Consider the following 144,179-nt stretch of genomic DNA (forward strand, 5'->3'; position numbering starts at 1 on the left):
ATGTAGTACATGGAGCACAGTGATTATGCTCTGATATTTGAAAGAAGGCAAACTGGCATGAAACTCAAGCTTAATAATTGTTAAACACCTCCTGTTAAGTTGTTAAGACTGGGGCTCTAATTTGCTACTACTGAGTAACAAATGACAGTGGGCATAATAAAAGATTTGTTTCTGCCTACTGTCCACACTGGTAACCTGTTCTTACTTCCTGTTATAAACTCACAGGAGTTACTAGAATAACTGGAATATATGTCTCCTTGCATTTCCTGAAGGATACAAAGTCTGAAACTTAAATGTAGGTCATCATTTTATAATTTTAGTCCACAATAATTATTTTGAAAACTATGGGCCTTATGCGGGACAGACCAGGCATGTGAGGCAAAAATCTGGCCATTCTTTGAAAATTTGGACAGTAAAGAAGCATAGAAGTGGTCTCTAAGTTTTTTTTTTTTTTTTTTTTTTTTTTGGGGGGGGGGGGGGGCTTTGAAAGCAACACTTAGCATTTTGTTTTGTTTTTATGTAACTTGTAGTACATGGACCATATAAAGCTTCATGCACTACAAAGAATTATGATTGGGTCTCTAATCCTAATCTACCATTATATGTTCTCAACATGGATGACAAGAATCAACTCTTGAGTTTTGATCCTTGGTGGATTTTCTTAGCATCCATGTCTCAAACACATAATAAGTCAGTTAGGATCAGCGACCTGATTATAATTCTCTCTATAGATGCTAATGTTCTGACATGATCCTCCATGCAGCTATCTGGGCATTCCTCTACAACATGGAAAGGGATGCTACAGGTGGAGGCTCATCTATATCTTCCCATGTCAAACCAAATTTATTTCTGGCAGCATATCACATCACTTACTAGGATGGACATATTCCAGATTGAGGGACAGAGGCTGTTGAGCCAAAATGTGATGGCAGGCTTAGTGTTACAGTACATAACAGAATAGTACATGATACTTGTATGACATTATAATCCTACATGTGTTCTCTCTTCATATGCATTCACAGTGCCATCTCAATGTAAAGCAAGGGAGGACATATCAGATGAGTACAGACTTGGTTAGTGTGTCTCTGTATGGGGTATATGACTCTGAAGTTAGGTTTCATTGCCAACATACTTCCTGATGATCTCTTCCCTTATGCAGGTCCATCATATCAGACCACACATCAAAGGCCATCAGATACGTGTTTGTCTGCTTAGATGTGGTTGAAAGTAGTGCTGTACCTGACAAAGGATAATGTCAGTCTGAGTGCTTCACACTTGCTGCATCTGCTCGCATATATTTCACAGTGTAATTAACATATCTGTACATGTACTGGTACAGAAGACAATGTCACTATGCTAATAGCATTAACAGCAACCGTGCCTAACGATGACTTTCTCTGTCATGTAAAGGCATGGCACCACCCACATCCATGCTGACCAGGTAAATGGATGTTTGCATTACATATGCATACACTTTGGAAATTGTACTAATACATGAATGCATCTGTTCTTTGGTGTTACTATGTTCAATGTATTTTATGTATCACATTTCTAACATTTCCAATTCCCACCTCTTCCACAAGCCCATCCACTGATCCTAAGCAGGATGTGAGGTGCCATGATCACACAGTACAGCCAATAACACATAGGTCACTGCATTATGGTCAACTTTGTCAAATCCTTGTAGGGTCAGTCCTGTAATTCAGGGTATACCCTCTGATAAGGGAGATAGTTCAGCCAACAGTCTGAGGATAGTGGGGCATTAGATATTCAAAAAGAAGAAGGCCTTGACCAGCAGTCTCCAGGTAGTTCTGGGAGTGGTGGTGACTGTTCCATACTAGTAATGTCAGTTGGACAGCACATAGCAACTGGCTAATATGTATGGATGTGCATCTGAAGTTATACGCCTGCTCTTACAGGCAATTGACCATTCCAAGTATCATCATGGAAATTTCCTGCACTTGTTCCTGTTACCAGTCTTGTAGCAGACCAGCCCTCTATGTTACACGAGGGTCAGGAACAGGAATGAAGAGGTCATGGAAACACAGGCTACACAGCATGATAGTGTTCTATCTGTTGAATGCTCTCTTGAAAGCCTTCTCACAGCATTGCTTTAGCTGTGCCAAAGTACAATTCGGCTGCTACATGCTCTAACATACATGAGCAGAATTCCATCAGATGAGAGAGAGAGAAACCATCTTGTGCACATCCCTCAAATGACCTCATCCATCACTGTTCATAAACTTACATGATGGACTGCAACATACACGCACAGCTGCTGTGATATACTGCAATCAGATCCTAGCAGGGATATAGTAACTGCTGCACCTTTCAGACCTACAGTGTGTCCCTACGTACACATGCCAACACCCCCAGATCAGTGATGCAGCACAGTGGCTTAGCATTACCTCATGTGGCAGGAGCAGCCAAGACCACATTACGATTTGTCAGAGCAGGCACCCTCATTTCTGCTAGTGTTAACAGTGACACTTACTCCAGTGTTTGTTTTATCCCATGGTGACACTGTAGTAATGATGACTGCTGAGCTGATCACTATATACTGTGCAGACTCGTGGTATTTGCATGCCCGATGCCACAGGATGTCTATTGCTGTATGACTTACATGATGGACTCACAAACTGCTGTTGTGTAATGTACAACTGTCCATAGGTTCACTGTCCTGCTCTATGTTGACATTGATATTTATGTGCATGTTTTTAAAGATGCTGCTATGTCATATACCTATTCATGTTTGAATTGTTATCCACAACATACATACTAATGGATAAGTCCCACACTTTCCTCTTAGAGAAGCTCATTATTGTATGACTTTATTGTATGCACAGGTTTGCTTCAGATGGCACACCTGTACTACATCTGGCACATTACTGTTGTTAATTCCATTGCATCTACATCAACATACCCCCTGCACATGCATGTTCCATTTGCACCTTCAGTATATGTGTAATTTACAGTACTATTCAGTTATGAAACTACATATGCACTTATATGCATCCATCCACAACCTCTTTTCCATTTTTGCACATGGGGTCAGGGTGTCACTACAACAGTGACAATCATCTAGAACCAAGGTTTACACCACTGGGTGGCTAACCTTGCAAAGGTAGTTCTTCCGCACCTCACACTGGCACACACATACACACACACACACACACACACACACACACACACACACACACACACACACACACACACACACACTCACACCTATGGCCAATTCAGAGTGTCCAGTTCACCTACTGCATGTCTTTGGAATGTGGGAGGAAATGCGACCATCTAGAGGAAAAGCATATGAACACAAGTAGGACATGCAGACTCTGCACAGAAGACACCCCTATCCAAGAATCAAACTTGAGAACCTCTTCCTGTGAAGTGACAACACTATCTCCTGTGACACTGTGCCACCCATACATATCATAACCTTAATGATATACCATTAATTGTCCTGTAGATAATGCTACATACATGTCATCTGTGTATTATTATAATGCCCTACACGTGTGTGAGTAATTCATGTTGTTACAAACGTATGTGTGGTATACTGTTGTGGACTACAGTATTATAAGCCAGGGCAGTCGTGGTTAAGTGCAAACATGTGACTTTAGTGGAACACAATAACTCCTCTTTACATCAAAACTGCTGTATGCAGGTTGGGTCTATGTTCATGCATCGAAACAAATTGTACAGCGAATGGCTAATAAATGAACATTAAACAGCGAAAGTTTAACATATGAAAAAAGCTTAACAGCAAAAAATAATTAATCGAATGGCCATGGCTGGCAATATTGCTGCACTCCCCCCCCACACACACACACCCTCAACTATATATACCAACTCCAAGATCACACTACAGTGGTGAATAGTACAAATTTTTAAAAGGTTTCCTTCACTTACCTCATGCATCTTCCTGTTTGTTGGCCAGTTGTGGCCATTCCATGATGATTTTTTCTGTTATGCATTTTTGGTACATTAAACTTTCACTGTTTAAAGTTCTATTATTAGCTGATTATTAATGTGTGTAAATTTGAAGTAACTTTGCAACTTTTGTTTTCTGGACTGTAAAACAAGTGGGAAATTTTGGAAAGTTTTTAAAAAAAGCTTATAAAAGGAAGTGATTTCAAGATATAGCCATGAAAATGATAATATTTGGAAAATGAATAAGAAGGCAGTAAGACAGAAATTGATAAATTTTATAATATTTTTTATGACACTATGTCATTTGTGGAAAAGAAAATGTGAAGTATTATTGTATAAAAAAGGAGAATGAAGAAATAATACTGGAAGTAAAAAGACAGCTTGTCTAAATGGATGGGTAGGATAATTGGTGAGGATTACTACTGTTTATACAATGATAAAGTATGTGATGCAACATAGACAATGTTTAAATATTGTACAGAATATGTATTAATAAGGTAACCCCTACTCATTTCCCTATACATACCATGGGATCTTTTATATCCCCCTAATCCACTACCAAGTCAGGCAGATGGGATCTTGATGTAATGTCTCATTCAAAGGACAGCACACTCAGGAGTGCAGCACTACCCTTATGTTGCAATGCAGTGTTAATAATGAAAATTAACCCAATTAACTGGTGAGAGACTAAAACCCACAAAGTCAAATTCCAAAAGAGTTACTCTCAGTGTCAGTGTGCTCTAATTCTAAAAAACTTGCTCTCATTGCAAGTTACTTACTTTAGTGTAAGGCCTATCTATAAACAGGTTACACCAGGGGCCAGATTCCAAAAGACTTGTTCTCATCCTGCTCTCATTCTAAGTGGTCACCTACATTGAGAGCAAGTCTTTGGGCATCTTTGGGTCCACAGCCTTTTGACTGACCAGCACCAAAGGCAAGTGTGCTACCTGTTGAGTGATGTTGCATATGTGATGTGCAATGTTACATTCCTTCCCTTGATCTACATAATCAAAAACCACATATCTATGCCATTTGTAGTTACCTCTAATCAGGACAGTATTAGATAAAAACTATTGGTAAAATGTGTGCACTGGTCCAGCTATAAAGTTCTTCTCTCTTTTAAACACATGCTTTATACAAATAGGGATGGATGTTTTAAATTTTAATAATACTCCTGTATTTCTGTATAATGTTTATCATCCTATGCTAACATAAACTATATTTGAAGACACATATACTGGTTCCTCAGCCTTTGTCTTCCTTATTTCTACTATGAACAATTCCAGGTATTATGGCAGAACCTATATTTTCTTGACAACACACTTTGTTGATTGCTGAACATGATGATTTTATATATGTATGTATGTATGTATATATATATATATATATATATATATATATATATATATATATACATATAGATAGATAGATATATATGCATCTAGGACATTTGATCGAGTGTGCAAACGACCGAAACCCAAACGGTCGGGCATACTTACGTGAAAGTGCTTTTCACCGAAGAACTTTCGAGTAAGTATGATGTTGCCGAGGCTGTACTACAGTGCAGGTAAGGGTAATTGTCCTTTTCCCCACTGTAGTCCGGTCTCAGAGGAAGAATATTAAAGTAGGGAGGGTGTGGGAGGCACTGCCCCCCACATGGGGGGTGCAGGGGGGGGTGAAGCCCCCCCTGCTAAAATGTAAATGTAGTGTTTTATTATTTTTTTTTGTAACACGCTTTAACAAAAGCACTTTTTCGATAAAAGCCCTTTCATTAACGTGTATTTGGTTATTATGGATTCAAACGTTTGCTCACTTGAGCAAACGTCCTAGATCCATATATATATATATATATATATATATACATATATATATATATATATATATATATGAATATGATTGCAGTGTAAGAATGAACACTCAAAATGACCAGACATACTTTTGGGCTTGTTTTTTAGCCTGCCAGCTGCTTTGAGTGTGAGATTGTGATGCAGCATGATTTACACAATTGTGTGAATTGGTAGATATAATTAACAGGGGGTGTGTGGGTGTAAGGGAGCTTTCCCCCTGTAAAAATGCTGTTATATTTGATTTTATTGAATATGAATTATTGCATGAGCTGAGGCTGTTTTTTTGCATGTGTACTAGTGTGTCAATGACAGCATTTTTGATGTTTTAACATCGGGGGAATTTAATAAAGCCTAGACAAACTTTTTTCCATGTAGACATCATGGCACACTGCTTACATTAAAGTAAGCAAGTTTGAGATCCAGTAAACAGAGCATGCATCCCTGCTCAGACATGCCTGATAACTGCAAGTGGAAATCAGTATGTTTTGATGCAAACACCTGTTTTAAATAAGATCTGCATGGCACGGTGGGTTACCGTAAGTGACTCTAGAAATCTTGAAAGAGAATCTAAAAAGAGGAGACATCCACAATAAAATGGAAATAATTTAAGTTAAATGGATAGCTGTGTTGAGGGTAGATCAGAAACCTGGCTTAAATGTAGTACTCCTGCTGAAACCAATATTGAAAGGGCGGCGATCCTATTAAGCAGAGGTGATTGGTTGAAAAAAGAGGGAGTTGGTTCATCTCCAATGCTTTGATTGTTTCCATTTCTGTTTTAAAATATCAAAAGGAATTGAGTAAATCCACAATCTGAAGAAAGCTATATGCCAAAAGCACTTATCCGTACATGTATTTTGTGTTTTTAAAGATTTTATTAAAATGAGTTTTAGTAGGCCCTTGGTGGTTCCCCTGAACATATGTTTTGTACTTATTTGCTTGTTACTCACAATGACCTTTAGTGGTATGCAGAGACTTTTTGTTTCTTTGCCAAAGTAAATAATGATAAATATTTTTTAAAAAAAAGAGAACTGCGGTGGTGGTGCTGCAGTAGCATTGTCACCTCACAGTAAGACGTTGTCATGTTCGATTCTCAGCTAGAGCGTCTTCTGTGTGGAGACATGCGTGAATGGGCGTATCTTCATTCAAGGTTGTGCATCAGGGCCGACAACTCGGCACGTAAAAATCTACTGCCAATCATTAGCGGACTGGAGTTCTGCTGTGGCGACCCCTAACCAGGAAAAGCCGAAAGACACAACATTTTTTAAAAAAGGAGTAGTGCCTTATTTAAAACCTGACAATAGTTTTAAAATCCCTGTGTGCCAGCCACAGTCATCTTGGCTTAGACATCAAACTGGCTGTTGTATATTTCAGGAATTGTATAAATGTTGAAGTTTTGGGATAACTGAGTACCTGTTTTCTTATCTAACTTAGATGTAAAATGTATTACTTTACACCTTTATTCAAAAGTTCAATTGAATGTAAAGTAACTTGCAAGAAGTTAGGAATTCACTAACTTAGGCTAGCTTTGGGCAGTAAGTCTTGTAGGCTCTTTCCAGACATGGTAGTAGTGAGGCTCACTGGTAGTTAGGTCCTTAGTCCTATGCTCAGTGGAATCAATAGACTGCAGATTCAGTGGAATAAAAACCCGTACTCAGTCATTTTTTGGTTCATAGGTTCATAGGTTCATACTAGGCTATCTGCCCTAGGGCATTTATAAGCCTAGCCAGAGTGTGTATGGCTTTCGCCACCCATTTTTAATTAATTTTGCTATGCCCTTTTTCAAGGTTAGTATACTGTGCCTCTGTCTAACAGTGACACAGAAGTGATACCCAGGGTAAACCTACGATCTCCCATCCACTCATCAAGATTCCTCTTGAAGAGAGTCAATGAGGGACTCTGCCTAACCTGGACTGGGATTATATTCCAGAGTGAAGGGAGCCTCTGGGTTATGAATCTGTCCCTCCAGCATGTCCTATTTATTTCAGTGCTGAGGTTCAAGTCCTTCGAGCACGTAGCTCGATGGGATTTGGATTTTCTGAGGTGCAGCATGTCCATTAATTCCGGGTTGGACATGGCTTTATACGTCAGGCACAGATCGCCTCTGAGCAGGTGGTATGCCACTGAGTAGAGCTGGAGTTTCTTTAACCGGGCAGCATATGGCATCTGTTTGAGCCCCTTGATCCTCTTGGTGAGGTACTTTTGGGGTCTTTCCAGTTGCTGCAGGTGTCTGGTAAGGTACATCCCAAAAGGGGCATTGTACTCAATTATGGGCCTGATGAGGGATGAGTAAAAAGGCACGATGACCTCCCCTGATCTAGATGTGAATCCCCTCATGATTAGGTGGGCTATATAAAATGTTTTTCTAACCACTTTGGCCACGTGGTTGTCAAATGAGAGATTGCTATCAACTTGGGTCCCCAGGTCCCTAATTACTTCTTCTGTACTTAATGGATTACCACCTATGTGGTAATTTGTGGGCACTTTGTTTTGCCAAAGGGATGACTATACACTTTTTGGCATTTAGCTTGAGGCCATGGCTCTGGCACCAGTTGTCTGTTTCTATGAGGCCCTTTTGGAGGATGCTTGTGTCGGCTGGAGAGTCTATTATGGCGCCCAGTTTGCAGTCATCTGTGAACTTGGTCAGCCACAGTCCTTCCATGTTGGCCTGTACCTCCGAGAAATATATACCGAACAAGAGAGGCCCCAGGACTGAGCCTTGTGGGATGCCACTTGTAACTGGTTTGGAGTCTGACATGGCTCCAGCTATTCTAACCATGTGGGTTCTGTCCTTGAGCCAGTTTGCAACCCATCTAGTGACATAGGGGTTTATATTTAAGCTGGTGAGCTTATCTATAATGCCCGAGTGGGATATTGTATCCAAGGCTTTTGCGAGGTCCAGGTAGGCTGTGTGGACCACCTTCCCCTTGTCAATGGCCTTGGTGACTGTTTCAAAGAAATTGACCAGGTTCAAGAGGCAGGATCTGCCCTTAACAAAGCCGAACTGGGTAGGATCCAGTGTCTGCAGGTCCCCAATATCTTTATTTATAAGGTCCATGATGATCCTTTCCATAGCTTTGCAGATCAAGCTAGTTTGACTTATGGGGCAATAGTTTCCAGGATCCGTTGAGGCACCACCTTTGTGGAGAGGGACCACTGTTGCTGTACGCCACTCTTTGGGTACATATCCTGTAGTAAGGCTGAGATTGAACAGTAGTTTTAGGTTTGGGTTTAGCTCTTCTTGGAGTTCATGTAGGACGCAGCCCGGGACAACGTCTGGTCCCATTGATGCTGTGTTTCTTGCTTTGGAGAGGGCAGCTCTTACCTGAGCATCTGAGATGTCAGGGGGGGCAGCACTCTGCTGGGATAGATATTAGCCCTTTTGGTGGAGGGGGGGGAGAAGTTCGCGCTGAACCTGTCAGCTAGGATATTGGCAATGTCTGTGGGTTTGGTGTATTTTTTGTCATTTTGGATTAATTCTGAGCATATCTGAGAATTCCCACCCAGGTTCCTAATATAACTAAAGAAAGCCTTGTGATTATCCTTAGTGTCCTGTGCAATTTTTCTCTCGAAGCTGGCCTTAGACAATTTTATGAGTGCCCGTAGTTTTTTGCTAATACTGATCAGAGATGCCTTCCCTTTTTGGGATTTTGCTCTATCATGTAGTAGCTTCCTCCTTCTATTGTATAGTTTGTTTATGGCTGGGGTCCACCAGACAGTACATCTGCCTTTGGAGGATTGGGTCTTGGTTTTATTTGGGATTGCATGATCAATGCATTCCTGAAGGTGTTCATAGAATGCGTTTATGAAGGATTTTGCGGTCTGGGCCGTATTATCCACAGGCCCGGGGGCTTTGAAGGATTCCACCTTGGTTTTGAGGAGTGTGAAATTTGCTTTAGAGAAGTTTTTCACTGTGGTTTTCTGGGCATGGGGTGGGGTCGGGATGTGAATATCCAGTGAGATTAGTTTATGGTCTGATCTTACCAGTGAGGGATACACTTCTGGTCTGGAGCATAGAGTCCCCATGTTGGTGATTATCAGGTCCAGTATGTTTTCCCCTCTTGTGGGACTGGTAACAAGTTGTTCCATAGCATTTGAGTTTATAAATTCTAGGAACCTTTGGGCTAGGGTGTTGGAACTAGAGTAATGCTCCCAGTCTATGGTTGGGTAGTTGAAGTCACCCAACATAATGGTGTTTGGAGAGACCTTCATATTTTCCAGTGTTCTCAGGAAGGCCGAGTGGGGTTCCTGGGTTTGGGAGGGTGGTGTGTAGCAGGCTATAAACTGGAAGGCAGTTTTACCCACTGTTAGTTGCACATGGATAGTCTCTGATGCTTCGTGCTGTGCCACCAACCTGGAAGTGTGGGTATCTTTGAAGAATATTGATACTCCCCCTCCTTTTGTGGTTCGGTCCAAGTTTTGAGGCCGAAAAGCATGGTATGAGGTATAACCTGGTAGTGTTGGGGTGCTCTCAACAGCCTTGAACCAGGTTTCTGTTACTGCACAGATATCGATGTTCTCCATGCTAAGGAGAGTTTCAAGTGTGTGCATCTTGAGGTTTAGACTTCTGGCATTGAGTAGCATTACTCTTAGTTTCTTATCCCTTGTGATACCTATGGAGTTGGGTTTGTCTTTTGAGCCTTGCCTAAAAAAGGCACTATGGGAGTAGCAAGAGCCTTTGCCAATATCCAAAAGCCCAGGGGTGACAGGTGCAAGCCGTCCCTAGCGAAGCATCGTGGCTTGTCGAGCATGTCATCCCAGGCTGACAGGCATTGGATCCCCTTTGAATGACACCAATACTTAAGCCAATTGTTGAAATTGATAATCTTGTCTTCATACTGTAGCATCATTCTTGGCGAGGGTAAGATGCTACTCAAGGTCAGGGTCATACCGGCCTGGGCTACATGCTCAGAGAGCTCCTCTATGTCTCTTTTCATGTAGTCCAGGGAGGTACATCTCAGGTCATTCACACCAGCATGGACAATGACTGAGTCATATTTGTACTTGCCTTGGAGTGACCTGAGTGCTTGTGTTATGTGGCGGATCCTAGCGCCCGACAGGCAGCTCACCGTGACCTTCTCCTTGTTCAGCCTGGTGAGTGGGATGTCAGTGTGCCTGATGATAGAGTCACCTATTACAAGTGTATCAGGTGTGTTGTTTAGCCTTAAGGGCTGTAACTGTTCGGCACACTGGCTTTGTGAGCTATGTGTTGCACGTGTTTTGTTTTGGGGTAGCGATTGCTTTGGTGTCTGCATTGGAGGTCTCTGCTGCTTAGGCAGATTTTTATTTAGAGCCTTCAAGTATGTTTTTGTGTGTTTATGTGTTTGGTTTGCTGTCGTGGTAGGTCTATGTGAGACTGGAATTGTAGTGAGTGTGGTTTCCTTCTCCTCCTGACTGGTTACGCCAGTACTGAGTTGAGAGAGCTTAGCCTCCAGTTTGGCTATATGGTTGCATCTCTCACATGTGTTGGAATTTGTTGGGAGGAGGTCATTAAGCAGATGAGCATTGTTTAGATGACTTTATTCAAAAGTTCAACATATTCTTTTTGATACCGTTCTGTTAGTTTAGATGGAAGTATCTTGTACTGATTTTAATTTTAATTATATAAAATATGCATGAACACAATATCATAAACTCTTTTATCCATCAAATCCATATCAGACCTTTTATCAAGATGTTTAAGTTTGCAGGTTAAGTACTAACTAGCTTTGCAGGTCTTTTTATATCTAGCCAATTTCCTTTCAATGATAAAAATTAAACCCTGGACCTTCTGTCTATGAGGTAAGCACCTTAACTATTATGCCGAACTCCAACTACTATGACTTCTTGTTGAAACTCTTTTTAAAGGATACTGTTCGTATCTGCTCAATCAAAAACACTTTTCTTATTTCATACACCTGTAGAATTCAAGAGATTTTGCACAGAAGACCATCCTGTAGAATATGCTAATATCATAATGTTGAAAATGGGACAGAAAGTCATTTTTTTGTATCTGTGGTATACATAAAGGAATTTGTGAATAACACTATGCAAATCAGAATATCCAGTATTTGTTATTTTTATTGTTATATGTATAGATTGATAAGTCTAACAATCTATCATCTGCTACACTCAGATTCAAGGAAAATGTATCACATTTGTGTTGTCAGTCTTACTAAAAAAAACAGAAGATCATAGAAATGGACCAGATGGGTTAACTCCAAGAATTTTCAATAATATGGTTAATGCCCTGGCAGACCTCTGGATACAGAATTTAATTAACATGTGTAGAAGCACATGAGAATTGGAAGACAAATGTATGATATCCTTGTATAAGGTGGGAGAAGGAAAAACTGTGGCACTACTGACCAGTCAGCTTAACAGAAGTGATAGGAAGGGCCATGGAAAGAAGTTCAAGGGAAAAGCTGGTAGCATTTGTAAAGAAAGCAATCTCAGTGACAGTTACAGATCCAGATTAATGGACAGAGGAGTCAGATCTAATCAGTTTAATGAATAGGCTCTAGTGAACTTAATAAGGAAGTAGAGACAGATGTGATCTTTCTAGCCTTCTTAAAATAACTAGACTGCTGCATGGTTTCGTTGTAGAACAGTGGGGATGATATGCACCAGATAATATCATGCATTAACGAATAATTATTGAATTACCACAGGATCTGTCCAAAGCTCATTATTATTTAGTGTGTTCACTTCAGACATACGTGAGACAAGGGACAACAGGATTGCTGATGGCACACAAATTTAAGTGGAGAATAGGGGGAAAACTTTTAGGAAGGATTTAGAAAGTCTGACCAAAAAGGAAGAACATTTGCAGTTGAGATTCAGTGAAAACAAATACAAAGTACTACATCTGGGTCCAGTAAATCTCTTGTAAAGTGTTAGCCTAATAGAGTAGAACTGATGACAAAAGAGCAGGAAAAGACTGTGGAGGTGCTAATCAAACTTGGCCTAGAACACTGGGAGCTGTGTGAGAAATGGCAGTGGCAGAAGCAAAGAGAATTCGTGGGTGTTTCATTGTGGTTTAGGGCGTTGTTATAAGATTAGGAGATGGGTATAGTTGTTAATATGGTTGCCTCTCAGACACAAAATACAGGATTTGATTCCCACCTTTGAAAAGGAAATTCTCTGGGTTTAAAATGGCCCACAAAAGCAGCTAATCTCTTACTTACCTGTGACCTATGGAGATAGATTCCAAAACAAAGAGGTAATAATTCCAGTCTACAAGATGATGGCCACATCATGCCTTCATTACTCTGTTCAGTTTTGGAGACTATGTAAGAAAAGGAACATTAAAGACTCCAGAAAAAAGTCACAAGTAAGAGCTTCGCAATGGGGGAAAAGGATATAACTACACGCAAGATGATCTCTTAACCTTCCCACTTTTGAGGCTACACAGTGTATGTAAGACCTATAATTATGAGTCTTCAACTGAGTAAAACAAAGAGTAAATAAATAAAACCAGCAAATCTCCAGGTTCTGCATTATGGACTCTATTAGGCCCTACAGATGGTAGTTTGCAAACATGATGTAAAATGCGAAAATTTAGTAAAGTTAGAAGGAAGCAACCACCATAGTAAATGCACCTTTGTACTTTTAAGAATTAGTAGTATCTAGGGAAATAATCATACAGAATTCTCACCTATACATCTATGACATGGATGCTGATGTCATGCTGTGCATTTTCATTACTGAAGGTGATTTCACAGGATGTAGAATTAATTTTCTACTTCAGGCACCTTTGGGAACATGTGAATATGCAAGAAAATTGCAGTTCCTAGGATCATAGTAAATACTAGTCAACTGAGTCCCAAGATGACTTACAACTCACCAGTATCCACCTTTGTTTATTTATTTATTTATTGCCATTTGATTACCAGGAACGTCTAACTGGGTATGAGCTCATTTTCAGTGGAGGCCCAGGCATAAAACCTCCAAAAGTATTACAAAAACATCTTAAGAAGAATAATTTGGCAGTCTTCAAAAATAATTTTAAATGTGTATAATTAAAAAAAAACTATACCCAATTAGACATACTGTGAAAACATTGGCAATGATAGATACAACTTATATGACAAGGATTTACTATTTAGAAAAATTTTAGGCAATTTGTAGAGAAATTAAATGTAAATTAGTGCAAGACAAACAAGAACTGTAATATGAAATGATAGAAAAAAACAGGGTTATGGCATATTTAGAAAGAGTCAGGGGAGAGAACTTGATTGAATTACAGAAGAGAGTGAATGGAGGGCAAGGAAATGTAAGGTATGAATACGCACTTGACCACATTTAGGGATATAGTTTATCCTGGGGTTGAACAGAGACAGATTTTGTCTAGGAAGTTTTTCAGAATGGATTTAAATGACAGGAGAGGGAGTATTTACATGATGGATACAGGTAAAGAGTTCTAGACTTTACCAATATGGTATGAGTACAGACCATGCTCTGCAGATCTGATAAGTTTGTGGACAGAGAGGAGTTTTTGGTCATTGGATCATAATGACTATTGGAAACATAGTCCTATAGAATAATATTTAGTGCTGGATAAGCAGATGAATGCTGGATAATTTTATAGGTGGTATGAAGCTGTGTATATGTTAGTTGAAGAAGGCTGGTAAGGATGGAAGCACAATAAAGTAGTTAGGGGAGGACAGTGGCAAGTGTAGTTTTAATGGCATTAGTGAGACCATTTTTGGCTCTGTAAAGCAACCTTAATGTTTGATCAGCATTTTTTCTGCAATTTTTATTTGCAGGTGAAATTTAACATTATTATCCACTATCATTACTAATAATTTGTTATGAGAAGTCACTTCAACGGTTGTATTCTTAAGAGAGAGGATATACATTTTTGTTTTTATATGAGAGAAGCATTTGAAGAAAAGAAGTATTTTGTTTTTTAGGTTAAGCATGAGTTGTGAATTACAAAGCCATGTTTCACTTGCTGTTAAAGCTTCCTGAGTATTTTTTTGGAGAAGAGCCAGGTTGTTAGATGTGCATATGAGTATGGAGTCATTTACGTATTGTATTAGGGAGGCCTGTTTTGTGGATGCGTGAAGGGTATTGGTGATAATGTTAAAGAGGAGAGAACCTAGGCAATTGCTTTGCTGTACACTGGTGGTGACTGAGAGGTATGGAAAGAGGGCAGATTGCCATTTGAGTGATTGCTACCTACTGGATAAATAGTTTTTGAGCCATAGAAAGGTAGGCTGACATAGATCTAGTGAGGACATTTGAAGTAGAAGTTTACTGTAACAAACTGTGTCAAAGGCATTAGACAAGTCTAGAAATACGAAGCAGAGTAGTTTTCTGTTATCTCTAGCTTTGAGTGTCTACAAAGGTTAGAAGTTCACTTTTAGTTCTAGTGGAGGGGAGGAAGCTGTGTTGTGTGGGTTATAGGAGTTCTTCCTGCACGAGATAATTTAGCAATTGTTTCTAAATACATTTCTCAAGTATTTTGGAGAGGAGTTAAGATTGCTATAGGTCTAAAGTTAGTAATGTCTGTTAAATTTATTCCTTTGTGTAGAAGGATAGTGTGTGATTTTTTTTTCTCCAGAGAGAGGGAACATGGGATTCCTGGACTGAATTATTTGCAAGGATTGAGACAGGAGAGATAACACTATTGGCTGATATTTTAAGGCACTCGCTTGGAAGGTCATCAGCTGAAGTAGAGCAGTATATGAGGCTGTTTAGAGTAGTTTTATATAGAATATGGGCACAGGTTTGAAGGTGAAAGTGGATGAGGTGATACATGGCTGTTGGGCAGGCTTACAATTAGAAGATGGGGAATACTTGGTTAGAGATGCTATACTATCTATGAAATAAGAACTGAACTGTATTACAGTTTCAAGTGGCAAGTTATTGGGGGACAGGTTAGGGGTGAATTTTTCACCAGGTTGTAAGATTTTTAATGGCTGAATAGACTTTTTGGGTTCTGTTTACTTTTGTTCTGAATGTTGTTATACTATAATTTTTTTTTTTTTTTTTTTTTTTGCTTTTGTACAGTTGAGGAGCATTCAGAAGATTTTGAGATATTGTAGTGTTTTATATTTTTGGGTGGCCGCGGTGGTGCAGTGGTTAGCATTGCCACCTCACAGCAAGAGGTTCTATGGTTCAGTCCTCAGCTGGGGTGCCTTCTGTGTGGAGTCTGTATGTCCTCCCTGTGGTCACGTGGGTTTCCTCCAGGTGCTCCAGTTTCCTCCCACATCCCAAAGACATGCTGTAGGTGGATTGGATACTCTAAATTGGCCCTGGGTGTGAGTGCATGCATGTGCCTTCCATGGAAGGTTGGGTGCCAGGCTAGCAACTTGACACCATAAAACTCCACTGCCAATCATGAGCGGGCAGGTGATCCACTGTGGTGACCCGTAACCAGGAAAAGCCGAAAGAAGAAGTAGTGTTTCATATTTTTGCAATGCTTTCTATGTTTTTTCTCTATCCTGCATTAGCATTCTACTATTTTTGGATAACCAAATTGCATTTTTTGTTTTAGTTTCTTTCTTCCAGGAGGTGCAAGGCTCTTTAGCATATTTAGGGAAGTTGTACTGAATTAATTTACAGTATCAGCTAAGGGGAAGATTTTCAGAATGTTTCAGATAATAGAGTAATAATGAATATTTCTAAGTTAAACTTGTACAGGTTACATGTTGTTTTATAAACATGCTGTTTAAGTGGATGTGTGAGATATCTTGTTGAGATGGTCACCGAGAGGGTCTGACATTGTACTGTGGTGGTGAATTTGCTATGGTCTGATATTAAGATCCAATCTAATAAGGAATGTGATATATTTCTATAATGGGTGGGGCTATTAATTAGTTGTGTGACCTGTGAAACCACATATGTTCATGCTGGATGTAGAGGAGTTAGAGGTTATATCCAACCAATCGATACTGACATCACCTAGTAACATTTTATTCTTGTGGAATTGTTATGGATATCCAATGTTTGATATCTTCTAATGCAGATGTATTGTTGCCAGAGGGATGTAAAGGACAGTAATACATATTTGTTTATAATTGTTTATTTTTAGGAAAATAGTAAGAAGCTCTGCTAAACTGAATTTTGACATTGGGTTTTTGTAGGAGAAAAAGTGGCAGTTGTGAAATATTAAAGCAATACTACCACCTTTCTTCTTTATATGTTCATTACGGATAATATTATAATGGGGGGCATAATTTCAAAGTCACTTAAGCTGGATTTAAGTAAACTTTCAGTTATAGTGAGACTATGAGGCTTGTTGGGTAATCCAGGCATATAGTTCAGTAGCTTTATTTATTAGGCTTCTAATATTTATGGTGGCAAAAGTTAGACCACCTTGTTTGGGGGTTGACCATTGTGGAGTTAGAGTAGTATGTAGAAGAAAATTGTCTTGATCTTGGTTGTGATACGCTGGACCAGCATTAGGGTGACTGTATCCTCCTAGGAGGATTTTAGTATACTGTGATTCTTGTTTAATGGAGAATATTTTCCAATTCATTTTATTTTAATTTGAGTTGAAATGGAGCTACTCAGTCTATATCTGGGGTAAAAGTGAGTTGCATAATTAAATAGGTGTGTGTTTAGGGAGGAAGTGTGTTTAGGGAGGAAGTTTGGATTGGTGGTTGGGAGAGAGAGTTGGAGAGATATTGAGATATATTGTTGAATCTTGGTAGGATTAGAGATGACTCAGTAGCAGGAGAAAACTGGAAGATAAGCTGAGAAGTAGCATGATTAAGTAAAAAAAAAATCTGTATTTTATTGATGGCTGGTAGTGGAGGACTAGGAAACAAAAAGTTGCATAGCTGCAGGATATTTAGTGGTGGTGGAGTCTAAAAGCTGGTACTAGGCAGGTAGAAAAGAAGAATTTTCTATGAAGGAAGAGCATTAGATTGTTTTGGTATTATCTTTTATGTTTCCAAAACATAAGAAATAGAGGGTTTTGAAAACACAGATGAGGATATAATTAAGATAGAAAGTAATGAGGGTTTACTGGGGAAAGTTGAAGATGAAATGGCGAACCATAGATAGATACTGTTGGGGAGAGGTCTGAGTATGAATGGATATGGTGCAAAGCAGTAGAGGAGGCAGAAAGGTTTTTTGTAGTGATTCTAAAAGTTAGTTGGGAGAGTAGAACTGCACCTTCTCAAGAAGGCAAAGCAGGGCACTCATGGAGTAAACTTCTTGATACCAATTCAGTCATCAAGATTTAAAGGATGCTATAGTGTCCCTTCTCTTAAACTGTACAGGTTTGCTCTTAAACTTGCCATTATATTTAGCTTTAGAAGAAATGTCCAGGCCTAGATAATTATCTATGGGGAACTAGAACTCCACAGTGTAAACAGCAGCTGTGTCAGTGTCAGGTCTGATGATGTCACAAGTGAATTTGAATAATTTGACATGCAGTTTGTGGAAGCTTGTTCTTCTGATATAATTAAATTCAAAATTATTCACTGCAGGGGTTTTAGAGATTTTGAATGAGACGATTACAAGTTTATTGTCAGACTTAAGCAATTATGGAGAAACTAGTGAAATGATCATTGCAGTGGCTAAATTAGGTAGGACCAGGTCAAGAATATTATTCCCCCTGAATGGTTAGTTTACAGTCTGCTCCAGGCAATTTTTATTATTATGTCTAAGAATCTCTTGGCATACCCAAGTTGGAGGTATAGGCGCTCTATTTTATTGAGGGGAGTTGAAATTTCCTAATAGAAAGCTGTTTGCAATAAGCAATTTTTCAAGTAAATGTAGGAATTTCATGTGGTCATCATGTAAAATGTAGGATGTTCTGAAGCAGGCTATATGTTGATAGTTTGTCTTGTCTGGGGTAAGATGGAGCTGAATGAATTCTGTTTGTAGGTCTCTGGGAATTTGTCTAGAGGTGCTGTGATCCACTACATATTTGGAAATACCTCCATGCCCATCAAATCTGAATACATGATAGGTACAAAACCCATGTACGCTTTCTACAGAGTGAAACCAGGTCCCAGTAAATATAGAAACATGCATTGTTAAGTTGCAAGAGAGTGTCAAGATCAGGGAATTTGTTGCAATAAGAAAAGCTACACTAATATGGTTAAATTTAAGGTTGGAAATGCCTAGACTGATATCTGCTACACTGGGATGTGCATTAGCCAGACTGCCTAAAAGACAGTATTGGTGCAGCAAGGGCTTTCTCATGTATGCAGAAGTCTTGGAACAGGAGGTGTACGTCATGCAGGTCATCCTTGGTGAAGTAAGTCAGACTGCCAATATCATATCCTTTATTGACACATAACTGTCTGAGCAAGAACTTGAGCAAAGGATAGGGGAATGGAATGAAAAACTGAAGGCATATGGGATAAAACTAAGCACAGATAGGTTAGTGGTAATGGCAGCAAATTGGGGAAATCAGAAGAAGGTGAGAATTGAGATAGAAGGGAAATAGTGGAACATGTAAATACCTTGAAGTTTCTGGGAGGGTTGGCTGAGGAGAAAGGAAGTCTGAATGAAGAGATCAAAGCTAGAATCAGTGGGCTGCAGCCAACTGGCATAGAGTCTCAGGAGTAGTCTATGATAGAAGAAGGCCAAAGAATCTGAAAAGGAAAGTGTACAAGACAGTGGTATGACCAGTACTACTGTATGGTTCAGAAACCTGTGCAGTTAAAGCAGAGCAGATGAAGAAGCTAGAGGTGATGGAAATTAAGTGCCTGAGAAGGGTGGAAGGATTCACACTGTGGGACAGATGAAGAAATGAGAATATATGAGCAGAAGCCAAAGTAGCTCCAATTGCAGAAAGGATCAAATAGAACAGATTATGGTGATTTGTGCACATGCAGAGAAGCAGAAGACAATCTGGGGAAGATTTGGCACAGACAGGAAGAAGGTATGTCCAGCAAAGAGGTGGATGGATTGTGTGAAAGAAGATCTACAACAGTCAGGCATGAGTGTTGAAGAAGGCAGGAGGGTGGCACTGAATCAAGAGAGTTGGTGACAGTTAACACGATACCCTGATACCATGTAGAAACTGGGAGAAAGTGGGCTAATGATGATGATGATAGTGAGGAAGATGAGAAGGCATATAATCAGGTTTGCATTCTATTTTGTCCAGGTGGTCTTGGATGTAGTTTGGTATAAGTGCTTAACATATACGTTCCATAACCTGGATAGGTACAGGGCATAGAATGAGAGCTGAAATACAATAATGCACAACTGATCAAGAGTAGCTAAGAGTGGTATAACATAACCACAGACATACAATATGAAAACACACAAATGATTAGCAACTGTTACAGCAATAAGGAGTGTCTGCTCAAGTGATAGTTGTGTAGTAAGACTGAGGGGCAGATTGTGCATCAAACGTCTGGCAGAAAATAGCAGAAAAATGAAACAGCCAATCAGAATACAACCTGCTACTAGGCAAGCAGTAATTTAAACTCCCAGAAATGCAACACATTACCTTCTTTCAGAAGAAAATCACTAACAATGTTGCAAGATGGCCCCCAAACACAAAAAAAAACACTAAGTTGTTCTCAGCAACATACTCTGAAAAAAAACACTGTGTCAGATGTTAAGTAACATTTATGTAATTAAAAACAAGGCATCAAATACAATAAAAGCAGGTCAAATCCCATTCCCGTAACAGATCAGATGCCATGTTCACAGTATTCCAGCTCTTGAGCTCTCCACTCAAAAGTTGTTCATATGTAGTAGACCCATGGATCTCATTTTGCAAATTCTATGCAAAAAGATGTGTTTTCATAATGTTTTGGCTTAATGTTTCCCAGACAAAACACAGACTCATAAATCTGGCACTTAGTAATATTCTGAGACAAGTTTCAGAATATGCAGATTTTTGGCTATGTATTATGAAGTCATTGTATAATTCCTTATCAAATCACAATTTTGTATTTGGTGCTTGAAGTGGTAGTATACAATGACAGTGATGTAGGACATGTTATTGGAATTTTTAGATGCTATATAGAGGACATGGGCTCAAAGCACTAAGAAGTAATGAATTTCATTATTTGTTCAAATTACTATAGAGACTAATCGAAAGAAGATCTGTTATATTTGTTACAAACTATTTAACAGCAGAGGAACAAGAACAATCTCTGGTTCAGGAAGCAAAATCATGCTACAGATATGAATAATTGGGGTTTTGGGGATATTGGGTAGTGGAAATATGGTTGGATTATTGAGAAGAGGCATGAGGCAGAGATGACCATTTTTGCCAGTTATGGAGAAAATGATGTTGGTAGACCTAACAGGATGTACAGATGTAAGCTGTTGATGTGGATGGTAATCACAGAGGATAAACAAAGAGGGTTTATGTACTAGAAACCTTAACAATGTATATATATGCGTATACATACTTTAAATCAGAACCACAGCTGTGGTCTCATCAGTAGCACTGGGCTGGCCATTTGGTTATCCTGAATACTGTGCATTGGTATGGGGATCTTGGCACCACCAGTACCAATTTTAGTATGAATAGTGAAGATTACAAGGCATTGGTGTTAAGAAACATGGGTTAGGGAGGGCTCACTATATGCTATGCATTTCTTTGGTGCACTTGATTTACAAATGCAATTACAGTCAGATCTAAAGCATCTTCTCATTCAGCTATTCTAACTGTAAGTGATACTAGGTGTCGGTAACCCACCGACCCATCTGACCTCACCCCGCCCTTCAATATGAAGAACGAAGGACAGTTGGTGTGGATGAACACTGCTGTGTGTCATTGGAGAGGATGCTATCTGCAGTTTAAAACAACAGCTGTTGTCTCCTTAGCAGCATATATGCCCTACTGAGCTGTTCTGAATATTTATCAACATACACACTTAAAGGTGATAAGGTCACATAAACAAATCATTTGGTAAAAACTCCATGAGATATCCAGCTAAACCAGAGTCTTCACCATACAAGTGGAGGTCCATGGAATGTATGCAAACAACCCCTTAAGAACATGCCAGTGTTTTAGTTACATGGCTTATGAATACCCATTATTTTTCATAATATTTATCATCAGCAACACTGTGGAGCACATTGTGTTCAGTTTTGCAGGATATAATTAATTTACTAAGAGCAGAGGACTGTCACGATTTTTACAGCAGTTTTTCCAGGGGTTAGTAAGACTGTTAATAAAACTGCCATGCTGACTGATGTAGTCTGATATGAAAAAGGCAAGCACGTATTGTAGTAATATGCTGGCCTGTCTGACTAATTGCAGATCCACAATTTCACCACAGTCACATTGCAGTCATCTGTCAAATAGATCTACTGCATGTCAGTCAACACAGATGAATCTCAAACTAAACCTACATTTGGAAAATTACTACTTTTAGGCAGAACTTGACAGAGCTATAATGGTGAGTGATAACTCTATAAAAGTGCAGCTCCTTAGCAAAACTGTGTTAGTTGAATGCTTGAACAGGACAACACTAACAGAGACAATGGCACAACAAAATTTGCTGGTATAAGATAGATAAAGATAAAGAAATATAATTACACAGAAAGACTGCTTAATGATTGAAACAGCTTACCTGAAGAAATCTTATACCCAAAATATGCCAGAGACATACATGAATATTTGGTAAAAATATAAAGAAATTCTTTTGATGACTTTGTTAAAAGTAAATTGCTGGATACTCATCTTATTTAATAGTTAAGAAAACTAGAAAACTAGGTGAGACACACAGTCCTTAAGAGCCTTTAAAATGTATTCTGACATATTTTGTGACATGCATACTTTCACAGATAACCCTTTTAAGTGATTTCATGAGAGTGATGCAACATTCATGTGACAGAGGCTCGTAAATTTGATCATAACTTGATAAAATTGAAAAAAAAATAAAATTAGTTAAAAACATTTTTACTGGAGACTATAACAATGACTGCCCTGATATATATTAACTCCAAGATTGCAGTATCTTCTGTTTTATACAGACCAGGAGCATGGGAGAGCTAGACATTAGTGCAAAAGTCAATGAGCATAAGGCTGACAACTACCATTGGATGGAATGTCAATCTTTCACAAGATCCACACACATGGACGTACAAACACACACACACACACACACACACACACACACACACACACACACACACACACACACACACACACACACATAAACATACAGGTAATTCTGAAGATTACTGTGTGACCTACAACATGCCTTTCAGATGTGAAAATAAACTGAACACCTTGTGAAAACCCACCTGATTACACCATGCTTAGGAATCAAGCCATAAAAAACAAGTGTTATGTTACCCTAATCTGATTTTGTCATTTAGTTGTCAAATCTAAAACTCAGTGCTTCACCCACTGTCTGAGATGTATTGATATGACACAGTGGGTAATGCAGTCATCCTCATAAATGGTATCCTTTTAGGGGTCATTAGCAAAGTCCCCTTTTTCCTCCTCATACAGGTTAAATTGCTACAACTTAGTACAGGCATCATTTTCAAATCTAGGTGCTTAGGATTTCCCTCTCTCTTCCCCCCTTGGCTGACCTGGTGTGACTCAGTGTAAGTTTCTTCATTGTATGGATTTTTACTGTTTTTTTGTGTGTAACTGAATGACCTGATGCTAAATTCTGATTCTGCACAGACTACTCTATTTTTGTTGCAGAAGCTCTAGAAGTAGCTAATGACTTTACTGAATTTCTGTAGTAATATTTGTGTTTAAATTGAACCTGTACCTAGAGAAAGTGAATAATCAGCTACTACTTGCTGCATATGTTTTTAATGTTTAAATTGCACACACACATTGAAGAAGTGCTTTTATGACCTGAATAACTTGTGCTAGCTATACCTGAATTGCTTTTACTGACAATGTGCCAGTTGTACAATTGTGAACGATTGATTTAGTTTTACTGGTATATCTTTAAAATCTGGCAAGTGTTTGTTTTTTACTGCATCGCTCTCTTGCTAAGGTTTTTTAGCTATAAATCCTAATCCATTCTGAAGTGTGCTACTCCCCCCAAAAAACCTTTCTGAATGTACTATTATAAAATAACTACCTGTTGCTGCCTTAATGCTTACCCTATAATCTCTGCTTTTCTGTTTTCCTAGTTGGACTCTATATTTACCAACACTAACATATTGCAGCTCCTGCATAACGGTGTCTACAGGATTGCAATTGGCCACCACAACAAAAAATGTTTCTCCCAGCAATTAATCAGAGTAGGTTACACATATAAAAAACATTTGTTAAGCTTTCTCTTACAGTGCTGTGTAATTAACCAAGTCACCATTTTGGTCAGTCATAGAGCTCTTTTCTACATTAGTGTTTTCCTTCTTGCCCTGTAACTAAAGTACACTGACTCTTACTTTTGTTTCTCTGACCCTAATTTTTACAGGTATATCTTGTACCCTCTAGCTTTCTAACACTCAGATATAGATTCCTGTTGAAAGGTTTACTTACTTGTCTGACATTTGAACAAGTAACCCTTGTAAAAATCTTCAAAACTGTGTACTGTTGGTCTGTCTTTCCTACTAAACATAAGTAAAATTAAAGTGCTGAGTGCAAGTAACATTAAAGTGCTGAGTGCAGATTTTAGGCCCTTACATTCAACTTAGCTCAGGTGTGGTGTCTTGAGTCAATCAAGTTATCCCTCCAACCACTCCTACTGCCTTCACTTTTCCTCCACCCCCCCTCTTTCCGCCTCATACAGGTTAAGCTGCTACAACTTAGTACAGGCATTGATTCATCGCTGCTCCACTTGCACTTGCTTCGCTCGGACTTGCTTCGCACTCCACCCTGCCCCCAAATTCCTCCCTCCCCAGGTGCTGCTACATTTATTGGTACGAGACTACACCCCACCTTTTTAAACCAACAGCCCCACCCTCAACCTGATACCACCAGTCCTCCAACTCTACTATTCCTTTTGCCTAACCTTCAAGTTTCATTCAGTAGGTATGCTATCACCCAAAATAGTCTTATTAACTCTACTTATACCCCTTTTACTCATCCCATACCTCCTAACTGCCTACGAATGTCAGGGTCACCCAGGATTCTACTACCCTAAATTACAAATATCCATCCCATCTATAACAGATAATGCACCCTTACTCACTTCCCTCATCCTTACCTCCTTAACCCCTAAATACTACCATCTTACTAGACCTAGTTACATGAGTCCTAAAACTAGACACTATTACAAAACTTTATTCAAAATCTTAAAACTCATTCTCAGGATACACTACAACCTCATAAAGGACGGCAACATCCACCCAAACCCTTGTCCATCCCCACCTGCTGATGCTGATCCCCCTACTATATCCCCTACCACCATAGCTCCAAGAAATAGACCTCCTAACTCACTACTGGCCTGTCATCTTAACATTAGGAGTATAAATAACAAAACTCAATACCTGCATGTCCTCTTAGCTGTTCATTCCCCAGATATATTATGCCTAAAAGAAATGCGGCTAAAGTCTGCCACCAAGGACCATGAGATTCTGCCACCAAGGTACAGTATGTTTTGACTAGACCATACCACCAAAAAGGGTGGTGGGGTAGCCATACTTTACAAGTCTACCCTATCTGTCAACATAGACACCCAACAACCACTCCAGTTCAATAATACTGAAAGTCTTATCTCAAAACTACAAATTAATAAAAACAAAAATGTAAACATTGTCTGTGTCTACATTCCTCCAGGGAGAAACACAGAAACCTTAGAAGAATTCTTATATTGGTTATCCAGTAACTACCCCCAAGAAACAGTTGTTCTTGGGGATTTCAACATTGACTGGAACAACTGCTCTTGTGAAACCCCCACAACCCACATAAACCTCTATGGATTTGCTCAAATTATAACCTCCCCCACCAGGACAGGAAAACCCAGTAACAAGGAAAGTACCCTAGACTGGATACTCGTCAATATCTGTCTTCAGTCCTATAAATCGGGCACTTTGCCTGATGACCTAAGTGACCATTGTCTCACCTATGTAATCAAGCTCAAAGTAGACTGCTCCTACCAACCCACCTATAAAACATTAAGAATCAACAAGAATTTTATTCTTACTAAGTTTCAAAATGAACTTAAGGCATGCAGCTGGTCAGTACTAAATAGTCTCCCCCTAGATGAAGCAGTAGCATACTTTAACACCAAATTCCTTGCTATTCTTACCTCCCATGCTCCCAGCCACTCTATTAGAACCAAAGTTAATATTGCACCATGGCTTTCTAAAGATACCAAAACCAAAATCTCATTCAGAAACAAAGCATGGGCCACCTACCAAAAAACAAAAGTCCCACTCGATCAACTAAGATTCAGACAGCTAAGGAATGACATAAAAAATCCATAGCCTTAGACAAAAAGAACCACTACTACCATCTACTGCAAAAACACCAAAACAAACCTCAAAAGTTCTGGGCAGGAATAAACAAACTACTCCACCAAGGCCAAACTGCCACTCCACACCCCTCAGCTTCCCAACAAAAATCCCCAGCAGACATTGCTATTAACTTCAACAGCTTCTTCACAGAGACTAACTAGTCCCTAGCTAGCCAATGACACTAATTCTAATGCAGCCACACCCAGTACCCAAACATACTTTACCTTCCAACCTGTTCCTACTCAACTTCTTCATGCCCTACTTAAGAAACGAAGACCCGCCACTCTGGCTGCCGACCTCCTCCCAGCAGACTATCTGGAAAAGGCTGCTGACAACATAGCATACCCCATCTCAATCTTGATCAACAGAGCTATATCTGAAGCTACTGTACCCACTATATGGAAAATCTCCCATGTCATACCTCTCCATAAAGGAGGCAGTACCACTGAACTGCCAAACTTTAGACCCATAGCTATTCTGTTACCTCTAACTAAAATTATGGAGAAGTGTGTACACATACAGCTCATGCACTACCTCATACAGAACAAGCTGTTGTCCAACTTTCAGCATGGCTTTAAGCCACACCACAGTACTACTTCTGCCCTCCTCTCTTTTTCTAACATCATTAATTACAACCACAATAATAACAAACTATCCTCAGCACTCTTTGTAGATCTATCCAAGGCTTTTGAAATGGTTGACCACAAAATGCTTATAAATACCTTGAAGGCCTTCTCCTTAAACAACCATAAACTCCAATGGTTTCAATCTGACCTGCAGAGCAGGCAACAGGCAATCCTATAGCAGGACAAGCTATCATCTCATCTACCCATCACATTAGGTGTCCCCCAGGGCTCAATACTAGGACTCCTTCTTTTCTCCATCTTTATCAACAACCTTCATTCAGTCATCCCAGATGCTACCTGCATTCAATATGTGGATGACTCCACCTTAATTGGTTCTTACACCTCACCAGCTACTTTATTCACATTAACCCAAATTACCTTCAATACAGTGGAAAAATGGCTCTTCAATCAACATCTAATCCTAAACCCCAACAAATCTAAGCTGCTCCTCTTCTCCCCCACATGCAGGACCCCCCAACATCATTCAACATAACCGCTAACAATGGTGCTATCATCTCTCCAGAAGCCCAAACTAAACTACTGGGTGTCATAGTTGATAACCTGAAGTTTGATGCACATATCAATTAAACTATCAAAACCATTAATAAAAAACTTGGCTCTCTTTACAGAATCAAACCTTTCCTTACCCCACTTGCTAGAACTGCAATTGCCCGTTCCCATTTACTATCAACTCTTCTCTACACCTCACCTCTATTCGCCAACTTAAACAAAACAGATCTTAATAAACTATCATCCTGCTATAACCACATTGTCAGATTTGCTACTGGCACAGCCTACCAGACACACCATTGTCACAGCCTAAATCACCTAGGATGGCTTGAACTGCCAAGCCTACTGCAGTTCAACCAGCTAATAGCGGCACATAAAGTCCTTTACCAACCAGAAAATACACCTGCACTAAAAAATATTATCAGCCCCTACACCAGCATCTGGCCACTGCCATCATCCACTAGACTCCTAGTTCAAACATACAAATCCAGCTACTCAGCTGAGGACCCCTGTTTGCCAACTCGGTTGGATAAACATGGAACAGACTCCCAGCTGACTTGACCCTAGAACCCTCACTAACTCAATTCAAAAACAAACTCAAGAAATACTTTAAAACTCATTGGTTATGTCTTTCCACTAACCCCGACTAGTGACCTCTCTATTTCTTAGGTGCCTTACCTTCAACTACTTCTAACTTTTTTCTACCACTCTATTTCAGGAGGGGTCAATTATATAACTGCTGCTCAATGTGTCTTAAACCTGAATGTAATGTTATGTATATATAACTTTGAAAATAATGTTATGTTTTGTAAAGTGTTTTATAATAAGTTAGTACTATATGTGCTAAATGCTGGTATTGCTTATGACTGTAATCTGTTTGAAACTAGTATTTACTAAATGTTCAATGTGTATTATTATCTTGAAGCTTTTCTCCCCGGGGCTCCGCTGAAAATAGACATATATCCAGTCGGACTATCCCAGTCAACAAATGTAAAATAAAATAAATAAATAAAAATTCTGAATGATTATTCACAAGTAGACGGAAGTTGCTAAAAAGGGTGGAGTTCTTTACAGAGAGTGAAACAGTAACTTAAATCAACTCACATGGAAACAAGAAACACTTGGAAAAACACAGAACACTGTCTTTGCATCTGCCTTATAAATTACCCAGATTAGTAGCTGAAATTCTGAATTTGTTTATAAAGTTCTTTAAACAAAACATTCTCAAGTAATATTATTGAAGGCACAAACCACAAACTCTAGCCAGACTTGAATCCAATAAAACTTATTTGTATACCACACAGACGACACAAAAGGATCCAAGGACAGCAGAAAAATCCCTTGTGTCTTCTGAATTCTCAGGTAATAAATACATCATTCCAATAGTAACTGAACCTGTGTTATTCTCTTCTGTAGCTGATTTTATGGCATAGTTGGTTTAGGAAAGTCAATATGTGAAGCAAACAAAAGAGAGATAAGGGGTATCTTCTAGCAGTTCTTAGTTGAAGCACCGATAGCACAGAAATGTAATCTTTATGTTAGAAATAAATGTTTAAAAAAAGCATGCAGTCAGAGGTCAGCTATACTGCATTGTTAACAGACTTAACTCCTTTGCCTGCAGAAACAGTTGCAGTCTATTCATTTTATTTCCAAGTGATCTTTTATGCTGAAACACACCCCTCCCTACATGAAATCTAAGGCTCCTATCCCTTCCTTTGTCAGTGTTCACCTCTTCTCTTTATGCATTCATATCTTCTACTATCATACTCAGCTGCTAAATATTTTAGCTTGAAGCACTTTATAAAATAGCATGAATATTAGAATCATGCTTGAAAAAGTCTGAAGTATTTTGCCTTCCTTAGTTTATGTTTCATATGTTAGTTTATCTTTGACACTATCCAGTATGATCTTGTACAATGTTTGTCTGACCAGAATTTTCTTAAATGGCATGTAACACAGGCACTCACACCATGCTGATTGAAACAAAAACTTATTTTTAACTCTTAGGAAACTAGAGGACCTGAAAGATATTAATTTATGAAAGCTTGAGTCCTGAAGTACTTTTTTTGTCTCAGAAGTTTAAATTACTGTGTATGAATTAAACATAACAAGGTATACCGCAAGGATGCCATTTATTTATTTTTTCTGGAAAAAATAGAACAGTGCATGCTGAGAGCAGATGCTACGGAGTACAAGCGGAAAGTTTCCTCAGCTGCTTCGCACCGTCTCTTAAAACATGATAAACAACTTCTTTATGACCTAGATTACATTAACACCAGGAAGCATTTTAGAAATATTGCTATTAAAATATCGACTGCTCTCTAAATTAACAGGAAAGCAACTGTAAGCATGCTAGGGACAATAAAATCAGGTGCACTTTCATTATATGAATCTCTTATTGATATAACCCTAAAATATCACTTGAAAGCTCAACAGTAAGAAATTGCTTCTTTCACACTGTCAGATGAGCTGAATGGAGAAAGATGCAAAAATATTTATAAACACTTTTTTTTTACGATTAAAAAGATGTGGGATGCTTGATGATAATTTAATGTATACCACATCAGCAAAAACATTTAAGGTGAAAATTTTAAGGAAGGCAATAGAGGAGCTGTACTGCAGTATTGTATTGATTGATGTTGTTAATTAGGCATCATTCCTTAAAGAGGTGGTATTTGTGATGATGCCAAACCTTAAACCATCTGTGTCTTATCTGTGGTAAATGTAAGCAAACAGTTTCTCTGTATTTGTGTGCACGTCTGAAGCTTGAATTTTATATAAGCAAGAAAATTAGAAATGGTGATAGAATGCTGCACTTTTCATGTCTTTACCAGTGCATGTGTAAAACATTTCCTTTAGTAGTCAGGCATGTCAGAGAGTGGGAGGGGGGGGGGGTTACAGAGCGGAATAAATGGCTACACCAAAGGAAAAGTTTGTTTTTTTTTTTTTCAGATTTAAAGATCCACTGTTTATGATGCTGATGGAGAAGGACTAAGTAGTAATGTAAGATTTACAGAGTCAGCCAGGGTGGAGGAAAGCTGAAGCACAGATCTCTTTTCCATTTGTTTGCTCAGGGAAAGTCTGCATGTCTCAGACACTGCTCACTTACCTCCTAACAAGAGACCAGGCAGCACATTTTAAAGAAACTGAACATAAGCAAATCCTGCAGTGAAATAAATATAAATGACAAGCAATTATCCTTATGATATTTATACAATTTATAAGACTGTCATTTCATGCAGAGTTCCAAAGTTCATATTCTTAGTGTCAGGGTATTTCATAAATGGTCAAAAGTCAGAAGTAGGAATTGCTGCCCCTCCTTCAGTTCCTGACTTTTGTTTCACATAATGTAGTGGAAAAATAGGTTTCTTGGATGAAGACATTAGCAGACCCTGAGTTCAACAAGTTAGCCCCCCCCACAAAAAAAATAAGTAAATAAATTGTAATGGAGAAATTGTAAATCAAATTAGCAAAAGCCTGATTCTGTAGAAAAAAACATGTGTTTCATAAGTAAGTTGAGGGATGTGTGTGTGTGTGTGTGTGTGTGTGTGTGTGTGCGTGTGCGCGCATGTGCGTGTGCATACGTGCGCGTGAGTACGTGCGTGTGTGTGTGTGTGTGTGTGTGTGTGTGTGTGTGTGTGTGTGTGTGTGTGTGTGTGTGTGTGTGTTTAACTGGAAAACTATAACAGCTTTAAAAAAAGGTTTTGTAATATAAGATAAAGTTGATGATGATAAGCAGGAGAATGCTTTTTATGAGTAACTGTATTCCACCGTGAATTAATGTCAACAACTAAACAAATAAGCAAGATATATGACGGTATAGATTATGCGCTATCATTTATCACAACTGTCTCTCACTGTAAGAACAAAATGCAAAACTACATAACTAAAATTCACTTGAAAGACAGCATCAGGCTGTATGTCACTGAAATATTGAAAACCATGAGTTGGGTGAAAATGTAATTTAATCACAAAGGGAGAGTTGTCAGTGAGTACTAAGAAATGAGTTCCATGTCAGTAGTGCAGTACGGGTAGGCCTCAGCACTGAAAAAAAAACATAGTAAGAGTTTAAACATTACAAGAAATACAAGTCTAAATATGGTATGTGTAAGCTGTAAAGAAGTTACTTAAAAAGCATCTTTCAGTACATAGAAGTTTAAAATCACATTTAAATAAGCAAGCAGAACTTTTTTATCTAAAAATTCTGCTGTCATAACAGGACAGTGCCATATTTGAAGTCTGAGCCTCTATGCTGTGAGGCAACCTAAAAAAAATAACTGCGACTTGCACAAAAATGAGAAAGTTGCTGTTTCAAATTAGAAGTGCTTTTTGTAAGCCCGCCAAATGCCAGAAATTAGGGGGCTGCACCCCCATACTTCTGCTACTTATTTATGCTAACTCCAAGATCACTGTATCTTATAAAAGCAAGAGTTCTGAGAGTTCTGAGATACAGTAGTTTCACAGTTTATGCTTATTTCCTTATAGTTTCATGTTTTCAATATTTAAAGAAGCATAATTGTCCTCCTTGAACTTACAATGTGAACCTATAACAGACAGTAGAATAACTAAGTGCATTTGTTCTCAAATTATTCCACAATAAACCTTCCTCAAGACATAAAAGTCCTTGACATCTCATAGATATCAAAAAAGTCCTTTGTACTTTTCTATACTAAAAGCAGTTGAGCTCCCACCTTATACCATCACTTGAAATAACCACAATTTTGTTTAGTATGTTATTGTTTTATTACAGATTTGGAATTACATGTGCATATTCATTTACTGTTATACTTAGAAATTCAGTCTGATTACAGTTTGGCCTCCTCTGAGTAGACTCTATGACACCCTAGGAAGGCTGCCTTTTAGAAATGCACAAGTTCAAGACTGTCAGAAATCTAACAACTGGAATTATATTCAAGAGAAAAAAAAACACAGCCAAAGAAAAAATGTGGAGGGATCAGTAATTATTCTTTCCGATTAAAGAAAGTCTTTAAATATTAAAATAACACAATTATTGTTATGAAAACAATTAGTACAAGCAGAACAGGCTGTAGTATAATCTAGGTAACACATTAACAGGTAAATAGTTGCACAAAGAGCTTGATATCAGCAGTATATGTTACTTGCGGGAATATTTATGAAATACATGGGAGGCAAAGTGTTTTAGCAATAAGATTTGCTGTCTCATACCACTTTGTTTTTTAACATGGCATCTTGCAAGGCAATCTTTTAGCCAGAGTTTGCATGTCCTCCTTGTGTTCATCCACATTTTCACTAGAGTTTATAGTACCCTCAGCCCACTCCCAAATAAATGCAGGCAGGTGAAATAGTGATAATGTGAAAATTGTTCCAGTGTATCTATGTGTGTGTGTGTGTGTGTGTGTGTGTGTGTCTTTCTATATATGCATTTCTTGTGATGGATTGGCATCCTATTCCATATCATTCCTTGCTTCATGAGCAATGCCTGTCAGCATAAACTCCACTTCTCTAGTACCTTTGAAATGGATCGAACAGCTACTGGAATGGGATGGCTGAATGAAATAAAACATGTAAATGATGAATGTACAGAAAACTGTACCAAAATCTTATGAAGGTATAGAACTGCATGAAAAGGCTCTCTCAGAAAGAAAAATGAATATAATGAAAAAAGTGCAATTTGTATATATTGCAAAGAGAAGACCTGTAATTACTATTATTTTTAAGAGCCATGTTTCGTGGAAACAAGAAGTGGCATAATCATGCCAGCTGAAATTCTGCATTTCAGAAAAACTGAAATGTTATATTTTAAATACAAGACCCTAACCTGTACTGTTGATTCCATTGCTTTGTTTCTTTTTTCTAATTTAGCACAACTGAAATGCAGATATTAAATAAAATAAATGAAGTAAAGACATACCACTTATTTATTTAAGCAATGCATTTCTAGTCAGAATTAAAAAAAAACTGTTGTGCTGCTTTCCAATGATAAGATGATAACAAATAAATAATTTAATGATTTAGATGCAGTTAGATGGCTATGCATTAAACAAGCTTATAAAGTACTACAGCATATGAGTATCCACTTATGTAGTTTACCATCCCTTTCCTCTGTTTTATACTGCAATAGGTAGTGTTTCTTGTAACACATAAACTCAACAACTCATTAATAAATTATTTTCAATTTGCAATGGCTCTGATTTCTTGCTTATTGAGAAATCTGTTGGCTGAGATTGACCAGTCTGCCATTGCAAAGTCACTTTGGATCGCTACGCTTCTCATTTCCAGCATGGGAAAGTGTAAATTCATCCCTGGTTTGGCACCTATGTCTCTGATGCAAATGGGTAACCTGTAAATGGTCCGTCTCCCAGGCCCATGCTTACAATTATCAAGGGTATCAGCACTCGTCTGAGATTTGGGATGCATGGCTAGGCTTAAAAAGGCCCTTGTGGTTGTTAGCCTAGTAAACACCTATGAACCTAAAACCTATAGGTACTTGTACACATTCTCAAATATTTAAAGGCAGAGCCAGAAAGACTACTGTATAACATAAGTTCAAGACATCTTCAAACTTATTACAATCAAAAATTTGCATGGTACTTCTTGTGATCAGATGTCAACAAAAGAACTAAGTTGTTCAACCATTTTGATTCAATTAGAGAACTTATTAATGCTCTACAGTGCCTAATTAAATTTTAAAATAGTAGCTTCTTTGTATGTAAGGATGTGTGTGTTTGTGCGTGTGTGCGTGCATGTGTGTGTGTGCGTGTGTGCGTGTGTGTGTGTGTGTGTGTGTGTGTGTGTGTGTGTGTGTGTGCCTGTGTGCATGTATGTCTGCACGTGTGTGCGTGTGTGCGTGTGCGTGTGCGTGTGTGTGTGTGTGTGTGTGTGTGTGTGTGTGTGTGTGTGTGTGTGTGTGTGTGTGTGTGTACATCTTTCTATATGTATGCATCTTGTGATGGATTGGCGTGTGTGTATGTATAATATTCTGCTAGTGAGGTTCAGTCACCACTACAAATAGTTCTACTCAGTTAAGCAGAATTGCATCATTCCTCTTACCTCTTACATGTAAACTGCTTGTTTGCTCATAAATGGAGCAGGATGGTGAAAATTTGATATGATGTTTATTCACTCTTGTATGCAACTTGGAATTGAATGTAAGGTGTAGTATTACTCTACTCTTTTTTTGTTGTTGTTGAAAAAGCTAACTATTTAACTCACTTCTCAAAACTGTCTTTGCCTAGCATTTAAGTATTAGTTTCTTGAGGCCTAGGCATAAGATTTTGTTTGTGTAACTGTTAATTGTAATTTGACATTGTTTATAAGGGAAACTGTTATAGAATATGTATGTGGTCTTGAGGAAGTGCATGGTTAGATGGTGCTACAGACTGTCCCTTTGCAATGTATAGGGGTGTGGCCATCATTGCACATACCTAGCCTTCTTTTTTGTCCTAACATATAGCACTGCAGATACGAGTGAGTTATTTTTTGTATAAAACATTCCTCCAACATTATATTGAACATAATGTGTTGTTGAATGCTTTAAAGATAAAAAGTAGATCCAATATGAAAGAAAAAGTGTATTTAATAAAACTTCATATTTAAGCACTTATATGTATTTACACTTTAATCAGCCTTCATGAGAAATAAATGTGGCAAATGCATTAAAGATTTTCTCTGGAACAGCTTGGTCATACACCAAAAAAAAAAAAAAAAAAAAAATACCACAAAGTGAATGTTCAGTTGTGCAATACAAAGAACAGTACATAAAAAGTATGTAAAGTTTATGCTAATGCTTTAGAAACAAATTACAGAAGAAAAGGGTAAATGAGCAATCAAAATGCATATATGAACATACTTGAAAAATACTTGCACAGGTTCAGAGATGAGAATATTGCGTCTTTCGGCTTTTCCCGGTTAGGGGTCGCCACAGCTGAACTCTGGTCCGCTAATGATTGGCAGTAGATTTTTCCATGCCAAGTTGCCAGCTCTGATGCACAGCCTTCAATGAAGGCACGCCCATTCACACATGTCTCCACACAGAAGACGCTCTACCTGAGAATCGAACAGGAAAATGTCTTACTGTGAGGTGACAACACTACCGCAGCACCACCACCGCAGTCAGGTTCAGAGATGAGAATGAATTTATTTATTCAATTTTTCCAGATTTTAGGAACTTTTGATACTAATATAGCCTTTAACCCTGGAGGAAAACCAGCATCAGGTTTAAGCTGACACATTTCTTTCTTTCTTTCTTTCTTTCTTTCTTTCTTTTTTCTAGCTGGACACCAAGGTATCCTCACAGCCTGATTCAGGAATAAATAAAACCCTCATATCCACGCCACACTCCCTTTTGGCCTCAATTCCAGTACTCTTTGGAATATAGCCATAAACACACTTAGAAAAAATGTAGAGGTTGCTGCCTCTGTTATAACCTGTATGTGTAATAGGCTTTAATACAAGGTACTACTGCCAGCCCTCACCTTGAATAAGAGTGCTCAGACCATATCTGACATATGGGCTAAATGATACAGAAATAGAACAGCTTTACAGGTTGGACAGTGATACCTTAGAGGATATAGTCATCCTCTTATAACCTGTCTTAAGACCCTGGGGAAATCATGGAGAACTCATCCCAGTGGAAACCATGATATGTGTACTATTAAGTATACTGGCTAAAGACACTTTTCAGACCCACAGTGGATGCATTAGGGGTATCACAGGCTTCAGCATCAAGAGTATTATACCAATTTCTGAATGCAATGCTGCAACATGTAAGGGATCATATCTGATTTCAATGTACCCCAGAGGAGATAGCTATTATCATACAACATTTCTTTGCCATAGCACAGTTTCTTGAGGTTCTGGGACCAACGACTGCACACTTATGTATTGAAATAAAAGCCGCACTTGGTGAACAGGTAAGGAGGTACATCAACAAAAAAGGATATCACTCACTCAGCTGTCTGGTGACCTATAATTCTCAAGGTATCATTTACAGTGCATGTGCAAGTATCCCTGGTAATTTTCTTGCCTTATACATATAGCACACCTGTGAACCATATGTAAGGATTTCTAGAGGTGACTTTCCACAAGGGCATCTAGTGGGGAATGTAGGTTATGCACTGGAACCTTGGCTCATGACACCCATGAGAAACCCACACAACCACACTGAGAAAGGTTACAGTGATGCACACATTTAAACTAGGAATGTTATAGAATAAGTATTTTGCTTGCTCAAAGCAAGTCACTTACCCATGTAATGGTCATGTTCTGTGAACATCAGACAGAGTCAACCCCAGAAGAGACAACCTTGTAGCAGCACATTAACCAAGGTAAGTGGTGAACCTGTACATACGAGGTAGAAGTGATTACCCTATTGGCTCAGCTGTACAGGGATGTCAGCAGTAAATCATGAGTCGGTGTGCATCATGCATTAATGTTACCAGACACAGACACCCCAATAGTAACCAAGGCAGTTTTACCACCATTTGCACAAGTTGCTGAACAAGCACTAATAACTAACTACTAGTACTGCATTACTAAGAATACTACTACAAATGCAATGAGGATCACAAAATATATAATGATCATTTGAACTTGAGCAGGAAAAACATAAAATAAATCAGCATAATACTTTTGATTAAAGCAGACATCTGAGTAAGTAAGCATTAGCTATCCAGTCTATGACTTAGATATAGGCAACCCTAAGCCACAAAGGAATGCGCAAAGGACAGGGCACATTCATCCTCACTTGCACATGCTGGATGGAGTTACAGAAGGGCAAGTCTGACATTAAAGAAGTGTGTGTGTGTGTGTGTGTGTGTGTGTGTGTGTGTGTGTGTGTGTGTGTGTGTGTGTGTGTGTGTGTGTGTGTGTGTGTGTGTGTGTGACAGAAATTAGGTTAACATCAGGTAGCCATTGTCAGGGTCAGTAGCAACAAATGTAAGGTATTCAGTAGCAACATTTCTATATATATATATGTTGCATGTGTAAGGTGTTATGGTGAAGATGAGTTTTACCATATGTGGGTTTGCAGTAACACAATCAAAGTACTTGTGCTAGCACTATGCCCTGGAATCTGGGACAGATGTGAACAGTGCATGGTAGAGAATTCAGTTCATTGTCACTGTCCCTGACAACAATAACTACGCATACTAATTGTGTCCAAACTCTGGGCAGGGGATGTGAAAGCCACAACCTCACTGTCAGGCTGACCCTCTGCAAACCTAGACTGAGGCCCTTTGTCAGTGCCATCATCATCAGAGGTGACTTATATTCCAACATCAGGCAGTTGGAGATCCAAAGTCCTGGTGGCAGGCTGATCTGTGATTAGAGCAATAAAACACAACAAAAAGAGAAATAACAGAACTGATCAGAATTATGCTAAATAACCCTGAATTTAGAAATAATAGATGCAAGTGCAATTAGACAGGTAACTAAGGTAGACTTCAAGGTAAATTTATATGAATAGCTGCTATTAAAAAAAAGTATAGCCATACCATTTGCAAGTGGTCCTTGAGCCTCATTACCAGATGTGCCAAGACAGACAAAATGTAGATAGAAATATGGATAATATGTATTAAAATGAAGATGATGCATGAAAGACAAACCTCACCTTGTTAAAAATCTAAATACAGATCTTATAAACTTATATCTCTATCTTCTCTCTCTCTCTCTCTCTCACACATTCTCTCTCTCTCCCCTCTTTATCACTGCCTCTCTCTATATATGTATGTGTGTGTATATATATATATATATATATATATATATATATATATATATAGATATATATATATATATATATATATATATATATATATATATAGATATATATATATATAGGATAATTAATGACATACCTGGCGCATCACCAGTAGACATGTTTTGGTCAGCCTCCATCTTTGCACCTATGTGTAGCACTACACTAGAAATGCCTGATGACATGCATGGATCCCTTTCAGTACACAGCAGCACTCCTGTCATAATGAGTGGTGGTTTGATTCAGGACCACCAGCACTAACCCTCTCTTTCTGTACTATAGTACTGGCTGTTTTCTTAACCTTGATGACTATGTCCCTGGCCCGATGTCTGATAAGTTTCCATTCATGGCCATGGCCAACCAAAACATTGACATCTTCAACCACCTGCCACCATATACAGTCATGGAATGGCTTTTCAGCTAGGACTTTCTGTAAGATGCATGATCCATGTTGAGGGCCTGCACTATAACCTCCTTCTCAGCATCTGAGAATTCAAATGTAAATGGGACAGAATTTTTGGGGCCCATATCCCTGTATGGGAGTAATAAAAACACAAACAAATATATTTATCAAAAAAACAAGCAGCAACTGGCAAAATACAAATATTCATTTATGAAGGCATAAGTATGAAAAATACCTAACTGATCTATACAAATAAATACATGTAATATATGACTATAACCTCACCCCCCAAAAAAAAAAAAATAATGACAAACTGAAAGATGGAGAAATGGGTAACTCCAGAACAGATAGCAGCGTTTGCAATAAACCAAGTGTATGAAATGAAAATGTTAACATTTGGGATAACCTTTAATTATGTCAGGCATATACAACAGGCTTAACACATTCTTTAGTCAGAAATGTAATTTTTATATTGCTACTAATAATATAAAAATGATCTCCCATGTGTTCACATCCTCAGAGAAGTGTTGCTACAGAGGCATGTAACATTATATGATGATCCTGCATTATGCAGTCAGTGTCATGAGTTAGCTGTTGTCATTCATCAATCTTCATCAGAACTTGATAGAATTAGCCTCAGGAAGGTTGGCTTTGCCATCATTCATGTAGTGGAGTTATTGATCAATGTGAGGAGGATAACAATATTTATCACAGGCGAGTACACTGTTGATGTATGCAATGTAAATCTTCAACAGATCACTTACTAATACATGTAAATCTTATAGCTGGGTATGACTTATGTTACTGTACTGTCGTACAGGTATTACTCATGTTTAACAAGACTCACTTCAGGACAAACATGATGCCATACTGCACTCACATATGTACTTTAAATGATATACTTTTATTTCAACATATATGGTGTGGCAGTTGCAGCAGGAAGAATAGACACACATTAACAGTTAATTATACCCTTGCATTGCAGCAGGAAGGACAGACACACATTAACAGTTAGTTATATCCTTGCATTGCAGCAGGAAGGACAGACACACATTAACGGTTAATTATACCCTTGCATTGCAGCAGGAAGGACAGACACACATTAACGGTTAATTATACCCTTGCATTGCAGCAGGAAGGACAGACACACATTAACAGTTAATTATACCCTTGCATTGCAGCAGGGAGGACAGACACACACATTAATGGTTAATTATACCCTTGCATTGCAGCAGGAAGGACAGACACACATTAACGGTTAATTATACCCTTGCATTGCAGCAGGAAGGACAGACACACATTAACCGTTAATTATACACTTGCATTGCAGCAGGAAGGACAGACACACATTAACGGTTAATTATACCCTTGCATTGCAGCAGGAAGGACAGACACACATTAACAGTTAATTATACCCCTGCATTGCAGCAGGAAGGACAGACACACATTAACGGTTAATTATACCCTTGCATTGCAGCAGGAAGGACAGACACACATTAACGGTTAATTATACCCTTGCATTGCATTAGGAAGGACAGACACACATTAACAGTTAATTATACCCTTGCATTGCAGCAGGGAGGACAGACACACACATTAATGGTTAATTATACCCTTGCATTGCAGCAGGAAGGACAGACACACATTAACAGTTAATTATACCCTTGCATTGCAGCAGGAAGGACAGACACACATTAACCGTTAATTATACACTTGCATTGCAGCAGGAAGGACAGACACACATTAACGGTTAATTATACCCTTGCATTGCAGCAGGAAGGACAGACACACATTAACAGTTAATTATACCCTTGCATTGCAGCAGGAAGGACAGACACACGTTAACGGTTAATTATACCCTTGCATTGCAGCAGGAAGGACAGACACACATTAACAGTTAGTTATACCCTTGCATTCGATACATTTTCTCTATAGCTGCTACCATTTATACAATAATGCTGACATTTAATTGTGTTTGGCCTAAGTCTTGTCTAGGCTACCTATCCATTTGTGTTGCACACACATATGCATCCTACGCATATTGATATATATATATATATATATATATATATATATATATATATATATATATTGACATTCCTACACACACAATCCAGTTGTTAAGGTACTGTGTACACTTGAATAAAACCTTCATTTATGTGCGTTTATTTGCTGGCCAAAGTGACATTTCAGTACAAATATCATGTCCTTCTGGATTGTAGTGCATCCATGCATAGCATGTGTGTGTGTGAACAGACATGCTTTCTACCATTCACAACATGCGGATTGCTGCCACAAATGCTTTTTTCCTAAATTAATGGTGTTATTGGAAGGATTTCACAGATGTCCTTGATTCTTTTCAGTATTTCCACATTGTCACATGTGTGTACGTGCCATAACAACTTCAATATTTTTTCCTTCATACACCTAAGGCAATGAAAAGTCTGCTATTCTTTTTCTTGTATATATGTTTTAACATCAATCATGTGAATGACAATTATTGTTTTTGATTACCCACACAGTATGCATCACAATAGCAAAGTAGACCCATATATCTCTAACAGGAGGCATTCGCAATATACTCATGTGAGTAAATTTTTCTGAGTATGTCTTGGAAAATGTATTGTTGAAACCATGCAGTATATTTTATAACTGTCTAAACTATTGTATAGGTTCATAGATTCAAAGGTAGGTTCTAGGCTATTGGCCCAAGGGCCTAACTAAGCCTAGCCAACAAGGTTCCCTGGCTTTCGCCACCAAAGAAAGTTAATTTCCTGTGCCCCTGTTGAGCAGAGCCACAGATGTGATTCCCAGGGTGAATTTCCTATTTCCCATTCACTCATCAAGATTTTTCTTGAAGAGTGATAATGAGGAACTCTGTACATTCACATACAACACATGCTTTGCTAAAAAAAAATAACTTTAAAATAGCCTTCCTGTGTTTACAAGTGCCAAGAAATGACAATAATACATCCCTTTCTGAAGTGCACAGGGCAACAGCTTGAGAACTGAATACAATTGTTATACATGATAGGTGAGTGGTTGGGCAACAGAAAAATGTTTGTTACACAATATAACTTTCCAGATACACAACTGATGTGCACTATATGTAGTAAATGCAAGATCCCCTAATGTACCTACTTTCCTTACCCACTGTTATCTCACCTCAGGAATGTAAACTTTTAGTTATGTACTCACCATAACTTCAGATGTTTGGGATCCATCTCGCCTACATTCTGACTGATGGGTTCGGAGCCGATCCCTCGGCTCCGACTCGGCACGCTTATGCCAAAGAGCGAAGTCTCTTATTGGCTGAGCTTACTATATCCCAGGATGCACCACTACCAGTCCCCCAGATCTAGTTTGTCCGCATACATGCACACATGCACGCCCTGCTTATATAACATCGTCAGATGAAACAAGATAAAACAGTAGAACTCAAAACCGTTCAATCTCTTCTGATCTCCAAGGCAGGGGGAAGGAGGGTGGGTATTAGGAATGTAGGCGAGATGGATCCCAAACATCTGAAGTTATGGTGAGTACATAACTAAAAGATGTTATGTGATCCTATCTCGCCTACATTCTGACTGATGGGACAGCGTCCCTAGCACCTGAATCCTGGGTGGCTCACTGGAAAACACTCCTGAGTACCGTGGAACCAAATGATGCTCGCCCTTTAGATGTCACATCCAATTTATAGTGGGAAATAAAAGTGTGCGGATTTGACCAAGTAGCCGCAGCACAAATCTCCAATATAGCGAGCTTGGAATGAAAAGCTATAGAAGTCGCCATAGCTCTGGTAGAGTGAGCTTTGATAGATGTTGTAAGTTGCTTATTCGAAGAAGAATAAGCCTGAGTTATACAATCTCTAATCCATTTGGAGATAGTAGCTTTTGTAATGGTTTTACCCAATTTATTGTCTGAGAAGGACACAAACAATTGGTCTGACTTACGAAATTGCTGAGTCCTGTCTAAATAGAAGCGCAATTGCCTGTGAACATCCAATTTATGGAGAGTGTATTCTGCTTCATTGGAGAATTTTGGGAAGAAAACTGGTAGCTCTAGAGATTGTTGAAGACAGAGATTAGAACAGACCTTTGGGACAAAGGATGGATTAGGCCTAAGTGATACTCTATCCTTGTGGAAAATCAAGTACGGTGGTTTAATAGATAGGGCTTGAAGCTCTGAAACTCTTCTTGCAGAAGTAATTGCAACTAAGAAGGCAGTTTTCCAAGACAGATATTTTAACTCACATGTAGCAGCCGGTTCGAAAGGGGGAGATGTTAGTGCACGAAGCACCAAATCAAGATCCCACGGAGGCGCAGGATGAAAAACTGGGGGTCTTAACAGGCCCGCACCTTTAATAAAAGTCTTGCATAATCTGCTGCTCATCAATGGAGGATCCATGGATTCGTGGAATTTAGAGATAGCCGCCAGTTGGACTTTAATAGTAGAGACAGAAGATCCTTGATTAAACAGGGATGTTAAGAATTTCAAAACTTCCGGGATCAGAGCAGTGATAGGGTCTAAGCCCCTGAGTTGAGCCCAGATAGCAAACCTCTTCCACTTACTGAGGTACAATTTGTTAGTGGTGGGTTTGTGGGCTGAAGATAAAATGTGAATAACTTCCGGGTCTAATGTGTGACTTCTGACTAAAGTCGGAAGTGGAGGAGCCAGGCTGTCAACTTCAAGGAGTGTAGGGACTGATGCTGTCGTCCCGACTGATGGATTAGCAGATCCGGAGTTAGATCTAACGTCCAAGGATCGTCCACCGCATGTTTCTTCAGGTAGGGAAACCATACCTGACGAGGCCAGTATGGAGCAATCAGTATCATTGTGGACCCCAATTGAAAAGCTTTTTGAATGACTTTGGAGAGAAGTGGTATCGGAGGAAAGGCATAAAGTAGCCCTGTTGGCCAAGGTTGTGCTAGAGCATCCATAGCTGCTTCCCCTTGATGTGGAGTCAAGGAGAAGAACCTTTAGCACTTCGTGTTTAGTGGTGTTGCAAATAGATCGCAGCACGGCGTTCCCCATCTCCTGAAAACCTGAGCTGCTACTGTTTCGTTTAGGGACCACTCGTGAGGAGAGAGAATTGTCCTGCTCAATTTGTCTGCCAATATATTTGATTTCCCGAATGTGGGTCGCTACCAAGAAACGGTTGGTAGCTACAGCCCATTCCCACACCCTCATGGCCTCTCTGCAAAGGGGGTAAGATCTGGTCCCTCCTTGTTTGTTTAGATACCAGACCACCGACATGTTGTCTGTGTGGATGGCGATGGTGCCCTGAGGAAGAAACTTGTGTAAGGCCTGTAGGGACAGAAGTACAGCCCTCATCTCCAACACATTGATGTGGAGAAGAGCTTCGTCTGGAAGCCAGGGGCCCTGAACTAACCTGCCCAGACAATGCCCCCCCCACCCTATCTGGGAGGCATCTGTCATCAGGGTAACCACTGGAGAGGGAATAACAAAGGGGCTTCCTTGATTTAGATTGGATGTCTGAAGCCACCAGCGAAGGTCCCGTTTGCATGTTTCTGTAATCATGATGGGATGATTGAGGGGAAGGTCCTGAAAGGACCATTGAGTTGACAATAGCCACTGAAGAATCCTCATGTGCAATCTTGCCAGAGGAACTAGAAGAACCGTGGCAGACATTGAACCTAAAGCTTGTAGGACCATCCTGGCTGGGGCTTTGGATCTTGAAATCAGAGCTTGAACTTGGCCCTGTAAAGTTTGGATCCGTTCGGTAGGAAGAAAAACGCGCATCAATTTTGAGTCTATCTCTGCTCCTATGAACCTTATGCGCTGAGAGGGCAGCAAGACAGACTTTGACCAATTGAATGTAATCCCCAGGGTAGCACCCAGGGAGATGGTGGCTTTGAGGTTGTCCATTAGTAGATGCCTGGTGGTGGCAGTCAGGAGCCAGTCGTCCAGATAGGGAAACACTTGGAATCCAAGACTCCTCAGGTGAGCAGTCACTACTGCCAAACACTTGGTGAACACCCTGGGGGCTGTGGTGAGACCAAAGGGCAGTGCACAAAATTGGAAGTGACTGACTCCCAGGCTGAAGCGCAGATACCTCCTGGACGCCTGATGTATCGGTATGTGATAATAGGCGTCCTTGAGGTCTATGGAGCACATCCAAACATCCTTCTCCAACAATGGGAGAATGGATTGTAACGTGACCATTCGGAATTTGGATTTCGTGACGGATTGGTTCAGTCTGCTGAGATCCAATATTGGTCTCAGGTCCCCTGTCTGTTTTGGCACTAAAAGAACCTGGAGTAATTTCGGATCCGATCTGGTCTGTGGGGAACGGTTGGATGACTCCTTTTTCTAGCAGCTTTAAAGCTTCTGCGGCTGCAATTTCCCTTTGACTGGGTGGTGGGTCCGGGATTTTTTGGACGGTGGGGGTGAGCATGTGAATGGGATAGTGTAACCTCCGGCAATGATCCGGCACCCATCTGTCCTGAGTGATTGACTCCCAGGCTTTTAGGTGCTTGGCAACGGCACCCGACTGGCTCGAGCAGCACAGCCGGGCAATCCCTCATGATGTGTGGGAGGCTGAAGAGCCACGAAAGGACTCGCGGTCTCCAGAATTGCGGGGCCCTCTGCCGCCTCTGGGACGGCGTCTCCCAGAAAAATTTCCCCATCCTCTGCCTCTGGAAGGGGAATCTTCCTGCTGTTGAGGAAAAAACTTACGTGATTTACGGAACCACATCTTCCCCCCTCCTTTAGCCTTGGGATAAGGCCGAAAGGGAGTGGAATAACGGGCACCTATGGCAGATAAAGTTTTTCCCTCTTGCTCACAGCGGGTAAGGGTGTCTTTAACCTTAGGTCCAAACAAAGAGGACCCATCAAAGGGAGCGTCGTGAAGGAAGACTTGAAGGCCTCCATGAACTGACACAAGCGGAGCCAGGCTTGTCTCCGTAGAGCCACGCCTGTGCCTGCCGCTCTACCCGCCCCTTCGGCCGCATAGGAAATGAGCCTCATGGACGAGTTAGAAATTGACATAAGGATAGCCAACTGAGAGCTAACCGACTGGGCTAGCTGCTCAGGTAGGTTACCGAGAGGGAATCTGACAGCTCCTTGACCAGATCCCTCTGAAGCCTGGTAAAATGTGCCAAATAATTCAGAGACCTTAAAGTAAAGGCCGCTGAAGTCAGGGTGCGCTTTCTGTACCTGTCCATGCTCCTAGACTCCTTATTAGGAGGATGGACGGACGTTGAAGCCTCTGCCACGTCCTGTTGTGTAGCAGATGCCACCACCATGGCATCTACAGCCACGCCTTTAGTAAGGAACTCCTTCTCGGGTGGGGCAGACAAAAATTTATTAGGACGAGAAGGGACTGGTTCCACGGTATCTGGATGTTCCCACGCCCTTCGACAAACTAAATCCAGGAGCTCGCCGAAGGGCGGAGACACCCAGGAGGCGGAGGGCTGAGCCCCAAAGGCCTTGAGGAGCACTGACTCATCAGCAGAGGGGGGTTTGGATATCCAGCCGCCTCGTTGTTTGAGGATCTCTAAGATGTCTGCAAATGAGACATCATCCGAGGACGACTTCGGGGACCCCTCCGCATCATCAAGATCAGTGTCCGATGTAATAGACTCGGGGAGTCCACGTGCTTCCTCTTGCACGATCTCTTCCTTGGGGGTTCCTCTGAAGACAACTCCGAAGAACCCTCAGGAGGAGGGGAACCCCCAATGGGGGTAACCTCAGGCCCAGGGGCTCCGCTGCCTATGGACAGGGGAACTGCCAAAGACCCAGTCTCCACGCCCAGGGAAGGTGCCGGTAAAGCCGGAGAGATGGCCGAAGACTTGGCCAAGGCACTCCTCATAGCTCTGAAAGCCGGACCCCCAGAATCCTGGGAGTGTCCGGTCCCCGGAGCCATGATAGCAGACGGCAGTCCCGCAGCCGAAGCACCGAGAGGGAGGCTTGGAACCGAAAGCATAGGTCCCGAAACATCACCCCCGGGTCCAGCCGAAGAAGTCCATGTACCAAACTCGGACCCGAAGGCCCGGGTTGGAGTAAGGGTCGGAGCCGACCCTAAGATCTCCACCGGCTCCAACAGCACCTGCTCCGGAGCCGAAGCGGTCGGAGGAGGAATAGCAATGGGATGGGCATGGGCTATCGGCTCCGAAGCCAACTGGGTCGGAACCAAAACAAATTTTTGAAAGACTGGGGACTGGAACAGTCTTTGGAGCACCCTGTCTATATCCGAATCCGACATCCTCGATGACTTAGAGGATACTGAACGGGTTCGAGATGGCCTCTCCAACGGCCCCAAAGGGCTAGGGGACCGGCTCCGAGGCGACTCGATGACTATCGGCGAAGGAATACCACACTAGTTTCCATCGGTGCCGAGGAGGACTTTGGCGCCGAGGAGGAAGTGTCTGAGCGGGCAACCCTTGTCGGCTCCGAGACCAGTGGAGCCGACGAAGGTGACCCGCCTCTCGATGCCCCAGCCATCGGCTCCGAAGCCAGAGGAGTCGAGACTGGTGGCATCGAGGCAGACCGTTCGCCCTCGGCTCCGAAGTCCTGGGAGCGGAAGGAGAAGCCTGCCTATGTCTTTGGGCGGCGGGATCCGACGGACTGGTCGGAGCCGACGCCTTTTTCTTTTTAGCTGGAGAAGGAGAGGATGCTAAAGCTTCTTCAAAGGAGGGCTTTATTAAGCCTTTAAGAATGAGTTTATTTTTCCTCTCCTGGAGGACCCTCGAGGAAAAAGCGTGACACACGCTGCATGACTCTTGTAAATGTTTTGCACCCAAACAATAAACACAGAGAGAGTGGTCATCTGTGATTGACATTTTAAAATTACATTTGGTGCATTTTTTGAAGCCCGAAGGCCTAGGATTTTGAGACATTATGACCAATAATGCAGTAATTCTCTGACAGCAAGAACAACACAATCCTAATTTGACTTGACTTAACTGACTCTACAAAAATCAGTTTACAACTGTCGCTTTAAACAATCCGAACAACAAAAAACTTAAGGGGATCTGAAACCCCAAAGGTTTGAGAGGGGTTGACTGACCAGGAAAGGCCCTACAGATGAAGGAGGCCTGAAATCAGAAACCAACGCCCAATCACACTACAAGTTTTCACAAAAAAAACTCCAATCACTACACAAAGCACAGAGTAGCCGTTAAAACAGCTTTTTATGACAGGAACAGCAATTTTCTGACAGAAAAAAGTAAGTAAAATACTACTCAGCTCAGCCAGCTCGAGACCACGTCTTCGCTAGTTAGCGGCAAACGAGATCTGGAGGACTGGTAGTGGTGCATCCTGGGATATAGTAAGCTCAGCCAATAAGAGACTTCGCTCTTTGGCATAAGCGTGCCGAGTCGGAGCCGAGGGATCGGCTCCGAACCCATCAGTCAGAATGTAGGCGAGATAGGATCACATAACATCTAATTTTACATGTATCACATTTTCTACCTTTGTTACACTATGGCTGTGTCTCTCTTACACCCTTTTGTCAACTTTGACTTTTTATTACAAAGATGTGACCCTAGGTGGACATGATTACTTATATAGTTATCACTAATGTTTAATTACTGGTGTTTGTACATTAATCTGTTTACATGTACATACATACATACATGTTACTTGTTAGGCTTCCCCTGCCTCTGAAACTCATTACATCTGAGTGACGCCTCCAGGTGCATCTGCAGTTAACTCCTAGTGACGCCTCTAGGCTCCAAATATTGTTTGTTCATATTTTCATCAATAATTTCAAAACCATGCTATGTTCAAGGTTTTAAAAGATTTCATCATAAAGCTTACACAATGGTAAACTTAGCTGCATTAATATTTGACCTCTGTCTAGTGCAGGTAAATAGAAATTAACTGTTGTTTTTGTGATATTAATTTATACAGATATAATTTTCAGATTTTTTCTAAATATCTCAAAAATAAAGTAACACAGACAGAACTCCTTAGTCTCATATGAATGTTCTCAGTTAGATGAATAAAATGCCAATGATAGGATGTCTGTAACTTGGGTGGTTGCTGAGATATCGTAAGTTGTTTACAATATATTACAAATGTAATAGCTACTGTGTTTACTGTAACTTATAAAATGCATTTTAAGACTAAGAATCTAAAGAATACTGCCACTACAAAAATAGTTTGTGCTGAGGAGTTTGCCATTTATAGTTATTTCATAACCAGTATGGTCCCAATGATATGAACTTTTGTTTGAAATGTGAGGACATAATTTGATTCTGTCAAAAGGCTTAGACTATGCCCATTGGAATTTACAGTGCAAACGTCCTGAGCTCCATTGGAATGAATGAGTTAAGTGTATACTCCAAAGTGTCCCTGCCTTGTATTGTTCTGTCTGTATGTACTGGCTTACTGGGTTTGAATGTATTTACAATCTGTTGATTACATTGGGTGTTTGAGCCTCTCTGTACTTCAAGGTGGCTGCTTAACATGCAGGCTTGCATAGTGGCTTTCATTCTCGATGAGTACTACTGCTCATTGCGCTAACAAAAATGAAATGTGTAGGTCTAGCATGATGTGTACACACATGTTAATGAAGTCCCAGGATGCTTTAAATAATGCAGTTGATAAGGTACGATGTGGCTATGTGGATGCCATTTTGCCAATGCAACATATCAACAAGGTGGTGAAGGAGCTACTTCTTACTCTGCAGATGAAAGTTGCAATGTCTGTTTCAAGGTAATTGATCAAGAGGACAGGATGTGGAGGAAGAATTTGAATGGGATCTGAGTTTTGGAAAAAGAACAGTTGATAAACTTATATAATTTTTATGTGGCAAGTTGGTGTCCTGGACTAGTTGGCAGCTAAATTTTGCAGAAGGTGTAGAAACATATTTTGTTTATTTGTTAGACCCAGTGGTTTCAGCTAGATAGCCCTATCATATCTTAGAGGAGATTTAAACCATGGTAGTTAACTTAGTAAATTTCAACCTTGTTTTGGAAGCCAAGAAAAGTATGTAAAATAATAATAATGATAATAATAATATTAGTAATAATAATAATAATAATAATAATAATACAATTATTTTTAGTGCGACTTTTCTGAGCATATGTGCAGACAATGTGCCTAATTTCTGGAGGTCATTTATGAATATTAGGTTAAGAACTTAAAGTTTAAGATGTTCAGCCAGACTGATGAATACAGTTTGCAGTTACATAAAGCAACTGTGTACTGTGTTTAAAATATGGTCATATCATTAACATAGGCTCATAAACATGGATCGTGCTAATGACATGACACTATTAAACATTTATGAAGCAATCACTCATGCACCTAGTACATACCTGTATACCAAGCACAATGGTGGTCAAGGTGGTGTTCATGTGCATATAAAGTTTGCACATCAGTGGCAGCCTGCAGACACAACATGCATAACACAGTGTGTTTGCTTCTGGACGAGCAGCTTTCAGACTTTGAGCAACCTGTGGATATGGGGGACATGCCTTTATGATGAGAAGTCTTGCACACTGTAGAGCACTATTTCATGCAGTCCTATGTAGCTATGGTCAAGAATAATTCTTAGCAATGTTTATCTCTTTGTACATTACTACGGAATATACCACATTAGAGTATATGTTAATAAGGGATCAAGCTGAGTGACTGTTCCTATTGTCAAAGGCTTGGCCATGTGACTTTATGATGAGCTGGCCAGGTGCAGCTAAGGCATTGCATGTTTCTGTGCAGCATAATGTACAGCAGGAAATGCCCTTACAACACTTTACAAAACAATCTCTACATTTGTTGTTTGTGCAGCTAATAATAATGTAGTAGCTCACCTATTTTGTTGATAATTTAGTTACCAATATGTCATCACTGGGTGCAGAATTGTGGATTTTTGAATCACATGTTCACAGCTGAACACTCATAAAATGCCTGATACTACTCTCCAGCATATCCCACCTATCCAACTTTGGGATGTGGGACATCATTTGCATACTAACTCCATACCTGGTGGAATCCAGGTATGCAGTTATGTATGTTGCTACACCTTTGTGTATGGATACCTTTACGATTCATGCAGTGCTCAGGTAAATGCTGCAGATTGTGTACTACCCTTGCTCGAATGTATACAAGGTTTATCAATCCCATCAATTATATTCAGCCTTTTTCAATGTATTTATTTCCATGGGGAGGGAAACCTTTTGTTAGTTCATGGAAAGCCTTAAACTGTATGTGTAAGTTTAGAACCAAAGATGAAAATTATGGCTTCATGCACAGGCATTTATAAAACTAATTTAATGCTGCAGGATAATTGGAGTCTGTCTTACTTTCATAAAGTTAAATAAATGCCTATAATGTTAAAATGTTGAAGTTCTAAAAGTGTCCTTGTTTTATAGCCATCCTGTTATGTACGTTTTTATGAATGCTATAGGAATGTTTAAAAATTTAATGCAACACTTTGACAATATGATATTTTCTGAGGGAACCGCATGCAATTAAAGGACGTAAAATTGCTTTTCCTTAAGTATTCCTATGCTTCAGTGACATTTTTAAGAATGGAAATCAAACTTCTATGACTGTGGCACTGCCATAATGTTATATTAGCCTATCAAGTGGTTATTTTTTTACAACGACCATATATTATTTGTTGACTTACATATAGCTAATACAAGAATGCTGAATGTTTCAGTGATATTTTTAAGATGTGTACTGAAACTTCTGTGACTGTTTCATGAGATAAATTTATACCAGTTTCTCAAATTATTATTTTATGATGGTCATATATTATGTCCTGAACGATATGTAGCTGACACAAGAATATTTAACTGATGTTGTTTCTTTTTGTAGGTTTTGTTACATATGACGTTGAGTGAATGCTTCTTTCTTTCTTTTATAGACACTGCAGTTATTTAAAAAAATCTACTCTTTAGAGGTGGGATTCTGTATACATTTGTGGGTATGTGCTGGATGAAAGAAAATATTAGTAAGCTATATAAAGCATGCCAAAATGATGGCTGTAACATAGTTATGGTAAATTGGTTATTGGTGAAAGGGTGTGTGTTTAAGAGTTAGTGCCAGAACATGAGCAACAAGAAGGTTTTTGACAGTTTCACATAATGTGTAACAATGTGCATGTCCCCTCCCTTCTTTGATTATGATTGGACAACCTATGTTGGAATATGTAAAGAATGTTGAATTTGTGATGCTTCGTTTAGCTCACACAAATAACTTAAGATTATGAATTCCATGTGTAGCTAATGGAGATACAGTACTTCTAAGAACAATGTTTGTGCGTCTTTGAGTATATGTGTCAGTATGTGTCGGTTGCTTCATAGCATAGGCTGCTAGGTCATTCAATGAAGCAGTGCAGAACTGCTCAATGGAGCCATTCATAGTCATGCAAATTCCAAAGTAATGAGGTGTCACCTTTGTGGGAACATACATAACTATGAGTCACACAAAGGTGCCACAGCATCACCATACCACTCAACTGTTCAGAATTATGCTGAAAGCCCAGACTGTTGCCTCATGTTTTTGATTTGTTCCTCATACAATTTGTAGTTTTCTGACAAATCTTTGAGGATTTGAGGACTGAAGTCACCAAATACTGACAGACATTTGAGTTTTAGACTTCTTATCCTTTAAAAATGAATGCTAATGCAAAACTTGCTCATCTAGCAACTTTTTAAGTTTAGAAGAGCAATATTTAAAATCTGTCCCGTTTTGTGTCTTTGTCTCCCAATTATTTTTTGGCTTTGTCCATAAGTTTGGCATGGCATAATGGTGCAGCAGTTAACATTGCCACCTCTGTTTTGATTCTTGGCTGTGGTGTCTTCTGTGCAGAATCTGCATGTCCTTCCTGCTTTCGTGTGGGTTTCCTCCCACATTCTAATGACATGCATTTGGAGCACTTCTAACTGGGCCTCTGCTGAAAATATGCTGAAAATATGCCCTGTCCTAGTTGGACTTTCCTGATCAACAAATGTTAAATAAAGTTTTATGCTAAAAGGCTGAGAGGTATGAGCGATATATCTTTCCAAACTGATGCAGTGCAAAAGGTGTCACTAGTCAAAATGTTATATCAACAGTGTTTAGATTAGAAAAGCTCAGTAAAATGAATGTTCATTCATGAAGGGTATGCAAAAAAGGGATAATGAAATCAAAAAAAAAGGAAGAAAGTTTCACCTCCATAATTCTATCTTGATATGCCAGTGGATTACTAAGTGAATCATATTTAATGACACATTAGATGGGCAGTTTTAAATGGAAAAAAGATAGGGAATGAATACTGAAACCAAAGTTTGAAAAAACATGCATCTGTAAGTTGTACTGCCAATTCCTGATGAGGTGAGTTTGAGGAAGGAACCTGTGAGTGAAGGCAAACATTACATAAAGACCGAAAACAGCAATTGCACAAACATAATGAATATTTCAAACAAGGGCAATAATGCCCTTCTAGCCTGCCAATATATCAAATTATACAATGACCCTCCATTAATATTCTAAAATGTGCACGCTGATTGGTCAGCATGCACGTTGTAAATCAAAGACTTATACTAATGGAAAAAGGTCCGGTCGCCCGGACGTTTTCCATTAGTATGTCTTTTTTTTTGTTTTTTTTTTTTTACAACAATGGAGAACGCAAGATCTCTATTGCTTTTTAGAAACTGTCTCGCTATGTTAAAGGAGTTTAACATAGCGAGACAGCTTTAAAGAAGTAACGGAGATCTTCCTTTTTCCATTGCTTTTTTAAAGCTGTCTCGCTATGTTAAATGGGTTTAACATAGCAAGACAGCTTTAAAAAAAGTAACAGAGATTCTACGTTGCTTTTTCTAAAGCTGTCTCGCTATGTTAAACTCCTTTAACATAGCGAGACACTTTGTAAAAAGCAACGGAGATCTTGCTTTCTCCGTTGCTCCCACACACAGCTCTGATGTACTGTGTAATCATATGCATGTGCAGTACATCAGAACTGCCGCAGAATACCAGACAGTGCGGAAGGGCAGCAATGAGGCATTATACAATGCCATTATTTAAGAAAAATAAGTATTTTTTTTCTTAAATAATGTCATTGTATAATAGCAATAACCCACTTCTGGGAGTGGGTAATGCTGGATTTACCCACAGTTGTCTTTGTTTGGCCACTCAGGCTTCACCCTCGTGACCAAACCACACCAACCATGGGTAAATCCAGCATTACCCACACCCATGCGTGAGTTATTGCTTAATTATGGCAAAGCAGTGTAAAGGATGAATGCAATTGTGCACTTGTCATTTTTTACTGATGCAAAATTTACTAGTTTATTGCATTACTGCACTGTGTAGGTAATTTTGCACGGACACAAAAATGTAATAAACATTAAATAATATTAGTAAGTATGTGCCTGTTACCATTGCAGGAAGACACAGGGATAGGGTCGTTAAAGTGATATATGCAAAAGGTGAATGAGCAGAAGTTTAAAATCACTGCTCATGTACTTTCAAATAACTTAGCAGGCAATGATGTAAAGTAGTATAGAATAATGTTTACTTATTATGCAGCAAAGTTAACTCTGGATTAAGGAGGTTCTCAGAGTGTTCACACACCTTGCATATGATCTCACAGAAACAGTTTGCATTTTTGTATTTGAATTTAACACAGGATCCCATTGAAACTACCCAATATTTCTTAAATGATTTCTACATTTTCTATGTCCAAAATTTCATTTCAGCAGCCTCTATTACTGCAGTGCTCTTGACCATCCAGCTAAGCTGAAATGTGTGTCTCTGTTTCCTGACAAGCCACCTTCTTTGGTTTGGTAACATCCTTGACAGTGATGTCCATCAGTGTGTCCTAGGCTTATGAGAGTCACAGACACTTACCACCCTAAAGACAAAGTCCTTTGCTACTACTTCAACAAATAAGATCTTGAACATGGTCCATTTAGAGTTAATATCTCTCACTTTACTCAGAACATAACATCAAAGTCTACATGGAGGTGGAAATTAAACTCAGCTGTGCCAGATATTCCAAGAATCTGTTGGTTCTGCGTTGTCTCCTAGGTTAGTCTGATGCCATCTTTGGTGAACCCAACACACTACTAAGTGATGATGAGATAACAGATCTATCTCTTTAACTGAATATTTAGAACATATGCCTTCATTTCAGGTGTCTTGACTGTAACCTGCAGCCCATCATTTTCTGCTGCCAGATATACCTTTTATTTTTATTTTATTTGACTATGATATTTACTGTTGTATTTACTATGCCCAATACATAACTTGCACAGAGGTCCAATGACAACTCAATGCAGCTTTATGTCATGGAGGCTAGAACTCCCAATCATACCTCTCCAGGTTTTCCTGTCTTTCCCCATACTAACATTGAAAAATGCTACAGAGTTGGTTGGCAGTACATTTTGACCAACTTATGTCCCTATCCAATATAGCTGAATGCTCTTAACCACTATTTGACATGTAAGCAAAACAAATTTCAGGAGTCTCCTCTCTGAAGTTGCAGCTGCAATGAAGCAGCCCTTTTCTAAGCTGGAAAAAATCTTCAATTGCACAACCATCAACCAGGGACTTTTGAATACACCCCCTCCCCACACCCACACCCACACCCACATACATACTCATGCACACCCATACCTGCATTGGACTTGTCATAAGGAGCAATTCCATAATAGAAGATCTCAACCATGTCCAGTAGAGATACTATAGCTCCAGAGCCAATGGCCTGTGTAGCAGTGAATATGGCTACATCTGGCTGGTACTCCCCCCACATGCATTAGTTTATTTTCTTTCCCTGCCACTCATGTGGGTACCATCTCCCTAATGTTAGTTTTCATTACCATTGTCTAAGTTGCCTAAATCTGTTCTACTCTCGCATGCCACTGACTGATGCTGCACCAAACTATCAAATTTCACCTTACAGATGGGAATTCCAAATATAATTTAACATATCTATTTCAAGTTGGGTCAGCTGGGTAACACAGACTGACCCCGCCACCAGATGCTTGTTTCTGCACATCATGTTGAGACTTGGTTCCAGGGATGGGCCCTGATAACATTTGTCTAGAGAATATCCTGTTAGACAATTTGAACTGTCATGAGGATCTTTGTTTTTTTACCACTCTTTGTCTGATATCTCAGATAGATCTCTTTGTCAAGGGACTTACTAAAAGAACTATAATGCTTCTAGTAACATAGCTCTGAGGATGACTTGTATAAAAATAATTCACTGTTGTGCAAGGCAATGGCTAATGTTTGAGGGAGGAGAAGAGAAACATGATGGACACATTTGAATATCATAAGGACCTCAGTAAAGTCACAACAGAATATTTTAATGAAAATAAGTTAAAAAGAAATAGGGTGTCAGAATCTGAAAACATAAAGAATGATTCAGGAGTGAGGAAGTGCACATGTGTTTTTATTGAGATGGTCATAGATGCAAGAAAAGCCTACCTTATTATCAGGTGATACTTCTGAACAGGTGAAAAATTGAAGCAAATAGAAAACAAACACAGACTTATTTTGTTAATGAGAAGGAGTGCATTAATAAATTACATTAGCAACTTTCTATGAACCAGGCAGAAGTTAGATTATATGGTTCCACATAATTTACATTTGGCATAACCTTCTAAATATGTTTCTGTCTACATAGCATGTTCTTTCTTTATTGTGGTATGTGTATGACATGCATTATATAAGATATTACTGTCTTATAATGCAAATGGATCACCCAAAATGCTATCTCTCTCTCTCTCTATATATATATATATATATATATATATATATATATATATATATATATATAAGAAAATGTTTGCTCTTAAGAAAATGTTTGCTCTTTAATGATATGCTTTGTCTGATTCAGACAGATGCATTCCCGGTCAGTAATTCTGTAGTAAATGAACTCTTTATAACTCTTCACAGGATTCAATAAAGTCCGTGTCGGGTCTGTGTAGAGTGCACATGGTATGTATTCATGTACAGGGCCATGGTTCCCCCTCTGCGGCTCACCATACATATTAATTATGGTGAGCACCTAAAAGAGGTCACAACAACATGGATATTGAATCATTGTAAGACTGACAACACAGCCACATACCTTTCTGCATGTCAACCTTGGCCAAAAGGTATACAAGACATTTCATTTCATTACATTTTATTTTTTAAGTTTTTTTTTTTTTACATTTATGCACTTTTTTACGTAGTGTGGCACGTTGCTTAGCTATGCTTAGCTTTGTTCACATATACATCAGACATCCACTAGACATCTAAAGATAGAAACCAGATGCATTCAATGTTAATAAATTATTTTATTTATTTATTCATTCATTTTTATGTGCTTGTTTGCACGATGTGGCGCATTGCTTACTAAAAACAGAAACAGGATGCATTCAATATTAATATATGTTTTTTACATGTGCTTGTTTGCACAATGAGGCACGTTGCTTAGCTAGGCATAGCGAGGCATACCTAAGCAGCAGATATCCACTGGACAGCTAAAAATAGAAACCAGATTAACTAATTAATTAATTTATTTATTTATTTGCATTTGTTTACCTGGAAATTCTGACTGGACGCAGGTCCTTTTTCAGTGGATGCCCCGGGAGAAAAGCTCCACATCATGTACATGATAGAGATACAAAGTTGCAGCAATAATAAACAACATCACAGGTTGTTGGCTTTAATACAATAACAAGATATTGATAATCAACAGTATATACAGAAAATGTTGCAAGTTACGATAGTTTCTTGTCATTTATAATATTTGTAACAAAGTTGTCAGACAAGATGTTAAAGCATGTAAAGACAACTAGCTATTTCTGACTGTGGTTAGTAGTGGTGGTAGTATAGTTGGGTTAAGAGTCCAGGTGGGGGGGGGTAAGGGGGTGTTAGTCTTGATTAGAACAAGGACAAAGCCAGTGCAAATTTGAGTGAAATTTGAGTGCAGTCTTGAAAAGGCTGCTGGAAAGTAGAGTAGTTATATAGGGTGGAAGATTGTTCCAAAGTTTAGATATGGTACATGAAAATATGGCTTCTCCTGCTGAGTTTTTGGGTTTGATAACAGTGAGTTGATTTTTGTTGCTTGATCTTGGAGGCCTAGTGGGGTGATAGGGTTGGAAAAGGGTTTGAAGGGAAGGGATGTTAAGGGGGTAGTTAATATGTTTATGAGTGAGGGTGAGTTGATTAAAGTGAAGGAGTTGTGGGAGTTCTAGCCAGTTTAGTTCTTTAAGGGAGATACAATGATGGCTGTGGTAGGAGGTTCCAGTGGCAAATTTAGCAATTTTGTTGTAACAAGCATCCAGTTTGTGTAGGTCTGTCTGTCTAAGGTTGGTAAGTATTGGGGATGCATAGAGTAGGGTGGAGATTAGCTGGGAATTGGCTATGGAGATTCTAGCTGCTTTGGTTAGGAGAAAGAGAAAATTGCACCAAGCTAACACACTGCAGACGTTTATTTGGAAACAAGCAACAAACAGCAAAAAACAAAAACTGGTGAGCGCTTTCACAACATAAGTTGCTTCATCAAAGGTCTGATGAAGCAACTTATGTTGTGAAAGCGCTAACCAGTTTTTGTTTTTTGCTGTTTGTTGCTTGTTTCCGAATATACGTCTGCAGTGTGTTAGCTTGGTGCAATTTTCTCTTTCTTTTTTGTTTTGGACATTTTTGGCACCCTGCTTTTACCCACGACCATTTTGAGTGTTTTTGTTTTGCTTTGGTTAGGAATTGGTTGCTTCAGTATAATGCACCAAGTTTCTTGTGAACTTTTTTATTGTGAGAGATATGTGGGTGTCAAATCTAAGTTTGTTGTCTATTTCCACACCAAGTAATTTTGTGTGTTCTGATGGAGAGATGATGGTATTGTCTTTGGCAAGAATGTTGAAGTGGGGGTGTTTTGGGTGGCTTTGGAAGGTTGGAACAGGACAAGTTTTGTCTTACTTGAGTTGAGTAGGAGCTGAGCATTGGATGACCAGCTTTCTACTGAAGAGAATGATTTGTTGTAGTTCTGGTAGAGTGGGGGCAGAGCAGATGAGAGTAGAGTCATCTGCATACTATATAAGAGATGCGTGTATGGTGGCAGTATGTAGGTTGTTAGTGAAAAGTGAGAATAGCAGAGAGCCAAGGATAGACCCCTGGGGAACTCCGAGAATAACTGAGAGGTGAGGTGATATGTTATCGTCCTAGATTATTGATTGCTGGTGTCTGTGTAGATAGCTGGGGAAACAGTTGCAGGCTGGTTGTGAGAACGAGAGGTTGGGGAGAGTAGAGAGTAGTAGCTCATGAGATACCATGCAAAAGGTCTTTGAGAGATCTAGAAATGCATCAGTAGAGAAGAGGCCATTGTTTGTGTGATGAGGTATAGTGTTGGTGAAGGAGAGCAGAGTGGAGGTAGCACTGTGATATGGCCTGAAACCATGTTGGGTTTTGGAGAGGAGATTATTAGCTAGGAGGTAGTTGGAGACCTGGGTGTTGATACATTTTTCAAGTATCTCGGAGAGAGGGGAGAGGATAACAATGAGGCGGTAATTGGAGAGGTCAGTGGAGGGGGTGCCTTTGTGGAGGGGAATGATGTGGGATATCTTCCATATTGAGGGAACATAGCCTTCTGTTATGGAATGGTTGATTAGAATTGAAATTGGGTAGGCTAGTGTATCAGATGTAATTTTCAAGTATTCAGAGGGGAGGTTGTCAGCTGCGAGTTTGGTGGGTTTAAGTTTTGACAATAGTCTTTTTATGTTGGAGGTAGGTACTGAGGTGAAAAGAGGAGTGGGGGATTAGGACTGGGTGTTGGGGGGGGCTGTTGTAGGGAAGTGTTGTTTGTTTAGAGATGTTATAGTTTCAGTGAAGTATTTGTTGAAGGATTCAGCAATACTGCTGGAGGAGGGGGGAATGGATGGCTGGGGGGTATCAACCTTCCCTGGGTGGAGGATATTGTTAATAGTGGACCAGAATTGCTTAGGGTTGTGGTTGGTAGAGTTTAGAGTGGATTTATTGTACAGGGATTTGTCTAATTTTATATGCTTTTTGGTTTTATTGCGCAGTTCAAGGAATGAGTGACTATCTGAGTTATTTGTTGTTAGTTGCCAGTGCTCCCAGGCCTTATCTCTGGATTTCATTAGGGTTCTGATGGTCTTTTGTAACCATGGGGCATGCCTGGATCTGACTTTGGCATTTCTTACAGGAGCATGGGTGTTTAGGATGGAGAGGAATGTACTGTTGAAGTGGATAGCCTCATCTAGGTTGAGGTATTTTAGTGGTGACCAGTTAATTTTTTGCAGGGAGGAGATGAAGGAGATGGGGTTGAAGTTGGACTTGTTCGGTATTTGCCTGTGGATAATGGGCTTCAGACTGTTTGTGTGGTGCTGAATTAGGAAAGTGGGGGAGTGGTCACTAAGACTGTCAGGTAAGCAGCCTGCTAGGTAAGAGTGAGGGGCTTTGTTGACTAGATCCAGTCAAGTAAGGTATGATTGTTAGGGTTTTTGTTGATTCGGTAGGGGATTGAATGAGTTCAGTGAACCCATGGAGATTAAGGTGAATGGCTGGGAGACTGTTATTACAGGATAGCCAGTTGATGTTAAAGTCACAGAGAATGATGGTTTCCTGGGGTAGAGATAGAGTAGCCCAACTCAGGAGATTTTCTAGGGGTGTAATATTTTGCCCTGGTGGTAAATAGCATCCTATGATATTGATTGTTTTGTTTGGATTTAGTTTGAGATTGGCATAAAGGATTTCTTCATTGTTGTGGTGAGGGGCAGATGAGTTCAGCAGTTGAATAGTGAGGTGGTGTTTAAATATCAGTGCTACACCACCTCCTTTTTTGGACAATCTGCCTATGTGATGGATGTTGCATTCAGGTGGAAGTATTTCCTCACTTTTGATGTAAGGTTTGAGCCAGGTTTCATTTAGGAAGAGAATATCTGGAGAATATATGCTTATGCTGGTGTGTAGTTCTTGGATTTTATTTCATATGCTTCTGATGTTTAAGGACATTATAAGTAGGTCTGTTGTTTTCTTATTGGTTAGGAGTTGAGTTGTGGGGGGATTGCTTGGACTAGGGTTTGTGGTTGGGTTGGACTTGGGAGGACCAGGGTTTGGATGGATGTCTCCAGCAAGGGCTAGTTTATAATGGGTGTTTAGGATATGTTTTATATACATAGTAAATTGCTTATGGTATGTTAGGGATATTTTATTTTTGAGTGTGTTAGGTGGTTGGTAATGGAGTGGGTGTATTGGGAGTATGGTTTTGGTGGCAGGGGTTGTGGAGTTATAGTGTAAATGTTTGAGGGAGGGTGCTGAGAGAGTACAGTGGAAGTTGTTGGGGCATGTGACTGTGGAGGCTTGGTAGGATGTAATGTGAGCTAGGACTGCGCAGGTTAGGATTGTTATTATATTAGGTAGTAGTATGATTGTGTTGGATGTAGGGGGAGGGGTGAGTAGTGGTGTAGCCTAATTGCTGGCAATTAGGGGTGGGGTTAAGGCTAAGAGTAAATGTAGAGGTACTGGGGGGGGTGAATGGGAATAGGGGGCAGGGAGGTGAGTGAAGTGAGCGTAGCGAACGAATTGGGCTTGAACCCCCCCCCCCAGGCTAAAGATTGCAGGGTATGTGTCTAAATAGCCAAATTGTTAGGCATTATTAGAATCTAGTGGCCAAATTGTTAGGAGTTATTAGAATCTAGTAGGAAAAAACAATCTATAGACCTGATTTTAGCTGTGTCCTTTCTGGGTAGATACCTCGTTTGAAGCAGACAAAAAGTGGTATAATCAATTGTAGGCCTGTTGTACTTAGGAATGCACAAACCCATGCAGCAAAGTTCTGCTACACTTATAGACACCGTTGCAGTATATCTGAAGATATTTATTTTTTTATTTATTTATTTCCAGTTTGATAACCGGGGAGGTCCACTGGGCCCAGAGGGCCCGTTTTCAGTTGAGGCCTGGGGAGAAAAGCTCCATATTACATACAATTAAAACAAGCATAGAGTTTTACATTTAGGCCTGGGGAGAAAAGCTCTGTATTACATACAATTAAAACAAGCATACATTTATGCAATTATACATACACTTATAAATGTTTTAGAAAACAAATGTAAAATTATATATGGAGTTGTATCAAATTGAAAAGGTGCACAAAGAAAGGAAGAAAAAGGGGAACAAAATTAACAGAGAAGGGATAGAGAGCTATGTACAATATTTACATCTAACCATTCTTTAGATTCAGAGCAAGGCAGTTGTAGGGAAAAAAATAGCATGTGCATGAGGGAGTACATGTATAAGTGACATTAGGAAGCATGTGCATGAGGGAGTACATGTATAAGTGATATTAGGAAGCATGTGCATGAGGGAGTACATGTATAAGTGATATTAGGAAGCATGTGCATGAGGGAGTACATGTATAAGTGACATTAGGAAGCATGTGCATGAGGGAGTACATGTATAAGCATGTGCATGAGGGAGTACATGTATAAGCGACATTAGGAAGCATGTGCATGAGGGAGTACATGTATAAGTGACATTAGGAAGCATGTGCATGAGGGAGTACATGTATAAGCGACATTAGGAAGCATGTGCATGAGGGAGTACATGTATAAGTGACATTAGGAGGAGTTAGGTAGGAAGAATGCAATTACATTTCCAGTTTTGGGAGAGGTGGGAGTGGAGCTGGGATTGGAAGAGTTCGAAGCTAGTAGTGAATCTTAGCAGGGGTGGGAGGGAGTTCAATTTTTTGGCTAATGAATAGGAAAGGAGAAACTGGCCAGGGGGACGTTTTGGTTTATATACAGAAAGTAGATTTTGTTGGGCAGATCTAAGGGGTCTGTGCGGAGTGTTGAATGGTAAGATATTAGTAAGAGCAGGGCATGCAGTTGGTTTAAAGATTATTTTGTGGGCTGTAGTAAGCTGAAGGTAGACAAGGTGGTTAGGAAGCTCTAGCCACTTTAGCATGTGGAGAGAGGTGCAATGATGGGAGGAGTGTTTAGATTTAGTAGCAAATTTAGCAATTTTGTTGTAGCAGATTTCTAGTTTTGAGGTGACGGTAATAGAAAGATTGGTTAGAAGTGGAGCACCATACAATAGTGATGGTAGTAAATAGGTAGAAGCTAGAGTTTGCCTTGTAGACGGAGAGAGAAAGTGAGCGTTTCTATATAACATACCTAACTTCTGATGGTTTTTTTTTTCTATATTAAGTTGGACATGTGTATCGAATTTCAGATGTTCATCAATAGTGACCCCAAGAAGTTTAGCATAGGGGACAACTTCTATAGTGGTGTTGACATGGCTGATGATATTGAAGGATTACTTGTCAAGTGTGACAGTTTTTGAGGGAGAGAAAAGAAGGATTTTGGATTTATTGCATTAAGTGAGGATGGTTTTGAAGCATCCAGTGCTCACTAGTTGTAAAGGCCAAATGGGTTTTTGCCTGGAGCTCAGTGAGACTAGGAGCAGAGCAGACTAAAGTGGAGTCATCTGCATATTGCACTATTTTAGTGTTAGGAATGGTGGTGTGTAAATCATTGATAAATATATTCAAGAGCATTGGTCCTAGTATGGACCCCTGGGGAACCCCAGTAGGGGTAGGAAGGAAGGTAGACGTACCCGTTTGCCATATCACAGCATGAGATCTATTAGAGAGATAACCGTGGAACCAGGTAAGGCAGTTTTGAGAGAGATTAAGGTTAGAGAGATGATTCAGAAGGTGGGTATGGGAGATGGTATCGAATGCCTTGGATAGATCTAGAGCGATGGTGGAAATAATTTCTCCAGAGTTATGAGCAAGGTTTATTATATCTAAAAAAGAGAGGAGAGCAGTTATTGTACTATGTCCAGGACGGAAGCCATGTCGGATAGGGGTAAGGAGTTGACTATTGATGACGAAGGACATGAGTTGGAGATGGATGCATTTTTCAAGGATTTTTGAGATTGGTGAAGGAATGGCTATGGGTCGGAAGTTAGAAATGTTATTATTTTTGCCTCCTTTGTGGAGGGGCAGGATAAAGGCTGCATGACACTATTTGGGGACATACGATTCCTGTATGGATCTATTGATGAGAATGCTGATGGGGATGGTGATACCATCTGCGGCAAGCTTTAGAAAGAGTGAGGGAATATTGTCAGGGGCATTGGAGCATGGCTTAAGTTTAGAGAGAAGCTTTTTGATGTAGGAGGTTGAGATGGGTTTTAAATAAAAAGTGGGGAGAGGATTGGGAGTGGGGGGTTGAGGAGAGGAAGGGGCAGTTGGATTGAGTGGAAGGGAGGAGATGTGGTTGGGGAAAGTCTTAGTGAGCTCAGCTATAGAGTTAGTAAAAAAGGAGTTGAAGAGGGTAGCAATTTCTGTATCAGTTTTTTGTTGTCAGGACTGGGATTACTTTTGGTATCTGGATACAAAAGAGAGTTAATGGCGTTCCAGAATTGTTTGGGATTTCTGGAGTGGGTAGACTGAATTTTAATATAATATGATTTTTTGAGTTTTGTAACATGCTTTTTGGTTAAGTTTCGGAGTTGTTTATATATTTGGAGGGTAACAGGGTGTTTATTTTTGTTGTAAAGTTTCCAGGTTTTGCCTCTTTGTAGCATAAGTGTTTTGGTGTCTTTAGTTAGCCATGGCATAGAGTTGGGTTTTATTCATTTTGTTCTAGGTGGGGCTTGAGTGTTTAGGATGCTCAGGAAGGTCGTATTGAAGAAATCTATGGCTTTATCTAGTGGAAGAGCTTTTAGGTTGTCCCAATTTGCTAGTTTAAGGGTTTTGGAGAATATAGAAGGGTTACAATTTGTAAAATTACGAGTATGGGTATATTGGTGTTGGTGAGGGGAGGAGTGGGTAGCTCGGTGAATGATGGCTGGGAGATGGTCACTTATGGTGTCTGGTAATAAACCAGAGTATGAGATTTTATTAGGGTGGGAGACTAAGAACCAGTCCAGAGTGGACCTTGGGGGATTGTTTCTATTAGGTCTGGTTCCATTTATTAGTTGAGTGAAATTAAGAAGATTGATAGATAGGGAGGGATTGTTGTTATTGATTCTATTCCAGTCAATGTTCACATCACCTAATATGTATGTCTCAAGCTTAATGTTAGCTGAGGCCCATAGAAGAATGTTTTCTGGAGTGGTAATATTATTTCCAGGGGGGGATATAGATGGCCATAACACAAATACTTTTTATAGTTATTCAGTTTGAGAATTCCTATGACTAGTTCAGCGTTGCTGAACTGAGGAATAGGGTTTTGGTAAGGAGAGATATTCAGTAGGCTAGTATAGATTAAGGCTACTCCTCCTCCTTTTTTATTTTGGTGGTCACATCTGAGTGCTTGAAAGCCAGGGGGTAAAATCTCAGAGTCAGTAATGTGTGGTTGTAGCCATGTCTGTGAGACTGCTACTATATCTGGTGTAGTATGATTTAGCCAAGCATGAAAGAGTGCTATTTTGTTTTTTACACTCTGGGTGTTAATGGTAATTAGCTTGAGGTATTTGTGGTTGGTAGTATTTGGAGACATAGGGGGAGAGTGATTGCTATTAGTCTTTGATCCAGGGTTGGGGTGAATGTCTCCTGCTAGGACAAGCCAGTTAGAGGAAGAGAGAAGCATGATCTTTGGTTTGCAACTTATCATTTGTGGGAAGAAAAACATCACTTTTGGTGTAAGATGCTTTGTTGAGTAGGCTAGACGCTTTAGTTTAAAATAGTGAAGTGGGTTAGGTTGTACTAGTGAGGGGGATATGTTGTGAAAGTGGGATGTGATGAGGTTGGGATGGGGGAGAGTAGTAGTGGTAGGGGAGGAAAAGAAGGGAGGTAATTTGAAAGAGGAATAGGAGGTGGCATTGAAGACAGTTGTTAGGAGAAGAATGCTTATAGAAGAGATAAGAAGTGTATGTGGAAGTGGAGGAGTCATTCTTAACTAGGATAGAGTAAGTTAGGAGGAGGCAGCAGGATGATAGGTGAGTGATTAAGTGAAAAGGGAATAGGAGTATAGTTGAGAGTACAGGAAGGAGAAGGATACAGATAGGGGAGGGATTAGTTAATTGATGAATGCTGGGAGGGGATGAGTAGAGATAGGATTAGCTCAGGGGAAGGGGAGGAGATATAGGGTTAGAATAAATGTGAGTGTACTGGGGGTGGGTGGGATTTTGGGGTAGGGTAGGAAAGAAGGAGCGGGGCAGACCTAAAGGACAAACACAGCAGGATGGTGAGAAAAACAATCAGTAAAGTCGAGAATAAGTATAGAGGAAGGTAAGCAGGGTGGTAGAAGAAGAGTTGTGTAGATGTTAGTAAAGAAAATAGAGAGGCTATAGGATAAATACAAACTGGGATATGAGTGAAGAAGAAGAGGAGATTGACAGACTAAGGGTTATAATTCTATAGGTGGAAAATAGTGAGAGAAAGTGTTAGAGACAGGTAAAGACTGCCATCTAGTGGTCAAGAACTGACATAGCACAGAGTGGTGACCACAGGAGAAGGCTGGAGGTAATAAGAAAATCAGAAAGGCTTGAAGAAAAAAATTGCTACAAAAAGACTAGGATAACATGGGTAGGGGGGGTTCAGAGTAGAAGAAAGCAAAATATAGTATAAGAAAGCAAAATAGAGGGGGGTATGGCTGCTGGCTATTCTGGTAGGTTTACACTACAGACCTAGCAAGTTAGTCAACAATATCATATGCATGTTGAGGGAGGTAGAACCTCAATTGACATACTTTCTTTAGTTATCTTGGAGTACAGTTCAAGAAATAGTTTGGTTTCCCAGGATGGAGTAGGACAAACAGGGTATGCAGTTGAATGTTGTTGGTCTTGGATGTCCAGCGGGGCACGACCAGTAACAGAAAAGATTAGGTAAAAGTAGTGAGAACAGCTGGGGAAAACAAAATAAAGGGAGACGATTGTAATGAAGAACGCACAGTGAATAACTGGGAAAGATGTAGGCTAGTCAACAAATTAAGAGCAACACTGGTTCAAAACATGAGATAACAACAGGTGAAATGTCTTCTTGAACTAGGCACAGCGATATGAACATTTACTACAACAATTAAACAATACAGATTAATATAAAACATTGCAGCCACAGTGACATGAACATTTTCCTTAGTTAATAAGGTAGCTTAGTTTAAAAACATTGCAGTTAGGGAGTAGGCATTTATAAAATAAAAATAAAGCAGTTGCAGTAAAATCATTGTAGCTAGTTATATTCATTCCCTTCACTATCCCAGTGGCTAGATAAGTTGAGTCATGATCTACAGTGTAATAGGTCTTGGGTTCGAGTCCTAGCCAGTAATTCTTTTTACATATAGTGCTGTGAAACTGTGTCAGGTGACTGAAACATCGGTTGACTTTAAATTAAATAATTGTTACATTTAGAAAAGCTGTGTGATGTTAAGCAGTGCTTAAACATGATGAATGGTCTTTCCCAGTTTGCATGTTGCTAAACTTCTCTAAACATGGTTTGTGTGAGTTTGGGTAATCCTAAGTGATACAGTGTATTTTTGAAAGTTACAGTGTGACTTACAAGAGTGGAAATGCAGCCTATTTAAAGGCCAATAGGTGGGAATTTCACATCATTCTTTGGAGCCTGACCTTGACTGTGAGTTTGGTTGCTGAGGAGAGAGAGTGCACTTTAGGGCACAAAAGTGGGGTGTGCAGGAGTGCAGGGGTTTTATTGGACTCCTTGTATGACACCTTGAATCCCAGATGTTGCAGGGTAACTACCAGGGCTCAGAGTGTATGTCTGAGGCCTGATATAATTTGGCCAGGGACTTATCCAGTGTAACCGGTATCCCCTGCACTGATGAGTAGTGTAGCTACCACTATGATGACCTGTATATTAGGAAGAGAGGAACCTTGGACACCTTGGTCCAAGATGCTAGGGATGGGCACACCCCATAGATATGTAAGTATGTTTTCTAGTAATTTATAAATATACATGACAAATCTGTGCAAAACTGGTATGCATAATGGTTTTCTTCTCATACCACAGCTTCAGAAGAGAGGACTCACAATGTGCAGTCCCATGTGAGGTGTTTGGGCAGGATCAGGCAAGCGTGTGGTATGTAAGAAAATCATTAAAGTAATAACTTAATGCATAACTTAATAATACAATAAAGTAAATACAGATTTTGTAGTCTTAACAATAATAAATAATGTGTCAACATATGTCATAAATAAATGCAGTGGCAATACCCAGATTAAGGGTCAAGCTTGGTTCTGCTCATTTTGTCTGACATATGCTGTAGTTTACAGCTAAGAAAGGAATAGGTTAAATGCGTAAGGTAAAGGTACTCTTATACAGCTATGCATGTGTGTAAATGCACGATTGACACATGAATCAATAAAAGTTTTAAAGGAGATGGTGGTCTGATAATTTACTTTTTAAAATAAAGCATTCAGTATTCCTGTAGTCATTGCTTGTGGGCTCTAATCCCACACCAGCCAACTGAGAAATGCCCAGCTGTCTTGGTAATTAGTGTACAATGTGGAACATTGTATATACAATATAAGCAGTCAGTGTTCTCATAAGGGACATTTAACATATCTGGAAGTATGTAGTTGTAGTCTGTGTAGTTATATTATCTGTGAAGTTTTTAATGTTCTTCTTTTTTCGCTCACCCCACTTCTTTTTGTTTATTTGTTAATTATACTTATTATTATCATTTGATTTGATATTATCATATTATTTGTAATTACATCTTATGTTGGCTTTATGTATAATTTAATACTGCTTTGCTTTTAAAAAAACATTCATTTGCATTATTTATGGTTGTGTTCCTCATTATATTATTTTAAAATGTTTACATTACTCACTATTGTTTTCTCTTATGTTATTAATTACATCTGTTTTGGATATTTTTATTTTTCCATATGGATACATTTCAGTTACCACAGAGTGACAAGATAGGCCAGTTCCCGGTGAGCCACCTACCTTGGCTCCCCCAGTCAAGGCACTGAGGCCCAGCACATCTGGGTTGCAGCCTGGTGGCTCCACCTCTGCTGCTTCTGTACTACGTACTCCATTGGGTAATTCTACAGGCTAGGGGTGGTCCCCATTCAGGGAGTGGAAGTGGAGGGGGTGCTTTCATCACCCAAGACCAACTGCCAGGTATGGTGCGTAGGCTTTTTCTCCAAACTGTTAGTGCCCACCTACACCATTTGGAGAGCATGCTGTCCATCCTGGTAGGGTAGTCTTGCCCCAGGTGCCAGCATCGACCACTGCCTCCACAGTAGCTGTGAAGGTACAGTCCTGACTGTCCCATGGGTGAGGACTTGAGTCACACTGCTACTGTGTCTGACATCCAAGGGACTGGGATTCCACAACACCCTCCCCAATCAAGGTGTTCACTTCCCCTCTTGTATCACACACCAACCCCTTTCTACTGTCTTGCCTGTCTTCAAAAGCTTCCTCACTTTCCCAGCTTATCTTCCCCACACATACTTATGTCCCTCCCCCAACATTCCACTCTCTCCTAAAAAAAAAAAAAATTGCACCTGTCTCCCCCCAAAAAATATTGTCTTATACATAGCTCTCAGTTTAACACGTGTCCACTGGACACACTTAATTTTGTCCAACTGGCTTGACAACAGACTTATGTCATCATCCCCCCTCTCTCTCTCTGAGGTGACAGTCCAAATTCAGCTAAAAAACTGTTAAAGTGCACAGTTGTTGCCGCTGAAGAAATAGATATCTATGGTTCTTTCCAACACCCTTCTTGTGCACATACCTACTTGCCTTTCATTATGTTTTCCCCCTGCTTGCACCCCATTTCACTGCTGTCTTATCCCCCCACTTTTTCATTTCTTTAAAGAATTTTTGCAAGATGTTGTGCTATGCACAGCATTGCTAAGCTATGCTAAATGGCAGTATATTGATATATGTATTTGAAACCATAATAATGTCCAATAAGTACACCTGTGCCCTATTTCGAACCCAGTATCATTGCACCTGAAGAGCAGTGCATCAACCCACCAAGCCACACAGCTGGCTGGTTAACACAGGTGTTCTAAGCAAAACATAGTAATTTTCATTTTCTCAGCATTACACGTGTTTAAGCAATTGTCCTGCACCACACAAATCTACTAAAAGTTTAATGGAAAAATAGGAGTTGAACTGGGACTCTAGTACAGAAATACATCACTATACAGCCATACACATTATGATAGATGTAAGTGAGGTATATAACAGCAGGTAAGTGTTTGATCATATCTACAACATGTAAAAATATACCTGCTAAATGATTAATGGAAAAATAGGAGTTTAACTGTGACTCTGATAGAGAAATGCATTACTACAAAGCCATACACATAATAGATGTAAGTGAGGTATGTAACAGCTAATAGGACCACATTTAAACTATTCATATTACAACACTAGAAAGTACATAGAACGTCAGGTCATGCATTAGCATGAATTCCCAGAGGATTTGGAAGTATGTACGTCAGATGAGGCCCAGTCTTATCAGACTGCAGCCCACAATGATTCGTTAGTGATATTAGAGACAGCCAAAGCCACATAAATAAGATACATATATGGAGATCATGCTAGAAGCAAGGGTTGCCAGCACACAAGTCCCAGATGACTATCATGACATTACACGTGACTTGGCAGTTATCCAACTGGTTGACATAATGGTTAACGTACCCCTTACCTTGTTCTAAGACACACCAAGCATGCTGCCTTTCACTCTGTTAATGATACCTTTGGCTAACTTACTTACCTTAAACACATTCCTTAATTTCCAGTGGCATGGATTCCCTCCATCAGGCTCTGTCTGTAATCCAAGGCACCCTCAGGTCCCACAGTTACTCTTAAGTGTTGTTGTCCTGCACATTCTGCAGCCTCTCTGACTATACCTATTGCCTGAAGCAGCATCAGCAGCTTCAGCCTGTAGCACACACAGCTGTATGTAAAAAGTAGCTGCTACAAACATTCTCTCTGTGTTTACATAGTATCTTTACTCCAGTAGTTTTCACCCAAAAATATGAGAAAGAGGATGAAATCTACATTGAGGCCTTATATCTTGTTGGGTAGTTACATGGGATTGGTTGATTATACTGCAAATCAGCTGTGTAGGCTGTATGTAGTATTCCTGAATGACAGATTAGTTCAGAAGCAATCACCCACTAATAAGAACAATCTTAAAAAGCAAACTCATAGCTAACAGAACCATTGTGTTTGAGAGTTAGTTTGTATGGTTAACTCATTGACACAGTACTACTATAGCTGTATCTTTCAACAGAGGAGTATTGTACTCCATCAGACATGTAGCCATTTTGTTTCCAACATGATGCATATGTTTGAATATACCTTGAAGGAATGAGAATTACATCAGTAAGCCATTTTTAGAACAGTACAGTTGATATGCCATTGATCCCCAGCTATGTAACATCTACAGAGGATGTAGAGTACAGCAAGAGTATAATGCTGTATGTTAACTAGGTACAGAGGTCCCCTGAATACTTCCTTTGTTAGCAATTGTAATAGTACACTGCTATATGTTTGGCACTGTTGTTTATACATATGTTATGGGGGGGTGTCCTGCTATGGGGCACACTACAATGGACTCCTGTGTAGGTTGTGTGATCATACATGAGTATCTGTCATGGCACAAACAGGAGTAGGTCACTATTGCTACTATCCTAGTTGCATCCATAATCTTTGTATGTTTGGCAGACTGTTGAATATGAGATGTGTAGTCAAGTGGGGAATATCGATAGCCTTCCTCTATTGCTGTATCTCTACAAACTGTACTTCCACTTATGTAATCCTGACATGTCTTCTCATTTATTTCTATTTCAGGAGATGTCATGCATGCAACATAATGTGTACCTTTAACTAAGGCACAAAACAACCTCATTATTGGGGCCTTGGGACAACAGTACTAAGTCCTGCTGTCCAGAGGGAAGACAAATAGGCAAGAACATGCAGCATTGTACTGTCAGCATGATTGCCAACTGGACAGATTTTCCCTGACTGTACACAATTTAGTCTCATACCTATGCCTTGTAGATGTGACCGGGTCTATATTATAACATCGAAGTCTTAAAACTTCGAATGTTATAATATCGAACCATTTCGATTGAAAGACTATAACACAGAACTCTCAGAATAGCAATTTTTTTTCCCAGGGAAAAAAATTGCTGTTCTGACAAACATACACACAACACAAGCACACCAAAATAAATAATCCACACACATACACTTCACAAAACCTTGCACTAAACCATACATACACTACTAGCTATCCACTTACATTAACCCAACCCTAACCCTAAGGTCCATAACTACCACACACTCACCTTACCTGCTCCCTAACCTTAAGGTCCCTAACTATTGCACACTCACCTTACCTGCTCCCTAACCCTAAAGTCCCTATCACACACTCACCTTACCCGCTCCCTAATCCTGAGGTCCCTATCGCACACTCACCTTACCCGCTCCCTAACGCTAAGGTCCCTATTGCACACTCACCTTACCCGCTCCCTAACCCTAACTTCCCTAACTATCACACACTCACCTTAACTCGATCTGTTCGCACACTTACCTTAACCTGGTCCTTAACCTTCACTCCACAGTCGAGGAAATAACGAAGCTGCAGAAACGGCAAATCAAATACTTTCCATAGGAAAGTATTTAATAGTCAGCAGCTTCACTATTTTCAGCGTTCGGTGCATAGGGTTCATTATTATAACATTCGAAGCTTTAAGACTTTGATGTTATAATATATATCTGATATGACCATAGTGAGTGGTTTGACAGTATTGTCAGGACATCACAGATTGCCTTAACTGTCAACTGTGCAGAGTTTTGCAGAGTGTCAGCAATGTACATCATTTATCTTTTGTTCATTGTTTAAAGAACTTTTGTTTTCAAATAATTACAGATTTGGACTAGAAAATAATGTTCTCATGTCCTGCTATATGAGGTTGGGGGTTATACAACTGTTTAACAGTGACAGCTGTGTATACAGCTTAACATATATTGCAACATAGTACTGCAGAGCATAGTAGTGCACGTTTAATGGAATGCTTTCCGCTTTTTGTCACAGGTGACCAGGGAGATTGGTCTTTGTCGCTTTCACAACCTGATGTCAGTGTCTCTTCAGACTCTGATGATGATGGTGGCCAAAGTGAGGCACAGCTGGCGGTTGCAGGGGCTGAATCTGACATGGAGATAATGAGTTAACATCCCTTGCCCATCCTCATTATCACTGTACATAACCAGTCTATGCATATGCAGTCCCCTGTGGCCACAGATATTGGACAGTTGGAGGGTGGTGACATTGAACATTAAAGTGGGCCTACTGTGGCTGCAGTGACTGTTAACACTGGCCATAGCCAGTAAGGCTCCACACAGGCAGATCAATAGGGGTGCTCATAGGAGGTCTGCTGTCCCTCCACTACAAGTTGCAGGTGTCTCATCATGCGTCACTTGGTGTATGTGTAGGGCCATCATGGAGGTGCAGGCATATACAGAAAGGATCTCCCAATGAATGCTCAGGGTTATGAATGCAGCACAGTCTGACATCTGTGACTGCCTCCACCATGTTGCTGATACCCTGGACTGGTTGACTGATGCAGGGGAAAGATGTTGGTATGAAACAGATCACACACTATCTGCCTTGGAATGCCCTCGTCTGTGATGAAATGTCTGGTTGGATTTGAGCGTCGGCCTTGTGGACATAGGTCAGCAACTACACCTGCTGAGAGTCAACATGGCCATGCACAATCACGCTCCCATAGTGGCAGTACATCCAGTGCTCCAGAAGGGAGTGCACCATCCACACCCAGACATGGCAGGCCATGGGCTTGTTCTGGGCATTCCCATGGAGGACATGCTCCCAGCAGACAGCAGTCACCTTCAGATAGAAGCACAGCATCTGACCTTAAGTGTGCAGGTGCCAGTGCAACTCCTGGCAGAGCCAGTTCACATGTTTGGGGGCAGAGACGATGAACTGTCAGCTCTGCCATGCATGATTCACAGCTGTCTAACATACAGACAAGTAGGGCTAGCACTGAGCTTGGTTGTGTTCATGCAGACACATACACCACTGTCACTTTCAGGTCACCTACAGACACACATGCTACATTTCTATGGTCCATCTTGCCTGCTTCTCTTCCTGACTCACACATATGATTTCCAACCTATTGGGTCAGCCTAGGTCTCCTGCAACCCCACACAACACCCTGTGCAAGACATGATACCTGTACAATATCCCTATCACCTTTCTCATGAATGCAGGGAAATAAAGGTATGTGGTAAAACAGAAACCTTGTCACTGATAAAGGAACCACGTTGGAAATAAATTGGAATAGCACACACGACCTCAATGCATGTTATTGAGACAGGCCCCAGCCACAAGTTTAAGTTTTTTGCTTTAGAACTTGCGCATGCTAATATTCGGGGTGGTGATCTAAGAAATAAGACTGAATCCATAGAACTGAAATGGATTATTCAGTTCCAAGTTGATAAACCTCCAGGTTTGAATAGTAAGGTATCAGTTAAACCCTTTTTAAAGGCAGGAGCACTAAAACATCGCTAGTCTCTGTTATCATAACAGATGCTATTTTTTATCCGTGGGTTATGTGTTTCTATGGGAGGTTTGTGATCATTAGTTTATTGGTTATATGTGCTTAAGACTATTAGGTAGTATGTGTATGTTATATTTTATATATATATATTTTTTATAGACATGATTTGTTTACTTCAGGTTGCTCACATATTGAGCACCAGGTAGGTTTAGACTAGTATTAAACAATAGTTACATCAGGTCAACTATCCCTGCTCTGAGACATGTACCTGATTCAATGTCTTTGTTTTTAAATAGTGCTTAGGCTGAGATAGCAATGCACCAGTGTAACCTTTCAAGGGCAAGTGTATTCATCACTAGCCCCTGTTGTCATAATAAATGTAATTGTTTATTTGTATATCTGATTGTTTCTACATGTGTTTTTGTATGAATCGCAATTTTATGGCTACATTGTGTTCATGATTTTAAACATTACATGTATGATATAGTTTCCTACAAGGCGTGTTTTTATTTATTTAAGTTGCTTTCACTCATTAGCACTAAGCAGGTTTTTATTAGTATTACAGATTGTATTTGTAATGGGCTGACTATCCCCCTTTTTTCAGACTTGAACTTGATTGTCTGTTCTAATCTTTAAATAGTCATCAGTTGTAATGTTTTAATATGGTCTGATGAAGCGGAGTTTTTATCTGTGAAAGTGCTTACCAGTTCATGTATTTTGAATAAAGTAAATATTGTATTTGCCGTGCTTGGAACCTTTGTGGTCGTGTGTGCTAAATAAAGGTATGTGTCTGATGCACAGGGTGACTATCTACATTAATATAAATTTGATTCATCCATTGTTGTTTTTGACATGCTACTTTTACTGGTCATTTACAAATATTGTATATTGCCATTTAAAATGAGTATACCATAGTAATGTGTGTACATTACGATGAATGCTGTTATAATGGCTATGTAGTCACACAAAATCTTTCATTGAAATGTTTATGTTCACTTTCAGGATTGTGTAGGACATACCTATGGGTAAACATCTACGATCAACCATTCAACATTAGACCACAGGACTGAATGTCAGCACAGAAGAAAAATGTCATCAGAAAGGTAAAATAGTATAGGTTTATGGGTTCACAGGTTCATATGTGCTTAATAGGCTAACAAACACAAGGGATTTTTTAAGGCTAGCCATGCATCCCTAAACTTAGTCAAAGTCTGATATCCTTGATAAGTGTAAGCAAGGTTTTGGGAGCAATTGGCCAGCAAGACCAGGCATCCCCCAGACCCAGGTCATTCGAGCAATGGCTATGGGATGAATTACGGATGGAAAAGGGTGGTCAAGAAGGGCAGATAGTGATTCAGGAAGGGACAGGTGGCATTCTATCTGAATACAAGGGTTTTAAAATCTACAATTATTCCACTCAAGTGCTAGGGAAATTACATTTTAACTTGTTCTCCAGAGGTTTTAAATATGTTAAAAGCAACCCTGGTGATTTAGCTAATCTCTTGGTTGATTTTAAATTATTTTTAAGAAAGTTAAATTTAAACATGATTTTTAACAAAACAGACAAAGAGAATAATAGGGTTTCAGAGGGTTTAGTTCGAAGTAGTACCTACAATCCACCCCTTCACCCTGTTCTATTGCTATATGAAAAAACAGTTATGGATGAAATATATGAAGCCTTTTATAGGCATAAGTTAAACTGTGGTTTAACCAATTTAAGTCATGATGAAATCCAACTACTTCATCACTTACAAGGGCAAAATGAACTGCGTATTATGCAACCCAACAAGGGAGGGGGTGTTGTGTTGTTTGATACTGAGGAATATTATAATTCTATTACCAATATTTTGTTGGATTCTACTACTTACTCTCCCATTTCCATTAATGAAATCAACATAGCTTACGGGAGAATTGATTCTATTTTAGAAGAATATCTATTAGAAAACAGGATTGATTCTAAGACCCACAGATTTCTGACACAAAACAATTCTATAATTCCCACCTTCTTTGGACTACCTAAGGTTCACAAATCCATTTTAGCTCCAACTTTTTGACCCATTGTTTCTGCTAGAAATTCCAAAACACATCCATTAGCGGTTTTTGTTGATCATCATATTAAAGAAATTTTGATGAAAACTGTACATCTTTTAAGGGATTCATGGGATTTTCTCAGCAAATTAACCCCAGATCTGTGCAGTGAGGACATCAGTTTCCTTACTATTGATGTGAAGAATTTATTTACTTGCATTCCCCGTGAACTGGGTTTTGAGTATTTCAGTGACAGTATTTACTAACACTCTTCCCTAGACAAAGACAAGATTCCATTAATTCTGGAACTTTTGGAAATTGTTTTAGATCACAATTATATCAGTTTCCAAGGTGAATATTTCCAACAGACCAGTGGTGTTGCAATGGGGGCAGCTTGTGCCCCCATGTACGCCAACCTGATCATGCTGGAGTGGGAGAGTAGATATGTTTTTGGTAGTCCTTTTCAAGGAAATATTAAAATCTATCTCAGATTCCTTGATGACATTTTTATTTTATGGAAAGGAACTACAGAAATGCTTACCTTGTTTATGGATTACTTGAATAACAGTACCAGTTTTCTTGCCTTTACACATACTTGGCATCCTGACACTATTAATTATTTGGACATTACTATTGTTAAAACCAACAAGAATTTTAAATCCAAGATTTACCATAAAGATACTTGGTGCAACAGTTATTTGCACTTTGACAGTCATCACCCTACATTTCAAAAGAAAAGCCTTGTAAAAGGACAGGCAGTTAGGATAGCCAGGATGACTTCAGATTTCAATGACTTGAAGAATGAATTTCTTTTTCTGGGTAGTAAGTTTACTGAAAAGAATTATCCTATAGATATGGTTTGTGACATATTGGCTAAGGCTTATGGTGAATGGGGCAAAAGATATAAGCCTTTGTTAGGTCAGCCCTTTGTGGTTTCAGGGTCTCAGTGTGGAGATGGTAAAGATTTTAGGGGGTCCTGTGTTACAGAGTTCACTACATTTTCTGACACCTTTACCAATATTATTAGATCCAATTGGTGCATGTTAAAAAGTAACAAAGATCTCTTTGAGGCGGTAGGACCAAAACCTATATTTACATTTAGGACTGGAAGGAATTTCAAAAAAGTTTTGGAGTACATTGATACCAACACAAGACATTTTAATAAGAATACTGTTCCTTGTGGTAGTTGTAGCCAATGTTCCTACATTGTCAGTGATGCAAATATTAGACTAAAGAATGGGCTCAACAGTTTTGTGAGATTCTGCAGGGGTAACTGCAGAACCAAGATGTTGGTTTATTTGGCAATATGTGGTGGGTGCCCTGCATTTTACGTTGGAAAAACTGAGAGGGCACTCAGAGACAGAATATATGAACACACATACGACATTAGGACAGCCAAGGAAAGTAGTGCACTTTTTAAACATTCAGAGATATGTGCTTCCTTTTCTGGTTATAAATTTGGCATTATTGAAGTTGTTAGAGACAATGTTAAAGGGGGAGATTGCAAAAATATTTTATTAAATAAAGAACTTAAATGGCAACTTAGGCTGAGGGCACATATTGCTCCTGGTCTAAATGAATACATTAGTATTAAACCAGTACTACTAGCAAAAGCAGCCAGGGTTTAGCATGAATTATATTGTAGAATTAAATGGTTTTTACTTTTGTTAATGTTTCTTAGTCTAATGTATTTAGTATTAGTATACCTTATATTTTACAACTGCATATTCTTTATATGTGTGTGTTCCTTTAAAAGCTTAATTGACTGCATTGTGAGGCATTATAAATTTTTGTAGCACCTGTGTGTTTTTTGTATCTGAAGAAGACTTGTCCAGATGAAAGCACTTGTACTTTTTTACCATAAAGGTCATTCTGCCTTCATTTGTGGTTGGATCTTTTTTATTTATTCATAAAGGTTTTGGGAACTGAAACATCTACAAGCCGGAGCATGGGAGATGAACCATTCACAGTTTCCCTGTGTCCATTGGAGACATTAGTCATAAACCACACATGATTGCCGTGTTCCCCATCCAATTGTGTAACTTGTACTTAATTTGCATCAGGGTGGAAATCTGCTTCACATGGATGTGAAGCCTATTCCATATATGGTGTAGCCTCTGGGTTACATACCTGTCTGTCCAGCATTTCCTATTTATACCACAGACAAGGTGTAGGCCTGTCATTTTGGTGCTAGTTTTTTTATGGACGTGCAGGAGGTCCACAGTGGGGTCTGACATGGCCCTGTATGGCAGACATATACCACCCCTCCAAAGCATGGAGGAGACAGAGTACATGGATAGGGCCTTGACATGGCTTGCATTGGACATGTTACATACACCATGTAATGGTTTAGAGAAGAACCTCTGTGGATGTTACAGCTGTTGGATGGGCCTGGTTAGTTACATACTAAAGGTGACATTGCACTCACTGATAAGTCTGATGAGTACCAAATACAGTGGAGCAATGGCTTCCTTGGATTTACATGGCATACCTTTGTTTACAGGTTGCACAACATAGAATGATTTCCACAGTAATACAGACATGTGACAGTCAAAGGCTAGATCACTATCTATGTGTCCATAAATCCCTGCTTACTGAGTCAACTGTTGGAGGTGTGCTGTCAGTACACTAGTTACCAGAGGTGAATGGCTTCACAAAGGATAGTATTGTGCATTTCTTGACATTTACTGTAACTCCATGGCTCAACAACTGTATGTCTGTGTTAGCCCCTCCTGGATAACATTTGCGTCAGTGTGGGATGCAATGACAGCTCCTAATTTGCGATCATCAGCAAATTTAGTGAGCCAGAGACCACTGACAGTGGCAGTGACTGTGGAGAAGTAAATGCTTAAAAGAAGCAGTCTGAGGAATGATTTGTGAGGGTGTCCACTGGTGAATTGCCTCATTGTAGGGGTGGACTCCCCAATGCTAACTTCCTGGATCCTGTTGGTCAGCCACTTGGCTATCTACTGGCTGACATACTAGTTTGTACTTAACCCAAAACCACAGAAGTAAAACGAATATTATCCAGACGACAAAAGCCAGTAATATATCCTTTATTAAAAGCACAAAAAAACCTCTCTAGCCCCTTGGCAAAAAAGCCTTCCAGGAGATAACAATGGTAGAAAAGAACACCTCTTATAAGCATCAATTACAATTAAATAAAACAATTAAACAATCGAATACCATTAACTCTTTACAATAAATACTTCCAATTACATTCCTGATTTAATCCACCAGGTGTTAAAGTGTTATACTTCAAAATAAAAACTGCTTCTTTAAACAGTAACTTGTTTTTTAAACAAGTTATATTTGTTGCTTTAACTTGTTCAAGAATACAACATCTCAGTTTTGAAAAAACTCCCCCATGTACAGAATTAAAATGAGAGCCAATAGGACTTTCACTTTATTATTTTTAATATCTTGAATGTGTTCCTGCAATCTAACCTTGAATGACCTCTTACTCTCACCTATATAAAAAAGGTTGCTGGAACATTTAAGGGCATAGACAATACCTACTGCATTACAAGTATGTTCTGTTACCGGTCTAAATTTTATATCATTGATTTTATCAAAACATCTGGTCCATATGGGCAAACTGAACAATTTCCACATGCCAAAGTACCTAACCTAGCAACTTCATTCCCCATATTTAGATCAGGTAAAGAAAAAGTTGCATGTACTAACATATCTTTTAAATTACAACCTCTCTTAAAAGAAATCAAGGGCACATGCCATACATTATTTAATTTATGTCTTCCCTTCACCAGGAAAGACCAATAATATTTTATAATAGCTATAATCTCATCAGAAAGTATATTATAAGAAGTAACAAAATACATTTTCTTGCCTTCTTGATTTATTATTCTCTGCAATGTATTGTTATTATACTCACTACTATTCCTTTTATCCATCTCTGGAGAACATAACTTCTCTAAGGCATTTTTAATAACTTCCAACGTATATCCCCTATTTTTAAACATCTGACAAGAATTAATAATTTCTTTTTCTAAAGTAGCAGGTTCATTACACAACCTGCTAACTCTTAATAACTCACCATAAGGCAGAGAATTCAAAATATGAATTGGATGGCAACTACGTCCATCCAAAAAATGACCATCATTACCACATTTTCTGTGTATACTAGTAATAATTTTTCCATCTCCAGTATTGCCTTTTAGGGTCAGATCCAAAAAAATAACCAAATTGCCACTTTGTAAACCTTTGTACTTAACCTCTTGAGTTTGTCAACAATGCCTGATGGGATTACAGTGTAAAATGCCTTGTCAGGCCATGGTAGGTGGAGTGAATCTGTTTCCTTCTTCCATTGCTTTGGTTACCTGCTTAAATAAGTCCACAATGTAGGGTAGGCATGATCTGCCCTTGACAAAACCAAACTAGGTCTGGTCCAGTGTCTGTAGATACACTACATCTCTAGTGATCATTTCCAGGAAAAAAAATTGTTAATGGCTTTACATATCAGACTATTGGGACTTCTGGGTCTGAAGTCTCCAGGGTCTGCAGATAGCCCACCTTTGTGCAGAGGGATGACTGTTGCTGTTCTCCGTTCATGAAGCACAATGCCTGTTTGGTGGCTACAGTGAAAAACTAATTGCAGAGGACCTGAAAGGACATGTTCCATGCTATATAGAAAGCATGCTGGGATATTCTCTTGGCCCATTGATGCATCATGGGTCATATCATGGGATCATTGGAACTTAGTAGGTTAATGGCCCTAGGGCCCTTACAAGCCTAGCCAAGTTCTACCCTTATTTTCATGGTCAGCAGCAACTGCTGCTGTCCAAGAGGGACACAGGTGGACCCCTCCTGGGGTGAATTTACAGTTACACATCCAATTATCCAGATTGCATTTGAAGAAGACCAATGTGATGTTCTGTTTGGCATGGAGTGAGAGTGAATTCCAAAGTTGTGGTAACCCCTGGGAGTCAAATCTGACCCTCCAGCGGGTTATATTACTGTCACATACCAGGTTAAGGTATATAGAGATATAGAGTGAGTAACCCGTGTACCTTTTGATTTGTGGATATGCAGCATTTCAAATAATGCCTGGTCACAGATTGCCTTATATGCAAGGCATAGATCTCCTCTGAGTAGTCTGCATGAAACAAAATACCAGAAAAAAACTGAAAAACAGTCCAAAACCAATAAATCCAAAAACCCACAGAGAAGGCAAAACGACACCACCACAAAAATAGCGTATATCGATTTATTATCCGCTTTCGTAAAAAACTTCATCAGAATGATACTAAAGGAAGACAATTCACTTATTTAAATACAAATAGACAAACCATGTGACTAATTAAACAATCAAACAATTAAAAAAATAAAAGAAAGTTTAAAACAACAGCTTGCAATACAATTTTTAGTTTGAAACAAAGTGAAGACGGACTAAACTGCCGTCTTTGTTGACATTCAGTTTACGTTGTTTCAAAAAACATTTGACATTAATTGCTTCATTAAGACCAGGGGGAATGTCAGATTTTAGTTTAATTTGCCAATAGGTCTCCCTTTGTAGAAGGTAGTTCTTATAATCCCCGTCCCTCATGTCCTTATAACAAACCTCAAGTACAGAAAATAAAAATTTGTGAAAGGAATGACAAACAAGGGAATGTTTAAAAAGGGCATTATTGTCATCCTTAGTTTTCATGGAATATAAATGTTCCCTGATACGGGTCTTTAACTGTCTAGTGGTCATTCCTATGTAAAATGCCGTACATGAGGAACATAGGGCAATGTAAATGACCCCAGTGGTGCAACAGTTTACATATTCGGGGACTGCCAAGGTCCTGTCGAGTGTAACCACTGAAATGTAGGGACCAGTGGATATAAATCTGCACATATTGCACTGATTGCAGCAGTACATACCTTTCTTACCTGACACTAGGTTAGAAATATTACTATTCTGATTTTCCAGGATCCTTTTTAAATTAAAACTGTTTCTCTGAACAAAAAATGTTTTTTCTCCCACAATGTGGAAAATATCAGAATTCCCTTTTATAATTCTCCAATTTCTGTTTAAAATATGTTGGATGTGCTGGCAATCAGAGCTCATTTCTAAAGAGCAAATCAAATTAACATTCAATGTGTTGTTGCTATCATTCTTAACAAAAGTATTAGGATTGTCAGTTTTTAAATTTAATAATGGTAAATATTTATCATTTCGCTTAGAATAAATATCTACACTGGTTTGAGCAAGTGTCAACTTGTCATATCCCCGGTTGACAAATAGGGAAATGATGAAAACAAATTCATGAGCCAAATCAGTATCCTTAGAGGTCATGCGACTAGCCCTAATGAACTGCCCCCTGGGAATGTTGTTAATAACATGTTTAGGGTGGCCACTACTATAGTGCAAATAACCGTTGTTAAAGGTCTTTTTCCGGTAAATGCAACTGTGTAACCTTTTCTCATCAAAATCCCATTTAAGGGAGACATCCAAAAAGTTGACATCCAATCCATTGGTCCCAATGGTAAATTTTAAATAATCTGAATAGGAATTAATATCAATGAGAAATTCAACTACAGTGGATGTATCACCTTCAATAATAAAAAACAAGTCGTCCATGAAACGACAAAAAAAAGAAATACTGTATTTGCCAGCCAGGGTGGGAATGAACTGCTGCTCCCACCATGACATAACCAAATTGGCATAGGCTGGGGCCACTGATGAACCCGTAGCAACCCCTCTTTTTTGCCTGTAATAAGTTTTTTCAAAAAGAAAAAAGTTGTTCTCTAAAGTGATTTCCAACAGCCTGCAAATAAGGGAAACCATGTTGTTGGTGAAACCAGAATGACTGGTGGATAAAAAACTTCGAATGGCTTCAACCCCTTCATGATGGGGAATACAGGTAAACAGGGAAACCACATCAAGGGTAAACATAACCTGTTTGTTAGGGTCAAAACCACAAGTGATAACAAAATTGTTGATCTTACTAAGAAAGTGCCATGAGTCACGAATAAATGAATGTTGGTTAGAGACAATAGGCCCCAATACAGCATCAAGGAACAGTGCCAATCCCTCAGTAACCGAATGAGGAGAAGACACAATAGGCCTGAATGGTGGATTTTGGATCGTCTTATGGTTTTGGGGATCCCAAAAAGGACCCCAATTCTTGGCTGGTCAATAATACAGAAGTCATATAATTCATAACTAATCTCTTCATTCATAAGGGCCTCATACAAATATGAGTGAATTAAGCGGTGACAACGCTTAACATCAAATAGTGAAACAGTTTCATATTCATCACTGTTATTTAGTAAATCTAAGATACCTTTCACATAAAGTTCCCTTTTCATAATAACGATGTTATTTCCCTTGTCACTTTTCATAAACCGAAATTTGTTGGTCATTGCTTGTAAATTCTTAATTGGCCTTCTTTCAACACTAGTTAAATTATTCAAAAAACTAGGTTCGTTATTTAACATATGTTCAACATCCTGTATACATGTCTCCTCAAAAACCTTGATGGTATGCTGTAATTTAGGACAGTAAATAGAAGGTTTAACAAAAACACGGTTAGAAACAGGTAAATCATGCAATAAATAATGCAAGTTTAACTTTCTAGTGTACTGCTTTATATCAATAACAGTCCTGACGTAGTTAGCTCTTGAATGAGGAACAAAATTAAGACCCAATTTAAGGACATCCACCTCGTCGTTACTAAAGACATGTTCAGTCAAATTAATAATACTAAAATGGTCGTTCAAACGTCTTAAGTCTCTTCCCCCGAGGACTGAGAGCCCAAAAATGTTCGGCTCCTGGTGAGCACTGTTTTTGTTGTAGCCTGATTTCTCCTGTTCATAAAAGAAGCTGAAGATGGTAAAGGAACAGGATTCCCAAGACCTGAACCGGGGACAGTATTAGCCGTAGTGTTCTTAATTATATTGTCAACCGTAGTAAGTGGTGAAAAACTTTCAGCTGCCACAGGTGGATTCCCGTCCACATGCGAAGACCCACAGGTGGAAGATTTATCAGTTGAAAGTTTGGATCCCAGTTTTTCATTAACAGTGGAAACAATGGGATCCGGGAAACCAGGTACTGAAGACAAACTGTTCTCAAGGTTACTGGAACCACCAAAAGCAACAGATTTAGATGAAACCCCAAATGCTTGTTTCCTGAAACCTTGTCCGTTACTATTTGAAAACTTGTGGAGTTTGTTAGAAACACCAACGTTTGTAAAAGCAGAATTGTTTTTATAAGATGCAAGATCCCGTAACAATTTGGAATGTTTCCTGTTAATATTATCAACAGAAAATTGTTCCGTTTCATTTGAGATAGTTACAAAAAACTCAGAAAATTTCTGCTCACCAAGATTCTTTTTAAAATAAGATTCAATGTCAATGATCTCTTTCTTAAGAAGCTCTTTTTTGATGACATTATTATCAAAGAGCAACCTAAGAAAACGTAAACCTGCTTCATTAAAAAAGGCAGTCAAGGTGTTGAAAAAAGAGTCTCCGGCGTGCACACCATTGGGGTACTTGAAAAAACGTAAACCCTTTGGAATGATGTTCAGTTCCAAACACCGTGCAAAATAACAATTTTCAACATGAATAGCATTGTACCTTTTTAGAAGCTTAAGCAACTGCTCATGTTTAAAATGAAAATCCTCATTGTAAGGTACGTTGGAAGTTCCTTCAGTTGCGCCCAAGTTGTTAAAAGGGTTCTCCACACGGTCGTAAAACTGTTGAAAAGTCGCCCGACCAATGATGCGTTGTTGGTTCGATGTCACAAGGTTCGGTTGTGGTATTGGTCTGTCAAAATTAATGTCAGCTTCCAAGTCGTGAATGGAACCAGCTGGACTGGAGGCTTTAATGGTAGTCTCAGAGTCATTCGCCTTAGTGACCAAAAATTTAAAGGAGTTCTTAATTTCCGTCAAAGTAGTGATCAGCAACATGTTCAAACTCCCAGCGTCTGAAGAGGGAGTAGCATGAACACTAAGGTTCAATAAAGGGTCGTCAACAGCCTCAGCCATGGTAAAAAACACAATACCAGAAAAAAACTGAAAAACAGTCCAAAACCAATAAATCCAAAAACCCACAGAGAAGGCAAAATGACACCACCACAAAAATAGCGTATATCGATTTATTATCCGCTTTCGTAAAAAACTTCATCAGAATGATACTAAAGGAAGACAATTCACTTATTTAAATACAAATAGACAAACCATGTGACTAATTAAACAATCAAACAATTAAAAAAATAAAAGAAAGTTTAAAACAACAGCTTGCAATACAATTTTTAGTTTGAAACAAAGTGAAGACGGACTAAACTGCCATCTTTGTTGACATTCAGTTTACGTTGTTTCAAAAAACATTTGACATTAATTGCTTCATTAAGACCAGGGGGAATGTCAGATTTTAGTTTAATTTGCCAATAGGTCTCCCTTTGTAGAAGGTAGTTCTTATAATCCCCGTCCCTCATGTCCTTATAACAAACCTCAAGTACAGAAAATAAAAATTTGTGAAAGGAATGACAAACAAGGGAATGTTTAAAAAGGGCATTATTGTCATCCTTAGTTTTCATGGAATATAAATGTTCCCTGATACGGGTCTTTAACTGTCTAGTGGTCATTCCTATGTAAAATGCCGTACATGAGGAACATAGGGCAATGTAAATGACCCCAGTGGTGCAACAGTTTACATATCCGGGGACTGCCAAGGTCCTGTCGAGTGTAACCACTGAAATGTAAGGACCAGTGGATATAAATCTGCACATATTGCACTGATTGCAGCAGTACATACCTTTCTTACCTGACACTAGGTTAGAAATATTACTATTCTTATTTTCCAGGATCCTTTTTAAATTAAAACTGTTTCTCTGAACAAAAAATGGTTTTTCTCCCAGAATGTGGAAAATATCAGAATTCCCTTTTATAATTCTCCAATTTCTGTTTAAAATATGTTGGATGTGCTGACAATCAGAGCTCATTTCTAAAGAGCAAATCAAATTGACATTCAATATGTTGTTGCTATCATTCTTAACAAAAATATTGGGGTTGTCAGTTTTTAAATTTAATAATGGTAAATATTTGTCAGTTCGCTTAGAATAAATATCTACACTGGTTTGAGTAAGTGTCAACTTGTCATATCCCCGGTTGACAAATAGGGAAATGATGAAAACAAATTCATGGGCCAAATCAGTATCCTTAGAGGTCATGCGACTGGCCCTAATGAACTGCCCCCTGGGAATGTTGTTAATAACATGTTTAGGGTGACCACTCCTATAGTGCAAATAACCGTTGTTAAAGGTCTTTTTCCGGTAAATGCAACTGTGTAACCTTTTCTCATCAAAATCCCATTTAAGGGAGACATCCAAAAAGTTGACATCCAATCCATTGGTCCCAATGGTAAATTTTAAATAATCTGAATAGGAATTAATATCAATGAGAAATTCAACTACAGTGGATGTATCACCTTCAATAATAAAAAACAAGTTGTCCATGAAACGACAAAAAAAAGAAATACTGTATTTGCCAGCCAGGGTGGGAATGAACTGCGCTCCCACCATGACATAACCAAATTGGCATAGGCTGGGGCCGCTGACGAACCCATAGCAACCCCTCTTTTTTGCCTGTAATAAGTTTTTTTCAAAAAGAAAAAAGTTGTTCTCTAAAGTGATTTCCAACAGCCTGCAAATAAGGGAAACCATGTTGTTGGTGAAACCAGAATGACTGGTGGATAAAAAACGTCGAATGGCTTCAACCCCTTCATGATGGGGAATACAGGTAAAGAGGGAAACCACATCAAGGGTAAACATAACCTGTTTGTTAGGGTCAAAACCACAAGTGATAACAAAATTGTTGATCTTACTAAGAAAGTGTCATGAGTCACGAATAAATGAATGTTGGTTAGAGACAATAGGCCCCAATACAGCATCAAGGAACAGTGCCAATCCCTCAGTAACTGAATGAGGAGAAGGCACAATAGGCCTGAATGGTGGATTTTGGACCCTTACAAGCCTAGCCAAGTTCTACCCTTATTTTCATGGTCAGCAGCAACTGCTGCTGTCCAAGAGGGACACAGGTGGACCCCTCCTGGGGTGAATTTACAGTTACACATCCAATTATCCAGATTGCATTTGAAGAAGACCAATGTGATGTTCTGTTTGGCATGGAGTGAGAGTGAATTCCAAAGTTGTGGTAACCCCTGGGATTCAAATCTGACCCTCCAGCAGGTTATATTACTGTCACATACCAGGTTAAGGTATATAGAGATATAGAGTGAGTAACCCGTGTACCTTTTGATTTGTGGATATGCAGCATTTCAAATAATGCCTGGTCACAGATTGCCTTATATGCAAGGCATAGATCTCCTCTGAGTAGTCTGCATGAAACAAAATACAGTGACAGTGCTTTCAGATGATCCACGTAGGACAGATTCTGAAAACCTTGAATTATCCTTGTGAGGAACCTTTGTGGTCTCTCAAATTTCTGCAGGTGCTTACAAAGGTGCATACCAAAAGGGACATTCAATTCCATTATTTCCTGATGAGGGGAGAGTACGGAGAGGTTATAGTGGCTTTTACTTTTCTGGGTGCAATGGCCTTACTTATGAGATAAGCAATACAGAATGCCCTTTTTACCACTGTGGAGACATAGTAATGAAATGTACGGTTACTGTCAACTTGTGTGACCAGGTGTCCCATCAGTCAGTGCTTACATAGAGTTGTTTTACTGATATGTGAGTTAGCAGGAAAATCACACTTACTGAGAGAGATGTTAATACAGTCTTGTTGCATTGAGGTTAAGGCCATGGGTTTGGCAGAAATCCTTTGTGTGTGTAAGACCCTCTTGTAGGATGTTGTCACCATCTGGAGCGTCTATGACTGCTCCCAGTTTGCAATCATCAGCAAACATTGTCAGTCACAGACCTTTAATTTTAACTTGTACTTTGGAAAACTACATTCCAAACAGTAGAGGTGCCAGGACAGATCCCTGTGAAGCAACACCGGTTACAGGTCTGCATGTTCAAGGTGGATTCCACTATTGTCACTGTCTGGGTTCTATCAGTGAGCCAGTTAGTGACCCATCTAACAATGTAAGGGTTGACACCTAGCTGGGGGACTTTGTCAAAGATGACTGAGTGGGGGATAGTGTCCAATGCCTTGGCTACATCTAGGTAGACTGTATGCATATTTTTCCCCTTGTCCAGGTCCTTGGTTACTGTCTCGAAGAAGTCCACAGTATTTCACAGACATTATTTCCCTTTGACAAATCGACATTGACTAGGGGCAGCTGTTTGGAGCTTACCTATATCATTGTTGATAAGGTCCATGATGATTCACTCTATGGCCTTGCAAATAAGGCTAGTCAGGCTAATAGCTCTATATTTCCTTTCTATATTTCAGTGGAAGCACCACCTTTGTGCAAGGGAATAATGGTGACCATTTCCCAATCATCTGTGACAAATTCACTGCTTAAGTGCTTAGACTACATTTGAAAGGAGTACCTAATAGTGTTGCAAATTCCTGTTGGAGGACATGTAGGATGTAGCTTGGGATGTTATCAGCCTACCTCTCAACCTGGAATCATCAAAAGTCTGGACAAAGGCGCATGAAAAGTATGTACAACTGGCCAAAAATCTGTATTCTAATTAACATAAAAGCTGCATACATAATTATGTAACCCTGCCCACTCCAATGGAATTATGGGATTTTGGGATACCAACTTTTAAACACAAATTGAAGAACAGACAAAATGTTAAACCCAAAATATAACCAGGACAATAATTTCCTTTATATTAACATTTGAACTTGTGTAAAACTAAAATACAATTTTCTTCTATAAAAATAATATTCACTGTTTCTACACTATTAAATAACATAAAATATAACCATAAAACTGTTTTATTTGTATTAATATCTTAAGAACATGCATAAAACTTTGAACTTTTATAAAACTAAAATACACATTTCTTTCATAAAAATAAAATTAACTGCTGCACAGGAGTCTGGAGGTAAAGCAAGCAGCAGGAGTGACTTGTAAGACAGTACAAGAAATTACTGTTGAGATCTCTGAGCTGCCTGCACTGTGACTTGTTTCAGAATAGAAAGAAAATGTAATAGTACACAAAGACAATTTGGAATAACCAAAATGCTATTTCCTGCTTTCTGATAATCAGTCAGTCCTTGTTAAACGACAGTCAGTACCATCCTTTCATCATCTATCTTATGCTATAGTTAATTCTCTGACCCTGTTCTGAACCTCCTACACCGTAGAGGTACCTGCTGCAGCCCATCAGTCCTTGGGGGAAAAATAAGACTTATTTTTTGTGAACATCTGCCACTCCACTCCCCATCTTCAAAATATTCTCTCCTGACATTCGTGTCAATTGGTGAATGAGGGAGATCCAGCACTTGTAAGATTTCACTAATGGTGCAGTTCAGCTTTTGTCACTAGAGGTGGTGTGAGTAATAGTGTTCTAAAACAGAAATGCTGATGGTAGAAAGTTCACAATTACTGGTACTGCATTCCATAATGATAAAGCATGCTTGTGTTTGGCCACAGAAGTCATCTGTTTTCATGATGACAATTTTTCTTGCCCCACAGCCGTACCAACAGAAGTAGCAGTGAGATATTTTCTGAATGCATTAGCTAAGTCTTGGTTTCTTTTGTAGTGTTGACGATTCATGCTGCCTGGGTTAATTGGAATCATAGCAGAGCCACAGATTTATCTATAAAGAAAACTATGTTGTTCAACAGATTCTCTGACTTAGTCCTTGGAGAATTCTCTCTCTCTTTAACTATCTTGGGAAAACTTTGATGTGAATTCCCTGTCTCATTTAGAACAACACTACTTGTTACATGGTTATGTGAATAATTATCAGCTTGTAAGTTTTTTTTTGTTTTTCAGAAACCCAGTTATTACTTTGCTGTTGCAACTGCTTTAAATCAAAAACACATCTGGTTTTCATGTTTCTTTGTATCTCTCTTCTTTTGTGTATTACATGCCATTTACAGACTGTTTGCTGGTATCTTTTTCGTTTTATACTGTTGTCATGAAAGACAATTTCTTGTCAGGTGCACTTTGTTATTGGGTGGTATATGTAAAACTCACTTTTACATAATTGTGGGTGATTGATTTTGCCTACACTGGGCACCATTCTATGAGTTTCTAGCTTATTTATTCAGATTTGACCTTCATCCTAAAAGATAATTTCACTGATAGCATCTAAAAATTTAAGGTTTCCAAGACAGAATTAATGATTTTAACAGATATTTCAAGACAGAGTATTAGAATAATATTATGGACAAGTACTGTTGTTCAGCATTACTACTGTACAATAGCAGTTTGATATATCTGGGGTGCAGCAGGGTACTTTCAGAATGGAAATTAGCAAGCTGGATCTGTATTCAGTAAACTCTCTACAAAGTAAAGTCTCTACAAAGATTACGGAGCAGTGCTAACATGACTAGAATGCACAGACTACCTTATGAAACACAAATAATAACATACCAGTGTGCTGTGTGTATAAATACAGAATCAACCAGTAACAGGCTGGAACTTCCTATTCAAGTGTCTTTTTTTTTTTAGCTCATACTTGAGTTCTGACTGAAGAGTGCTCTCAAACAATCTGGAAATATATCACTAAGTATATTTCTTGGCACTTCTTTTCAGAGTTCTGCATTCTCTTAATTTTTGCCTGACTGAATTATTTTATATATTTGCTGACTGAATTATTTTATATATTTGCTGGCATTGTTTTTTGTTTCTGATCTGTACTGAAACTGAATTTATCTCTCCCACCCATCCTATTCCTTTGGTGTTTTTATAGTTGGTAGCTTTGCAGTTCACCACCACTACTGTAAATTTGATCTAGGACACTCCTCCCAGTCTAGTGTTCATTCTACCTAATACAGAGAGAACATTTGAGAAGGCCAACCCACTTAGGTTCTTAACCTTGAATTATCTTCTGCTCCTCCTTCCTCCCCTTGCGCTTCACTAGCAACAACAAAAAAATCTCCTTGTGTTCTGACTGAGTGTGCTTCTCAGCTGTTAAGTATATTTTTGGCACTTTTTAACTGTTCAAAGTTGAATAAAACAACAATTTAATTTAGTTCAGAATACATTTTGAATAAATTGTATTTATTTAAACTGTATTTGCTTTAATAATGCTACACCCTCAAGTGTGCTAGCTTGCATTGCACTTTAATTGCTTTTAGTGCTGTTTTTAGCTGCTTTCTAAAAAAAAAAAACTGTAAGCTTGTTTCCGGCCTTTCCTGTAGCTAGTCTAGTTCAGATGCAGATTTGCTGTATCCAGGACTGTTGGTAAGCTTCTGAGCCCCCCAAGCCTTTTTGTGTTGGAAGGAAGCCTTCTAGCTTATTAGTGAGACTGGTAAGCACTAGGTAGCCTATCTACCACAAGTGGAGTGGTTTCTGGCCCAGAAATTGTAGCTTATTGGCCGTTTGGGCAGTTTTTACATCTCTTTCAATTTTCTGGTTTAAAAGCCCACATCTACGCTTGTTTCCCACCTTTCCTGTAACTAATTTAGTCCAGATACATATTTGCTGTATCCAGGACTGTGTGTTAGCTTCTGAGTGGTGCCAAAGTCTGCTCTTCAATTTTTCCCTTAGATTTGCTAGTTCTCTCCTCTCCTGCACTTTAACTAGATTATTAGTTTAGCACTTTACCAGACTTCTTGTAGCAATTATTGTAGCAGATAAAAGTGCTACCAGCACTAAATGTTCTACAAGGAAACAGCTCCAGTACTTATTAACGCCCACCCCTCCAGGCATGTCTAAAGGTCAGTTTCCTGTACTTTCTCCTATTAAGCTAGTGAAATTGGACATCCTGTGGCAATGTTGCAACATTTTGTATCTTGAAAGTGCTAACCACCTGTTTTGTTTACTGCAATAAACTTTTTATGGTTAATTTTTAACTTTGGTCATGCTTAGGTACTTATATATATGCTACTTTTCTATGATGACAAAACAGTTAATTTAATTTCACCACTGAAAAGTCTGGTTCTGGAGCCTTGCTGACTTTGAATTTCCCCTCACACAGAATGAGAGAAGAGACATATCATGTCTGGATATGCATTTTTTTCTTTTCCACTTTCCTGGAGCCAGATGAGGTCAAGTCTCTGAGGTTCTTATCCTACTGTAGGTCTGGATCTGTGATTCCTTGGAGTGTGAATGCTGGACAGTCTGGGAATGGACTTTGTTCCTCTGCTGCACTTAAAGCTCTTGCTTGCTACTTGGGCTCACTTGGCTGGCAGAAGTTAGAACTATGATGTACAGCTCCTTGCCCACTCACTGGTTGTTGCTGCCTGCTGTTCTGCCCTCCTGAGTCCCTGCTATCCCTAAATCACAACACAATGTGAACATACATACCAGTGTACAAAATACAAAGGTAAACAGTCGCAGCTCTCCAAGTTTCTGATGAGCTGGCAGTCTGCCTTATGCCACTGAAATCATCGCACATTCGCCTTCATGTTGCTGATGTTGCAGGAAACTTGATGACATCAGCAACTTTAACGTAAAAAAAAACTAATTTGAAAATACCCAGGAATTGAAGGGGCCACTTGGGAATTTGTGGCACCCCATTATTTTGCCCTCAAAATCGGTAAATACCAAGGAATTTGAGAAGTATGGTTATCAGTTCCCATAGATGCTGTGTGTTTGGGCTTAGAGGGCATTTATGACTTGCTTTTAGAGACACAAGGTAGGGGACAGGTGGTATGCATGTCATGTGGTACATGTGGCGGGGACAGGGAGGTGAGGTATTCGCAGAACCTGTCAGCTGACAGGTGAGCTATATCCACAGCCTTAGTATATGTGCTATAATTAACTACCACTTCGGTACAGATCCGACGCTGTCCTTTTAGGTGACAGACGTACTAAATAACACCTTTTGGTTGTCCTTTGTGGAGGGAGCATTTGAATACATAGTGTTCCTGGGAGGACTTCACAAGAACTCTTATTGGCTTGTTTAAGCTGAGTAAGGAGTGTTTCCAGTTTAGGACTTACTCCCTCTTACTCTTACACAGATATTTTCCCCCTTATTTTAAAGCCTGTTAATGGCAGTTGTCCACCCGACAGGTTTGCTTTTCCTTGCAGAGCTTGTTTTGGTCCTATCAGGTACAGCTGAGTCAATGCAGTTAAACAGGTGTTTGTAGGACATATTGTTGTAGACCTGACCATAGTTGCCAGTTCCATCTGGGGTCGAGGGGCAATTCAGCTCTCTATACCATCCTGTATGAGGTAATTATGTGATCTGTAGAAGTGTTTTAGTTTATTTCATGGTTGGTGATGCATGTGATACTCAGTGCACATGTGACTGACTTGTGGGGGTGCTAAGAGTGGCACTTCATATTGGTAAGCACCAGATCCAGGACATTGGCACCCCTTGTGGGGTTGTCAACCAACATGTCCATTGCATTAGAACAAAGTTGAGGAACCTTTGGACAAATGAGTTACACCATGAGTAATTTACCCAGTCAATGGATGGGTATTGAAAGTCGCCCAAAGCCAGGGTGTTTGGATGTATGTTGATAGACTCAAGCAGATGGAAAGAGGCAGAGTAGTTGTCCTGATCCACAGAGGGGGTAATGTAGATAGCAATGACTTGAATAGGTGTCCTACCAGCAGTTAATTGCACCTGAAGTATTCCCAGGGAATCCTGCTGTGTAACCAGTCTGGATATGTGTTCACCTGTAATAATTATGGAAACACCACCTCCTTAAATTTTTATGCCTTCAGTTTGTTGTCTCAACATGTGGAAGGAGGTGTTGTCCGATATGGTTGGGGTGCTCCCCACAGCTGCGAACCAGATCACTGTGATGGCACAAATGTGTAAGTCTTCCAAGATGAGGAATCTTTCCAGTGAGTGCAGTTTCATGTTAAGACACCTAGCATTTAGCAGCATAAGCTTGAGGTTGTTGTAATATGGAGTTTTCATGTCTGAGATTTTATCCTTAAGACACTGCCTAAAAAGGGCAGTATGGGGGTGGCAAGAGCCTTGGCCAGTAGCCGAAATCCCAGGGGTAACAGATGAAGACCATGTCTGGCAAAGCATCTTGATCTGCTGATCATGTCATCCCAGGCTGACAGATACTCTATCACGTTAGAGTGACAATGGAAACTGTGGTAATTGAGGTCAATCATTTTCTCTTTGTATTGAGGCATTATCATAGGTGAAGGTAAAATGCAGCTAAATGCTAGGGGCATACCTGCCTAAGACACATAGTCTGACAGTTCAGTCATGTCTCTCTACATATATTCCAGAGGGGTATGTCTCAAGTCATTCAAACTAACATGGACTATGACAGAGTCACAATGGTACCAGTTTTGGGATACGTGAGTGCATGTGTGATGTGGCGGATCATGCCACCTGACAGACAGCTGACGTGACCTCCTCCTTATCCAGTTTGGTGAGAGGGAAATCTGTGTGTCTCACTATAGAATCCCATATGAGTAATATGTTTGGTTTACTATTTTGCCTTAAGGGCTTGACAGGTGAGAGACTGGCTCGAGAACTATTATGTGTGTTGCATTCTGCAGTGGATATGTTATGTGTAGCATGCTTATGTTTGTGTTTAGGAAGTCTCTGGTCTTTATGTACATTTCTGAAGAGGACCTCTGCATATGTGTGATGTGGGTTCGGGTGAAGTGGAGGTGAAGTGTGCATGGTGACAACCTGCTCATTGTCATATGTACTGACTGATGTATGAGAGAGCATGTACTCCTGGCTATTAATATAGTTGTATTGCTGACATCTTGAGTTTGTGTTATTTGTGATCCAATTACGTACGTTCATAGCTAGGTACTAGGCTATCAGCCCAAGGGCCTATATAAGCCTAGCCATAAAGATTCCCTGGCTTTCGCCATCCAAAAAAAATATCTTCTTGTGCCCCTGTTGAGCAGAGCCACAGAAGTGATTCCCGGGGTGAATTTCCTATTTCCCATCCAGTCATAAAGATTTTTCTTAAAGAGGGCTAATGAGGGGCTCTGCTTGACATGAATGGGCAGTCTGTTCCAGAGTATGGGAAGTCTCTGGGATAGGAGCCTATCCTTCCAGCATGTTTTGTTTATTGTGGTGACAAGGTTTAGGTCCCTGGAGAATGTATTTCAGAGGGATTTCTTTAAGTGTAGCATGTCCAACAGCTCTGGGTTTGACATGGCTTTGCATGTTAGGCAGAGATCGCCTCTGAGTAGGCGATATGCAATGGAATAGATCTGGAGTTTTATGAGACAGTCTGCTTAGGGCATCTGTTTGAAGTCAGTGATCCTTTTTGTGAGATATTTCTGCAACCTTTCCAGTTGTTGTAAATGTCTTGTGAGGTATATACCAAATGGGGCATTGTAGTTTATAATAGGTCTAATGAAGGATGAGAAGAGAGGAACAATGACCTCATTTTTTCTGGATGAGAAACCTTTTGTGATGAGGTGTGCCACATAGAAGGATTTCCTGACTACTGTGGTGATGTGGTTATCAAAGGAGAGACTACTGTCCACCTGTGTCCCTAGGTCTCTTATCACACTTTTGGTGTTAAGTGGACTACTTCCTATATGGTAGTTCATGGGCACAGGGTTTTTCCCAAAGGGAATGACTATGCATTTTTTGGCATTGAGTTTGAGGCCATGGCTTTGATACCAGACATCTATCTCAGTGAGGCCCTTTTGTAGAATGTCCACATCATTTGGGGATTCTGTAATGGCTCCCAGTTTGCAGTCATTTGTGAACTTTATTAGCCATAGACCCTCTGTGTTGGCCTGAACTTCAGAGAAGTAGATGCCAAACAGGAGGGGACCCAGGACTGAACCCGGTGGTACTCCACTTGTCACTGGTCTGTAGTCGGATTTGGAGTTGGCTACTTTCATAGAGTGGATTCTGTCAGTGAGCCAGTTGGCAACTCATCATGTGACATAGGGATTTATGCTCAGTTTAGTGAGTTTATCTAGGATTCCAGAGTGGGAATGGTGTTGAAGGCCTTGGCGAGGTCTAGATAGGCTGTGTGAACCACCTTACCCTCATCCACAACTATGGTGACTACCTCAAAGAAGTCAGTCAGGTTTAGGAGACATGATCTACCTTTCATGAACCCAAACTTGGTGGAGTCCAGAGTTTGAATGCTACCTATATCTTTATTTATAAGTTACATGATGATACGTTCCATGGCCTTACATATCAGGCTCATCAGGCTAATGGGTTGGTAGTTCCAGGTGACCGTGGTAGATTCCACCTTGTGGAATGTGATAACCGTAGCTGTGGGACATTCAGTAGGCACAAAGCCTGAAGTGAGGCTATGACTGAACATGGTACTTAGGTGGGGTGCTAGTTTGTTTTGTAGTTTGTGCAGTACACAGCCCAAAATGTTATCTGTTCCCATGGATGCTATATTCTTGGCTTTGGAGAGTGCAGTTTTTACCTGTGCAGCCCTGATTGAGCGCATACATAATGTGGTGGATCAGAGCCCCTTATAAGCTAGTGACCATGCATTTCTCCTTACTCAGCTTGGTGAGAGGGAGATCAGTGTGTCTCACAATGAAGTCTGCAATGACTAAAATGTTAGATTTTGTGTCGACTTGCCTTATGGGATTATAGGTTGGTCCTACATGAGATGTAGCTGTATGTGTTGGTATGTGTGTTAGTTTTACAGAGTGCATATGGGGCTGCTGAGGGTATTTTTTATCTGAGCTTTCTCTATGAGGTCTTTTGTGATGTTTGAAGGTTAAATGTCAGTGCCTCAGCTCATGTCTGCTTTGAATTTAGCGGGATGGGAGCAGCGTGTGTACCACTGAGTACCTTATTGACATAAGTTGTACTTTTATGTGAGAGTTTTGCCTCCAGTGACATTGTGTATATACATCTCTCACGTACCATATCTGTTTGAGAATGAAGTGGTTATCATTAAACATGAGGTGATTTCTACATTGCCTGAGGATTCCCATATGCACCAAGGTGGTAAAGGTCACAGTAGGAAACCTCATATCCATGGCAAGATATCCTTTTTTATTGATTAAACACTTGTATTGAGAATATGACTCAATGTCACATGTATCAGTTCTGCAACTATGGGGACAGTGCTTGTCACTGCATGCTGGCTGTCCTGTGTGCAACTCAGTATTGAGTTAATTCTATCATGGTTTCCAAGAAATAATGTCACCCAAGGTGTCTGAATCTGTACAGAGCACTGCCAAAGACTGGAGGTGAAACTAATATATACACCCTGTAAAGTTAAGGATGGAGTATTTAGGAAGTTATTCTGAAGTTAGACACTAATCAAGCAGCGTTTACTGAAAACAAACAATTACCATGTGAAGACTGCTGAAAAGAGAGGAGCCACCTGAATTGCTGCTTCCTGGCTACTACTACTGCTGGTCTCACCACAGCCTCACTCTGCTGGGATACACAGCTCATATTTTTTTTTCTCCCATCAGAGGCAAAACGTTAACATCAAGCTCAAGATAAGAAGCAGGCTACAGCCTGTTTGTTGATCTACACACTTGTCCCAGATGATGCAAGTCTCTGTAGGCTTATTGTAGCCTTTTCTAGGTAGATGTCTTGATTAGCAACCAGACCAGTCTTTTGACTTTTGCATGTATTATGCCTTGGGTTCCAAGGCTCGTAGGGTTTCACTAGGGTATTGACCTGATGGTGATTAGATGCACAGCTGGTGCATCACAAAATAATGTTCAATGACAGGTGACATAGATGTCCAAGGTTGCTCTAGCAAGCTCCACAGTGGTAGTGAAGCATGTCAGGTAACAGTTTCACAGCAATTCATGCAGCCTGCTCTTCAACAGTGTAATGGTGGTGATCTATGTGACAAAGATGTGAGACCTACTGCAGAAGAGTGGCCACCTGTAGGAAATGTTTCTGTCCCTTCACATGTCCTAGATATGTCATACTGTACAGTTATGTTCCCAGAACACACAATTGTGTTCCCACATTATTTTATACAACATCCATTTGCTGTCTGGTTGTTTTGCAGGCATTGTAGACTTGCAAGGGCAAAGTGCTTACTGCAAAGCTGAATACATTTTCTGCAAATGCACAGGAATCCACATCTTCACTGCAGAGTGCCTACAGAGAGTGTTTTTGAGGCTGTGAACCCCAAGGGTGCAGCAGCATGACCTTTACTTTGCTGGAGTTGTACATTGTTAGATTTATAAGTATGCTCTTCCGACCCTACCTAATAACAGGATTATGGTTCATGCAAGTGCCACATGCCTGGCAAAATAGCATAATCAATCTACCATGTTATCCCACACTGCCAGGTACTGTTTTACCTTAGAGTGACACCATAAAATTAATAACATGTTACATTTAGGCATCTGTCAAACCACTACCTAACCATGGCCTCTTGTGACATATACACAAGCAATAATATATTGCTATTGGCATTATCAATGACTGTTGAACAGATGTTGACAGCATCCCCAACCCTGTACTCCTACTCCTCACAAACACAATGTGTGAGAGCTGCATCTATATTAAAAACCTTGAATCCATGTTCTTTCATACATCTGTCAGTACATATGACAATGAGTGGGTTTCCAACATGCACAGCTCACCTCCTACTCCACCCAAACCAACATCACACATAACCACATATGTGGAGGTCCTTACCAGAAACATACCTAAACAGCAGACACCTCACAAACATAAAAACAGCCATGCTACACATAATACTACCTCTGCAGAACACAGTACACATAATAACTAATGCACCACTGTCTCACTGGTCAAACCCTTACTGAAAAACACAAACTCAAACATGGTCAGCTGTCTGTGAGATGCCAAGATACACCATATCACACATGGACTCATGTCTGTCAACAAGTACCGTTATGACTATGTCATAGTTCCTGTTGGTATGTATGACTTGAGATGTACCTCTCTGGACTGTATGAAGAGAGACATGAATGAGCTCTCAGACTGTGTGTCTCAGGCAGGTATGCCCTTGGCCTTCAGCTGCACTTTACCTTCACCTAGGGTGATGCCTCAATACATGAGAACATGATGGACTTCAGTAATTGGCTTAGCATCTGGTGTCATTGTAAGGGGATCCACTATCTGTCAGCCTGTGATGACATGCTTAACAGACTTCAATGCTTTGCCAGAAATAGTCTTCATTTGTCACCCCTGGGATTTCAACTACTGGCCAAGGTTGTTGCCACCCCCATAGTACCCTTTTTAGGTGGTGTCTCAAGGAAAACATTTCCAATATAAATCCCATGTACAAACAACATCAACATTATGCTGCTAAATGCCAAGAGTGTCAACATGACACTGCACTCACTAGAAGCTGTACTCACCTTGGAAGGCACAGACATTTGTGCAGTCATAGAGACCTTGTTCAAGACTGTAAACAGCACCACAGCCATATCAGGCTACACCTCCTCCACATGTTCAGACCTGAAACTGAAGGTGTGCAAACTTATGGAGGCAGTGAATAAATATTCATTAAGGATACATAAACATCAGGATTGGTTAAACAGTATAATTCCCTGGATACACTTCAGGTGCTGCTGACTGTTTGTAGGGCACCTATTTAAGTCACTGCCAGCTACAGAACCTCTCCATGAATCAGGACACCCACTCTACTTATTTGGATCTACTTGAGTCTTTCAAGAGATAGCCGGACACCATGGTTGTAGGTGACTTTAACTACTCACCAACCTAGTAGAATACTCATGGTTAAACTCACTTGCCCATAGGTTACTCGGCTTCGTTAACTCTAGTGCCCTGGAAAAACTGGTTGACACCCCACAAGGGAAGCCAACATACTGGATTGGGTGCTTACCAATATGGGGGACCATTGTAGCACTCTCACTGTGAGGTCCTCCCTGGTGATATCTAACTACAAATTGGTCTTATTCAAAGAGTCACACATGACACCTCCCTCCGTGCAGCAAATAAACTAAAAAATGTCACCAAAGAAAATTATAAACTCGTATAGGATGTTATAAATAAATTTACTACACCTTGCCCCTCAGATGGAACTGGCAACTATGCCAAGCTGTACACCAATGTTTTATACAAACACCTGTATAACTGCACTGACCTGGCTTTACCTGATAGGAGCAAAAGAAGTTCCTTATAGAAGAACAAATCTGCCTGGTAGACAACTGCCAACAACAGGCTTTACAATAAGAAGAAGACACTGCTTTGTAAGAGTAGGAGGGAGGGGGCTCTCCTAAACTGGAAACACTCCCTCCTCAGCTTAAACAAGCAAGTAAGAGTTGTTGGGAAGTCCTCCAAAACAAAGTATGAGTCCAAATTAGCCTCCTCCATAAGGAAAACCACAAGGCATTCTATATTTACAAAGGAAAGACCCAGATTTGTGCTGAACTCGTAGTTAATGATACCACATGTATTGAGCCTGTAGACATAGCTAACCTGTTGGCCGACAGATTCTGTAAAAACATCACTATCCTGCTCCCACCACATGTACTCCATGACATCCCTACCACCTGTTTCCTACTTTGTATCTCTAAAAAGCAGGTGGAAATTGTCCTCGCTAAGGATAGATACACAGAAACTATGGGATCTGATAAAATCCCAGGCTGCGTCCTACATGGGCTCTAGCATAGGTTCATATGTAGGTACTAGGCTATTGGCCCTAGGGCCTATATAAGCCTAGCCAAAAAGGTACCCTGGCTTTCACCACCCAAGAAAATTATTTTCCTGCACCAACACCATTGGAAACTCTTTGCAATCATAGTGTAACCACCAGCTTCTTCCTAGCTGACTGAAAAACAGTCACTGTTATTCCCTTGCACAGAGGTGGTACATCCACTGACCCCAGGAACTATAGACCTATTATCTTGACTAGCCATATCTGCAAGGCTATGGAGCAAATCATCATGGACATTATCAACACAGATATTGGTAATCTCCAAATAGTTGACCCTAAACAGTTTGGATTTGTTAAAGGGAGAGCATGCCTGTTAAATCAGGTCTGTTAAACAAAGTCTTCTTTGAGACAGTCACCAAGGACCCAGATGATGGGAAAGCTGTGCATACAGCCTACATGGACTTAGCCAAGGTGTTTGACAATATTCCCCACTTAGACATCATTGACAAACTCACTCAACTAGGCATCAACCCTTATGCCATTAGAGGGGTCATTAACTAGCTCACTGATAGAACTCATATAGCCAAAATAGGGGAATCCACCTCCAATAGCAGAGCTGTAACCAGTGGTTTTCTACAGGGTTTAGTCCTAGGTTCTCTGCTGTTTGGAATCCATTTCTCCAAAGTACAAGCACAAAGTAAATGTCTGTGGCTGACAAGATTTGTTGATGCCTGCACATTAGGAGTGGTCATAGAATCTCCAAATTATGTCAACATCCTGCAAGTGGGTCTTACATGAAAAAATGATTGCTGCCAAAATCATGGCCTTAAACTAAATGCCAATATATGTATTATCATTCCTTTAGGTAGTGGCAATGTTCCTGCTAACTACCACATCAGTAGCAACACCTTAGGTACATACTCAGGGGTGAGATACCTGGGTACACAGGTTGATAGCTACCTAACCTTAGATCACCATGTCTCCACAATGGTTGGAAGGGGATTTAATCTTGCTCATGTCATAACTGAGGGCATTGTCTCCAAAAAAAGAAACAGTTATAACCTCAATGTATTTTTCCCTCATCAAACCAATATTTGAATGCAATGATCCTTTTGGTATGTATCTTTCCAAGCACCTGTGGCAACTGTAGATACCACAAAGGTTCCTCACAAGGGAAATTCAAGTTTTCAGCATCTGTCCTATGGGGATCATCTGAAATCACTTTCACTTTACTGTGTGTCATACAGACTACTCAGAGGTGATCTCTGCCTTGCATATGAGGCAATCTGTGACCCTGCTTTGCTGGAAATGCTGTATATCCATAAGTAAAATGGTAAATGTGTTTCATGCTGTAAAGACTTTAACCTGTTATGTGACATTATTAAAACCTGTGGGAGGGACAGATTTGTCTACCAAAGTTTAACACACCTTTGGAAGAGACTCCCACATCATGTCAAACAGATAACCTCATTGGCTCTCTTTGGATGCAATCAGTATGATTAGATAGGTGACCACAATTTAACCATGGGGGTTCCACCTGAGTCCCTCTTGGAGAGTGGAAATAGGTGCTGATCATGTAAATAAGGGTAAGATATTGGTTAGGATTGCCAGGGCACTGGGGGCATTAGTTTAGTAAATTGCAATCATCCTATGATCACATAGGCTGATGTAAAATGCTATGACTAACATCCACACACACCAAGGTAGAGGTAGCAATCATAGTACCACTACCTACTTATGTTTACAAAACAATGCACAGCACACACGCACACACACACACACACACACACACACACACACACACACACACACACACACACACACACACACACACACACACACACACACACACACACACACACACACACACACACACACACACACACAGTTGGCTGGAAGGAAATTAGAACCCCTACCTACATAGTCTTACACACTACAGATCACAGTACTTAATGTATGTGCCACAGCTTAAGACTGATATCAATATGGCTATAGGCACTCTTGTGGTAGATGACATCACCAGGCCTTTTGGAGGACTGCATCACCTGCTTGGCCCAAAACTCTGCAAAACCCTGTCTGTTCCTAAGTCAGTGTGGAACTCGTATTTGTTTTTAAGAAGATGCACATACACAGAGGAACAAACCAAGTTGCTGGAGTGAGATTAGAACCTCTACTTATGTAGTTTTACACACTACAGATCACAGTAACTAACACACGCACCACATCTTAAGTCTGATATTAATATGTCATTAGGTACTCTTATGGTAGATGACATCTGCAGGCCTTTTGGAGGACAGGAGTTTGGAGGCCTGGATTATCTGCAAGTGCCAAAAAGTACAAAGCAATGCCAATTCTGAAGTCAGTGTGGTATTCACACTTGCATTTTGAGGAGATATATACACAGCCGGATCTACTTCAGTAGATCAAACTTTTACAATTCCGAACCTCATATGGCCGAGACCATATGATTGAATTGGTAAAAGTTCGAACACGAATAAAAAAGACAAAAGAAACACAAAAAAACAAAACTAGACATCTGTAGCAGGGGGGCTACATGCCCCTGCACACCCTCCATACCCCCTACTTAAATATAACAACTCTGAGATCGCACTAAATTGTGGAAAAGGGAACTCTTCCCATTCCACACTGTACGTGGATCTCCATTCAGTCCGAATGAACTTCTGTAAATTCGATCATATGGTCTTGGCCATATGAGCTTCAAACTTGTAAAAGTTCGATCTACTGAAGGGAACCCACAAAGCCAGATATATACCCTCAGGGGGCTAGAGTGAGATTAGAACCCCTACCTATTTAGTGTTGCACACTGCAGATCACAGTACTTAACTCACACACCACATCTCAAGTTGGTTTTGTAAATAACTGCAGGTGAAGTAATCCTAGGGAACATAAACAAGCTCTGTGTTGAACTGCTTGGGAGGCCTACAGAGTCACATTGCTTCCTAATGCCATCTGCAGCTAGTAGCCTAACAGTCTGAAAACTGCTTTGTAGCCTAGCTATATGACAACAGCACCTGTATTTGGGCATATGTGCCTGTTTGTATTTTGTTGGGCAAGCCTGTGGAAAACTACATTAGCCCTGTCAATGAGTGTTCACAAAGCATAATACAATACACAACTTGCTCAATTGTTGATGTATGTGTGGTAAAATCCAGCAGACACAGGGGGCTGTTCATAGGTTCATAGGTTCATAGGTTGGTACTAGGCTATCGGCCCTAGGGCCGATACAAGCCTAACCATAACAATTCCCTGGCTGTTTCTTCTCACAGTATTTACTTCTCTGGACCCCTGTTTAGCAGGGTGAGTGACATGATCCCTGGGGTGAATTTACTATCTCCCATCCAATCATCAAGGTTCCTTTTGAAGAGGGTCAAAGAGGCGCTCTGCTTGACATGTATGGGCAGTATATTCCAGAGTCTGAGTAGTCTCTGGGTAAGGAAACTATCTTTCCAGCATGTTTTGTTCATTGTGATGAGAAGGTTTAGATCCCTGGAGTGTGTGTGTCTCTGAAGGATTGGGATTTCTTTAAGTGTAGCATGTCCAACAGCTCTGGGTTTGACATGGCCTTGTATGTTAAGCAGAGATCATCTCTGAGTAGAAAATATGTGACAGAGTATAGTTGGAGTTATTTTAGATGGTCAGCATAGGGCATCTGCTTTAGGCCTGTGATTCTTTTAGTGAGGTATTTCTGTGGCCTTTCCAGTTGTTGCAGATGTCTTGAGAGGTACTTTCCAAATGGGGTGTTGTATTCTATAATGGGTCTAATGAGGGCTGAGTAAACTGGGACAATGATCTCTTTTTTTTCGGGATGAAAAGCCCTTAGTGATGAGGTGTGCCACATAGAAGGATTTCCTGACTGTTGTGGCGATGTGGTTATCAAAGGTGAGACAACTGTCCACCTGTGTCCCTAAATCTCTTATCACACTTTCGGTGTTTAGTGTACTCCCACCTATGTGGTAATTCGTGGGTACATGTTTTTTCCCAAAGGGGATAACTATACATTTCTTGGCATTGAGCCCATGGCTCTGGTGCCAAGCATCTGTTTCTGTAAGGCCCTTTTCTAGAATATCCACATAATTTGGGGATTCAATAATGGTGCCCAGTTTGCAGTCTTCTGTGAACTTTGTTATCCAGAGTCCCTTAGTGTTGGTCTGTACTTCAGAGAAGTAGATGCCAAACAAGAGTGGTCCCAGGACTGAACCCTGAGATACTCCCACTTGTTACTTGTCTGGAGGTGGATTTGGAGTCAGCTACTTTTACAGTGTGGGTTCTGTCTGTAAGCCAGTTGGCAACCCATCGAGTGATATAGGAATTAATGCCCAGCTTAGTAAGTTTATCTATGATTCCAGAGTGGGGGATGATATTGAAGGCCTTGGCAAGGTCCAGATAGGCTGTGTGGACCAGCTTACCCTTGTCCATGGCTCTGGAGATTGATTCAAAGACGTCAATCAGGTTCAGGAGACAAGACCGGCCTATAACAAACCCAAAGTGCATGGGGTTCATTGTTTGAAGGCTGCCAATGTCTTTGTTTATAAGTTCCATGAAAATACGTTCCATGGCCTTGCAGATCAGGTTTGTCAGACTGATGGGGTGGTAGTTCCTGGAATCCAAGGTGGATCCCCCCTTGTGGAGTGGGATAACTGTAGCTGTGTGCCACTCAGTGAGCAGTGAGCAGGAAGCCTTTGGTGAGGCTATGATTAAACATGACACTTAGGTGAGGTGCCAGTTCATTTTGTAGTTCATGTAGTACACAGCCCAGGATGTCATCTTGTCCCATGGATGCTGTATCGTTAGCTCTGGAGAGTGTGTTTTTTTTACCTGTGTGGCCATTATTACCGGAATGTGGCAATCTTTCAGTATTGAGATGGGCCCTTTAGGGAGCGAGAGGGGGGTGAAGTTTGCACTGAATTGATCTGCCAGGATATTGGTAATATTCTTGCGATCAGTATATTTAATTCCATTCTGTTGTAGCTCAGAGCAGATCTGAGCATTGCCATTTAAATTCTTGACATAGCTATAGAATACCTTGTCGTTGTCTTGGAATCTTTGGCAATTTTAGTTTTATATCTAGCTTTGGAGGATTTTATGGGGGATCTCAGCTTCTTACTGAGGCTGGTAAGGGAGTTTTTTGCATCCTGGGATTTTCCTCTTTTCTGCAGCAGTTTCTTCCTTTTGTTGTAAAGTTTGTTTATGGCACGGGACCACCAGATTGGCTTTCTTTTTTTGGAGGAGTGTGTCTTGATTCTATTGGGGATGGCACAATTCATGCACGAGTGGATGTGCTTGTACAGTGCCTTAGTATAGGATTCAGCAGTCGAACTTTCAGTTCCTGTCTGCAAGGGTGTTGTGACGTTTGTCACTTTTGACTTGAGTAGCATGAAGTTGGCTTTGGAAAAGTTTTTTATAGAGATTTCCTTACTGGGGGCTGGGGGTTGGATGTGGATGTAAAGGGTGATTAGCTTATGGTCACACCTGACCAACAAGGGGGTAACCATAGGTGTGGAGCATCAATTTCAAATGTTGGTAATGACCAGGTCTAGGATATTGGAGCCCCTGGTGGGACTAAGGATTAGTTGATCCAGGGCGTTGGAATTTATGAATTCCAAGAACCGTTGGGCAAAGGTGTTAGTGCAGAAGTAGTTTCCCCAGTTAATGACTGGGTAGTTGAAATCACCCAGTATTAGGGTGTTTGGTTGTATCTTAATATTTTCCAGTATGTTTAGAAAGGTGTATTGAGAATCTTGGGGTATGGTGGGGGGATCCGTAGCAAGCTACAGTTTGGATTGCAGTCTTACCTAGTGTTAGTTGCACCTGGAGAATTTCAGATGCATTGTGTTGGACAACTAGCCTGGTGTTATGAATATCCTTGGTGAATATGGACACTCCTCCACCTTTAGTGTTTTGGTCCTGGTTTGGTGGCCAACAAGTGTGGTAAGAGTTGTAGCCTGGTATTGCAGGGATGCTCTCTGGAGCCTTGAACCAGGTCTCAGTTACTGCACAGATTTCAATGTTCTCCATTTTTAGGAGTGCCTCGAGAGAGTCCATTTTGAGGTTTAGACTTCTAGCACTGAGTAGCATTACGTCCAGATTTTGCATGCTCGTACCTGTTACAGTGGTGATTTTGTCCTTTGAACTTTGCCTAAAAAAAGCACTATAGGGGTGGCAAGAGCCTTAGCCAGTAACCTGAATCCCAGGGGGTGACAGGTGCAGACCATCTCTGGCAAAGCATCGTGGCCTGTTGATCATGTTGTCCCAGGCAGAAAGATACTGGATCCCCTTTGAATGACACCAGAAGCTTAGCCAATTGTTGAAGGCAATCATTTTGTCCTTATACTGTGGTATCATTCTGGGTGAAGGCAGGATACTACTTAGGGCTAGGATCATGCCTGCCTGGGCCACATGATCTGAGAGCTCTTCTATGTCTCCTTTCATGTAGTCCAAGGAGGTGCGTTTCAAGTCATTCACGCCAACATGGACAATGACAGAGTCATATTTGTACTTGTTGTGGAGTGACTTGAGTGCATGTGTTATTTGGTGGATCCTGACACCCAACAGACAGCTGACTGTAGCTTTCTCCTTGTTCAGCCTGGTGAGTGGGACATCAGTGTGCCTGACTATAGAGTCACCTATGACTAAAGTGTTGGGTACGTTGTCTTGCTTTAGGGGCTGTTGTTGGGTGGCACACTGGTGTTGTGAGCTATGTGACACTTTGGTTGTGATTGGTGTTTGCGTTTCAGCTTCAGAGGTCCTTGTTGCTTGGGCAGGTTACTGTTAAGGTCCTCCACATAGGTGGGTTTTGCTATGTGTGGGTGTTGGTGGTGTGGGTTTAGAAGGGCTTTGTGTTGCTTGAGGTCTAGTGTGGGTGTTAACCTTCTTCTCTTGACTGTCTAGCACAATCTTGGGTGGAGAGAGCTTTGCTTCCAGTTTGGCTATGTAAGTGCACCTCTCGCAGGTTGCAATGTTGGGTGGTAGGAGGAGAGGGTTGTCTGTGTACATGAGGCAATTGCTGCATTGCCCCAGTATGCCCAGATTCACTAGGTAGACAGGAGAAATCACCGGAAGCTGACCCTTGAACATGCCTGGTTTGGTGCTTTTTTTTTTTTGAAAAGTATAAGAGCTGTTTTCCCTTACCTTAGCAAGGTACTTTGCAATTATAGGCTGTTTCATGTCTACGATTAATTTCTCCTTATTAACAAGGAGAGTTGAGTTCTTGTATCAGTTTAAGACTTCCTTGTGCTTTCCAGCAGGTTTTAAAGCAAGTGCTAGTCACAGGGATGCTTAAAGGTAAGATGAAAAAAAAATGGTTTATCCTAAACACTGCAGTGTGCACTAGAGGAGTTAGATGTGAAAGTAGGTAACTTAAGTTTTACCTGTCTATAAAGTTAAGTTTTAGTGGAGAGTCACTATTTTTAAAACAGCAAGATAGTAGTAACAAAAAGGCAAGGGAAAACTTCCGAACATACACCAACAGCACCAGCAGTCCAGTAGTCCTTAACGCAGTTTTTATTTAATACAGAAAAAAGCGTTTTCGCTACTGTCCCGTAGCTTCATCAGAGGTAAATGCAATCAGTTAACACAATGAATGAGAAAGCCTTTTAACAAGCATTAACTCTGATTATAGGAAGTGACGAAATTTAAACCTTTTCACTTTCCTCTAAACACCTTTTGACACAAGAAAGATCCACATTAATTACGTGTCTAACCAGTTACATTCATTAAAACATGACATCAATTAAAATTAATAAAAATGTATAAATATGTGTATGTTCAACACTAAACTTCTGAACTCACATTATCCTAACTAAAAAGGACAGCTTTTTGTACACCAAGTTGACTGTATCATCATATCGTACTAATACAACACATATCGTGTCGGTAAGTGTTGATGTACATATCTACAAGCAAAAAGCTAATGTATAAAAACCTTACATTTGTCTAACAGGACTCTATAAAAAAGAGATAATATGTACAGTTTTACAAGGACAAGGGACCTCCTTATTTTAAAACGTCCTTATTTTAAAACATATGTGTGTAAAATTAGTTTAATCCATAGGGACATTTTCCTTAACGCGTGTATGCTGTTTTTTAAAATAGCTATACATGTGTCCAAATAATATCTCTACCGTAAATAACTACGTAATTTTAATACAGCCGTAATATTGCAATTCTCATTTAAACCGGGAGACTTGAACGCGTCCAAAGTGAGTTGCCATTCAAGCTCCCGGTTTTCTAAAATGAGAGATGTTGGACCACCTCTGATGTCAACTGGGACATGGTCAATTCCCATAAACAAAAAAGTATGTCCAGGATATGCACCAGTATGTTTTGCTAGTGCATTTTCTTCTTTATTTTTTCTTATAGCATAGGTATGTTCATAAATTCTTTCACGGACCTTACGGTCCGTTTTCCCTACGTAAAACGCTGTACAACATTCACAGAGAGCAATATATACTACTGAAGTAGTCTGGCAATTAATTTTATGATGAATTTTTTTTTTTTATTTCTAATGTTAAATGAATTGCCTACTTTTAAATATTTACAGTAGTTGCAAGCTTCACATTTAAATGTTCCTTTTTGTCTACTAAATGAGTCACTTTTAACTTTCCTTTGTAGGATCTCTTTTAAATTATTTGCTCTCTTGTAAATTATATTAGGATGGGAACCTAATTTTTCCAAAAGCAAAGGAGAGTCAGAAATAATTTGCCAGTTTTTAAATATTATCGACCTAATCACGTCTGAATCAATATTAAAAGTTGTCACAAAACTTAAGTTGAAAGATGGTTCAGTGTGTTCTACTACATTCAATACCTCTATTTTTTTCTACACTCAAGTTTGACAAATTTTGAGTTTGACTAAAGTTGAAAGAATTTTGATTAAGAAGAGGCTTGTAATAACCATCCAATCTTTTTTGAGTAACTTCCTTTATTAGGTCATCTACCAACCTAACTGGATAGCCCCGATTCACAAAAAGATGTTTAAGAAAGGTACATTCCTTTGTGAAGTCAATTAGTGTACTGCACATCCTACCAGCTCTGACTAGCTGGCTTTTGACTATTGAGCGTTTTTGTCTGAACGGATGTAAGCTTGAAAAGTGTAAAAAGGAGTTAACATACGTAGATTTTCTGAAGACTGTTGATGTTAGTACTTTCTTTTCTAGGTCTTTTTCTAATTTGACATCTAAATAGTCAATTTCTTTTGTGGAAAACTTGTATGTGAAATTTAAAAATTGTGTCGTTTCATTGATTGTATCCACAAAATACCTTGCCCAAATGCCATCTTCACGTACAAGCATGAAAATATCGTCAAGAAACCTAGTATAGAAAGTGACGTTCTTCATCAAGTCATTATTATTAAACAAGAAATGTTTTTCCCAGTATGCTCTGAAAGGTTATAACACTGGCTCCACAAGGGGAGCCCATTGCTACACCTTGTTCCTGCAGAAAAAACTCCTTATCAAACATAAAAAAGTTAGAAGTCAACACTATTTCAAGCATTTCTGTAACTAAATCTATTTCAGATCTAGGTGCACCCAATTCTTCCAAATACAGTCCTATCCATTCCACCGCTTCTAAGTGTGGAATGGATGTATCTGAATCTATGACGTCAACAGTCAAAAAATTGTTGGAAGCTTCAAATGGAATATCATTGATGTTATTAAGGAAGGTCCAGGAATCTTTACAAATGCCTGTGACCCCCTTGATGTATTTTGTCAATATGCTGTCTATCAGCCGTGAGCAATGGTAGGTGATGGAAGACCGTGCATCTATCAAGGCCCTCATAGGAGGATCCTGCACGTTTTTATGTATTTTAGGGATCCCAAACATCACTGGCACTTTTGATGGCACAATATCAATGTAATTGAAGGTGTTTAAATCAATTTTTCCTTCCAAAAAGAGATCCCTAAAATATGTTCTAGTACGCCTTTGTGAAATATTAACCTCATTTAAGGATACCGATTTATATGCAGGACTATCAAGGGTAGTCCTCATTTTGTCTTTGTATTGGAACTCATCAAATACTACTACCCCACCACCTTTGTCTGGTTTAATAAACCTGACAGGAAGGTCAGTGAGGTAGCGCAGTCCCATTTGTTGTTCCTTTGTGATATTAAAGTTAGAAATGTTTTTATTCTTCTTAGACTGTCTAAGAAGAATAAAAACATTTCTAACTTTAATATCACAAAGGAACAACAAATGGGACTGCGCTACCTCACTGACCTTCCTGTCAGGTTTATTAAACCAGACAAAGGTGGTGGGGTAGTAGTATTTGATGAGTTCCAATACAAAGACAAAATGAGGACTACCCTTGATAGTCCTGCATATAAATCGGTATCCTTAAAGGAGGTTAATATTTCACAAAGGCATTTAGAACATATTTTAGGGATCTCTTTTTGGAAGGAAAAATTGATTTAAACACCTTCAATTACATTGATATTGTGCCATCAAAAGTGCCAGTGATATTTGGGATCCCTAAAATACATAAAAACGTGCAGGATCCTCCTATGAGGGCCTTGATAGATGCACGGTCTTCCATCACCTACCATTGCTTACGGCTGATAGACAACATATTGACAAAATACATCAAGGGGGTCACAGGCATTTGTAAAGATTCCTGGACCTTCCTTAATAACATCAATGATATTCCATTTGATGTTTCCAACAATTTTTTGACTGTTGACGTCATAGATCTGTATACATCCATTCCACACTTAGAAGCGGTGGAATGGATAGGACTGTGTTTGGAAGAATTGGGTGCACCTAGATCTGAAATAGATTTAGTTACAGAATTGCTTGAAATAGTGTTGACTTCTAACTTTTTTATGTTTGATAAGGAGTTTTTTCTGCAGGAACAAGGTGTAGCAATGGGCTCCCCTTGTGGAGCCAGTGTTGCGAACCTTTTCGTAGCATACTGGGAAAAACATTTCTTGTTTAATAATAATGACTTGATGAAGAACGTCACTTTCTATACTAGGTTTCTTGACGACATTTTCATGCTTGTACGTGAAGATGGCATTTGGGCAAGGTATTTTGTGGATACAATCAATGAAACGACACAATTTTTAAACTTTACATATAAGTTTTCCACAAAAGAAATTGACTATTTAGATGTCAAATTAGAAAAAGACCTAGAAAAGAAAGTACTAACATCAACAGTCTTTAGAAAATCTACGTATGTTAACTCCTTTTTACACTTTTCAAGCTTACATCAATTCAGACAAAAACGCTCATTAGTCAAAAGCCAGCTAGTCAGAGCTGGTAGGATGTGCAGTACACTAATTGACTTCACAAAGGAATGTACCTTTCTTAAACATCTTTTTGTGAATCGGGGCTATCCAGTTAGGTTGGTAGATGACCTAATAAAGGAAGTTACTCAAAAAAGATTGGATGGTTATTACAAGCCTCTTCTTAATCAAAATTCTTTTAACTTTAGTCAAACTGATAATTTGTCAAACTTGAGTGTAGAAAAAATAGAGGTATTGAATGTAGTAGAACACACTGAACCATCTTTCAACCTAAGTTTTGTGACAACTTTTAATATTGATTCAGACGTGATTAGGTCGATAATATTTAAAAACTGGCAAATAATTTCAGACTCTCCATTGCTTTTGGAAAAATTAGGTTCCCATCCTAATATAATTTACAAGAGAGCAAGTAATTTAAAAGAGATCCTACAAAGGAAAGTTAAAAGTGACTCATTCAGTAGACAAAAAGGAACATTTAAATGTGAAGCTTGCAACTACTGTAAATATTTAAAAGTAGGCAATTCATTTAACATTAGAAATAAAAAATACAAAATTCATCATAAAATTAATTGCCAGACTACTTCAGTAGTATATATTGCTTTCTGTGAATGTTGTACAGCGTTTTACGTAGGGAAAACGGACCGTAAGGTCCGTGAAAGAATTTATGAACATACCTACGCTATAAGAAAAAATAAAGAAGAAAATGCACTAGCAAAACATACTGGTGCATATCTTGGACATACTTTCTTGTTTATGGGAATTGACCATGTCCCAGTTGACATCAGAGGTGGTCCAACATCTCTCATTTTAGAAAACCGGGAGCTTGAATGGCAACTCACTTTGGACGCGTTCAAGTCTCCCGGTTTAAATGAGAATTGCAATATTACGGCTGTATTAAAATTACGTAGTTATTTACGGTAGAGATATTATTTGGATACATGTATAGCTGTTTTAAAAAAAACAGCATATACGCGTTAAGGAAAATGTCCCTATGGATTAAACTAATTTTACACACATATGTTTTAAAATAAGGACGTTTTAAAATAAGGAGGTCCCTTGTCCTTGTAAATCTGTACATAATACCTCTTTTTTATAGAGTTCTGTTAGACAAATGTAAGGTTTATATACATCAGCTTTTTGCTTGTAGCTATGTACATCAACACTTACCGATATGATATGAGTTGTATTAGTACGATATGATGATACAGTCAACCTGGTGTACAAAAAGTTGTCCTTTTTAGTTAGGATAATGTGAGTTCAGAAGTTTAGTGTTGAATATACACATATTTATACATTTTTATTAATTTTAACTGATGTCATGTTTTAATGAATGTAACTGGTTAGATACGTAATCAATGTGGATCTTTCTTGTGTCAAAAGGTGTTTAGAGGAAAGTGAAAAGGTTTAAATTTCCTCACTTCCTATAATCAGAGTTAATGCTTGTTAAAAGGCTTTCTCATTCATTGTGTTAACTGATTGCATTTACCTCTGATGAAGCTACGGGACAGTAGCGAAAACGCTTTTTTCTGTATTAAATAAAAACTGCGTTAAGGACTACTGGACTGCTGGTGCTGTTGGTGTATGTTCGGAAGTTTTCCCTTGCCTTTTTGTTACTACTAGTTTGTTTGATTCAAAACAGCAAGATAGATTGAAAGGGGGTGGTCACTTTTGTATTCTGGTACTATGGAATACAGTAGGATGGCCAATACATTTAAATAATTGAAGGGAAGTGATTTTACAAAATGATAATTTTGTGCTTACTCACACAAACCAGCAAAAACAGAGAAGAAATGAGATATATGGTCAAATTAACATAAGGGGAAGGCAATTAGAAAGACAGTGGTGTTTAAGAGCACTACAGTAACCGGGTGGAGAAAAAGTTTCTGCCTTACTCACAAGAGACAGAGCTGTGGTCTCTTTTCAAGTGTTAATATGCAGTTAAAAATAGAATGCAAGTAAAACACAAGGTAAATAAAACAAACCACCGTATTCAAAATAGAAAAAGGCAATAAAGTAATACAACAAATAAAAAGCAACTAACATTTCCCTCACAGCAAAGTGTAGCAGAGTCTGGGTGAACCTTTCTAGTAAAGTAAAGTCACTGTAGTGAATGTGGGTGTTGTTGCTACCATATATACAAACATATGGCTTGACAAAATATGTACTTACTCATATATAATGCCATACATTTTCAAGGTTTTCACATTCTGTCTTATGGAGACATGGTATGACTCACCACTGTCCAGATGTTTGCAACAGGTACACAGATTTGACTGATATCTATTTGTGTTTCACACAAAATTCTGGTTTGCTGTCACATGTGGTATCATTTATACGTGATGTGAGAGAAGACTGCCAAAAGAAGACTGCCAGAACTTGGAACTTCAGATATATCAGTAGACCTTCCTTTTTGTCCTTTGTCCAGAATTGTAAGTGTTGTAGTGTAGCTTTACTCTCCATGATCTGGGTATGTAGGGCAATAGAGACATACATACACAAATATATATATATATATATATATATATATATATATATATATATATATAATATATATATATGCATATATAATTTTTTAAACAGAATTGTGTGAGGAACAATGGATTTGGACTCTGCTTATCTATGTGTATGGGCATGTGCAGTGGTATTTTTGGATTGTTTGTGCACTGCTAAGCAGCGCACAAATGGGAGGCGCACTGCTTACATCAGAGACTCACTTTTCCATAAACTGGATCCAGTCCACATGTAGCTGTACTCCTTGCTGGCATTATATGATTAGAAAAGCTGAAAGCTGGATCAACCTATATACTCAGATCCATAAATGAATCTACAGTTTCAATCATTGTAATCTGTATGTAATATTCACCTTTCTATTTATGTCCTCTAAATCTCATATGCTTAATTATTTTATGTATTTATCAGTGCATTGTACTCTTGTGCCTAAATGGTCAATTTAGTCAAGTTGTTTAGCAGACATGCCCTATCTGTAACACATGTAATCAGTATACCCAATTTCAAGTCATTTGCACACATACTGTAGAACAACTCAGATGAAAAAAAATAGGTCTAAGAGAAATCTAAACAAATATGAGACTAAGACAGACCCCTGTGGGACACCTGACTGTAACCAAGAATTACACTTGTCCAATTGCTGTATGATGCTTGCCATGTCCTATTATAAGCCATGCAGCTATCCATCTTATCAAGATTGCATCAATACCTAGTTGTTCTAATTTTGTGTATGGCCCTGTCAAATCTATATAAATTACATCACAGCACAATTTTCATTCATAGCTGTTATTATATCATGTTGCAGGTTGCACTAGATCTATTTTCAACATATGCATGCTGATATATGGTTTCAAGTCCCAACCTTTACAGTTCTGATAAAGACTTATCCAATATTACCTAAGACTTTTTAAATAGGTCTTAGATATGTGGTGCAGATGCAAATCTGCAAATGCCATGTGAAATAGTTAAATACTAGTACAGCACACAGAGCCACAGTTTGTAAAACAACACTTATTACTCCTTTACATGAGAAATAACTGGATATCTCAGTATTAGAGCCCTGAACACCATCACGCAAGCTATCTACCTTAGTCCTTAGAGCCACAAAGGCTGCTTGACAGACAGGAGATCATTCATCACACATTCACCTGCACAAATATGTACTTTGCTCTTCTCACTTCATTAATACATAATATGTAAGTTCAAATTGTACATTACTGTCCTGATGCTATGTGGCATACTGTGTGAAATACTCATACAGCATAGATGATTTATTGTTATAGGAGTTACAAGGGGACACTGCTGTTTTGAAGGATGGGGGAACAAAAGCCCATATTCTGTTAGGGCACACACTAGTCTGACTATTATTTAACCTCACTTTCTAACATGTCCCTTGAATGAAGTCCCAGTAATCTGTTGCAGTAGAGCTGCATGAATATTCCATGCATGAAGCCTACCGAATACAAATGGTGACATGTTAGGAAGTGGGTGTCTGTAGTCCCATCTGGATGTAATTTCTGTCAAAATATCCCAGTATAGTTGTCTGCATAATGTACCTGGTCTATAGCTACAATGACATAACATAACAGTTAACTATACTACTGTGTAGGTTATGGACTTCCCTTGCAAATGCAGCAGTTGACACAACTGTAGTTCAGGGCTGACTTTGTCTGATGTGAGCAGTACACAACCAATACATTGATAGGTAGAGGATGGGTGATTTGGCTGGCATCAATTTTAGTATCTATGTGAGTGGGAGTAAGATATTAGTCCCCAGATCCCTAGAATGTCAGTGAATGTGCTATGCATTGTCTCTTAGCCAAAGCCTATGTCTGCCTACAGGGACATCAGCAGGGTGTTCTTCCTCTGAGTCCTGCTGTGACTGTGGCTGTGGTGACCTAGGCACTAGTGGGGGGGGTTGTGTATCCCTTCCCTTTGCTTATCCTGCAGCAGCTGTTTCCACAGGATCAAGTTGTATAGCATAGCATATACCGTGAATATCTGTGCACATGCAGCTGGAGTATACTGGATGGCAGCACTCTATAAAGTTAGGCACCAGAACTGTGACATCAGAAGCCCAAACACATGCTCTATGATGTTCCCAGTTTGTGCATGTGCTGCATTATAGCATTCCCCTATGGATGTGTATGCATTTCTGATGGGTGTCATCATCCATGGTTCCAGGTGTAGCCATCATCCCCCAGTAAATGCCCTTGTGGGATGTCTCTCCTAGGAAACATCCTGTACAGTTGTGATGTGTGCCAGATATTGGAGCTGTGATAACTGCCAGGGTTGCCAGCACACACATTCATGATAGTCCTCTGGGCATTGCACACGACTTGGCAGTTGATGGAGTGTATCCCTTGTGATTAACATAGATTCTACCCTGCTCACCAGGCGGTGCCTTGATGTGAACATGAGTGCAATCTATGGCACCCAGTACCTCAGGGTAGTGAGATACATGGTAGAAATGCTGCATATTGCTGGCCCTCATCTCAGGGTCAAGAGGAAAAGATATGTGCTCACTGGCAAGTGGGAACATAGCATCCAGAAATTGGTGGAGTATCCTGGATGCAGATTCCTGTGACATGCCCATCATGGCCCCAACTGGTCTTTGAAAAGTACCTGTAGCTAATATCCTAAGGGCTACCCATACCCTAGTTTCCACTGGTATGGGTTCCCCACTGTTAACTCTGGCTCTGGGATGAGGGGAGCCAAGCTCATTGAGCTCTTGTAATATGTCCCTTTCCATGCTGTAGTGGTCTATAATCTCCAGTTCATGTAGCTTCTGGAGGGTTACTCTGGGCCTGAACACTCTTCTCCATCTCGGTGTAGGCCTATTGTCAGCAGCACCAGCAGCACTGACTTCAGAATCTAGCACATACAGATGTAGTATAGCTGCAGCAGCCCCTAGCATTATCTTAGTTAAAATTTCCAAGTCTCTGCTCCAATGGTTCAGAATATTGAGAGAAAATCAAAATGTAGGGTGTATGCATACTTTATACAGTTCTGCTGTAGCTCCACCATCTGGGATTGGCTAATTATGATGCAGTTCACCTGCTTAAGATGTAATTGACATGAATTTAAAGGCCCTGCTTTATTGTGCACTGCATCGCACAGCAAAGCTTACAAAAAAGTATGTTTATTATTAATTGAATATATCTGGTTTTCCTTGATAGACGACTACATCATCACTAATGTGGGTAGTTTTTTGACTTCAACATGCTCAGCTGTGTTGGTGGCCATGCAAACAAGTCCTCTGAGCACTAAAAAATCCTAAAAGTAACAGGACACTCCCCTCTAATGTCATCCACATCCAGTGGGAATATCAACACTGTGTAGGTGCCTACACTGAGTGGATATGTAGACACCGTTGCTTCTTTTACTGATTCAACAAAGAAACCTCATTTGGATACATATTCGTGCTGACAGTCTGGAAACTATACGGTTCTTAGCCGTGTAAGGTGGATAACAGCAAGATTGCACCATTGTGCACACCCAATGCAAGGTCCTATTGTGCATGTGTGTAAACTACATTATACATGTTATTTTACATTTTTTTTCTGTTAAGCATGTTTGCGCAATGCAGCACATAGAGCAAACATGAAAATTATTTAAAAAATATTATTAATTTTACATATTCCCTTCCTTTTTCAAACATCCATGATGTATGTTTATCACACGTATGTATGTGATCTAACATTTTTAGGGGAGTTATGTCCATATTTGTGGACTTTCACATCCCCTTCTGTCCGTGTAGACTCCTGTATGTGGAAATTTCCTGTTTACTCTATGAATACAGGCATGGAGGCATGGATGCCTTTCAGCTTGTTGGATCACTCCACCTGGCTAATTTGCATAAGATTCACCTACTTATGCACAAATAAGCATTTCCCTGCTTGCACACCACTAAACGATGTTTAATGAATTTAAAAATGTTCACTCTCATGTACTCATCGCACTGTGGTGCATTCACAAAAAGTCATATATGCTTTACTGAATTCCCTCATCTACATTTATTATGGTGTATGAATACATCATGGCTGAGATTCATATTTAAGCTGTAAAGTATTCATTGTGCAGTTGCACAGGAATCAACCACCTGCTGTCAGTGTGTAGAGTTCATAGTCTCATGCTATGCTACAGTACAGGGAACACAAATCCACAGCAGAAAATATATGTATATGACTGCATAATGACATGCAAATGAAATAAGGTAGGGAAATAATATCATAGTGAAATGTAAATATATGAAAAAAGGAACATAGCCGAGATTCCTAGTTGTATGTGGAGGAAATTGTATGCCAGTCTGTGCCTAGCTATAGAAGAGTAAAGCTTGTCAAAAATAAAGCTAAAGAGAGGGAGAGAGAAAATGCTAGAACTAGCAACAGCAAGTTTGCAATCATTCATTAGTGCCACTGCTTCTTGTTGGTATGCATTAAGTGGCATCTGATGGCAAAAAACATGGTAATATCAGCAGATAGCATACCCCATTTTCAATGGTAAGGAGATTATTGATCCCTTCAGTGTAGATCAGGACATATGATGGTCTTGGTTGACATGCATCACTCAGTAGGAATGCACGGCCTTCTCACACTGCTGGAGAAAAAAGTATGAATCTCTCAATCTCTCCCTCTATGCTAGCTACAATGACCTTTCAGAGGCCATCTGTGGGCATTTTTCAGATTTCCACCTCAAGGTTGCTCAGCAAGTGCTTTGACATAATGCTTTTACATATGGATGAGTTAATATGATTTCACTGTATTTTTATTTTATTTTATGTTAGCACCTCAGGAAACAACTAACTCCATGCATACTTTCAACAGTATTGCTCATTTTCTTGAGGTACTAAGTATTAAAGATTGCACACATACCAATAAAGGCCCCACCTGATCCACAGACATAAAGGTTTCTGCACAGAAAGGGCTACCATTCCATAAGATGCAAGACAAAGTGCGATAGATGTTAGATCATAACCAATTTGCTCACAAAGCAACCATGTGATTCATATGATTCACATATATGACACACATATCAGTTATAGTGCAGCTTCCTACATTGTGACATTTCACAGGGTCATTCTCCTGTATCAGACACATATCACATATAGTGCAGTTTCCTACATGGCAACATTTCACAGGATGATCTAGTTTGCAAGAGCTGGCACTGTGACTAATGTATACAGCTACATTGATAGCCTGTAAATGTATTAATCCCCCACCACCACCACACACACATTGACAATATGATGGGGCTGGATACTCACTACAGCCCTGACTTATGATGCTCCTACATAATCCACAGACTGTGGACCAACTCCAGTATAACGCTGCATTTGCTTAAGTTCGGAATATCATGGAGTATTTGTTTGGCCTGCTCAAAGTTCACTTCTGCTACCTTGATATGTTTGGGGGGCATTCTAGTATGACCCTGCAGTCTGCCCCTAACATGTTGCATGCTACATGAAATCCATGTGAGGAATCAGGTCTGGCAATCACAATATCCCGGTTCAGTTGGACTTTGCACACATAGCCAGCAGGGAATGTGACTCAACACCATCATCAGATGATGATGGGATGGAACACCTGCACGATCTCAAAGTCAGTGATGAACACAGTTTATGGCATCACAGACAAAGTGGCAATGTCTGTTCTAGAAGCATGAGTCCTGACTTACACACAGGACACTGGCACATGGAACAAGCATGTCTCATGCAGTGTTAATATCAAGCTATGCTGGTCAATGTACAGTGAACCAATGCTATGTGTTATCTATTCCTACATATGACACACCAGAGACAAGGTGGAGTAAGCCACTATCATCATTATTGTGTGCACAGATGGCCAACTCTGGCTTTCTGCAGGAAGATTGAAGGTCCTTCTTGGCATGGACAGTACACAGCTGTGGGACAATGTCCTGAATGGAGCCAGTTGACAAGTTGTCCTGATATATGGAGACTGGCTGTCAACTCCACACAAGCAACAATCCATGGCAGAGTCTCATACACTTTCAGATGCAGGTGATGATAGTGAATTTTGCAATGGTCCTCAAAAATAGCATCCTATATAGTACCCTTCATCAACCTGGGATAACACTACCACTCTGGGCAGTGATAGTGGCACTGGCAATAGGTGTGTTGGTCAAAATGGTGTGTTCTACAACAGTCCTTATAAGATTAACTATCACTGTGTCCCTGGACTCTGTGTGCTCACTGAGCTGATAGGATAACAGAATGACATTCTCACAAATCCCAAACAACACAGCAATCATTTCCATGCTGGACAGAGCTGTAACAAATTGTGCCTGGATGATAAACTAGTACATCTGCTGAATGACATTGCATGCCTCCGACACATCAGGATCCAGCTGTGAAATTAGATGACTATAGACTCTGCTACAAGGCAGTGCAATGGTGGGTTTACACATATCATATACAGAGCAATCATCTGCCACTGGAGCCACAGGGGGAGTATTGCTTGTGCTTGAAGGTACAGTAGACCTCAGACTGTAGAGTCTCCAGGCCATCAAGCCACACCTGCACTCTGTACTAATGACTGATATACATCAGAATGGAGACAGACAGTGCCATTGTGTCACTGGACTGTGACTGTGGTATCTTTGGCTTGCATCATTGTTCATCCCTACAGGAGTGCCATAATCAGCCACTGGCATGCCCTGCCCTGGACTCTACAAGTGTCCTTGTAGTAATATCTGCCCTATGACTACACAACAAATGGCACACTAGAGTGAAAATGAGTACCTCTGCTGCAATCATGTCTCCATGACATGTAAACTAAGTGTCCCTGCATGATGTACCATACTACCTCATCCCACAACTATTACTGTCATCCTGACTTGGCTGGTTACTTGTTCCTACAACAAAATATAAGCAACATATACTATAGTCAGAGTTCTGTTTCTCTATGTAGTGCTTCTGTTCAGAAATTAACTGGATTTGGTCTTTTACCTGGTGACTTGCCCACTGAGACATGTGGAATTAGGTCCATCTTAATGCTTGCTGTCTTCTCCTGTCTATTTTTTTCTTACATAGCTGTTCTATCTCCTCTTATGCAGGTACTAGGTGGTCCATGTAGGTGACCACCAATACACCAAATTTTCAAATACTGCATGGTTATATATCTTTATGCGTCACTTGGTGCCAACCTGGCAAGGGGCAGTCTAGCATGTGGAACATAGGTTCTCATGTCCAGCTATGCAGCAGTTTGTGAGTTTACATTTTCATTTCTTGTGAGGCTTGTGCAAAGCAGTGAGAATAGTGGATGCGAAACTTTAGATCAGTTTGAGGGTTGTGCAGCATTGTGAATGTAGAAAGCACCTTTGTCACCCTCTGTAGTTGTAACACAATGCAAGTTCATAAAAGTTCAAGACAGCTAGAATTATAAGCAAACCATTGCTCAAAGTAGTAAAACTGTCATGTATACCAACAATATATGCAAACAAAAAATTGGGATAGTGCAGTGGTGCAACGGTAGCGTTATCACCTCATAGTAAGCGGTTCTCCAGTTCGATTCTTGGCTAAGGTGCCCTCTGTGTGGACTCTGCATGTCCTTCTGGCATTCATGTGGGTTTCATCTGGGTGCTCTGGTTTTCTCCTGTGTTACAAAGATATGCATCTAGAGCATTTCTCCCTGGGCTTCTGCTGAATATTGACTTTGTTACAAGTTGGACTTTCCCAGTAAACAAATGTTAAAAAAAATAATGCAAACATATACAAACTAATTGCTTTGAGCAGATATATAAGCCTGTAAAATATCTGTCCATCTTTTTGTAGTAAAAACAACATGGAGGACTCATATGTACACATGAACTGGTCTTTACTTCAAGTAACCTTTAATAATCTGTCTCAGACTTGAAACCCACTATGAAATTGTGAGGGGAATGCCAAATGTCCGTAATTGGAAGGCGTATCACAGCTGTTTTGGATAACATATTTCTGATAGTCTTCCAACATTTCTAAACTGCTTTAGTGTTCCAAGTAGATAGTGAAAGAGTTAAAGAAACAGATGTGTAGCACTGACAGTTATTGCAAAGTGGTAACCTGTGTTTTCCATACTAGACAATGTAAAAATGATTTTCTAATCAAATGCCATCAGATTTTTGGTTAAGTATGCAGCTGTCTGGTTTATTGTGAACATTTTGATACCTGAATTGTTTCAAAAATGTGTTCCTCAACTATTGTAGTTATGTGACTAAAAAAAAAATCTAGTAACACGTGACTTGCAAAATCATATCAAGCTGACTGATTTGTTATGTTATCTGTCTTAGTAAGCTTACAGTTTGCTAGGGAGCTGTGACTGATTTGCCATCTGAAAAAATCAGTGTGAACTTCTGTTATTGTTCATATTCATTAATGCTATACACCCTATACAATGCTAAAGGATGGCGGACCCAAAAAGGTAAATATCCTTCAGAAACAACACTGTAAATATTTATACAAAACAATAAAGTAAAGCAAGTTGCCAGCTAGGATTTCCATAAAAACTGAGCTCATATTTGCATTTTTTACTGGCAATATTGTGCTTTATAGAGCTATGCTCATTTTGTTGGTGGACAATCAGGGGAACAAGAAGACACCCACTTGGTCCAACATAGTACAGAATAAAGGAAAGGGGAGGGGCAGGAACAACAAAAACAAATGGTAGTACATTCTGATAGTTCACAGTTTGGTATAGAAGTTTTGAACCTTTCAGATGTACACTTTTCAGAACATGTCTATGATGTACTTAAAAAGGGTCTTTCTTTTATACCAGGTAACTCTGTTAATGTTGCTAAGGTTATTGTTGATTTTAGATTATTTCTTAGAAAATTAAATCTGAGTTATATATTGAACGATATTAAAGTAGATAGTCATGTTATGGACAGTAAGATTCCCAAGAAAAATAGTACATACAATCCTCCACGTTTGGGGACACTTCAAGTTTTACAGAGTATTTCTGAGTCTGACTTTAGATGTTTAAAGTTTGACAAACAAGGTGTATAATTTGACACATCTTGAGGAAGAAGCATTAAAATATTTGTGTAACAACAAACAGTTAAGGGTTATGAAAGCGGATAAGGGGGGCAAAATTGTTATTATGGATCAAAAAGATTATATTTTTGTCTCTGGAAAGATTGTTAGAAGATGAAAAAGTTTACAAAAGAGTAGATTCATTGTTTATAAAAAATTGTTATTTAAAATTGGATACATTATTGTTTGACATGTTCTGTCAGGGGAAGATAGATCATCAGACTTTTTCTTTTTTACAAGTGGAATTCCCTAAGATGGCAATGCTTTTTGGGATTCCAAACGCACAAAAGAATTGTCACAATCCCCCCTTTTAGACCAGTCATTTCGGCATCAAAATCAAAGACTGAAACATTGTTGATTTGGTTAGATTATATTTTAAACCCTATAACAGAGAATTCAACACACTATTTAAAGGATTTGTGGCATTTACTTGAAATTTTGAGGGATTTCCAAGTATAGACCAGGAAGTGGGACTGGAATACTTCCCTTCACTGATTTTAGTAACATTAAAATCAACACTATATGTGCACTTATGGATATAGTTTTGGACAATAATTTTTTTCTATTTAATGGTAAATTTTATAAACAGTCATCAGGTGTGGCGATGGGGGCAAGGGTAGCACCTGCCTTTGCTAATTTAGTAATGGCCAACTGGGAGAATAAATACTTGGTTACACATCAGTTAGCTGATAAAGTTTTGGTATATCGTCGTTACATTGATGATTTGTTTTTCTTGTGGAAGGGTAATTACAATGAATTTGTTAGTTTTGTTTCTGATTTAAATAGTTCTACCAATTTCTTGAAGTTTGTTGTCAGTGGATTTGGACAAAGTATTGACTTTCTAGATTTGCATCTTACTTTTGATTTCCATTGTATGCACTTTGTGAGTAGTATTTATAGAAAGGCGGTATTTGCTAACCAATACTTACATAGGGACAGCCTTCACCCACCCCATATGAAAAAGGGAGTGGTAAAGGGACAATTAATCAGGTTAAGTAGATTAACCTCTAGCGATGTAACTTTTTTAAATGAAGTAGACACTTTAAGAAGTTTTTTTTGAAGCTAGAGGTTACAAAAAGGTATGGTTACAAAGGATAGAAAAAGAGGTTTTGTCGTTAAGAAGTGGAAAGGCTGGTCCAATTTTGAAAGGTTGCAATGGACAGGTTGTACAAGGTGATGAATATAGTAAGACTATAGTTTCAGGTCCTATTCAAAATTATTGTTGTTCATTTCCACTGCCAATAACCAATGAGATGTGGTATATAAAGAACATCATTACAGAAAATTGGAAGATTCTTTTAGGAAATTCTGATCTGGTCAAGATCATTGGTTTACAATCATCTTTTACGTTTAAGAAAGTAATAAATATGAAGGGTTTGTTAGAGCAAGGATTAAATGATAGGAGTAACACCAACATGAAGGGAATACAAAAAAAGGTAGTTATGTGTGCAACAATTGCAGACAGTGTAGGTATATTAGTAATACATCTTCAGTTTTTTTCAGTCATGATAAAAAATTTTCTGGACAAAAGGTTACTACACGTGTAATAGTGAAATGGTAGTTTATGTGGCACAGTGCCTCTCAGGTCCATGTTATTACATTGGAAAAACTACTAGGTGTCTGAAAAGATGGATTTATGAACATTTGTTAGCTATAAGGAAAGGAGAACAAAACAGTGCCTTGGCTAGACATGCTGTTGTTTGCAATAATTAAAAAAAAATTGTTTTCTCTGTGTTGGATAGTGTCAATTCAGAGATGTTTTCAGGGGATTATAAGACGTAGTTGGAATGTAAAGAAAGTCTATGGCAAATACATTTAGGTGTTGATTGTGTGCCAGGTCTTAATGACATTATTGACCTAAAATGTTTTTTACAATATATGTAAATTATTTTTTACATATATTTTATTTAAATATTTAAATAGGTATCAATAAGTTTGTGTATAGAATTTTTTTTATTTTTTTTATTTATTTAAAATCAATGATGTTTGAAGCTTAATTAGTCATGTGACTAGTTAATTAATTATTTAAGTATGTTTGTGAGGGTAGATGGATGTTTTTCTGAGGAAGTTCACAGTCATTAAAGTGAATGAAAGCTAACTACAGTGTCCGTGCTTTCCTGGGACTTAGTTTTGGTTTCAACTCTCTTTTTTATGTTTCATTTTTAAAAAAAAATCTAATAACACATGACTTGCAAAATCATATCAACCTGGCTGATTTGTTAAAGTTGTCTGTCTTAGGAAACTGACAGTTTGCTAAGGAGCTGTGCCTGATTTGCCATCTGAAAAAATCAGTGTGATCTTCTGTTATTGTTCATATTCATTAATGTTATACACCCTATACAATGCTAAAGGATGGCGGACCCGAAAAAGTAAATATCCTTCCGAAACAACACTGTAAATATTTATACAAAACAATAAAGTAAAGCAAGTTGCCAGCTAGGATTACCATAAAAACTGAGCTCATATTTGCATTTTTTACTGGCAACATTGTGCTTTATAGAGCTATGCTAATTTTGTTTCAGTTTTCTTCAGTCTCCTTCTTTGATGGATGTGTGAAGGCATTGTCATGACAAAAGGCAACCATCCAGACTTGTGCATACTTTGGTTTTAAGAAGTTCTTTCACCACAAATATATATTTTCACAAATGGCTGTAAATTCAGCAACACTGATGGAAATATCATTAGCAAACCAGCTGAAGAGTAATAGAGATCAGGATAGTCCTTTTACCCATTACATAACTTTACACGTCTGATGGTTCATGACTTACTAGCAATTATAAAACATATTGATGAATTTTTCTGTCATTTCTAGTTCCCACAGTAGTACAATACTAGTGTGGATTATGCAGTCTTAGAGGGAGAATTCTGTCATTTGCTGCCTTCTTGAAGTCCTTTATTAATTATCAATGTTTGCTGCATTGGAAATTGTACTGTAATTAGCATGCTTTGCCTCATGGGTGGTGCAGGACAGATCAGGTAGCACAGGAAAATGATAACTATGGCAAAAGTCGTTAAAAAAACTTTTACCCATGGAAAAGTTTTGATACATCATAGAACTGTGTACCAAAGCCTGTTATCATTTATAAAAGTAATAACACAATAGGGTAAGACAATGAATACTGACTTAACCCTATTTGCAGCAATGCATATGCAAATTACCTTATCCATTAAAGTCCATAGTTCATAAAAACAGTTTCATCTGAGTACCAGCTGGTCACAAAGATATAACCCACTAGAAAAAATGTCCACTATGTAATGGTACTGCCCCTGACAGTGCGGCATTCCCCCTTCTCAGCTAATATAGTGCTAAGCTGAAAGAGTTGAAAACAATAGTGCTATTAAATAAATTAATAAATAAAGTAAACTGATAGATAGATTAGATATAGAGCGATATTTCCATAGACAGAATGATAGATAAATAAATAGATAGACAAGTAAATAAGTTCTGTTACATGATAGGAAAAAAACCCTGCCTGCAACAGAATCCCTGTGATGCAGACAGACCTGCTATCACAACCAAACGACTTCATCCTCCTCTAGTGCTGGTGCTGATCTCTTGCGGAGTTCACGCAATAAAAAGATTCTCGTATTAACATAACAGGGTAAAAGGTAATCACCCCACATCTGTAATCTTGTTTATTGAATGAAAGTTTTTAACACTCACAACTTGGAAATACTGCAGATCATAATACAGCAGTGACACACGGCACGGTAAAGTATATTATAATTTATTGAGTTCCCACTGCTGTGTTGTGAGTGCTGTCTTACTAGACATCACTGTCACACATACCATATACGAGAGCACCAAGTACACCATAGTTTTCTAGGCACACTTGTGCTCTATTCAAGAACACAAGATGGCAATTGTATTCTGGTCTCAATTCTCCTAACTCACAGGCACCGGCATACAAGACATTCTACACATGATGCTTGAACACATTTATACTCTATGACTATGCATTCCAGGTCACCTCATTTTCCAGACATAAAGGTTAATATTAAACTGGACCCATAATAGTGTTAGCTGCAACTTCTTTGGTTTGGTGAGGAGGTTTTAAAACTGACCAGTTCTCCGTTATTCCTAATAGAAATCTCCAGTTATGTTACTATTCTTAAAATCTATCTGTGAACTCTTATATAAACATACTATTCTTAACATGTTTCCATATACTGACTATTACAGGCTTAAGAGCAGTCATGGTGGCTACTGCATTAGCTAGGATAAGGCTATAACTTATCATTATAAGATGAGCTGAGAATGAGTACATGCCTCTAATTTTGTTTACCCATTTTCACCATCCCCTGAATGTGTTTTCAGACTTAAAACTATGGTACTTACGTATTAACACAACCAGATTTTTGCAGTAATACCAGTTGCTTACCAATGTTGAGATCTGACCATTGATGCTGAGCAAATGCCATGAAGTGTATTTTCTTTCACACTCAAGGTTGTTTTATGAAGGGTCATCGATAGAAACTGAAAAAGTTACTGCCGCTGTTTATGTATGCACTTTACTGCCAGCATGTGTACTGCTAGCTCATTTTGGCATGAACTGTATATGTGAACCTTACTGAAACTACATGCAGTATCAAGGAATTAAACCACTTTTACAATGGGCACTTACTAGCAAATGTCAAGGATACCCCTTCAATTCCCCTTGAACTTTTTTTTGCCTGACTTCAGATGTTAACGCATTATCTGTTATGGACAGGGTTTGACTATTATCACATACACTTTACTGCCAGCAGGTGTGGTCCTAGCTCATTTCTGCATTAAGTATAAATGTAAAAACATATATGTGAGCCTTATTAAACATACAAACATTATCAAGGAATGAAAGCAGTTTTTTACACCGGGCACTTACTATCAAATGTCAGCTTGACCCTTTCAATTTCCCTTAAATGTTTTTTTTTTTCGTTACTTCAGATGTTAATGCATTATGTGTATTCCAACAGTACGAAAGCAGGCATGAAAACTCAAGCGTACAATTGTAATGCATGCAAAGCAGGAAGAGGATTTCTTAAAATGTTCCTGTTCCTGAAAGTAATGCAAAGTTTCTGGCCAGTAGTAAGGACTTTTAAAAGCAGCTTGAGGTGTTTCCTGCACTCGTTTTCAGTGCAGCATGTGAATTCCGCATCCACAAAAATCTGGTTGCGATAATACGTAAGTACCAAAACTGCTAACAAACTGAATGCATTTCTAGAAACTCTCAAAAGGAAAATGAGTAACTGTATTTAGCAATAACAGTGACTGTATGTATATTCAATTCTTTCTTGAAACTGCTAAACATAGATACTAATGAAACAGACCAGCTGGAAAATGTATTATTTTAGATTTGTTTACCGAGAAATTCCAATTGGACACAGGTCCTTTTTCAGTGGAGGCCCAGGGAGAAAAGCTCCACAGAACAATAAATGAGCAGCAGAGTACATGAAGAACAAATGACTATACATACAACAGCAAATAATACATACTGCAGCAACCATTAGCTATATATATAATATGAAACATAGTAATGAACAAATATGCCAATATCTAGCTATAGAATAGGAATAAAGGTAGGATGTATATACAGATAGTACTAAGCTCAAACAGATACTGTTCTAAGCTCATATACCTACATCTTATATACAAATATTGCACTAAACTCAAGCAGATATAAAGCAAAAGCTCCACATGAAGGTGAAACAAGCTAGAAGGGCTAATGGGATGGAGGGGAAGATAGAGGAGTAAGAGAGGAGGCTGAGTGAGTAGTATTCGTGGTAGAGAGAAGAAGCTAGATGTAAGTCAGTTGGATATGTATTTGGAGTTGAGATGAAGTGAAGTAGTTAAGCATGTTATAACAGGTCTGAGAGACTGAGTGAGGAGGGAAGGGGAGGGTAAAGGGTGAGCCAGAGCCTGCAGAGGAAGGAATGCAATGATCAGACGGTGTGAGGCATGATGGCTAGGAGAGAGGAAGGGGAGGTAAAAGGACAGTTACTAGTCAGGACTGGTACATGGACATAACCAGAGACTTTTGAAGTGAGAAGTATTATGCTTATTTTGTCTATATGTTTTTGCAGAATTATCAAAAAGGTACCAATGTTCCTGATATATTTACTTTGTGTATTTTATTATATTATGTCAGAATCATACATATTTGCATTTACTCCCACTCTGGTAGTTCATGCAAGTGATTAATGCTAAGGCCTATTAATGGGGTATTTCTTACAGTTCTGAATTTCATTTTGTCAGCCCCAGTTTACCTACTGTGCTGCTTTAAATCACTTACCCAGACAGTTCTCCTGGTTTAGTCCTGAAAAAGGACGTCTATGCCCAGTGAGCTTTCCCAGCATATAAATAAAATAAAACTAAAAGAACAAAAAATAAAAAAATAAAAATAAGAAGTCAGGCTGTGAAACTGTAAACCTACAGAAAGGAAAGGGGTCATAAGATGACACAGCAATGTTTTACTTTCTTTTCTTTTCTTGCAATGATCCTTGTCTTTTCCTTTATGTCAAGTTGCGTTATACTATAGTTGCAGTCTTTGAATTCATATTCACTTCAGCAGACTCCTGAATCAGCAGATACCCATTTAGCAGTTCTAACAGAAGGGCTGAGTCCATGTTTACAAAGGTTTATAAAACTTTGTTGTGCCACTTCAGATATATAGGAATGTTGCATCACTGTGCATGGATGATTCGAGTTCTATAAACTGTACTGCAGTTGTATTATGCTGGTCTGACGTACCCGGACTGGCGTTCTAATGATTATAACTATGGTAACAGCAAATGGACAGCCACATGAATCAAAGTGAGTGCACATTGTTGATGGCAGAACTATGGAAAACCCAGACAAGCCATATCTCAACCAGTATCCTTATGTTTAAAGAATAATTTCAGTTGATAGAATATTGTGATTATATTTTATGTACCAGGCATTGTACAAGGATTACTGTGAGAAGTACTCAGCTACTGCAGAGAGAATGGCACAATGAGATAGAGACAACCAAAGGAAGACATATGTAGCATTAATAATATTGTATAAATTGGTGTCATGGCATGTAGCTGAACTCTAAACCAATATGTGGGCATAGACATGCTGGAGATTGTTCAGGAAATGGGACTATACATACTATACATACATACTTATATATAACTTTCAGATCTTGTTCCAAAATGCATGAAAAGAGAGAGACAGAGAGAGCCCTTTCATGTTTGTAAACTAGGGTGGTGAAAGTGCAAGTTAATAAGGTATGAGGACATCCTCCAAGCACCCTTCAATGCATGCCTAGCATTCAGTAAAGGAAACTTATTTAGAATAGTGATGCTTGGAAAAATGTATGATAAAAATGGGAAAATGTAGGCCAAAAAGTATTCAGATTTCATCAGTGAAAGGATAGTGCACTGATGAAAATAATGCACATTTAATGCAGTTGGGGCAAACCCAGGAAGAGAACTAAACATGTAAAATAAGTACAAATGACTTCTATTACAGACATAACAAGTGAAAGCAGAGTGAATAGATTATGGCAGGGGTATTACAGCAACACTTTTACTGTTGTGTCATATTTATGAGAAATCTCATGTTAGAAATTGGAAAATACATTAAAATGCCATAATATCTTTTTCAGACCTTGTATCAACAAATACCTTGTACATTATTTCTACAATATTATTGTGTTAAAATATAATTTTATCAGAAATATTGAGTAACACTGCTTTCCAAGGTAGTTTTGAAAGGATGGCCTTATGAACAGAAGGAAAGGTTTATACGCTTGTCAACATTTGTTTTTTAATTATGTTTTCAACACATAGTGTGCAGCAGCCCTAAAGAAATGCCTGCTTTTAAAAGGCATTCCATTTTCCTTTCATAACCTTTTTTTTTGCATTCAATACTGCACCCTCCTTTATCTCTGCTAGCGCATTGCCGCTGGACCAAGCTTTATGAAACTTCAGCTGTCTCTGAGAGAACATTCCTGTTCATTTACACCAGATCTTTGTGGAATGCTTTGTCCTGAGTTTAGGACTGGTAAAAAGAAAGGGAAGACAGATAGGAATGTAATAGATGCCACTGACAAAAACAAATGAGATAACTAGCTAATAAGGACTTTTTATCCATGGGGACAAAAAAAACAGCCTTTAATGAAAAAACATTCCTGAAGCAGCAGCTTGTATAGGTGAGAAATGCAAGAAGAAGGCAGCAAATCCTTGAACCATAATCCATAATTGTCTTTTATTCTGATATTGTTGTTTCAGCTGAAGGCTTGATCTAATTAAAGTGTCATTATGTCATTCAAATAATGATTAGAGAAAATTTATGGAGCTTGGCTAAAGGAGTAGAAGAAAGCTGAAGCACTCATTATGTATTGGAGGTATAGTACTAGAGAGATGCATGCAGACACAGTGTATGATTCCTCAGTTACATTTATGGAAGATGGAAGACAAGCATTAATAAAAGAAATAGAAAAATGAGTCACACGTTAGAATGTATATTTTCCAAAAGGCACATTGTTATTTCCAAGGAGAATCAGAGAAGAGTTAATGAAACCAGGAGCAGAAAAGCAGTAGTGTTTCTTAGCATTATCTCTCCTGTCCATTATTTCAAATATTTTGTTAAATTTATTATAAAAATAACATCTCCAATAATATATATTAGACAGCAAATGTATATATTATAGTAAGTAAGTGATATAGATTTGTTAAAAATGTGTTCTACAAATGTATACGTATCTTACCCTTTATTGCTTATTCCAAATATGTCTTTTCCTGCTCATATCGTAAAGTACTATCAGCTATAAACAATACAGGACCCATTTTTTTCAAGGCTTTTGCTAGTGAAAAATTAGAGCTTCTGAAAATACATATGTAGTTTTGACAAAACAGGACAGAATGTTCAGGCAACTCCCAAGGCAACACCTTCTGGATATAGAAGGTAAAAGAAAATAAACAGAGGAAGACAGCTGCAAAATTAGTTTCACAAGGCAAACTGTAGTGAAGCAAAAGAAAATTGTCTGTTCACAGTAAAATATAACACATTATGCCTGCAAATAGAAGAAGGCAAAGGTGACAAATATGCAGAGTATAGAAGATGACAAGCAGAGAGCTTACAACAACAGTGAAGGTGTCTAAGCAATGCCTACTGCTATTGTCTGAATGGGTACACTTAGGGTAAAGCTGTTAGTACAGGTGCTAAGGACAGCCTGAAATAATTTTAGCTCAGCACAAATGTTTAATATGTTTGACTGTATAATTGCACTGATATACTTATGTACACCGTTTGTTTTGTGCCAAGTCTCATGCTGGACAAGTCAGTTCAAGCTTTGCTGAACTGGTCAGAGTACACTGAGATAAACAATGGAATAAATTCAGGATGAATAGCCATTAAAAATGACAGTGATACATATGAGGTGATACAGTGGCCTTTTCTGAGGTACTGCAAATATCACATCACCATAACTGATGGAAGAAGGATTGCTGTGACCAGGCTTGTAGAATAGTAGTTAACTGGGAATCTGGGGTTAAGAATTACATCTTCAAAGATGGGTTAAAGAAATGCATTACAACAAGCACCTTTTTAAACTGAAATGGGAGACAAATGTACGTGGTTTAATAAAGATGTTTCTTGTTAAAAAAGGGGACAGAAATTGAATAATTTATGTAATCCTGCTTAGGTTATATGACATATAGCAATATATGTGAAGTATACTGTTTGTTAATATTAATTTGTTAATACAGTTTGATTACTTTTGTATAAGTGTAAAATTGCTTATGTCACAATTGATATTCAATAAAGGTGTGTTTGAAAAATATAACATTATTAGAAGAGAAAAGAGCAAGCAGAAGCTGCAGGGAGGGCGGCAAATGAGATCTGCAGGCAGTGATGAGAGGAAAAAGGTAAACGTCAAGATAAACTATATCACTTGCCCAGCTAGAAGCTATAATTGTAAACATGAGTCATTTATTTGTTTTGCATATACAAGGAAGCAAAGCTAATGGAGACACAAAAAATATGGGCAGTGACATAAATGACATTCACAGGGGAACATCTGGATTCAGGATGTACAGAACCAACAGGAGGAAGAGGAGTGGTGGTGGTGGTGGTCTTCTGACAGTGTATACCCAAGAAGGGGCATATGTGCTACAGAACAGACTGATAATGATGATGATGATGGCGATGAAGGAAAGGAAGAGATGTTAGATGTGTTGGCCTCAATGCTGGCAGGAGAAACAAGGGAATGTCTGATAGTTAATTATCATTTACAGAGCACCAAATGCAAGAAAGAATCATGTTTTTGTTTGTTTTTTTTTTTTTGCATTTATTTACCTGGATAGAGCAAATGGGCCAATCAGACCCCTTCTCAGAAGAAGTCTGGGGAGAAAGGCTCCACAGAGGAATGTACAAATAATTCAAACTTTACAAGTATTGTAATTTATGTTTAAAATTCAAAAAATCTTACCAAAGCTATTTTTCACATAATGACTATTTGCCATATTATGATGATGAGTTTACAATCCATGGGTGACCTTCATCTTCAACCAGTGAACTTGGAGGTTAGCATATTTAGAGACAGAGGAGAGAATGAACTAATAAAAGCTTTGGAATAATGTGGTTTATAGCTTACAGTTTATATCCTTAACCAATATAACAATTATCCTTGAGCTGATTATGCATAATACACAGAGCCTAAAAGTAGATGAGGTGAAAGGCTCACTTCAGTAACTAGCAACAGTTATAGCTCTGTGTGAAGTGCCATTTCTTGAATAATACTGGGGCATGCTAATGGCACTGACACCTGGAATTAGAGATGTGTTAATGTCATGTGGCAAGTATAGTAGATAATACAGGTGTTGTGTGAATACATAAGAAGCACTGACAATAAAAGGAAGTTATATAGGAAGGCAAAAGAGGAGTGTTGAAGGAGCAGGCAGCCAGTCTGTCTGAATATTAGAAGTTATTGATAAAAGTTTCAAAATATGACACATCGTAGACCGAGAAGAAAGGCTCTGAATGTTCCACATGAAACCAGAGAAGTTCACTTATTAGAATGCCCCCCCCCCCAAAAAAAAAGAAAAACAAAAACAAATTTATGTCATGGGTTAGGTGGGCCAAAGAACATTTTCAGAAACAGTGGAGATTACAGGAAAATTTACAGCACATATCTTTCTTGAAAAAGCTAAGGAAATATGAATAACAGTGTCAGAGCACTATATTTGCATTTCTACGGGGAAAATTGGGGTCTGTCAGTGCTATTTGTCACTATCAAGCATAAAGGTGAGCTAGGCTATGAGTTTGGCTATGACATAGGTAATTATAGGGCTGTTCATCACATTTGTATTCTAAGAAGGTGCACAGAAGGAATTCTGTGGGGTTTCATTGGCAGAATTTCTGAATACTTCCTCTCTGATGAGTGGCAGACAATTTCACTAAATATAAAAAAAACAGCCTTTTGAGTCCAGTAAGATTCAGTTTTGTGTATGGGACACCACTGTGGTGGACAAGGAAAACATTATGAATGTGACAGTTCGGCACTTCAGCAATGTCTTTACTATGCTTTACGTGAGGTTTGCATGAAAAAAATGAAAGGTATGGGATAACAGCTGAGAAATGGAGTTGGAGCAGAAACTGGCTGTATGAGCGGAAACAGTAAGTTCCTGTTAGAGAAGACCTATAATCAGAGAAGTCAGTAGGTAGTGGAATGTTGAGAGATGTATAGATTGGAACTGTCCTGTTTTGGTACTGGGGTAAGATAACTCACATTATCTGGACAGCAATGTCATTTTGTTTACTGATAGTATCAACACTAGCATGGCAATTGTGGAATGCATTGAGAAGGGAAGAGGAAGTACCCAGTAAGACTTTTGTTGGGGATAGGCCACAGCTGCAATTTAATGTAAACAATGCAAGTTTATGAGCATTGGGGGAGGAATCCAGTAGAAAGCATGCAATAATCTAAGTTTGGCATTAAGTAAGACTATAGAGAAAAAGGAATCTTAGCATTAATAACCAAAATGGAGCTAAACTATGTGTTTTGAAAGGGTAGTGGCAAAGGGCAATAAGAAGGCAAGATGCTTAGATTCAGCAATGGATTCCAGAGGTACAGCTGGCATCATTATATAGTACAAGTCATTAGTGAGGCTATATGTGGAATGCTGCCTGCAGCCCCAGAGGTCATATAGATTATAGAAAATAAGGTTGGTAAGAAATATGCAACATATGCTAGATTTATTTGCTTTGGTCTTTGATAACATATAACTGGAATGGTCCTAAGTCCCATTTTCATATAAGATCCATGCACAGGACAAGAACATAGAGGTAAAACAGAACATAATAAATCTAAACAGTCACAAAATAAAATAAATCTAACAATATAATTAAATTATTTACATAAAGAAAAAAAAATAGTAAAAAATAAGACAAGACAAAACAAAAAATCCACCAAACCCTGTATGCACACATCTATTAATAAATGAATTCAAACAAGACAAATTCATCATTGCAAAATTAATTTAAAAATAAATGAGGAAAAAATGAAATTAAGTATCAGTGAAATGTCTGGTTTAAATAACAGATTAATCATCACCATCTAATAACTTTTGCTAATAGTATGAACTGAGAGTTTTTGTTTTAATTTCATTGCAAATTCAGAGTGAATAGAAATGAATAAGTTAGGTAGGTTATTGCATAATCAAGGTTGAATTGAATAAATAAGATCATCAGTAATAATGGGAATTTTCATTCTGTCATTTGGGTCATCAGAGAAACTCATAAACTCTGTTTTATTCCTTATTTCTAGCAAGACTCCTGATATTCTCATATAAATACTGTGGAGTTTGGCTTGACACCTGTCTTTTAATGTCATGATGTACCACATCAGTTACAGACAAAATATAGTCCTAAGGAGCCCACTCTGGGAGTTACTGCCTGTGATACAGACACATTACCAGTGACAGAGATGTCTCATAATCATCGGACAGATTGCTGGTACAACTAACAGCATTTGAAGGCAGCTGTGCAGGACAAGCGTATGTGATACTGCATCTACTCCAATCCACTACCCCTGCCCTACATGCCCTTGGTGTAGTCCCACCTCCATGGGGCAGCATCAAGGACACTTAAGGAAAAATGGTGCAGCTGGTCAGCTGATGGTCAGCTGGGAGGCATGAAAATCTGAAAAAAAAGAATCTTGATTATTTTAAGTAATTTGTGTAAATAATGGATCATATGTCAGGAAAATCGTTATATTGCTGGATAATTCCATTTGGCAGTAGTTGCCGTATTACTGGTTATGTCCATTGAGATTAACTTTCCATTGTCTGTATGTACCTCTGTATATGAGCTGTATGATACAGGCACTTGGAGTGACTCCCATATAAATGCTCTTATCAGTATATGCTTGATTTGCCAGACTGTTAGGATCTGTTAATTGATGCTGGGTTTGTACCTTTACGCTTTTATCATTCTCCATCTTGTTTCCTGATCTCCTTATTTACGCATTTCAACTGTAACCCTATTAACATATAGGGAGCATATTTCTGTCCACTTTTTTTAATTTGCATTTTTGCCTTATACCTTATCCATCTTTCTTTTGCTTCAAGGTAAGAAATTACCTAGTTCAAATGTTTTTACACAAGCCTTTTGGGTGTGGCTGCTTTCTGTTTTAACAATCTTTATATATGTTTCTGCACTTTTTTGTTTTACTAAAAACTTTTCTGCAAGTGACCCACCGCTGTTACGACACAGATAACAAAGCCTTGTATACCGTACATTGCTAAATAGATAATTCACCTGTTCTTTTTATTAAAATGGATTTTCTATATGTAATCATTCAGAAAGATTGTTTATCCATGTGGCCCAGTCTAGTGACATTTATCTCTATTTAAAATATTAATTTCTAAAAAACTAGGATATCAGACTCAAAACATGCCACATTTTAAGCTTAACCCATTATCATTTTATATTGACTGAAACCAGGACCATCAGACAAATTATCACATAAATATTGATATTTTGTCTTGGTAGTATTTCTGAACTTTTTCAAGATATGTGATACTCAATGAATCATATTAAGTAGCATCAGCTTGTACTTAACCATTAACAACATATTTTCTTGTTTCCTTCAGTTTAGCATCAGTAAAATAACTCATATTTATCTCTTTGAAACTGCTTTTTTCATACTGTAGTATCTTTATGATTACTATTCATGTCAATACCTTTAACTCATTCCATTTCCTGTTCCACTCATGAAGTCCGCATTCATATGTATGTTATTTACTGTTAAGTTTAGTCAGACAGATCTTAGATACAGTCAGCAAGATCTCTTGCATATCAGATTTCAGTGCCTCAGGCTGTTACAAGTGAATTCTCACACTCATATGACATACCAGAGGAAATAGCAAGGACACCAGGCTCTCCTTGGATTATTGTCATCCCAGTCAAAAGATGAAGGTGGAAAAGACACAGGAAGCAAATGTATGGCTGCAGGACTGGCCTACATGCTAGGCTAAAGAAACATCCTCACAAACCACCTCTTCCCAGCATATTTCTTGCTAAAGCCAGATCTATCACAAACAAAATGGATGAACTTTAGCTACAGATTTTCTGAGAACAAACTTGTAAGAGACTGTTGCATTTTATTATTTACATAGACATGGCTACACTCATGGATACCAGATGCAGCCATTGAGCTGGCAGGCCACACAGCTTTTTGTGGGACAGGAATAAAGACTCAGGTAAGAGCAGAGGTGGGAGGCTTTGCATCTCTGTGAATAACAGCTGGTGTAGCAATGCAAAAATTGTAGACACTTACTGCTCTTTGATCTGGATTATATGACAATCAAATGCAGGCCCTTTTATTTACCTTAGGAGTTCACTGTTGTTATAGTTACAGCTGTTTACATTCCACCAGATTGTAATGCTTGCACAGCTCTAGGTCACCTGTTTGATATCATTAACTTGCAACAAAACATCCATCCTGAAACTGTTCATATCATAGCTGGTGATTTCAATCAGAAGGACAAAGTCAGTTCTCCCTAAATTTCATCAATACATCAAATGTGCAACCAAGGAGGAAAAATACAAGGCCTACTCAAATATCAAGTATAGCTATAACACAAAACAGTTGCCTCATCTAGAACACTCAGACCATCTCTCCATATTCTTGACTCCAGCATACTCTACTGTTAGGAGAAAAGACCAGATTACTACAAAGGTTGTTGGAATATGGCTGGAAGGTGCACTCTCGCAGCTACAGGATTGCTTTGAATGAACTAACTGGGACATTTTCAAGGATCAGGATCTGAAAGATCACATATCAGTAATACTTTGCTACATAAAAACTTGTGTTGACAATGTCACTGTCAGCAAGCACATTCATGTGTACCCTAATCAGAAGCCCTGGATGACGAAGGAGTTCAGATATCTTCTGAAGCTTGAATACAGCCTTCAGGTCTGGCAATGAGTCCTTTACAGCGTGGCTAGAGCCAACCTAAAAGCAGCCATCAGAGAGGCTAAAGTGGCCTGTAAAAGTAAGGTCGAGGACCACTTCACCAACAAGGACCCATAATGTCTATGACAAGGTATTCATCATATCATCAATCATAAAACCAGTAATCATATGGCTGTTGATGGAGATGCCTTGATGGCAGAGGAACTTAATTATTTCCTTACCCATTTTGAGGTGGAAAGAGCAGAGACAGTCACTCCTAGGCACCAGCAGATAGGCCACAGCAGTTTTGCATCATCTATACCAGCCTCCTGCAACCACATTTTCACAGCACAAGAGCATGGTGTAAGATGTGTGTTGAAAGAGGTTAATTCAAGAAAGGCTACTGGCCCTGTTGGAGTGATGGGATGGATGCTGAAAGAATGCACGGAACAGCTTGGCGGGGACTTTACAAAGACTTTCAACCTGTTTCTGTCTAAGTCTGCCATTCCGACTTGTCTGAAGTCAACTACAATCATTCCACTAGCAAAGAAACCTGTAGTGTCAATGACTACCATACAGTAGCACTTACTTCACTCATCTTGAAGTGTTTGGAACAACTGCTTCTGTGAAACATCAGGAACAGTCTCCCAATTATCTTGGATACACACCAGTATGCTTACAGAGCAAATAGGTCTACAGAAGATGCCATCTCCACTGCCTTACACACTGCACTTTATCATCTTATGCAGCAGGGGAGCTATGTGAGGATGCTCTTTGTAGACTTTAGCTCAGCTTTTAACACTGTTATCCCAGACAGACTGGTCACTAAATTTGCTGACCTAAGACTTTCAGAACCTCCCTGCCATTGGATTAAAGACATTTTGGCTAACTGTCCTTTCAACTAGGCCCATGCCTCTCCTCCACTCTCAGGCTAAACACTGGTGCCCCACAAGGCTGTGTGTTGAACGCCTTCTGTATACCCTTTATACACATGACTGTGTCCCTTCTCATTCTATTAATACCATCATTAAGTTGGGGATGACACAACAGTGGTTTGACTTATTTCAGGAAGAGACGAGACAGCATATAGAGATGAAGTTCAAAGGCTGGTTGCAGTGTGTACTGCGAACAACCTTGCCCTGAACTCTGCCAAAACAAAAGAACTCATAATAGATTTCTGGAAGCAGAACACAGATCACAACCCAATATATGTCAATAAAGACTGTGTGGAAAGCTTTCCTACTTTCAAGTTGCTAGCTGTACGTGTCCATAAACACCATGGAGGCAGTCAAGAAGGCACAGCAGAGATGCCATTTTCTGAGGATTCTCAGTAAAACAACCTTCCAGAGAAGCTACTGGTGACTTTTTCTCACTATTTTATTGAAACTGTACTGACATACTGCATTTCCACATGGTATACCAAGAACATGGAGGCAGTCAAGAATGCCCTTCAAAGGATCTGCTTAGAAAATCATTGGCTGCTCACTGCCCTCTTTGAAGGAACTCTTCAGTTCTCACTGTCTCAGCAGGGTAACCAACAACTTGAAAGACCCTTCTCACTGTGGACATCACCTGTTGGCAGACAGTTCAGCTCCATTCCATCTCAGCCAAACAGACTTAAGAACAGTTTCTATCACAGAGCCATACGTGAACTGAACAATCCTAAATACTCATACTGAGTACAGATAATAGCCATTTTCACTATAAGGTATATGTTTACATTCCTGTGCTTCTTACTTTATTCCCTTCATGTACAATATTCCCAAGTGCAATAACTTAGTTGTTTACTGCATTGCATTATATTGTATTGTTTGGTATTGTATTGTATTGTATTACATTCTTTTATTTCAATATATTAACCATACAACAAAATTTTTGAAGTTCACACATGTTGTAAGTATGGATAAGATTGCCTATTTGGATGTGTTGATTTCAAAAAATGGAGAAGGTTTAAAATCTAACATCTTCAGAAAACCAACATTTTGGAATACCTATTTACATTATTCTAGCAACCATCCTGCTCATGTTAAATGGGGAGTAGTTAAGGGCCAAATGGTCCAAGCTGCCCGTATGGTTTCAGATTATGATGACTTTATTATTGAATGCACATTCATATCCAACATGTTTTATAACAGAGGGTACCCAAGAAGAATGGTCAATCAGATTCGGAATGAGGTTATAAACAAGCGTGAACAAGCTGTGTACATCCCATTGTTGAATCAAGGCAGGCAGAGGCCAATATTTGGCATGGAACATGGAGATGATAGTGTACAAGATACTAATGACCCAGTTACTAACAGTAACCTGGATGAGCTACTAAGTATCAAAAGAGATGCTTTCTGTCCCTTTGTTACCACCTATCAGGACAACAGTAGAATTATGATGGACATTTTAACAAAGAACTAGAATATTATTACTATGGAAGAAAGTTTATCCAATAAATTAGGGATCAGTCCCGATATTGTATACAGGAGAGGTCCAAATTTTAAAAACAATTTAGAAAGACAATAAGCAGGTAAAAATAAAGGCAGGATGTTTCCTTGTGGTTTGTGCAGTCAATGTGGATATGTATTCAGTGGGTCTAGCTTGAAAATAGGTAACAAACATATCTCAATTCACGATAGATATAGTTGTTATTCTCAAGGAGTAGTGTACATTGCCTGTTGCACAAAATGTCCATCATTTTATGTTGGTAAGACAGAGCGTAAGCTATCCCAAAGAATATACAAGTATATGTATGACATATCCCACAATAAGGATACAGATGCACTATTTAAACATACCTGCACACATCCCACACATACTAATTTTAAATTCTCTGTTGTCTACCAGGTTGAAAAAGATCCCCGAGGGGGACCATGGAAATACTTACTAGAAAATAAAGAAACCTGGTGGCAAATTTATTTAAATGCAAGTAGTCCCACAGGATTAAACTAGACTATTTCTATTAACAGTTTTTTTAAAATATGAAGGCATATGACAGATAGTATGTATTTATTTGTTTATGCATTCATGTACTTTTTTATCTGATCTTGTTATTTATCTGATCTTGATATTTACAAATACTATGAAGCAAATGTTATTTAAATATATATATATATATATATATATATATATAGATATATACACATATACCTTTTACATTTTTTTTTAAACCGGCTGCTGTCAATTTCATTGGTTGTATTTGTGACGCCATGTATTTTTTTTACTATATATTCAGTAACATTCTTATATGGAGGTTATCTGAAGAAGTTTGGTGACTGTACTAAATTAAAGCGCTAATAAATTATTCTTTTATTTATTGCTGAGTGCCTTTTATTGTTTTTACTGCTAGCCCGTTTTTTCTATTACTAGTTTTTTGCTGTTTGGTTCATTTATGTTACTGGTATGGCTTTGGGCAGTTCAACCGAAGGTACGGGAGCTGTTACTTTGATGGAATTTCAACAGCTCCGTTACTCCAGGCACAATTTAACCTCCCTAGTGCAACAGCTGGTTACAAAAATGAGTGAGCCTATTCTGGCTACATCTAGTAGCCAAGACTACATGGATACGCCGGAGATTCTTAATGGGGAATCTAACGGCTCCTTTCCACAACCATGGCAAGGTGTATCACAAAGAGAAGGTAAACCTGATGAACATTCAAGTCCCGTAGCTTTTTTGTTGGATTCTTCGCTACAGGGGAACGTAACATCTGGTGTCGTGGCTATGGGTAATGATACTTTTTTCGATAAACTGTTAGAAGATTTTAAACATAAATTGACTCATTTTCATAAATTACAACAAGAAAACAAATATTTTAAGGAATGCTTAAAATTCCAACAAGTGCCCAAATGGCTCCGGTCATGGAAATTCCCAACCAGATTGGTACAACACTCTTTGTTACATCAAGAACTCCTTGCCATGTTCGATAGACATGGCTGTGAGTTAATGGAGTTACTAATCAAACACAGTTCTGTAACTATGGACAAACTGTATGACGAAATTAAAGAACTCAATGGGAAAATTAACAGTAATGCTTTGTTCTCTAATTACAAATGTCAATATGACTTCATTTTTAAGGACATTGATACATTGTGTAATTCTATTTCGAGTAGAAAAAACAAAAAATTAGGCCGAGACAAAGCAGCCTATGCACAAGGCAGAGCTTATCCCTTGCCTCCGTTGGGGCAAGCGAACAATACATCTAATTACAGGCCTCAACAGCACACTGATGATACAGGTGAAGATTCAGATGGTGAGGTGGTCCCTTTAGGCCAACCAGAGGTGTGGAGGTCGGAGAGACTGCGGAACCGAAAACAACAGAATCAGGGGCCATATCTACAAATTGCTGGAATCGGAACCAGCAGAGGAGCAGCAATTGGAACAACAGATACTAGAGGTGACTGCTAATACTGGCTGTTGTATCACAGAAAATACTATGCATGATTTTAAAATATATAACTACAGCCCAGTACCTATGTATGAAAAATGTGCAAATTTGTTTAGTAAGGGATATACTGTTGTCCCTAGTAAACCCGTTGATTTAGTTAAGTCAATTTTAGACCTCAAAATATATGTCCGAAACCTAAATTTAAAAGTTTTGTTCTTCAATGAAAATTCAGTTGGTAATAACAATGACACAATAAATATGTATCCAAGAATTCCCAGTACTTTTAATCCAGACTTACATCCTTTATTAAAGGTGTTTGAAATTGTTTGTGGACTTGACTTTAGGTATTATTTTTCACAGTCTTATGGTGGAGAAAATATGTCAGGTGCAGACAAAGATTTACTTAAACATCTTAAATCATTCAGTGACCTTAGATTTATGTGTCCTGACAAAGGTGAAGGCATGGTGATCATGCAATATGATGATTATGTTCAAAGAATGTTTCAAATGTTATATAGTGGTACCTATGATGAAATATCAATCAATGAAGTAAATCTGGGTTACAAAAGAATAGACTGGGAATTAGCTGATATGTTAAGTCAAGATCAGATTACTATTTATGAATATAATTATATGGTTAATGAATGGCCTAGGGTACCAGTGATTTTCAGAGTACCCAAGATTCATAAAAATGTAATTAATCCTCCTTTAAGACCAATTGTGGACTCAGGAAAATAAAAAAACAGTTACATAGCCAAATTTTTGGATGGACAACTAAAATCTGAAATTAGTAAAATTCCCAACCTCTGCCGTGATTCCTGGCATTTCCTGACTAAATGTAATGAATTATCTTCATTTTCTGATGGTATTTTTATTACTACTGATGTGCAGGATTTATTTAGTTGTATTCCCCATGAAGAAGGAAAAGAGTGGTTTGGTGCTTATCTTTATGAAGTAATGGGCCTCAGTCAAGACAAAGTTAATGTATACTTCCAGTTATTAGATCTGGTGTTGAGCTTTAACTACATTTATTTTGAAGGACATTACTTCAGACAGATGGAAGGTGTTGCCATGGGGTCAGCTTGTGGCCCCTTATTCACCAATATTGTTATGGCATGGTGGGAGAGGGAATATCTGTACTAGAGTCCATACTATAGATATATTGGTATGTATGTAAGATACCTGGATGATTTGTTTATTGCATGGAATGGGCCAGTGGCAATAATAGATGAATTCATTCAATATATTAACCATACAA

The sequence above is a fragment of the Protopterus annectens genome, chromosome 2.part0 (assembly GCF_019279795.1).
Source record: "Protopterus annectens isolate FY-2018-M chromosome 2.part0, PAN1.0, whole genome shotgun sequence".
NCBI lineage: Eukaryota > Metazoa > Chordata > Ceratodontiformes > Protopteridae > Protopterus > Protopterus annectens.